This window comes from Hippichthys cyanospilos, chromosome 6, assembly GCF_059441005.1.
Source record: "Hippichthys cyanospilos isolate Australia breed blue-spotted pipefish chromosome 6, RoL_Hcya_1.0, whole genome shotgun sequence".
Classification (NCBI taxonomy): Eukaryota; Metazoa; Chordata; class Actinopteri; order Syngnathiformes; family Syngnathidae; genus Hippichthys; species Hippichthys cyanospilos.
Window position 1 is genome coordinate 21,425,001 of NC_142374.1, and position 107,859 is coordinate 21,532,859.

Genomic DNA, 107,859 nt, shown 5'->3' on the forward strand with positions numbered 1-107,859 from the left:
GCAACATGTAGATCAGGGGTTACCAACGTGGTAACAGGTAGCCCCCAAAGATCACGTGAGTAGCCCGCAGGCGTGTTCTACAAATAGCATACAAGAGAGAGAACATTGGTGGTTTTCTATGAATTTTACAAACAATTATACATTACATTTACTTACATTACGTACTAACGAGGGAAAATTGAAGAGATTTTTTCACGGGAATAGACGTGCTCTGGAAAAAGTGGATCAAAATGTTTCATAATGTGCCCTGCAGCATCATAATCGTCACGTTATCATTTTGTTCATTTGATAAGTCAGGGGAAAACCATCTCAAATCACATTCACACTAAACTGAAAGAAAGACTGCTTCGGCATGACCTAGTTAAGGCTGTAAAACCTAACCACGTATCACCGCATAATACTAATATCTTATGCAGTTTTTTTTATTGTGTTCTGAATTGCCAATTTGTACTCACGCAACACAACCTTCCGGTGAATCAAATTTGTTTTGAAATGACTTTTTCTGCCATAATTCATCACAAGTCAATTATGTTGCATAATGGCTTGTTACATAATGAAAGTAGTAGCTCAAGAATAGCAGTCAATTCTTTTGGAGGATGCGCTTGAGCCGGCGAACTAAACGATTACACCACTGTTTTATGGATGAAAGAGGATACAATTGTCTCACTAATGCTTCTCTACCCTCCTACCTTATCTTTACTGATATAGCACTGACAGGAAGCCCTTACATGGAGATTGCATCGTGTGGGACGATACCCACGGTCATGAATTATGTTCCATCTCTTTTCATTTGTTTGAGTATTGTAATCATATCTGAATACATGATATAATCATATTCCTCACCTGCAAATCACGCATTAAAAGCTGACAAGAAAAGGCAATCTTAAGATGCGGATCAGCTCTTGTATGGCGCATAAGTTAGAATTCACTGGCAATATTAATGCGGTGCAATAACTGCTCAACCTGGATAATACAAACAAAACACTTCTAATCCTCTTTACTGCTGCCCTTTTTGTTTTGATTTTCATCTTCTATGTGCCTTTTGTTTGATGAATCTGATTGCTGTCCCTCTGGGCAAAAGTAGAGAAATCTTGCCATCTGTTGGTGACAATGTAGTACTACCGCTTGTAATACTTCACCTTTTTGTTTGTTTTGCCCGGTCTTCAGTTGACTATGTGGCTGCTAAATGTATTATTTTTGACTGCAAGCAGCTTAAAAATATCTCTCCCTTCTGTTTCCTATTTCAGGGCAGACATGTGCATACTTCAGATTTAAACCGGACCTATTTTTGAACTACAGTTGGAACCTGTAGTCAGCATCTTCATGGAGGGCTTCGCCGTCCACTGACGAAAGGCAAACCGTGGATCCGCAGCCATGTCTGCCTGCAGCACGTTCACTGAGCATGTGTGGAAACCGGGCGAGTGCAAGAACTGCTTCAAACCAAAGAGTCTGCACTCCACTCCAAGCGCTGGGGACAAGCCTCGAGCCGAGCGCAGACTCGCAGCATCCCAACAGCAGAATCCACCCCATGCTGGGACCAGAACCAACTCCAACCTGGCCAACGACTCCCAGCGAGCTGGCAGTGGGACCGCTCGCTCAGGACACTTCCGACCACCCGTGGCAAAGAAACCGACCATCGCCGTTAAGCCCACTATGATGCTGCCCTGTTCTTCATTAGGATCGGGTTCTAACGGCAATATGCAGAGTCCAACGGCTGTCCTGGATCCAAGTAAAAGTACAGCCTTCATGGTCTGGAATCGCAACGGGTTAAATTGTAAGAGGGCCGGCGATGCGAGCAACAACAACGAGGGCGAGGATGCCGCCGACGAAATTGAGGGTTACGAGCAACTTAGCCCAAGGACGCCGAGTGGAAATAATAACAGTGGACTGACTGATGTCTTAAAAGAGATTGCTGGCTTAGGCCCCGGTCCTAGCCTAACACCTTTGTCTAAAGACTTGTTTTGGGGACGGATCAGTAGCTCATTCCAAAGGTCATTAGAAAGAGGCCTTCCGGCTGCTAGCTGTTTGGCTATGGGAAGTTGCATTACAGGTGGTGGCAGTACTAGTCAAAAACGCGTATCTCTAAGCGATAGCGCAGAGATAATCAGCACAGAGGGCGGGCGCTTTTGCTACCCCGAATTTTCGAGCGAAGACGAGGAAGATGACGAGGAGGAAGAGTCGGAAAGAGATGAGGAACACGAAAGCTGGGATGAAAGTGATGAAGAGTTACTCGCCATGGAGATCCGTATGAGAGGTCAGCCCCGATTTGCCAATTTCCGCGCTGCCACTCTATCCCCCGTGCCCTTCGCTGCGAGCAAAAAGTGGAACACCGTTCCACTCCGCAATCGTTCTTTACAACGCATTTGCGCCGTGGACTACGATGACAGTTACGACGAAATTCTCAATGGGTACCCCTCCATGGATTCCACTGGTGTTATTCCACATTACGGACCTCATGACTGTCAAGGTAGCGGCTTCCTTACGAATTCAGAGTCCACAATTTCTCCGGGATCGTCGTCATCCCTCCCGGAAGATTCTCAGACTTCATCTAGTAGTGAGAGCAACACGTCATGCGCTCACCGAAATGGATTTCAATCCCCGACATCCGTCAAGTCCCCTATTCCCTGCACTTCTCCTGTGAAAAAAGAGACAGCTCACAGAGCGCTGAGTCCAGTCAAGGTTATGGAAACGCACAAGGCCGTTCTGGCTATCAGATTGGATGATCAGGATCAGTCAGCGCCAATGCCCCAGGCCCTTCCGGGCCAACCAGTTACAATCAGTTTTAGTCCCACGGAGGAGCAGGCCAAGCCTTATCGTGTTGTAAATTTAGAGAAATCACTCATCTGTAAACCTTACACCGTTGTAGATGTATCCGCTTCCATGACGAGTAAAAATGAACATTTAGTAGCTCCTACACCGAAGCACAAAAAACAACAAACGCCCTGCGGCCAAACTTCGTTTCATAGCACTTCTGTGGAACAGCCGCGGTCTCCGACTTCGCCCGCGATACCGACGTCACCCGCATCCGTCGTCCACTCAAACGCCTCGCGAAAGAAACTAGGGAGCATGCGATACCAAGAAGTGTGGACGTCAAGCACGAGTCCTCGTCAAAAGATCCCCAAAGTGGATCTGGGGAATGGGAGCCCCGCGGGCCAGTCGATACATACCCAACACTTCAGCCACAAATCAGCTCCCACCTCTCCGGTTGCCGGGCTGTCTTCTTCCAGGACCGTCCCTGTGAAATCTCCAAATTTATCCGAGATTAAATTCAACAGTTTCAACAATGCGGGCATGCCGCCTTTCCCCATTATCATCCGGGATGAACCGGCATATGCCCGCAGCTCCAAGAATGCCGTGAAGGTACCAATAGTTATCAATCCAAGCGCTTACGACAATTTAGCCGTGTACAAGAGCTTCTTGGGACTCCACGGGGAGCTGACGCAGGCCAAAGGCCTCGGCGGCCGGGTGGCCAGCCATACCTACGAAGAGATCGGCTCCTCCGAGAGCGTCCAGTCAACGTCGACGGACAAAACCCTCTCTGGCAGAGGCACGTCCGAGGGAGCGTCTTTGGAAGAAACGAAAGCACCGCTCGAAGCAACGACAAAGCCACACAATTTACAACCCATGACCACTACAGACCCAAGCACTGTGACGAGCTCACCGAACGGAGCTCTTCCCCCCGTTACATGCACAAATTCTATCCCCTTTCCAGCCGAAAACTCCCCTGAAAGTAGCCCTTCCCGTATTACCATTACACGCAATTTCAGTCGGGATAATCTCATCGAACAGTCGTCTTCTTCGGGAGCGGGATCAAACCATCAAGTTGATGCCAGCGCTGTGCTCTCACAGATCGTGGCCTCCATCCAGCCCCCGCAGTCTCCTCCAGAGTCGCCCTCTGCCCATGACAAAACCTTCAATACTGAAGAACTTTACGCGCTCCCACCCGATGCCATGAAGGAGACCCTTACACGACCAAAGTCGCTATTTGCTTCAAATGACGCAAGTGTTCCCAAACCGATGAAAGACACCCTCGCAAAAGTTCTGTCTAAATCTCAGAGCGCCTCTGCTGCCGTACCCCTATCCGCTAGCCGGTCCGAGCCCGCCGCCCCGTTCCCCCCTCCCAGGTCTACGTCTTCCCCTTATCACGCTTCCAATATCCTCCAGAGGCATTTTAGCAATTGGACGAAGATCTCTGCTTCCGGTTCTCCTGTGCGCACCGGTGAAATTGAAACCCGTCTGAATGGAGACGGGAAGCGTACTCAACCGGAGAGCTCAAAGCCCAAACGCTGGATCTCCTTTAAGAGTTTCTTCCGGCGGCGGAAAGATGAGGATGAGCAGAAAGAGAAGACGGAGAAAGAAAAGGAAAAAGGCAAGCTCGTAGGGCTGGATGGAACTGTCATTCACATGCTTCCGCCGCCATCCATTCAGCAGCGACACTGGTTTTCCGAGGCAAAACCCGAGGATCCCTCTCAGAAGCCAACTATTGTTTTTACCTACAAAACGGAAAGCGCTAGCACCGCAAGCGTAGAAGGAGAACTGCAAGTGGAAGAATGTAAGGAGACTGCACTACTGACACCCTGCGATGATGAGGAGTCCGGACCTTTGAGCCCAGGACGACAACCGCCAACACCGGAGGTCACTGGAGATGCCCCTGTCAACGACTTAAGGTATTTCTCTGTGAACTGTAACATTTTTCTCCTCATAACACCTGGATATGTTATGATACTTTTTTTTTTCGGCGGAATATAGTTTTGGCCAAACACTACTGTAAAACTTTAAAGTTAAGTTGACACCTTATCTCTAAAATGTCAAATTAATTGAAAATCTGTCGGTGTGAATGACACTGGAAAACAAGTTGAAAAAAATAATGAATGTTAGGGTTTTATGCTGAAAAGTGCTGAAATTAGCATGCTAATTCAGAAAGAGTTTTTTTCATTCCACATGCTAGCTTTCAGATAAGTAACATTTCACAGACTGAATGAAGTAAAACTGTAATAAGAAGAGCTGATTATGTTACAGCACCGTGGCAAGTTTTTTACGCAGAGGTGTGTGCAGCTTCTGATAGGTCATTCTTTTCAAAATATGCAAAGAGAAATCTTGCATAGTAGCATTTAAGAGGATCAGTGATTTTTCTCTTAACCTTGTAACCATGAACATATTGTTTTCAGTTGTATTTCATTTGATCCTGTTTATGTCTCTCTCCCACTCTCTTTCTTTCTCTCATCTTAAAACTATTTCTCCTGGTATATTTATATAACCACATATTCAATATTTTATCAAGACAATGACAATCCTACAGTTTAAAAACTTGACGTGATAGACAAAAATGGAGGTCGGTTTTGGTACACAAAATGTACCGTATTTTCCGCACTATAAGGCGCACCGGATTATAAGGCGCACCCTCAATCTATTACATATTTTAAAACTTTTTCCATGTATAAGGCGCACCGGATTATAAGGCGCACCCTCAATTAATTTTAATCAAAAAGTTTAATCACAATATAGTAATACTCAAATTAATAACTCAAATAATAACTAAACTCTCAATAGCATAATAACTATAGCATAACACTCAAAAGAAACAGGTAAAGCTTACTCTATCAGTTCATTCCCCATCTACAAATCCCAATCTCAATAATAATTCATATATAAGGCGCACCTGGTTATAAGGCGCATCATCAGCTTTTTAAAAAAAAAAATAGGGCTTTTAGGTGCGCCTTATAGTGCGGAAAATACGGTAGTCAATGATAGCTGTCACACCTACCTGATAAAAATGATGTTCCCCCATGTAATAATACAAAAGGTGTGCCGTAATCAAACGTTTACAAGCACTCAAAACTACTAATAAAAAAAAATGTGAACGGTTCTTTTACTCAATCATCTATGAATGTCTAAATCGGTAACTCGATCATTTCCTTGGAATGCCGTTTCATTCTGTGTCACTGAGATATTCCAGAACTTCTTGCTTATCTCTAATATCAACTCCTTTGTGGATGTTTGCTTCAATGGCGTGGGATAAAAATGCGATCAAGCGAAGGGAGACTGCATGTGGAATGTGAAACCAATTCCACTACGATTTAGTCAGCCAGGCTAAGGAGAGTTTACACAGAAGTACACGGTTTGTTTTTTTTTACATAATTGTTGCCTTACTCGGACTTTCCGACACCGCTGTCAATCGGTTAACGCATTCCAGCCATTTTGCAGCAGCTTCATAAAAATCTGAGCCGTCCCTGGGTAAACAAAGCAAGCAGTCCATCAGTGCTAAGCCATCACTTTACACACCACGTCTTTTGACACATGAAGGGTTAAGTCTGTTATCATTGTTGTTTTTTTTTTTTTTTTCCACCTGACTGAGTCAGTTTTATTAGCCCGAAGTAGGCGTGCTCTTCAGCGCTAGCAAGCACACACCACCTTCGGCAGGTAGGAACTGTTAGAGAAGTATAACGAGAGGACTACACGCAGGGAACAACGGGGAAATATCTTCACATTAGTCCAGCCTTCCGCAAAATGTGAATTTTTCTGCGTCAGTCAAGATTCGCAAATGGGAAGCTGTGTAAGCCAGTACAGCGGGTAAGAAACAAACTCTTATTGTTTTGTATCTTAATGAGTTGCGAGGATAAATTGCTGAGGATTTGATTATGATTTTTTTTTAATACAAGTTGATTCGCTTTACAAAGGCTTAGCGTTTGCGGTGAAAGGAAAGCGAACTGAACCGCGTTTGCGCCGTCTCAACAAGTCAGGTCCTGACTTTGAAACGTGTCGCAGCCATAAAGGTATTTCTTGTGTCAAGGTCCCTCCAGCTGTATATTTGATCTACCCTCAATGCTCATTGTTTGAGCCACATCGCCTCGCCGTGGCGTTTCTTCCCTTTAAATTCAGGATTTGTATTCCCCACATGAATTGATAGGCCATAAGCAGAAATATTATTGTAGGACTGATCACAGAATGTCCAATTGTTTCCGAATGTTTGCATCCCTTATATGCTGCAGCTCACACCTATAATGCAACTACTATATGGCATCATCTTCTTTTACTTATTTACCAGTTGGCGTTCAGGCCACCATTAAGTTAAACGTCTTAGATTAGCGGTGTTGTTATTGATTTTCCTAGGGTCTACTAAGAAATACTCTCCTTTTTGTTTTGATTGCAAAAGCAATTGTACGGTAACATGTCTTAAAGTTGCGTGTGCACGCAGGGACTTTTTAATTAGTCATAAAAGCAAATAATCCAAACGTTTCCCAAAGATAATGACTCATCCACGTGGGGATCATTTAAAGTTGTCCCAGCGTCTCGACGGTGACTACACGCTTGCTCTTATGACCTGACTGACCTTTTTCCTTTTTTTGGAGGGGTTTTCGTTCATATTCAGTTAATCATTCATTGTTGTGAGCAAGAATAGAGCATAGAATTGATAAGCCTTTGCCAAAGTGCAAAAATGGAGAGAAATGTGACCACAGCAATTTTTAGAAATGATGGAAAGGAGCTGTTAAAATCGGCATTTCTGTATTTTCTTAAAGGGACACTTTACATATTTTCTCATTTTCAGCAGTCTGTAATTCATTTACAACTTTACTGTACAACGAATGTCTTTAAAACACATTTTCTGCTCGCTGAAAATGACATCGCGATGTGTGCAAGGTTTAGGCAACGTGCAATCGTGATTCACCTGTTTTCTGGACTTAGTCATGCATTGATTGGTCTTTACCAGAGCCAGAAAGCAGGTGCGCCGTGATTGGTCGGTAGCCAGTTAAAGAGGGGCAAAAACCTGAATGTCTGAAACCTGAAAAACCTGAACAAAACACACTACACAAATAATGTTAACACACTTTAAAACAAGGTTCTACTATTTTGTTTTAATAACCCATTTTATGGCATGTGATACAAACATTCATCCCTGTCTACATCATAAGCAAGTACCGTATTTTCCGTAGTATAGGGTGCACCGAAAAGCCTTATTTTTTTTAAAAAAGCTGATGGTGCGGCTTATAATCAGGTGTGCCTTATATATGGATCAATCTTGAGATTGGGATTTCTTGGATGGGAAATGAAGTGATAAAGTAAGCTTTACCTGTTTTTTTTTGTGTGTTTACAGTTGAACAAGGTTGCTCGTATTGTCATTGAGTTATTATGCTATTGGGACTTTAGAATTATTGTTGTTTTTACTTTGAGTATTACTATATTGTGATTGAAAAAGTTTTAAAATATGTCATTAATTGAGGGTGCGCCTAATAATCCGGTGCGCCTTATAGTGCGGAAAATACGGTAATCGTGTTAAACATCATTGCCAGGGAAAAAAAACACACCTTGTCTCAAAAACAAGATTCTTCTAAGCTTCAATTGCCTTTGTTGTGACAGCATTTACATCATCAACAAATAATCACACTGAAGGCAATCGCCACGAAAAATTATCGTCTCGAAAAATATAGTAGCTACTGTACATTTTCCATAGGTAGCATCTGTTGCTAAAGGAAGTTAACGGAGCTCAACATCTCCCGCAAACAATATCCCCCAATCATCTCCTGGGCTTATCATATCCTGCCTTCTCTTTCATCTCCAGCCAGTTGCCAGTCGGCGCCAGCAATGCGGCGGCTCGTGAGCTGCCCGCTGTCATCCCGCTCCCCGCCAGAGTGAATCTGGGCCTGGTGCTCGGGGACTGCGAGGAGGCCCGCGCCAATCGGGCCGCGTCGGCCAGCGAGCGCAGCGCCAGCCTCGGGGAGCCCGAGGATGACGGCAATCAGTCTCATCACTCGCACTCGCCCGCCTCCAGCCAGTGCAGTGCCACCTACAGTAACCTCGGTAAGAACAACGCAGGATTACGCTCGCGATGTGTGTGTTGTTCTTTTTTTTTGTTTGTTTAGCTGACTAAAACGGCACTTGTGAGTAAGCCTGATTTGTGAAAAGTGATCAGTAGGAACGGCAACTGTCAGTTGAATCATGCACGTCTGATAAACTTCCTCTGAAAAGGAATCCGACGGCTCTCGATTTTGAGTTTTATTACAAAATAAAAGCATCGTTTTCCTCATGTTTTTTGAAAAGGTAATTTATTTGAAGTTGGCCTTATTTTGAATTTAGCAATCTCCTACTGCCGTGCATAGCATGACAACCTGTTACCTTTCTCACAGCGCCCACTAAATAAACCCCGAGGCGGTTAAAAATGCCTCACCCATTTTTTAACCGAGGTTCTCCAATCACTCTGACTCATTCAACCCCTAATCTGAAAAATCGTTGCATCAGCGCACCTCTCCATCCTGCTGAAACGGCTTGAGTGCAAAACCGTAACAAGTCAACCGCCTTGGTCTTGAAACAAGTTTTAATACATTTCGTGACGGACAACCTGCTATTACTTTAGCTGATTGTGTTGAAAACGTTGCGGCTGCACTCTCAATTTTTAAACGCTATCTCTGAAGACTTTGGCGGCACGGTGTTGACGTTCTCTTCATTAAGGGAACCAAAATAACAGGAAAGATCCAGGATGTTTTTTGTTTTGACTCAAGCATGTAGCAGAATCATACCACCATAGAAACTGAAATATTGAGGTTATTGCTAACCCAATATGTCCTTATTTTATTTTATGATAGGACAAGCGAATCACTTATTGTGGGTTTTTGTATGTGTGTCTAGCAATAGATACGGTAATGCTTTGAGAGCGAGAGTTAGTCATAGTTGTCTTGCATATGTAACCGAGCACTTGAAAGGTAAAGCCCACTGTGTGGATGGGGAATTTGCAGCGTGAGTGGAAGAGCGCAAAGTGATGGAAAGAGTGGGGGGGCCTGTGGAGCAGCATTTTACTTTAGGCTAATGTGAGCCTGCGTGGGTATGTGAAGTGGGGAACATGCGTGGATCAAGTGTGTTTACTCAGCGTTGTTTTAATTGAAGGACAGGCGTTATCAGATTAAATATGTCTGAAATGGAGTTGCGGTTACCTCTGAGGGTATGTGAGGGCGCATAGGAGTTAGGTGAGGTTTTTGCACATCTCCGCGAATCTAATTTATTGCTATTTAAATCCATGATAGGATCAATTCAATTCTTTTCAAATTAAGAGAAAATCAATTGGAACGTGAAGTACTTTATTGCTAAACTGTTATACTGACTCCTTTGTGAAATATGTTATGCCTTTTATTTTTGTTAGGTTTTACATGGATGCATATTAGTGAAATGAATTTCTTCCTTAGTGTTTCAGCCACTCTATTCTCAGATTTCTCCAGTTCTTCATGAAAGTAGCCTTTTTTTTTTAATCAAAAGAAAACATTTCCAAGATTAGATTAAGCTATAACCCTTATAAACGCAATAAAAATAATTACCGTATTTTCCACTATAAGGAGCACCTCAAAGCCAGATTTTTTTTTAAAAGCGGATCGTGCGCTTTATAATCAGGTGCGCCTTATATATGGATCGATATTGAGATCGGGATTCGTAGATGGTGAATGAAGTGATAAAGTAAGTTTGACCTGTTTCTTTTGTGCGTTTACAGTTGAACAAGGTTGCTCATATTGACATTGAGTTATGATGCTATTGAGAATTTAAATATTATTTGAGTTATTATTGTTATCACTTTGAAGATTACTATATTGTGATTGAAAAGGTTTTAAAATATGTCATTAATTGAGGGTGCGCCTTATAATCCCGTGCGCCTTATGTATGGAAAAAGTTTTAAAATATGTCATTAATTGAGGGTGTGCCTTATAATCCGGTGCGCCTTATATATGGAAAATGTTTTGAAAGATGTCATTGATTGAGGTTGTGCCTTATAATCCGGTGCGCCTTATATATGGAAACAGTTTTAACATATGTCATTAATTGAGGGTGCGCCTTATAATCCGGTGCGCCTTATAGTGTGGAAAATACGGTAACAGTTGTTGAAAGTTGATTTATATTGCGTTTTTCTGTTGTTAATGTTAAAAAGGATACATGTGTAGGTATACTTAAACAATTTTCGTCAATAATAATCTTTAGGTTTAGTGCATCGACTGGCGAGGGCGCAAAAAGTTTTCTCTTTTCTGGGGGGAGCCTGGCAAAATATAGTTGAGAATGGCCAGTCTACCATGTTTTTGTCAACTTTCTCGAGTTCGACCGTGGAATGCTGCCCATTTTTTCTCCCATTTCCCATCCTAGTATGTCGCTCTCTCACTTGTTAATACCGGAGCACAGCAGTGGGAGGCACCGTGCTCAAACAGGGACAAAGCGCTAGTATTAGCGGGAGCTGGCATCAGAGGCGTCTCTGGGATGGGAGCATCGCAAAATATTTCCGCGTCCTTGCGTTTGCCTTCAAACTTTTAGGCATCCGAAGACCCGAGGTAGGCTTTGCCACTTAAAGCATTCTCAACTTGCTTTATTTTAAACGCGGCCCGTTTTTGGCTTCACAATTTCGAGCCTCCCGCTCGTGATGTTATTGCCGCTCTCTGATTCAATAACCGCAGCAACAAGTTACATCATGTCTTAACTCTCATTTCTGTACCGGAAGATTTAATCCCGGTGAAAAAATACCAACAAAGATAAAATTGATTTTCTCTGTCAGCTCATTCACTGCCAGTGACGACTTTAGACGTCTATTTTTACTGGCTGGCAGCTGTAGACGTCAAATCCATTTTAGATGGGCTGTAAATGCAATACCTCAAATAATCAAGCACTTTTTCCCAAGATAGTTTTTACCGGGACACGTGTCGGTGAATATTTCATGAGCGTTTTATTAATCGGTCAAATCAGTTGGTTTTTATAGGATTAATGTATACAATTAAATGAAAAAATAAACACCCCAGCGAGAGAGTAATATGTCAAGCATTGATCTCAGAGACGCGTTTGGATTACTGCAGAGCCATTAAATATACTCGTTCCAGGGAGGATTAACAAGACCCATTTATTTCATCCTGTCTGCTCTGTCTTAAGACTTCCGCTGCTTCGCTAAGATGACGGCCTACACGTGGCGAGTTGCTCGCAACCTTAGAATATGCACCAAGAGAAAATGGCAAACATGATGACGATAGAAGAAATAATTTGCAGGAGAACTGTGGGCGCGAGAAAAGATTTTAATAGATTTTGCGCTTGATCCGTCAAAAAAAGGTTCTTCTATGAATTGCGCCTTTTCATTTTTAGCCGACACCTTTTTTTTTTCTGCCATCTGCCCGCCTGGCACTTGAATCAGCCCTCATAATTCAGTTGCCCCACCCTCCCGCCAAAAAATAAGGTCACTTGTAGCCACTCCATCTTTAAGCCTCTCTGCAGACCAAGAGTGCAGCTTGAGTCAAGCAGGGGGTAAGACTTGTGTCCAGCTCCTTCACGCTACTTCCTCTCAAGCTAAATGCGTTAGCTTATCATTACCCACGTTGGCGAAAAGACATTTTTTGTCCTTTCTTTGTCTTATGTCTAAAGTGTTACTTCCTTGACATAATGTCCTTGAGGCGGGATTTAAATAGGAAGGGACTAAAAATACTGCTTACTCACAGTCCAGAGAAATTGAGCCAACCTCGGCCATCTTATGTTGCTATTCGCTAACCGCGACTAACTTAATACAATGATAAACTAATAAACGTAATTACTTTCTGTCTTTATGACTAGTGTCATTTCGTATGGCGTTTCGGTTATGCAAATGTGTATGTACAGCTATACACTATCAATTTAAAATGTTCTCATATACTGTAAAGTATATTTCCAAGTGCCATTCAGATATTAGTCTGCATCAGTCTGATAATGAGATGAAAGGAAAGGTCGGAATTTGCTGTGAAAAGCAACCTGAACTTAGTCAAAATTCACAACCCTGAAATAATCGATTTTAAATGGTTGGCACAAACACTGAACTTCCTTCTTTGAGAGCTTTTCATTAAACCATATTAACTCCAATATTTTACCTATTGTTGAAAATGTCAGCTAAAAATATCATTCAGCCTTCTTTACTCATTAAAATTGTATCATCCGTCCATCTATTTTCTGGAGATGCTTATCCAAAAGGGTCGCAGGCTTGCTGTTGCCTACCCCAGCGGGCTTCGTGCAGTAGGCGAGGGACACCCCGGGATGAACCACCATTCACGCACCCAATCACACCTGAGAACAATTTAGCGTGTCCAATATTTCTGCCATGTATGTTTTTGAATTGTGGGAGGAAGCCAAAGTACCCAGAGAAAAAACAGGCACGGGGAGGACATGCAAACCCAACACAAAAAGGCCAACCGGAATTTAACTGTGAGGCGGACCTGTTAACCACTCAACCATGAGCCGTAAAAATCGTATCACTCCTGAAAAATGTAAATTAGTCAATCTAGCGTTTTCAGTGAAGACATAACAGAAGTTGACAGTCCACATTTAAAATATAAGTCCACGGAAATTATGTTGTAGCGCTGATCGTCTGTTATCTTCTCCCGCAGGTCAATCTCGTGCCAACATGATCCCACTGAAACAGCCCCGCAACATGAAGGCATCCAACGATACCTTGGCGTCCATCGATCTGGAAAGTCTCGTTGAGCAGGCGGTACCGAAGCCCGCCCCGCCGCCACCCTTGCCGAAAAAGTCGGTCCCCCGCTCCGTCACGGAGCCCAGCCTGGCGGCCAAGGAGCCGGTCCAGGGCGCCTTCAGACCCAGGGCGGAGGCCAAACCCGGCGGCACCAACCTGAGTGTGGCCAACCCCCTTTATGACCTGGACACCACCTGGGAGACGGCCAGCCAGAGCTCCTCCATCAGCGCCCACGACCAGGAGAGCGGCGATTCCCTGGAGCGCCCCGCCGCCTCCGTCAGCAGAGCCCGGCCGGCCAACAGCATGTCCTCGTTGATGTCGCAAGGCGGCGCCCCCGGAGAGAAAAAAGTCTACCCGAGCAGCGAATCCCTCACCGGCAAGAATCGCAAAACGGGACAAGGCGTCGCTCCGGCCAAGCATCCCAGGCCCGCGCTTTACCGGGGCCTGGACAGCTGGGACGAGGTGGTGGGCAGGATCAGGGGCCTCCACACGGACACCCTGCGCAAGCTGACGTCCAAGTGCGAGGATCGTTTCATGGCCGGCCAAAAAGATCACTTGAGGTTCGAGACCGACAGCTGGTCCCACTTCAGGCTGACCACGGGAAAACCTTGCTGCGAGGCCGGAGACGCCGTCTACTACACCGCTTCGTATGCCAAGGACCCGCTGGTCAACTACGCCATTAAGGTACGAAATCGGTGGTTCTCAAAGTTTGTCTTTTTAACCCGCATCCGATATTTTGACCATTTTGGGGTCATTCTCGCAGTATTTAAGCCAGTGCTTCTCAAATAGTGGAGCGGGGGGACGCGAGGTGATGCCGGGGGGGGCGTGGATGATCCCAGAAAAAAGGTTTTGTTTTTGTCATGTGGAATGTAATTGAAATAAAGTATTAATTTTCATCATTTTCTTTTATTTTCAGGCACTTTGGTGCACTTGCTTGTTTTTTTTTCCGTTTTAGACTAAGCTGTAACCCGTATAAACGCGATAAAAAGAATTAACAGTTGCTGAAAGTTATGTTTTTCTGTTGTTCATGTTAAAAAGGATACATGTGAAGGTATACTTAAACAATTTTCATCAATAATAATCTTATTTATAGTCAGTGCATCGACTGGGGGGGGGCAAAGCTCCGTCTCGTTCCCTTTGTGGTAAACGTCACGCATTTGTTTTTTGTAGATCTGCCGAAGCAAAGTGAAGGAAAGCCAGCAGCAGTTCTTCCACAGCCTGGCGGTGAGGCAGAGCCTGGCCTTGCACTTCAACATCCAGCAGGACTGCGGCCACTTCCTGGCCGACGTCCCCAGCAGCATGCTGCCCTGGGAAGAGGCCGCGGGAGAAGAAGAAGAAGAAGAGCGGGAGGAAGATAAGAAAGAGGGCGGGGACGCGGCGAAAAACAGAGAACTTAAACCGGAAGCCGAGCCGCCAAACGGCGAGTTGGACGCGCGTTCCCGGAGCCGGGTGGTGGTCATCACGCGGGAGGTGCCTTTCCAAACGGTGGCCGACTTTGTCCGGCAAGGCGCCTCCCGCCACGTCCAAAACCCCGAGCTGTACGAGCGCCAGGCGTGCCTCCTGCTGCTGCAGCTGTGCTCGGGTCTGGAGCACATGAAACCGTACCACGTCACGCATTGCGACCTGCGCCTGGAGAACCTGCTGCTGGTTCACTGCCGGCCCGACGATAACAGCGGCTGCAAATCGGCGGCCGGCGCCAGCTGCCCCGCCCGCCTCATCATCAGCAACTTCTCGCAAGCCAAGCGCAAGAGCGCCCTGGCGGCCGCCGACCCGGGGACCCTGCGGGACCACTCCCGACTGGCGCCGGAAATCATCACGGCCACGCAGTTCCGCAAGTGCGACGAGTTCCAAACCGGGATCCTCATCTACGAGATGCTCCATCGGCCCAATCCTTTCGAGGAGACGCCGGACCTGAAAGAGCGGGAGTACACCTGGGCCGACCTGCCGGCGCTGCCCGTCCGCTCGCTCTACTCGCAGGGCCTGCAGCAGCTGGCCCGCCTGCTGCTCACCGTCAACCCGTCGGAACGGATCCGCATGGCCGAGGCGCGGGCCTGCCTGCAGTGCCTCCTCTGGGGACCCCGCGAGGACTTATTCCAGGCCCTGGGCTGCGGCGGCGGCGGCGCCGCCTCCGGCCAGCGCCAGGCCACCCTCCAGAACTGGCTGGACCTCAAGCGCACGCTGATGATGATCAAGTTCGCCGAGCGCTCCATGGACTCGGCTTGCGGCGTCAGCTTGGAGGACTGGCTCTGCTGCCAGTACTTGGCCTTCGCCACCACCGACAGCCTGAGCCGGGTGGTGCACATCCTGCAGCAGCCCCGACCGCAGTCCCGTCCCCCGTCCCAGAACCAGAACCGGTCGGTCCCCGCCGGGCACAACCACGCCCACTCGGCGCACGCCTTCCACAGGACTCAGTCGCAGCCGCTCTGAGTTGCGGTCGCCGTGACAACAACTCGCACGATTGAGTGGTCCCCGCGCGGATGCTAATGTTGGCCGTTAGCGTCATTAGCGCCTCGCGGATTTGTGGGTAAAATTGCGCTGATTCCACGTCGACGGCGGGATGCCGCCACATTAAATGAACGCAGATCTCCCTAACATGTGATAGAAACGTAAAGAAGATTTGTACCATTGGCTATAAAGTGGCATTGTTGAGATACAAAAAAAAAATCAGATAGTGGCAGTCCGCCTTGTGAGTTTCATACAAATATCGCTATAGCATAAAAGTCTAGTTTACTTTGAAAAACACACATCGGGAATTTGTTTTACGTCCAATGAGTGAGTTGAACTCCCATGACCACTTTCTCTAGGGAATATCATTTGTTTTTTTTGAAAACCATTTTTACCTGTTTTAATTAGAAAAAGTGTATTTTTCAAATGGTTCATATTAGTTCAAAACCGCGGTTCTCGTATGGGGATCAAGCAATTTTAACAGCGCTTCTGCATGTGACAGAAAATATAATTTGATCCCTTTTTTTTTTCAAATTGAGAGCAAATCGATTGGAACAAGAAAAAACCTTTTGCTATATTGTGTTATAGTGACTCATTTGCACAGATGCCATTAATGACACCATTTTTGGTCCATTTTTTTTGCCTCACTTTGTTAGGAAAAAAATGTTAAGGACCACCGGTTCAAAACCTAACAAAATCATATGAATGTGAACCAAGAGAGACAAACGACGAGCCTATTTAAAATGGAGGTAAGTTGTCGTCCAACAATATAAAATATTTTTCAATCAATCATTTGTGACGAAGCCAAAGATCCGCCACAAATTGTCCATCTAAACACAATGAGAAAAGAATTACAAGCTTTCACCATCTAGTCCAAAACGAGCCAGTGATTTATTAGCAAGCCCCCGAGTCAACGCCAGTAAATCCTCCACACTTGTTCGAATAGATTTCGTCACATGCAGGTGATTTACACTCTTCAAAGATGTCGGAAGTGAAAAAAAAAAAAAACGGAATATAATATACACGGGCCGAGCTGTTGTTTTGGCTTCTTGTCGCCGAATTGTTTTCGTTTTGTCCGATTTTGTCCGTTTTGTGGCACATAATCCGAGAATTCTCACTGTGGATAACAAAAAGGGATTTTTCCTGGACTGGACTGCATTTTTTTTTTTTTTCCAACGGGTTATTTTGGGAAATATTTGGTGGCATTGGCGCCTATCCGTCGGAGGTTGAACTTTTGGAATTTTACAAGCGGGGCACGCGGAATGTCAAACTTTCCCGGACTGAATTTTGGAACCTTTCAACCACTTGGAGACTTGCATCCATTCCACTTCGCCGTTTTTCCGGCGCTCCGCGTTTTTAGGGATGGGGGGGAACCTCCGGCCCACGGATCACATGACCCACCGTGCAATTCTACCTGCCGAACTCATAAAAATCCTCCAAGCCTTCATATTATCCATAATCCACAAAGGACTTCCCCATTTTCCGGATTCATTTGTGGTCGGCATGCCTTTTTATTCAACTTATTTTTTGCACATTAAAAAAAAAAAACACATTTTACACCCAAACTGACATGGACGATACATTTGGCATTGTCTTTTTTTTTTTTTTTGTTATTATTATTATTATTTTTGCTTGGATTTCTTTTGGGAAAAAAACACAATTTCCATAAGGGAAAAATGTTACTTTTGCTGATGGGGTAAAGCAAGGCGTGTAAAGGATTTGTATACTAAAGAATGTCTGGAGAGCACTGGTGGCTGTCCTTGTATTTAGAAATTTGAAGCGTAAATATATATATATATATATAATCTATTTTAATCCACAAGCCGCTATTTTGTCAAGCACCTCAATAACATTTTAACCTTTGCTGAAACTTGACTTTTTGTCGGCCTTGACTGGGAAAACACGAGGCCAGGAGATCACTGTTGGAAAAGGAAAGCGGCGCGTTACAACGCAGTGGTGATAGCGAAAGTGAACACACCTCTGGTCAAAGATTTGCTTTTCTGTCGTGGAAATATTCGAGTAAAATTACCCCGAGGGGCATGTGGAATTTTCACAGGGTTCCCGCACGTATCGGAGAATCCGTTTTAACGGCGTGCGTGTTTCTTTTCAAATTAAGAGCAAATAAATGGGAACATGAAGCCGACTAGTGTTTGTTTATTGAGAGCGTTTTCAAAAATGCTACCTTGAGTGTAACCAGTGTTTTCAATACTAACCTATAGGAAACAAAAGTACCAAGAGTGGATTTGGTGGGTTTAGTCCAGTGGTTCTAAAATAGGGCTACGAATACCCCTGGGGGCACGTAAAAGCACTTAGGGGGAATTATGTAAGATTTTAACAGGATTTACACACGCATCAGCAAATCTGCCATAACATGATCCGTACAGTTTCTTTTCAAATTAAGAGCAAATATATTGAAACATAAAGCAGACTATTGTTAAAGTGTTCTGTAATAGCATTTTTTTTAATCAAATGCTAAATTGTATAGAGCCAATATTTTCAACATACACATAGAAAACAGTAAAGATGGTCTGACTAGTTTAGTTCAGAGGTTCCAAAATATGGATACGCCCCTTTCAAATATGTGTACCCACCCATAGTACACTATGGTGCTTCGAGGGTGTGTGGGATTTTAAAGTTTCTGCAGGTTTCTACAAATCTCTAGTGTAAAGGTATTTAAGGCTGTGCAGGAACAGTGTTTTGTTTTTTTCAAATTAAGAGCAAATTAATTGGAAGATGATGCAGCCTATTGCAAAATTTTGTTAATTGTGCAAAATATTGCATGCTCTAGTTTCGTGCAGGAGACTAGACAGAAAAAAGGATGTTACAATGATAAAATATGCCTCAACATAGCCACTGAAAATGAAATCCCAAACATTGGTGTCCAAATTACTGCCCGGGCAACATTTTTGTCCTGCCTTTCATATATTTTAAATTTATTTATTATTTTTTTTAATTAAAAAAAAACACTGGATTAGGCATTCAAAAAATACAAGTTTGTTTTGTTTGTTTTTTCTCCCGTAGATGATTCAACTCAGGTCAAACTACAATTACTTTCGCATTTCTCACATCGGAAAGAAACAAACTGGAACCCGAGGTGCATTCACTGTCCGTTTACTGTCATATAGTTGAACTGCTTCTAGGTGCTGAACCGACACACAAGGTGGCCGAGCGACCTGAAACGCATCACTTAAAACAAGCGTGGGGAACTCGGGGCTACTTGGCCATACACGTGACCCACCACCGGGTCCAATGAAACTTCAGAACTCCAAAATATTCAACCGTTATTAAAATAAGTGGAATCAGTCCAGTATATTTGGAGCTCCCATGAAATAATAATTTTAAAAAAAGGTTCCCCGCCCTTGATTTAAAACAAAAACTTGTTTTGTGTTAGATACTGTATGTGTATACAAATCAGTACCATAACTGATCACCACTGAAGATTCGTTGTGCTTCCTTTAACAACACATGTACAAAATGCCTCATGGCCATTTCTTGTTAACCAACAGTGACCAGAAACAAATAATAAATGTTTTTTTTTACATGTGTATGTACGCTTTCCTCTTGACTTATTATTTTTATTTTAAAAATTAACAAATTCAAAAGGACGTTACAAACTGATGTCGCTGAAAAATGACGTCACACGCTCGAGACGTAAAGCGCAATCGCGGCTCACCTGGTTTTAGGTTTGGTCATGTGACATTACATGCTGAGCCGTGATTGGTCGTTACATGAGCACTTGTGATGTCATTTTAGGTTAGCAACAATGTTTTTTTTTCAGATTGAAAATGTGTTTAGTTATCAAATTATAAAACAAAATATTAATGTTTTTATGCTAAACATGGCCAAAATTGAGTATCCTTACTAAGAAGCCTTGAGTACACCAGTTACACCACTAGATGGTGCTAAAGGATATAATCTAAAAGGTGACATCCCCCAATAATAATAAAAATAAAAGACTGATTGACCATTTTCATTCGTTTTCTACAAATGAATGCTCAAATTATAAAATATTTGGAATGAGTGAGCAATTTTTGTAGTTTACTACGGTTTTTGTGTATACAAAATAGCCAATCTAAACAAGCATATTAAAAAAAAACTGTAAATGTCTATTACTACTAAAATATTATTTATAATGCCACTGTATTTTTGTGCCACTTCCAGCGCAAGGCTTTGCGTTTGTCCTCATTGATCAGTGTGCGTGAGGTGTAATGTTCCGGAAGATTCATTACTGTTAATCAATGACCTCATCAATTGAGGGTGGAGCAAATTTCAAAAGAAGATTTGAAGGGTGGACTATATGGTACAAAAGCATCATAAAAAAAATTAGAAAAAAAAATGCCCAAAATAGTTTGTGTTGACCAATACTTTGAAAATTGGATATATTGGCAAGTATTGATTAGACTGCAAGTCCAGTTTGACCTTTTGTTTGTTTTTTTTTACGTCTGATTCAAAACGCATGAATAATGAGGACGTTTTAATTAAGTCTTTTTTTTTTGCAAATAGTGCAACTTGCTCGTCATTTCAGAGATTGATGGATATATAAAATTATGATATATATAAAAATATGAGACCAAGATGGATTTTTTCTGAATCAAATCAAATTTGTAAAGCGAAAATAAAACAATAGTTCGTCTGTTTCCCTGTAACGCCTCCATTTTTTTCATAATTTCAAAAGAAAAGCCAAATATGACAATATTTTTTTTCTTCTAAATTCTACTTTTTCTTGTCCAACCGTTTCAACTTTAAACCTATCATCTTATCTTCCTGCGATTGTTTTCCCCAAATTTCTAAATGAAAGCAAAACAATAATCAGGATTTTTCATAATCCTGCATCATTGCACATGATTCTACATTTTTTTAATATCATCAGAATTTCAAAATCATTCCGCAAATGCATTTGTTTGAATGACAAATTTTAGTGCGCTTTAGAATGGAAAAGTTTGGACATCCCGTATGTACCTCTTTTGTTTTGTTAGTTTTTTTTTTCTTGTTTTTTTTTCAGCTGCATACTAATCATAAAGAATCTTTAGATGTAATAAATAAATAAATAAAGCATTAATAAATTACTTTAAAATAAAAAGGTAATCAAATACCTCACGTAATTAATCCTAAAGTGAGTGGAACGTAACATATTGTATAAATATATCTCTGTGCCTAGTAAATATCCTCATGTTCTAATTGTTTTGCTCTTAATTTGAAAAGAAAGCTGTTCCCGTCATGGCATCAGCATGACTTTGACGTACCCCCGTTTGAGAACTCTCAGTAAGCTAAATAATAAAAAAAAGTAAATAAAATGCATGATCGGCGTCACGAATACGTTCCAATTGAATCACATCCACATTTATAGTAAATAAACTCGGAGTTGGTGTAAATGTTCCTAATTGGCCTAATGTCCCTTTAATTCTCCTTTGCATGTGCATGTGATCTTCCTCCCTGCCTGCTGCTGATGAAGAGGAGGAGGCGGAGGTGAGAAGTTGTTCTGCAGGGAGCGTGTGACTGTGTGTGTGCGTTGCGATGTGTGTGTGTGTACGGCGCACACAGAAATGCCTCTAGCAGCATCTTTTTCTTCGCAGACTCCAGCGAGCTGCGGCACAAGCAGGCTGCTCCTCTTCATCGCTCGTCTTCCTCCGCCGAGCCTTCCTCCCAAGTAGCCCTTTTCGTCCTCCCCCTCTTCTTCTTCTTCTTCTTCTTCTTCTTCCTCATCTTCCAGCATCCGGCGTGGATGGAGAGCGGCGCCTGAAGACAAGGGAGAGCGGTGGAGTTGCTTCGTCCATCCTCCCGCTGCAGCAAACAGGAAAGTCCCGGTAAGAAAGCAGCCCGCCGTGCTTTGCTTAGTTTAGAAAAAAAAAAAAAAAAGGGGGGGGCGGGTGCACACATGCCAGGCCCACATATTGATCCACTGGACTCCAGCAGGTTGCACTTATAACAATTGATGCTGCTGAATGTCCCTCAAAAAAAAGAAAAATCTATTGCTCCGCATAAATCTGCAGTTGCTAACTTGTTGGCCACTTTTCAATTCATGCAAACTGGAAAAATAAGCAATGGTGTGAAACATAAGGCCCGCGGCCCCGATCTGGCCTGCAAGGGGGTTTAATCCGGACCGCAAAATGATGATTTTTTTTTTCCATTATCTGTTTTCTGAGCCTCTTGTCCTCACTTGTCCTCACTTGTCGCCCTCAACCGGCCAATCATAGGGCACACGACGACGACGAATTAGAGCCATAGGTGTCGAACTCCAGTCCTCGAGGGCCGGTATCCTGCAGGTTTTCCGGTTTTCTCTACTCAACACACCTGATTCAAATGATTAGCTCATTAGTAAGCTCTGGGGGAGCTTGAAAATTATCCTAATCAGGTGTGTTTAAGAGAGAAAAACAGAAAACCTGCAGGATACCGGCCCTCGAGGACTGGAGTTCGACACCTACTCGGTCTAATTATTAGACCGACGGCCATTCGCGCTCAAGGCGATTCGGGGTGTCCAATATACCATGCATGTTTTCGGGATTGTGGGAGGAAACTAAAGTACCTGGAGAAAACCCACATGGGCACGGGGAGAACATGCAAACTCTCCACAGGAAGGCCAGAGCCGGAAGCAAACCGCGGACCTCTGGACCACTGTGAGGCAGAATTGTTAACCTGCCGTACCGCTTAGAATTTGGTGAAGCATTTAAAAAACAACATAGAACCAGTTATGTAATTAAGGATTAAAATAATTGAATATTTTTCCATTTTATAGGCCACTGAGGAAAATCTCTACGGTTACTCGTTGATATGCTATAGTAATCAAAGTAATAAATTACTTGGAGGTAGATAAATGATTTCTTCGGTACTGAAGTTCTAAAAGTAATCAATTACATTATTTGAGCATTAATCTCCCAATTTGGGTAATTAAGTACTGAAGTATTCATTATTTTGAGTATTCAAAGACTAAAAATATTCTTTTAGGTATTTAAGTAATGAAGTAATCAATTACTTTGAGATTGCAATAGAATAGGTCGTGTTTACAATAGATTGCCGAGGAACCAAAGTTCTAAAAGTAATCAATTACTCTAATCGCTTAAGTATTGATGTAATTGCCTAATACAGTTTAAACTGATTTCTTTAAGTGCTGAAGTAATTAAGTAAAAATGATTCTAAGATTAGGAATTGATGACTTCAATCAAGTAAAAATAAAACTAATGTCAATCCATCAATTCATTTAGTTACTTAAGAACCAAAGTAATTAAGTTACTTAAGGGGTTAATTCATTGAGCATCAGCCACTTCGACACCGAGCCAAATACTTGGAAAATTGGTTTATGAATAGATAAATAAATAAATAGCTGAGACTGAATGATAGGACTCTTAAAGAAAAAAATGTTTTGGGGACTGAATGGGTTCACTAACTTCAGCGGCCTCCACTGCCCCCCATCGTATCCCTCGACCACGTGACGGCTTGTATGTCAAAGTTCCAAAAAGTCAGCTGACTCGTATTTCAAAGCGCCTCTATTTTCGAAAACGTTGCAATCCAACACAAGAACTGATTTTGAGCGGCGTCGTCCAGCCGAGGCTCCCGGCTCCTCACTTAGCTCCGGCTGGGAATTTCTTCCGGCGTCTCGCGCAGCGGCCGGCCCCCCCGTCGGGGGGATTCCCTCTCAGACGGGCGCGGCGCCGCGCGTGCTGAACCGGCCCGGGGCTTATTTCATTAAGGGGCCGGCGTCCGGTCTCACGCCGGTCTTTGCCGGGGTCTCCTGGAACGTATTGCGGCAAATAAGACCGCCGCTGTCCGCCGGGCCTCACGTAATAGATTGCCCGGCGTCGTAATGGGACCTTGTGGGCCCTCGTCAAACGTGGGCGGGATGTGTCATGTCCGCAAGGTGGGATGCTCAAGGTTATCTTTGACTCATTCAGTCACAAAGACATATTTTTATGGTGTTTCATATATATATATATATATATATATATATATATATATATATATATATATATATATATATATATATATATATATATATATATATATATATATATATATATATATAGCTTTGTGACACTGAGCAATCTATTTTTTTAATCCCCAGACACACATACATCTACGAAAAAAATATACAAACTGTACATTTATTATTATATTAAATATTATCATATTACTTAATATTAATGTATTAATTATTATGATTATTATTAAACAGTAATAAATTATATATACTGTATATATACATATATATGTATATATATATATATATATATATATATATATATATATATATATATATATATATATATATATATATATATATATATATATATATATATATACATATATATATATATAGTTTTGTGTCACTGAGCAATTTATTTTTTAATCCCCAGCCACACATATGTATATAAACGTATATTTTGAAAAAAATATACAAACTGTACATTTTTTATTATATTGATTAATATAAATGTATTAATTATCATGATTATTATTAAACAGTAATAAATATTATATTCTATATATATATATATTTTTTTATTACATATTTTTTTTATGTATTTTTTTAATACTTTTTTTTATTTTGGCTAGGTGGCGCAGTGGTTAGCATGTCTGCCTCACCTTTTTTAATTTATTAATTGGACTTTTGTTGCAGATATTTTCTCTAAATAAATTATATATTCTATATATATATATATATATATTTTTTTTTTTAATTACATATATTTTTTTATGTATTTTTTTATACTTTTTTTTTTTATTTTGGCTAGGTGGCGCATTGGTTAGCACGTCTGCCTCACCTTATTTAATTTATTAATTGGACTTTTGTTGCAGATATTTTCTCCATGAGTCCAAAAATGTAAATGTTAATTAGCTGTGTGCTAGTGGACTATTGAAGTACTAGGGTAATCAATTACTTTATATATTACAGTAATTGATTACTCTAGGTTTACTTACTTGGGTACTTTAGTACCTAAAGTAATGGATTACTTTAGTACTTGAGAACCAAAAACGATCAATTCCTTTTATACTTATTACTTGTGAAAAATGATTAGTTTAGTCGCCTTAAGTAATTGATAACTTTAGTGCTTAAAGAAATAATTTCTTGGCCGTAGTAATTACCATGTCATTTTATCTGGCTCGACCACTGTTATCACACTGCCATGAGTGCCATCCCTTGGCTAAAATACTGCCAGAATCATGTCCAAGAAAATGACCCAAAATGGTCAAAATATTGCACAGCGCTTAATTAGCCGAGTACCTTATTCGTCATTCCTAATTCAGCAAACCCGCCTTAGCCAAAAAAAAAAGCTCCCCTCAAAACTTTGCTGCTTGAAATGTAACCTGAGAATAGTTCCTCTGGGAACTATTTTAAGGCATGTTCATTTTCTATCAAGCTTTAACCCTTCTTGTCTTAGTAATAGGGAGTAAAATTTCACAAGGGTCTCATAAAAAATTCCTTGGTACGCACTCCAAAAGAGTTGTCTGAAGTTATCCGCAGAAGAGTCAGCGCAGACGCTTTCAACTTGGCGCTCATCACGGCAGTGCACCACAAGACGTATGGCCCACTTTTATGCCTTTCACTAGCAAGGCGCTTTAATTAGATTATGAGTCGTCTGAGCCAAAAGGCAAAAGGATTTGATTGATCAGCTGTTTGGAGGGATATTCACAAGCCCCACCCCCTCCCTCCACGCGCACCACACATAAACACACACACCATGTTCCGTTTTACGCTCCGTCTCCTTACTGCGCCGGAAAATTGAAATTTCACAAATTCTCAGAGCGCTATTGTGCACATGCCACTTAGCATAAGCCCATATTGTGACAAGATTTTTTTTTTCTTTCCCTGCCGCTTGGGTCCGTGAGAAGGAAACCAAAGTAATCGGAAATGCTTTCAGCGTGTGGTGCCACAAAATAATGCACGCACAATTATATATACTGTATATATATATATATATATATATATATATATATATATATATATATATATATATATATATATATATATATATATATATATATATATATATATATATATATATATATATATATATATATATATATATATATATATATATATATATATATATATATATATATATATATATATATATATATATATATATATATATATATATATATATATAGTGTATTTATTCTGTGTGTGTATATTTATATATATATATATATATATATATATATATATATATATATATATATATATATAGTGTATTTATTCTGTGTGTGTATATTATATATATATATATATATATATATATATATATATATATATATATATATATATATATATATATATATATATATATATATATATATACAGAATAAATACACTATATATAATGTATATACAGTACGGATAATTGTGTCATTAAAATTAATATTAAAAATTAATAATTAATATTAATATTAATTATTTATATATTAATATAAATATGGTGCGCCTTATAATCTGGTGTGCCTTATATATGGAAAAAGGTGTAAAACATGTCGTTAATTGCAGGTGCGCCTTATAATCCGGTGCGCCTTATAGTGCGGAAAATACGGTGTGTGTATATTCTAAGGTTTTAAATATATATATATATATATATATATATATATATATATATATATATATATATATATATATATATATATATATATATATATATATATATATATTTAAAACTTTAGAATAAATGATCATTTCAACACGCCACAGATAACATCTTTGGTTATTTTGTTTCAGTATTTTCTCATTCAGCTTTTTAATATGCATGAAGTTTGATGACCTGCGATGACTTTCAATTCTCAGCTCTACGTTCTCACGAATTAATCGCTGGAATTTCTTGACCTTTTCCGTAGCATTTGATTACGCAAATAATTCTCCAAGCTGGCAGCAAACGGCCTAACCCCCCCCCCCGCTGCTTTCGCGTCGGTGAGCCAATAAAATGAAAGCCGAAAGAGACGAGCAGCCTCGCACAAGCAACGCGCAACAAGGCTGTCTGCTTGTGTTCTATTTCAGCTCGGCGGCACCGTTGAGACACAGCGCCCACGCTGCCTCTTTTGTTGTTTTTTTTTTGCCAAATCTCCATGAATCACCCTTAACACACACACACACACACACACACACACACACACACTGATCCATCAAGCAGAGCCAGGCTAAGATATAGCAAAGCCCGGATCCAAACAGCAGCCGTCAGAAGACTCTGCACTGCGTCAGCCACTTTAATTTGGCTGCATGGCTTCAGCTGACTTGACTGCCCCCCCCCCCCCCCCCCCCCCTTCCCCGTACCCCCACACCGGTATCATTAGTGTAATGCTCCGGTTTCCCCCGAGCGGCTGGAAGGAAGGATGAGAAGCTTCTCGGGGGGAGGAATGAGTCACTCGCAGATGAACGCCTGCTATTGACTTTGTCTTGTCTCGCGTTGGTCTTTGTCTCTTTAAAACCAGTCTGAGAGTGAATTCATCTCCTCTTGATGAATGCTGAAACCAGTCGGTGTTTTTGGAGCGACGACGTCTCGCGGCGTAAAGTTCGAACGGTCGACGTCGCCGTGGGTCCAGTGAATGCAGAGAGACGAGCGTTTATGTTATTTTGACCATTTTTGGTCATATTCGTTAGCGTTATTCTCACAGTATTATGGCACGATTTTGGTAGTGTGATAACAAAGCGGTTGTGCCATGTTGAACTTTGACATGTTGTCACCGTCTGAGTGAAATTTCAGCTGCTTAGTGTCATCTTTCAATACGTTTGATGTGAAATGCTTTTGATTAAAGATCAAAGGATTGGACAACATACCGCACAAGGGTAAATGTTGTATGTCCAATAAAATAAGACCTTGTTGGAATGCTGAGACATGTGCATTGTCAACAACAACAAAAAATATATGACTGCTTTGACACAAGCATTTACGCTCATACTATTATGCAATTACATGTTTTTCTAGCATTGTCATAATGCTGAGAAACGGACATTTACACTTCTATTAAGCGTCCAATAAAACACGCTTTCAGAATGCTGAGAAACGAAAATACACACAACTATTATGCATGCAGTGAAACTAGCTCTTGTAGGAATGCTGAGAAATGAACATTGTCAAAAAAAATATCGTGATTGAGAGACAAGCATTCACTCTCATAGTCTTATGCAATGAAAGATTTATCCAGCATTTTCTGAATGCTGAGAAACGAACATTCACACAACTATTATGCATCCAGTGAAACCACCTCTCGTTGAAATGCTGAGAAATGAACATTGTCAAAAAATATAGCGGCAAAACAAGCATTTACTCTCATAGTCTTTTGCAATGAAAGATTCTTCTAGCATTTTCTGAATGCTGAGAAACAAAAATTCACACAACTATTATGCATCTTGTGAAACTAGCTCCTGTTGAAATGCTGAGAAATTAACATTGTCAAAAAATATAGTGATTGAGAGACAAGCATTTACTCTCATAGTCTTTTGCAACGAAAGATTTTTTCAGCATTTTCTGAATGCTGAGAAACAAACATTCACACATCTATTAAGGATCCAATGAAACTAGCTATTGTCGGAATGCTGAGAAATGAACATTGTCAAAAAATAGAATGACTGAGACAAATATTTACTCTCATACAGTCATATAATGAAAGCTTTTTTCCAGCATTGTTCTGAATGCTGAGAAACGAACATACACGCTACTATTAAGCGTCCGATAAACCTAGCGCTTGTCGGAATGCTGAGAAATGAGCAGTGACAAAAATGTAATGATTGACAGACAAGCATTTTTAGAGCATTCTATAAAAATGCTGCGAGAGAAGTGCTCATACAAATGGACTTGTGTGTTCACAGTATTTTCATGATTGTTGTGCGAATGCTGAGAGTCGATTGAACAAGTATTGTTATTCTTTATGACCATGTATACATCCATGCATGCATACGCATACCAGATGCAGCTGTAGCTTTTCCCCTGCAAACCTGAAGATGATTATTTATAGAAGATAAAAGCGAATGACATTCTAGCTAACGACCTCATTTATTTGTCGTAACGATGTTAGCGCTCGGTTGGCCTCTTGCATTTGTTGCAGATATTTTCTCCATTAGTCCATCTGTTCAAAGCTTTTTTTTTTTTAAAGGCCGGCTGCTGCACCATGTCCTCTCCTCCGAGTGGGGATGTCTCAGGCTACCATCTGAGTGGTAAGTGGACACCAACCATTACAATATTGAAAAAGTGAAAATAATGTTTCGGAGTTGCTCGTGAAGGGCCAAAATGAACGTCGTTGTGTGTATGGTTTATATGAAAAAGGTTTAGGAAATAAAATGGTAGGCAGGATTCTCACTTTTTGCCCATAAGTTTGATTTTATTCTCAGAATTCTCACTTTAAAGTGAGAAGGCTGCCAAACGTTTTTTTTCTAAAAGGGTCAGAATTCATTCTGAGAAATTTCAGAAGTTAGAAATCTGAATTTTAAAACTTCTCATAGTAAATTCGCTCGCCGTTTTCTGAGATTGTTGGCTTTAACTATGACTGCTTTGGCTAAGATGTTAGAATTCTGATTTAAGAGGGAAGAATTCTGAGAATAAAGTCGGATATAAGAATTCATACAGAAGTGCCACTGAGGTAGAAAAAAAATTACAACTTTTCTTATGTGAACTCAAGTTACAAAACTCATCTAAATGTTGAGAACTTTAAAGTGAGAAATCTGACTTCTCGGAATTTTGAATTTATTTTCAGAAATCTTTGAACTCAGAATTCTGACTGCAAAGTGAGAATTTGTAGTCAGAATTCTCACTATAGTCAAAATTCTGAGGAAATTATCTTTTTTAAAGTCATAATTCTGAGAATACAGTAAGAATAATTCTGGTATATAATAATCATGACAAGTTTGTCAATTTCTGAAAAAAGTAAGAAATTTTGACTAAACATAGAATTCTGAGAAAAAACTCAGAATCTTTATTTCAAAGTGAGAATTCATGTGGAAAAATATTAGATCAAAAAAGAAAAAAGGTTGGAAGATTTTTCACTTTCCTCATGTGAGAATTTTTGGAATAAAATCCAAATTTTCAGCTAAAAGTGAGAATTCTGCTCCACTTTAATGACCCTTATCCTCATCTGTAGCTTAATAGTTAAACCATTCAGACTTTTATTTTAATCAAGGTATACTGTGTATGTCTGTAAAAATTTTGATATAACGGGCCGTCCTAAATTTGTCCATGTTTTAATTGTTTTAATTAAAAAATATATATTTATTTTTATTTATTCATAACACTATATCAATGTCGCAACATGTATAACAACATTGTATAATTTCAAGTAATATTACATATATATATATATATATATATATATATATATATATATATATATATATATATATATATATATATATATATATATATATATATATATATATATATAAATGTAAATTATTTATTTATATATGTTCAAAAATGCAGAGAACAATTTTCGCACCTTGTTAGGAGCTAAAAAATTGGTCCTGATAGTTTCACAAACATCAGAGCTTCACAAATAAGGCCTATTGATGATTTATAATCGAATCGGTTTTTGCTAATCGGCGTAACCGTTTGCAGTGGTGCGTAACCCGCCGGGCTGGGAGGTGGGCATCTACCTGGCGGGCTTCGCGGTGCTGCTGGCCGTGGCGGGGCTCAACATCTGGAAGCTGTGGAAGTCCGGCACCTTCCCTGCGCCCTCCCCGTTTCCCAACTTCGACTACAGATACCTGCAAGAAAAATACGGGACCTCCTTCTCGGAAGTCCGGCAAAAGGTATCCGGACCGCAGACCGCCATCTTTTGGGTTACGTTCAATGTATTATATGTGAATATTTACACAACAACATGCTTGATTTACTTATTTGTCAGAGGAAAATCTATTCCAGGTGGGCTGGACCAATAGAATTATGGATATTTATATAACTTTTAAAACAACAACTTTAAATTTATGATACTTTTTTAGTAGCCTACTGTCCGGAATCGTACCAATACAACATCACTATTAATCATAAATCATCAACATTAGCTACTGTTAATCATAAAACAAGTTTTTCATTTATTAAAAAAAAATTCAGCTCATTTTTATACTTTATATATAATAATTTCGGACACATTAAACCAGTTTGCAGGCCAGAACAGGCCCGCGAGCTGTATGTTTGACACCCCTGGTTAGGATTTGTTTGCAGAAGAAAGTTCTATAATCACAAATCGTTTATTTATTTTGGTAGTAGACAACGACATAAGTCATATTAAACTCAAAAAGCAAAACCTCTCAGTAGTTAAAAGTTTAGTATGCTAAGCTAGTTAAGCTAAGCTAGAGAAACTTTAGTTTCTATTACGTATTCTTTTTCTTTTTTCAATTCTTTTGGCAGTGGAGAAAGATAAATAAAGTAAGCCATTTTAAACTTAAAAAGCAAAACCTTTCAGTAGTTTGAAGTTAGACGTATGCTAAGCTAGTTACGCTAGCTACGCTAGAGTAAAAGTAGATTCTATTACTTATTCTTTTTTTTTTATTTTGGCAGTTGAGTAAGATAGGTAAGGTAAGCCATTTTAAACTTAAAAAGCAAAACCTTTCAGTAGCTAAAAATTTTGTATGCTAAGCTAGTTAAGCCAACTAGAGTAAAATTGGATTCTATTTTTTTTTTTTTTTAATTATTTTGGGAGTAGACAAACATAGGTAAAGTAACCCATTTTAAACTTAAAAAAACAAAACCTTTCAGTAGTAAGAAATTTAGTATGCTAAGCCAGTTAAGCTTGCTAAGCCCGAGTAGCATTAATTTCTCTTACTTTACTTAGTCTTTTTCTTTTTTTTTAATTTCTTTTGGAGGTGGACAAAAATAGGTAAGGTAAGCCATATTAAACTTAAAAAACAGTAGTTAGAAATTTAGTATGCTAAGCCAGTTAAGCTAGCTAAGCCCAAGTAGCATTAATTTCTCTTAGTCTGTTTCTTTTTTTTTTTAATTTATAATATAGGTAAGGTAAGTCATATGAAACTATTTAAGTTTGACGTTTTACCAAATTTTGTTTACTAGGGATTTTGGGTGTCCAAGCGCTAAATTTACAAGTCACAAGTGTGTAAGTAACAAATAAAAAATGTATTTTGAGTTACAGCTCGAAAAGTACGGTGTATGTAGTTATTTTCATTTGATTTTTTTATCCTTATTGTAATTAGCGCAAGTTGCCGGTCAGGTAAAATAGAAATTTTCCGCTTTTCTGCGAAGCGCGTGGCAGCCAACAACCACCGGCGTACGTCGACGGCGTCCAGCCGCAAGCCCAGCCTGAACCTGGGCGACACCCCGGACGCCCTGAGGGATCTGGGCCAGCTGGAGCTGATGGGCCGCGACCTGGACCTGAGCGGCGGGGGGCAGCTCAACCGCTCCGTCTCCACCGACTCGCTCAGCTCCATCTCGTCGGTGGCCAACAACTTCGGCCACGACTTCACGGTGGGCCAGCTGGAGGTGACGCTGGAGTTTGAGCCGTCCCGGCACGCCGGCCAGGGGACGCTGCACATCACGGCGCACCAGGGCAAGGACCTGCTGGAGAGGGAGGAGGGAGACTTCCCGGGATGCTTCATCAGGATCTCCCTGGGACCCGAAGAGCTCAACGTGGGCGTCACCAAGGTAAGATGGTACCAAGGTTAGATGGTTAGCGCTCTTGGGTTACGTCATCTCCACCGAGAAAGCAAGCTCGCTTTGTTCCGTTGCGATCTACAGCTGCAGCTCTTAATTAAATAATCGTTGACGAATGGAAAATCAAAGAAACTGATGTCAATTTTCCAGAATTCATTAATTGTTTTAGGACTTAGCCTTTATTTTCAAATAGTCCAAATACTCTGAATTTCAGCCTGATACACACATTAAACATAATAAAGGAAACGACAATGGAATTAATGAAAAAACATTGCAATGCAATGCTAGTATCGGCCGGTTTACAGTCACAGAGTAGAAATTGCAAAACATAGAATTAGTTTCATGAAATTTTGAGTACCGTATTTTCCGCACTATAAGGCGCACCTAAAACCCTTAATTTTTTTTTTTAAGCTGAGGGTGCGCCTTATAATCAGGTGCGCCTTATATGTGGATCAATATCGAGATTGGGATTGGTAGACGGGGTATGAAGTGATAAAGTAAGCTTGACCTGTTTCTTTTGTGTGTTTACAGTCGAACAAGGTTGCTCATATTGACATTTACTTATTATGTTATTGAGAGTTTAGAGTTATTATTTGAGTTATTATTGTTATTACTTTGAGTTTTACTATATTGTGATTGAAAACGTTTTAAAATGTGTCATTAATTGAGGGTGCGCCTTATAATCCGGTGTGCCTTATAGTGCGGAAAATATGGTAGTTTTTTCTTTAAAATTATGTCCATGCTTTCTGTGGGAAATTTTACACAGCTTAAGTATTTATGGTATTTTTGTGGTATTTACGTGTTTTTGGAGTGTGGGAGTAAGTCCGAGTGCCTGGAGAGAAACCACGTGGGCAAGGGGAGAACATGCAAACTCCACACGGGAAGGCCAGAACGAGGTGGATTTGAACTCGTGCCCCTGAACTGAACTGTGAGGCGGACTTGCTAACCACTGCCCCAAAACCAAAAATTGCCATATCATCTTTGGCCTGTAGCGAGTAATATTACACCAAGCGCCATATAAACTGCCAAAAATTGAAAAAATAAGAAGAAAGCGTTGAATCTGAACACAGAATGGATATTGCAACATGAAAATTTTCCACACAAAAAAAGCCTCTATTACCCTACCAGTGCATCTGCTTATTTTTGTGGGCGTCTTCCTCCTGACAGGTGCAGACGAACGCCTTCACCGTCATTTTCGACGAGAGGTTCTCGGTGGCGATCGACGTGTGCGCCCTGGAGGAGTGCAGCCTCCGATTCGCCGCCTTCGGCATCGACAGCGACGAGAGGAACATCAGCGCCGGCGTGGCCGAACTCAAACTGTCCGACCTGGACCTCACCATCAGACCTTTCAACGCCTGGCTCTACCTCCAGGACGTCAACAAAGTCAGTCAACACTGGAATCGTCTATTATTATCATCGTTGTTGTTTATCTACCACGCGGTGCAATAAAATGGATCTCGCAATACCTGACTAAGAGCCATAGAAAGACAAGGAGTCCACTGCGTTGCTTTTTATAAACCAGGGTGCCGCCATATCCTAACCTTCGTTTGTGCCTTAGTAGTGGACTTACACTAATAGTAGTACAGTGGACCCCCGCTTTACGAAATTAATCCGTTCCGGGGTTGGAATCGTAAGGCGAAATCGGCGTATGGCGGGCGATAGAAACCTATGCTAATTAGCTAGTGCTAATTAGTGCTACTAGTAGCTAGTGTAGTGTAGTAGCTAGTGTAGTAATAGTAGTACAGTGGACCCCCGCTATGCGAAATGAATTCATTCCTGCGTTGGAATCGTAAGGTGAAATCGTCGTATGGCGGGCGATAGAAACCCATGCTAATTAGCTAGTGCTATTTAGCGCTACTAGTAGCTAGTGTAGTGTAGTGTATTAGCTAGTCTAGTAGCTAGTGTAGTAATAGTAGTACAGTGGAGCCCCGCCAAACGAAATTAATCCGTTCTGGGGTTGGAATCGTAAGGCGAAATCGTCATATGGCGGGCGATAGAAACCTATGCTAATTAGCTAGTGCTAATTAGCGCTACTAGTAGCTAGTGTAGTGTATTAGCTAGTCAAGTAGCTAGTGTAGTAATAGTAGTACAGTGGACCCCCGCTATACGAAATTAATCCGTTCCGGGGTTGGAATCGCAAGGCGAAATCGTCGTATGGCGGGCGATAGAAACCTATGCTAATTAGCTAATGAAACCCCAGATAAAAACTTAAAAATTCTATATACATATTAAAAACTGGTATAGTAAGAGTTACTTATATGTAATATACATTTATACAATTAAATAACATCATAAATTAAAAATATATAAAGGATTTATATACCTTTGAGTGACGTCACGAGCATGTTACGGTCATATTCCCTAGCAAGGGTAGCCTAGCCTAGCCTAGCCTAGCTTTCTTCATATTTCTTGATTATCTCCAGCTTTTTTTCCATACTAATCATCTGGATTTGTTTCCAGGCCGTGGATGCGGTCGGGGAGATTCTGCTGTCCCTCAGCTACCTGCCCACGGCAGAGCGCCTCACAGTGGTGGTGGCAAAGTGCAAGAACCTGCTGTGGACCAATGGCAAGAACACTGCAGGTCATACGCACACAACAACACACACATCCAGGAATATATTTGTGTGCATGATCAATACTGTACGTAATAAGTATTTTTTTCCAAGATTTACGAATGTGCCGTCCGTTATGATTGTATGTCTCAGCTTGTGTATGATTGACTCACAATGGATATTTTTCTTCAACATTTAAAAATGTTAGCTAATATGAATGCTTGTCTCCCGGCATTGCAAGGTTTTATTTTTCCTAGAAATAATGTTTTATGACAAACTGAAGCATTAGGAGGTGATATTCATCCTAATGGGAAAAGTGTGAAACGTTCTCTATCAGCATTCACACAATCGGCATGAGCGCCATTTTTTGTCACTTAGCATTCTCACTTGCGTTAGCGCTAATGTTTTTTTTTTCAGAATTCATAATATACAAACGTTATTTTTTATGAAAAACTGAACATTAGCACTGACGTTTGCTTCTCAGGGTTAATAAAAGAACATTTTCCTGTAGTTTTGTTAGCTTCTGTCAATGCTCATTTTTTAGCATTTTTACAATAAATAAATGTAATGCGCTTCATTTTTAATAATTGACTTCCATCATGCTGCCTTGGAACTTATTCGATTGTATTTACCTTTTACCTTTTAATTGAAATCTCTCCCAAATTAAACGTTTAAAATGTATGGATTGAAAAACCGCCATTAGCATTTTAAGCTAATTTTTTGCACGCGCGACTCACACTGTCCGTTATTCTACCTCCGCAGACCCCTTCGTCAAAGTTTACCTCCTGCAGGACGGACGCAAGATAAGCAAGAAGAAGACGTCCACCAAGCGGGACGACACCAACCCCATTTTTAACGAGGCCATGATCTTCTCCGTGCCCTCCCTCGTCCTGCAGGTCCTGCGCTGTAAATCCATAACAAGTCCCGCCGAGTCATGCTTATATAACTCAATTTTTTTTTTAACTTTCCCTCCCTGGCAGGAGCTCTCTCTGCGGGTCACCGTCGCCGAGGCCTCTGACGACGGGCGGGGCGAGAACCTGGGTCACGTGATCATCGGCCCCGAGGCCGGCGGCATGGGGATCACCCACTGGAACCAGATGCTGGCCACGCTCAGAAAACCCGTGTCCATGTGGCACCCGCTGCGCAGGGTCTAACCTGAAGTCGCGAGAAGCTTCATCCTGCGTATTTGGGTGACGTAAAATCCGAGACCGCATTTGAGAAACGCGTTTCGGTGTGCCGGTGGCGGCCCATGCAAACGAGACCACCAAATACCGTCATTAGACGGTAGAGTCAAAAATTTGGAAACACCCTCCGATTATTTTTCTTTCTTTAAAAAATTCCTGATACACATTATGAAGTTACATTAAACAGTAGGTTTCGAATTCCAGTCCTTGAGAGCCGGTATTCTGCATGTTTCCCAGATTTATCTCCCCAAAACACCTGATTGTATTGATTACATCATGAGCAAGCTCTTCAAAATGATGCCAATCATGTGACTCAGGTGTTTTTGAGGGAGAAGGATTGAAAACATGCAGGATACCGGCCTTCGTGGACTGGACTTTGACACCTATCAGTATTAAACCGAATGGATAAGCAGCTATAGAAAATGGATGGATGGGTTTTTAATTTGAATTCTTTTCAAGTAGACACATTTTGGTATTTTCTCAGTAAGATTTATGATGAGGATGATCTGAAATGACTTTTGTTTGACACCTGTGCATTATGTCAATATTTAGTTTTTTGTTTTTTTTATTTATATGTTTTTTTAACGCTTCTTAAACCGTTTGAGAGTGCGCAATTCTGAGAAATCGAAGTGGAAATATGACAAGAATTGAAAGTGTTTCCACACTAAAATTGCTCGGTTAAATTCATTAGTTTGGAGAATGAACTTGCAAATTTATCCCAGTTTTACAGTATTTCAAAGCAAACTATTACGCAAAGAAGTTGTGCTGGACAAAAATAAATTGTTCAGGTATCAATATTGAATCAGGAATCCCATAGTAGTCACATGACCAGAAAAAGGCAATTGTACTCTTTAAAAATGCTACATTTTTGAGAATTTTGTCACATTACCGTGTAAGATTTTTTTTTTATTAAGGTTATACATGAGTACACACGTACAGAATGCCTTTTTTGACCACTAATTTTTATTGTAGGAGGCATATAAACATAATTTGTATGAATAGACCCACTTACCCACTTGCATGGTGCCGCCACTGGCTTTAGCTTCTTATTGGAAGGAAGTTACTTTTCCACTTTACCATATTTGGACGGATCGGTGCAGCGTTTGGTGTGCTTTTGAAGAAACACAATCCAGGTACTCTTTTTTCCTCTTTCCAGGTGATCTAATTGTAATTTGTAGCAGATGTTACAGGGTGGCCCAATCAGACGTGCAGTACAGTATAACCAGTGTAATAAAATCATGCTGCAGTTTTTGTTTGTTTTTGTTTTTTTTCAACTGTTACACTTGCAATAGTAGTCGCATTGGCATTTATGAAGTGTGTAAATAGTGTTTCTTGAAAATGTTGCAAATGACTTTCGGCGTAGTATCTGTCAATCGTGATTATAGAATTCGACATGCAATTTCTGGAAGAAAAAATGCCTCAAATGTATAAATAAACTTGAGACACCATCTCTTTGAGTTTTCTTTTTGATGGCACAGGAACAGTTCTTTATGTGTTTATTTTAAAAGTCATTCAGTTTTTTTTGTTTCTTTTAATGTAACCAACCTCTACTGTAATACTTATAGGACAAACACTAATGCCTTTCTTCAGTATACAAACAAAAACTACATAGATTATAAATAATTTAAAATATACATAACTAAATGATTTATTTTTTACTTTTACTTTGTAAAACTTATACTTTTACTTTATTTTTTACTTTGTTGAATTCAAAAGCAAAACTAATGTATAAAGCATCTAACAATCAACTTTGCCACAGCATTCAGAATTTTTATAATCTGAAAGGCACAAGTGATTAAAAATAAAATCCAAAACAAGAACCAATAAAAAGCTAGAGTGTGTATTTGTTAAAGGTGTTAATGTTTATGGAATTACTGCATTATGAAAGAGATTTGAAAAAAAAAAAGTGAATCATCTACTATGCTCAAAGAAAGGTAATAAAAAATGTGTAATTTAAACATATGAATCAAATTGTGAATTAAGAGGTGTGTATTTCTGTTTTGTTTTATTTATGACAAGTTATTTTACTTTTGTATAACTTATCTATTTTGTAAAACCTTAGCAAAAAAAGAGTAGGACCTGACAAGATCTGGGAACATGTAAACTACTGAACCGCTATATCTACATTTGATGCTTTTTTTCTTCTTTAATTTTAGTTTTAAAAAATCATTTTGTATTGTGTTTATACGTTCAATAAATAAATCAAATAAAACCGCTATCTAATACACTCATTTTAAATGTAAATACAAAATGCGGAATTACCTTTCGCGGGGGGTTTCCGGTTCCCATTAACCGCAAAAAAAAACGAGGGAACACTGTAATTTAATGATAGATATTTGGAAAAACAAAACCAAGCTTTCTCTAACCCGCATGTAACATATTGAACTGGAAATGTTTAATTATTTTCAGCCTAGGACCACAGTTCAATCGAGGCCAGTCATTTATTAAAATCACTAAAGTTGACATTACGTAATATTGATAAACCAAATATGGTTTACTGTTTTTCTTCTCACAAAACTAGGTCAAAATCTTGCACATCGGCCAATCAGAAGAGAGGAACCCATTGGGGGCGCGGCCAGATCGAGCAAAGTCCGGAAGCCAAAAAAAAGAAATAAAACAGTCTTGCCAGTCGTCGAAAAAACAAGTCAAGTGGGTTAATTCGTGAAGAAACTTCGCGCAAAGCCTTCGACATGGCCGAGAGCAGAGACAAAGCAACCGATCAAATGAAAACATGGAAGCAAAGTCGAGGCGTTCAGGTTCGTACGAGGGCGAAATGGGTGAAGGGTCGTTTGGGGATAGCTAGCTAACATTGTTAGATCATTGCTGCTTTGCCTCGGAATTGCACTTAAACATCCAAAATTATTCACATCGAAAATTCTGTCATTGCATTTCCTGCTGTTTAGCGGTCGTTTTAATTTGCATGTATCGTATCTTGATATTTGTTGTTAATCGAGTTTTGGAAAATATCAATTTCTCCCATGCTAACAGGAGAAAAAGTAATGCAGAAAATAAGTAGGTCATTATTCGGAGCACAGGAATTCATTGTGACCGGACTTTAACCTTGAACGTTGCATAAACAAAGTAAACAACCGATTAGAGCACATTGACTCACATCAGGTGCCAAAAGTATTCATTTGATTCACTTATGTACATAACTCGTGTTTACACGGAAAGGCAGTATTGTAAATAGAATATGTTTGTTAAGCGGCTGCACAACGAAACTGACTGAAGGTTAAAGTAAAACAAGCACATTTTCTGAAACGCTCAGAAGTACAAGTAAAATACTAATACGTGTTTTTAAAAATTTGGCACAGTGAAAAAAATTAGCACAGGTCCTTTAAGTAACTTGGATGTAAGAAAAGTGCGTGTCCCAGAGTTTTGCAAACAATAACATATTAACCAATAACTAAAAAAAAAAAAAAAAGACCATACTTGTATGTGTTTTTCAGGTTAGATAGATGAATCAATGACAGAAGCTGGTAATTGTTAGACACAATAAACAGTTCTTTTTAAAAGGCCAATCACAGTGAATATTTGTGATATTTGATACCAGTTTCTTTTTTCAGACCGATACCAGTACGATTTTTCAATTCTTAGGTAGTCGCTGATATGATACCAAGTACAACAACTACCCATCCCCCAAAACAAGTCATTTTAAAGAAATACCTATGTATAAATGGAGTAAAATAGATGGAGTGCCAAAATAAAATATAACTATCAAATACTTGTTTCGATAACTTAGCACAGTGGAAAAAAATAATGCACATAAACCTTTCAGTATTCTTCATTAGTTTTCTTACTGTGAAGCAAAAAAAAAACATGTTTTTAAGAAAAAACTCTTACCGTAGTTTAGCTAATAAAAAAATAATGTTAGCAAATAACAGAAAAATACTTCAAATTTATTTTGGTTCATGTTTTATCCAGATTAGGTGGATACATTTACAATGTTGGAAGGTTATGATTTATAGATAGTGTGTTTGCCGAGGATCATTCTTGTGTCTTGATAGCATCAAAACAATTCTCTTAAAAAGGCCGTACATAGGGAATATAAGGATTTTTTCCAGACCGATACCAGTACTCATTTCTTAAATACTCACCAATACTCCCGATAACAGAAGTACTTTTGATATGTACCCCCCCCACACACACACAAAAAAGGACGTATAACAAAAAAGAAAATAAAATAGATAGCAATTTTATCCGATCTTTTTCTATTTCCATCCATACAATTAGAGAAATTGCATGTTATTAGGCTTATGTCATACATGTATGGCTGTAAATCATATTCTGAAACGGCCACTAGAGGGCGTAACCAGAAACGTGAGCAGTATCACCCTGAGCCTTCTCGCTCACCCCTAGGGAATATCTTGCACTGTAGTTCCACATTTTTGGTGTTGCGTCAACATTAGCATCCAACAGAATCGCAATGTCAATCCTATGTGCGTCAGAGGCCAGAGCAGCTGACCACCAGCGCCGGCCAACCCATCGGAAACAAGATGAACCTGCAGACGGCCGGGCCGAGGGGACCCCTTCTGGTCCAGGATGTGGTCTTCACTGACGAGATGGCTCACTTTGACCGGGAGCGCATCCCAGAGCGGGTGGTGCACGCCAAAGGGGCAGGTGACCAGTTTTTTCCCTCGTCCCATAAAATACAATAATAGAATACACTGTTCCCCCGCTTAAACGCTCTTCACCTTTCGCTGCCTCGCAGATTTTTTTTTTTTATGCCTTGTTTTTTTAACACCACCCCTTATTTTAGGTTTGAGTGCTTTAAAGCATGTACTGGATGATTTTCTTTTACATACGTTGATTATATATTATAAGAATGTAATAAACACTAAATGGAAAAACTAATGTTTTCTGTTTGCAACAGTAGAAATTTACCATTTAAATGTGAATACAGGAAGATTTTTTTTTTTGTGCACAGGAGCATTTGGCTACTTTGAGGTGACGCACGACATCCGCCGCTACTGCAAGGCCAAAGTGTTTGAACATGTGGGCAAAGTCACGCCCATCGCCGTTCGCTTCTCCACTGTAGGTAAGAAATATGATACCTCCCCCAAGCACAAGAAAAGCCCCGCCTTCTTCTCAATTTTACCTCGGAAATTTCCTATTCCATCCTGTCGAGCGAGATAAACCGGAAGAACTTGGAGGATAGCAGGACTGCCACTGTCGAATTAGTGATAATCAATTATTCTGCCGATTAATCGAATAATCGTTTGCCACAATTTTCCTCAATCGTGAAACTAACATTAGTATACTTTTTACGATAGTTTTTGAGAATTTGTTACAATTCATATTTATTATTAATTCATTCACTCCCAAAGACATATATTTACGTTTTATGTTTTGTTTTTTACGAGTCCAGATGCTCAATCTCAGGAATATAAATTATTTTTGGCTAAAGGGTGATCTAAAAATGGCTGATGAATTAAGAATACCTTTAAAAAAATGCTGAAATAAGGTACATAGTTGCATAAAAATGATTACTTTAGGAACTTAAATACTTAAGTAAATGATAACTGCACTGAAATAATCAATTACGATCATTATTAAAGTAATCAAGTATTGTAATTACACAAGCACTAAAGGAATCAGTTACTCAAGATAATCAATTACTTCAAGTAATGCATACTAAAATAATTGATTACTTACGGCAGTACTGAATTGATGACTGATGTACCTAATTACATACTAAACTACCTAAAGCAATTGTTTACTGTGTAAAGTAATTGATTGTTTTTGTACTTAACTACCTAAAGTAATTAATTACTTTAATAATTAATTCAATACCTGCTATATTAAACCACAAATTTACTCCAACAGTTGGAAAAAATACATGTAAAATATGAATAACTACCTGCGGTTGTATGTCTGGTCTCTTAATAAAAAAATAAAAAAAAAAAATATATATATATATATATATATATATATATATATATATATATATATATATATATATATATATCATTGTAATTGAATGTGTTAAATGCATACTACTGCCACCTACAGGATTGGAGTTGAACAGTCATTCCTTTTCTAGATTTTTTTTTTTTTTTTTAATCATTTAACATTAGTATTGTTTAATCCCGCTCTAGCCGGAGAATCCGGGTCATCGGACACTGTGCGGGACCCCCGAGGCTTTGCCGTCAAGTTTTACACAGAAGAAGGCAACTGGGATTTGACGGGCAACAACACGCCGGTTTTTTTCATCAGGGACGCCATGCTGGTGGGTCCATCAAACAATCTGACGCTCGCTATCCTTCAAAGTGCTTTGGGGTTTTTCTTTGTGTGTTATTTCTTTTGTTTGTTTTGTATTTGTCTTTTATTTTGTTATTTTTTTGGGGTGACGAAAGATTGGTGTTGACTGGTGATGTTCTCCCCGCTTGTGCAGTTCCCCTCCTTCATTCACAGCCAGAAGCGGAACCCTCAGACGCACATGAAGGACCCAGACATGATGTGGGATTTCTTAAGCCTGAGGCCTGAGAGTCTGCACCAGGTCACCCCCCCCCCCCCCAAATTAATTTTGAAGCTGATTTTAAATCACTTTTAACATGAAGGCATTTAATTTCGATTATTAATTTGACATATTTTGAAACGCGCAGGTATCCTTCCTGTTCAGCGATCGAGGCTTGCCGGACGGCTTCCGCCACATGAACGGCTATGGCTCGCACACCTTCAAGCTGATCAACGCCGACGGCGAGCCCGTGTATTGCAAGTTCCACTACAAGGTCGCTTGAAGTCCTAATAGCAGACAATCGTGGTTTTTTTTTTTCCTCTCTATTTCTCTCATAAAGCACAATTCTGCATTTCAGACCGACCAAGGAATTAAAAACATGCCGGTGGAGGAAGCGGACCGCCTGGCCGCCAGCACCCCGGACTACGCCATCGGAGACCTGTTCAACGCCATCGCCAACGGCAACTTCCCGTCCTGGACTTTCTACATTCAGCTCATGACCTTTGAGCAGGCCGAGAACTTCCGCTTCAACCCCTTCGACCTCACCAAGGTACTAAGCTTTCACGCTTTCTTAGGGATGCAATCATGAATCGGAATAATTGACAATTGATTGATTAAAAATCTCTCTTTCTGTCTCTCTCACTCTCTGTCTGTCTCACTCTCTCACTCTCTGTCTGTCTCTGTCTCTATCTCTCTCTCTGTCTGTCTCTCTCCCTCTCTCTCTGTCTGTCTCTGTCTCTCTCTCTCTAGTCTCTATCTCTCTCTGTCTCTGTCTCTCTCTCTGTCTGTTTGTCTCTCTCTCTGTCTGTCTCTGTCTCTCTGTCTCTCTCTGTCTCTGTCTGTCTCTCGCTCTCTCTGTCTCTCTCTCTCTCTGTCTGTCTCTCGCTCTCTGTCTCTCGCGCTCTCTCTGTCTCTCTCTGTCTCAATCTCTCTCTGTCTCAATCTCTCATTCTCGCTATCTCTGTCTCTCTCTCTCTGTCTCTCTCTCTCTCTGTCTCTCTCTGTCTGTCTTTCTGTCTCTCTGTCCGTCTCTCTCCGTCTCTCTCGTCTCCCTGTCTCTCTCTGTCTCTCTCTGTCTCTGTCCGTCTGTCTCTCCCTGTCTCTGTCTGTCTTTCTGTCTCTGTCTCTCTCTGTCCGTCTCTCTGTCTCTCTTGCTCTCCCTGTCACTCTCTGTTTTTCTCTCTATCTCTCTCTCTCTCTCTCTCTGTCTCTTTCTATCAGTCTCTCTGTCTCTGTCTCTCTCAGTCTCAATCTCTCTCTCTGTCTCAATCTCTCTCTCTGTCTCTCTCTCTGTCTCAATCTCTCTCTCTGTCGATACTCACATTCATCAAAATGATCAAATTAACTGTATTTTCTCGGGTCTTGAGGTTTGGCCGCATAAAGAATACCCGCTGATCCCCGTGGGCAAAATGGTGCTGAACAGGAACCCGGTCAACTACTTTGCCGAAGTGGAGCAGCTGGCGTTCGACCCCAGCAACATGCCGCCGGGCATCGAGGCCAGTCCTGACAAGATGCTGCAGGTACCGGCAACGCAAACATTTACTTTATTCATCACTTTATTTTGTGTCTATTAATGTCGAATTTTATTCTCTAGTTTGTTATATTTAAAACGAATCGGCTGATTGATTAGTATTTTACTCTGCCAAAAATCAGCATTGGTCTAAGAAAAAAAAAGTGTGAGATTCAATAGTCTTAGCCGCGAAGTCAGCAAAATCGGTTTCCAAACTGAGGAAACATAATCCAATGTCATTTTTCTTTTTTCCCTCGTGAAACGTGTTTCTCAGGGTCGCCTCTTCTCCTACCCCGACACTCATCGGCACCGGCTGGGCGCCAACTACCTGCACATCCCCGTCAACTGCCCCTACAGGGCCCGAGTGGCCACCTACCAGCGCGACGGGCCCATGTGCATGTTCGACAACCACGGTCCATTTTATACACTTTTTCCTTGCCGTGTCTGAAGTGCGGTGGGCCCCCGTGTTACGAGATTAATCACGGTTGGGCTCGTAAGGCGAATTCACCGTATGGCGGCCAATCCAAACCTACGTTCCGCCATTTTGAAATGAGTGAGGCCGACCAACAGCAGACCAGGATTGTAGTGAGGAGACGTCGACCGATAACAGACCAGAATTGTAGTGACGCCGTCAGACCGCAACACAAAATTACCTGAAAACGCCTGCAGGACAACACAATTACAGCCAAGCCCCTAGGGTCATGACAGTTGTTTTTGTTGCAAAACCGGGAAAATACCATAAAGATGAGATGAAAAAACTCAGTATTCCATGTCGCAACATGAAAATAACGTTAGACAGGGACGCTGTAACACTGGGGTCCACTGTACTGCCATTTTTTTCTCATTGATATGAGCTAGTTGAAGCCATTTTTTAGGATACGTGATCTGTCCGTCCTCCAGGTGGCGCTCCAAACTACTATCCCAACAGCTTCAGCGCACCAGATGCTCAGTCTCATTTTGTGGAGTCATCGTTCAAGGTGTCCCCCGACGTGGCCCGTTACAACAGCGATGATGAAGATAATGTCACCCAGGTGAGCCTTTCGTCTTCTACCTAAGATTAGATTAAATTGCCATGACTTTTCTCGGCCCCGCACAGCACAAGATTGTTTTTTGTTTTTTTTTAAACTAACGAAAGATGTTCCCCGTTGTAGGTCCACGCTTTCTACACTCAAGTTCTGAACGAAGAGCAGCGTGAGAGGCTTTGTAAGAACTTGGCGGGCCACCTGAAAGGGGCCCAGCTCTTCATCCAGAAGCGCATGGTGAGTACACGTACTTCCAAAGTGGGGTTCTTTGAAATCAAACAACAAAAAATATTATTTATTTATGAAAAGTAGGGTTTCTTTTTGCATGGTTTACCATTTCTGGAGTATCACTTCCATCCCTGATTGACGTCTATAGCCGTCAATGGCAGTGCATGGCATGAGTTAACTTATTCACTGACAGCCACAAATTGGCAAATTTATGCAAATAATGCATTTTTCTTTTAGAATTCACAGCAGCAACTGTTAACTAAAATTGATTCAAAATGAGAAGTTAAAAAAAAAACAAGCACAATGAGCTTCATTTCTTTCTTTTTTTAAATCATCTTTGTGGATCTTATGAAATTGTGCCCTCTGCTGGTCAGGTGGAGCAACTAAAAACCGTCCATCCAGACTATGCCAACAGAGTTCAGAACTATCTCAACAAGTACAATGCTGAAGCCCAGAAGGTAAAAAGATTCTGCAGTCATTTTACTCTTTTGTCCATCCAAAAACTTCAAATTGTTGACATTAATTTCCTTGCTCTTTGTCTGTCAGAACGCCGTTCATGTGTACAGCCGCTCAGGAGCATCAGCCATGGCCGCTTCATCCAAGATGTAAACGCAATTTCGCCGGGAACCCGTTTTCCGTCCAGTCATCAACATAGCTTGGAAACAAGAAAATACTAGCAAGATTTCATCTACAAAACAATGGAAATAATGAAAGTAAAATTCAGTTTTCTGCTTTTGGAGAAATATCTTTCATTTTGTTGGATTTGTGCCTTCGCCAGCCTCAATGAACAATTATTATTGTTGTTGATTGTTAGTAAGCGAGTAGTTCCAATGCTAACAAGCCATATCTGCAATAAGTCACCCATAACCAGCGTAAAGCATTTTTTGAGATAAAAAGACTTTAAACAGAGTTGATAGAGTGTGTAAAATAAACTGTTTTATTTCTTGTTGGAAAATTACGCCATTAATGACAAAGCCGCATGGAAAAAAAGCTGTTTTGCAAAGGAGTCACTGTAACAATTTAGCAAAAAGTTCCTTCATGTTCCAATTCATTTGCTCTGAATTTGAAAATATAATACTGTTCCTGTCATGGCATTAAAAAGCCTTAAATGACAGCTGCTGATCATTACAGAAACCTTGTTAAAATTTCACTTACCTCCTTGCCCCCACTCGGCGCCGTCTGGGTAAAATTTCAGCTCCCTTATGTCGTCTTTCAATGCTTTCCACTTAATGTGAAGTTTCTTTGCTGTGCAGATAAATGGTTGGACACAATGCCGCAAAAGGTTATCAAGAAGTACCTTTTTTTGATGAAAATAACATTTTGTTTTCATTTCATACCTGACTGAACCGCTTGCCAGAATGCAAATGCCATTAAACATCTTAATGTACGCTTGCCAGAAAAGACTTGCTCGATCAATCTGCTCAACAAGTACATCCATCTCAGTGCCTTGTGTGCATGTTCACAGTTGAAATCATGTTTTCAAGTGCACAATTTCAGAATTTATCTTTTTTTTTGTATATTTGTAAAGTCGCCTGATTAAAAGTCCTTGATTGGGATGTAACTGCTTTATTAATAAAATTGTCTATTAACAAATTATTTTTTTCATGAAGTTATTCTGGTTTTTTTTTTTTTTTAAAGTACAATTTGGAGTGAGACTTCATCAAGTGTTGTGAGGCTTCAGCTGAATTTTTATGATCCCCCCCCCCCATGGATGTGTTTGGAATCATTCACTCATTCCCACTCCGTATTTATGCAGTGATTTTAATGGTGGACTGTAATGTGTGGTCATTAAAAAAAAAGAAACACCTATTGTACAATTAACTTCACTAATAACTTGAATTTGTTTTCTCAGCAGGCTCATAACTCAAAGTATTCTGTTCTCGTCTAATGAATGGAAATGCCATTAATCTATTCCACTCTCCACGAGGAAAAGAAAATATATATATATATATATATATATATATATATATATTTTTTTTTTTTTAAACCCCTCCCCCAAAAATGTTTCCTATTTTAAGATTTTTGTTTTCGTTTGTGTCGGATACAATTTAGAAATAACCAAAGCACCGACTTGAATTTAAAACTTTGAAAAATGTGTAAAATATCTTATGAATTCCTACAATTTCTTTTTTATTTTCATGGTCTGCGATTGAGTCAATCTTTTTTTGTCCAATCGGATTTCAGCTTTGACGTGCTGCTGTGTCTTTCTAAACCAATCATATTTCACATTCAATATAGCCCCAGTGAGAATTACTTTAGGGGAAGTTAACATTGTTTCGTCCTCTGATTGGCTCAGAACGACTCGAGTTTGTTATTGCAGGAAGCAAGAAGAGGACACTGTACATAACTAAAAAAGACATCTTAAAGGCCGGCTTTTCAAAAATAAAACGTGGATATTGTGAGAATAAATCGAACCAGTAGCTCGTAGCTGTCTGGCAAAGGATTTATTTGCCAATTTGACCGTGGTAACCACGACGTAGCTTTTCTGACCATGTCAACTATGCTAGCAAAAGCGGAAGTGGTTCGTCTAAATAAGCAAGTCTGGTGAGTACATAGTGGTTTTAAAGTTTAGTATTTTTATGAAATGTTCTCAAATTATTGTAAGCTATTCGAATTTAGCCACGACATTTTGGAAGTCGTACTAAACTGGTGATTCTTGTAAAGCGCTTTGATTCACTTTACAATTGATTCGTTTCCGCCATTTTTGGACGCCATTTTTGTTTTCATTACGTAACGTAGGTCGCCGCGTTCTTTTAAAAACACTCTAGCGAGTCAAAACTTTTTTTGCGTTGATTTTTAGATACAATGTAAACAAAGATACAATGAAATACCCTGTGTTCATGTTTTTTCATGAAATATTTATGTCACATACAGGCACAGAGGTGTAACTCAAATTTGCCCACCCCAAAGAAATGTTGAAAGTTTTATATATAGATAAAAAAAAAATGAGACTTGATCATTCTTCATCGTTTTGAATTGGAAACAAGGAGTAATTTTTGCCAGTTTTTATATTCTTTAAAAATGTATGAACGTCCTTAATGAACATACTATGCTTCCGTTTTTTCTTGCTGATGAAAACGCATATTTTTTCCCTCACATACTTCAATATTAATTTAACACAACCTTTACAGTTACACTAATCAAATAATTTCATAATTTCCTATTGGGAAATTGGTTTCAAAAAGAGAACTCGTGTCACAATGCATTGCAGTCAACCGTGTACTTTTAAAGGTACGTCAAGAAAAATTCCACTATTTCACTTCTTGTCCACCTACAAATTGAGCGTATAAAAGGAAATGAAGGAAATGTGCATTTGACTTGATATTGGAGACGCATGCACCATGGACCCTGCGGCCAACCCATCCTCAGCTTACTCTATGCCTAATCCTGACGGTACCGCCGTGGTCCAGTTGAGTACCGTCAACGTGACTACGCAACGGCCACGCGACTACATCATCTACTCCCTTTTGTCTTTTGTCTACATGGGGAATCCGTTCTGCTTGGGATTGGCTGCCCTCGTTTTCTCCATCAAGGTAAGATTTGCATCATTGGTTTGATTTTATTTTTTGGTTTTTCCTGTCCAAGTCAGAAATTAAGAGTTTTTTTTTCTTTTTACAACAATATTTAACCAAAAATTTTCCATTTTATTGAAAATAAATGTCAGCTCCGAATATGACTTTTTTTGTTTTTTAACCTTGACTAAAGTGACTACTAATACAGTAATCAGTGGGGGGGAAAAACATGTTTTAGGCACTGAGTGAATATATATATATATATATATATATATATATATATATACTTATTTATTTATAAATTCAGTCAATCGCTATTCTCTTTCATTGATAGGTTATTTGTTTTTTTTCTTTTTGTAAACATTGAGAAAATACAGTAATTTGAAAGCCTTACATAAAATTTTATGAAATGCAATTCTCTCAGAATCCTCTCATCAAGTTTCATAAATGAACTTTCTTCTGTACGGACATTTTTTTTAACTTATTATTTATTTATTGATAACATATAATGAACGATTTTTTTGCGCTCTCAGGCCAGAGACCGAAAGGTGACGGGAGACTTGGAGGGAGCCCGAAAACACGCCTCAACCGCCAAGTACCTCAACATTGCAGCCTCCATTGTTTTCGGCATTATCATCTTAATTGTAGTCGTTACATATTCAGTTGTAATTACTGCGCTGGCAAATAGTTCACGGCATCATGTATAAATTTCTAGGTAGTCTTCCGCTTGCATGACCCTTAAAAAAATGATGAATCCTTCTAGCTGTGTTTTGGGATTTGCACTTTCCGTTTTGAGTCTCACATCATCACACATCAAATGAAATATTCATGTTTGTAATGTGTATAAATGCGCATATATTTGCTCGTAGTTTTTTTTGTTTTTATATGTTTTTGTTATTTGTTGAAGGCTATGTGGAGGAGTGAGACATAATAAATACAGCCAAAGTTGTTTTTTCTTTTTTTTTTTTCTAACACATCAAGTGGTTGTATTTTGGTTCATTTTAGAGCAGTGGTTCTCCCAAAAAAAAAAAAAAAAAAAATATATATATATATATATATATATATATATATATATATATATATATATATATATATATATATATATATATTAAAAGATGATCTCTATGGCTGGGCAATATGGAAGAATAAGGTCATTAGTAAAATAAAGTACTCGAGTAGTTCATTACTATAGGCCCTAAATACTAAAGTAATTACTTTAGGTACTAAAATTACTAAGGTATTTGATTACCTTAGGTACGAAAGTGATTTATACTGATTATTGGATGAACTGATGAATGTAGTACTTAATTATCAAAAGTAATTGATTACTTTAGTGCTTAATGTAGCACTAGGCGTTTTCAGACGCTCCTTTAGCCAAACACTTGCAAAAAAAAAAGATGTAAACATGACCTTGTAATTGAATGTCTGAACTCTTAAAAATAAACATAAGGAAATTTATTTTGCATTTGAAGATTAATCCCATGCCAGGAACATAATTGTTTTATTTTCAAATTGATAACAAATTAATTGGAGCATGAATCAATGTACTTGCTGAATTGTTATATTTTTTCAGATGTGCCAAAATAATAATAATAATAATAATAACATCAATAATAAAACAGTTGATGTTACACTTTCTGTCTTCTCGATTTATTGAATAAAATACACCTAGAGGAACCGCTACTAGCAAAGCACTCTATTTTAAGTTGTTATTTTGCTTTCTTTTTCATTCATTGAAAAAGGTTGAGAAGCACAGTCTTAGTGGATGTCAAATATGCAAGTCGCGTATAATCTTCCCCCAAACGTTAACGGACAACACCCAGAAGAAACATTTGAACACGCTGCCCTGTTGCAGCAGCAAGCCTGTAATTCTCCCCACGCCAGACATCTGCAACAATTTTGCCGCCACCGCAAAAGGGCAAAATAGAAAGTTGGAGGCCCCAAGCTGTCATTTAGCCGAGTATAAATAAAGAGGCTAGCTCGAGACAAGTAGCTAATATGAAGGGGGGATTGCGATGGTGGGAGGTCGGGGGAGAAGGACGCCCGGGTCGGAACATATTCAAGTCTTGCCGCATGGCTGGGGGCCATGCGATCCTACATTGGAATTACAGTTGGTAGCTTGACTTACTTTTTAAAAAATTGGAAAAAAAAAGCGCTGTTAAGGCACGGTGGACAAAATAGATGACAAATTGTGAGAGGGAAAAAAAGCGCAAAAAATTTACCGCGGCATCACAATGAGAAATTTTAACAATAAAAACTAGTAAAAGGTTGTTAAAAGGGATTAAAATAGAAGAATAATCTATTAAATATATAAAAGTTAAAATATGAACTAATAAAAGGGGATGAACCCAAGAGATAGACCAGTTTTTATTAATACTTTTTAAAGGGCCAATACTGTTTATTCTTGACCACAGAGTCTGATAATTGATATTTGGAACCAATCTTAACTTAGCACAAGGGAAAATAAATAAAAAAATATATATAAAAATAAATAAAAAAGGATACTCAAATCTTTGAGGTACAATTCGAACAAAAAGTTCAGCTCCCACCGTCCTCAAAATGTCTTAAAAAATTAGAACGAAAATTTAAACAGTAGCTTCCTGTAATTATAGTACAGTAAATAGAGTTCTCCAAAATTTCAAAACCGCAAAAATATTAAAATTTCACTCATCTGTTTCGGCTGCCACTGCGAGTACTGACACCTTGAAATAAAACCAGTTATCGTCCTGATATTGATATCGATACATGTCCATTTATTAATACAGGCGTAAAGTCACCACCATTTTAAATTGATTTATTATCATCTGTCTAAAAAAAAAAAAAACTGATTGTGAAATACTATATATCGGGGCCGATAATTGGTCTATATATATATATATATATATATATATATATATATATATATATATATATATATATATATATATATGTTTCCTGTGATCAGCTGACTTCCCTTCAGCTGGTGGGCCCCGCAGGCGACACGTGTTCTATGTATAATCTGTATCTATATATTTGGACGCAGCTGGGATGAAAGTCAAGCTCATGCGGACCCGCCTGGGAGTTAAAAACTACCCGGCTCCGTGTAAGTGGCACTTTAAAAGTAGGGAGTAGGTGCACAGTCGGAACCGCATCAACGCAGTCTTTACATCGAGTCCAAACCCGATGGGAAGGAAAAGCATGCAATACGAAACGGCAACAGAGAAAAAAGTAAATATAGTGTTACCTCGCGACATGGCGGTTCGGTTATTGCGGGTTTTCCTATTGCAGGTTTTCGCGGATTTTTTTCTTGCTGTTTTTCTTCTGTTTAAGTCAGGCCAGTCAATATATTGCATTGCCGATTTACGTCACTATTATTCTGAATATTTTTCATCCTTCTAAGTTGGACCAGACCAAAAAAAGAATATTTTCTGTATTTAATTTTAATAGAAGAGAGAAACTAATAAAGAAGCAATTAGAAATAACAGAAGCAAAAAATTCAATCAGTACTTCTTTGATTTTGGTATCGCGAGCAACCCCTGCGATAAATGAGAAAATACTGTAATAAAAAGTAAAAAAAAATAAGAAAAGACGCTTTTGATTTTTTCAGCGTAACGCTGAATTTAGTGGATTTATTGATAACAAGAAAATAAAACATTAAAAGATAATATCATGCGTACAGCGTGTCCTCAAAAAATTATACAACGTAGCATATTCTTGCTAATCTTATAATTTACAATAGGCTGTAAAATCTAAATCTGAATATAAATTTTGGAGTTTTGATAAATACAATAAATGTTATATTTTTCAACCAGAATAACTTCTGAATTTTTTATGTGTGAGACGTATTTTATTGTGATATCCTGTTTAGCTACCACAATGAAAACACAATAATTTGACTCTCGCATACAATTCAAACCATAATACATATTTAACCCAAAGGGTGATTGCTTAATTTATCACATAAATCATTATTAAATCGAGCAATCATTATTTTTCTGCCATTTTTGAAAATGTTCCGAAACAAAAGTGAGAATTAGACTTAGTTGCGGGAAGGTAATTTGTAGACGGCGGGGCTGCATAAATAAAATAAATATAACAAGCACGCTTTAAGAACCGCAGCTTAAAAATCGACAACATAAAGGAATACAAAGAAAAAGCATGCGGTAAGCTTTGGTTTTAAACTGAGGGGCGGAGCCTCAGTTAGTCTGGCCATAGTTAAGTCTAATAGAAAAACTCTTATGTACCGCCATTTTGAGGCATATTTAGGCAATTACAAACCTTTTTTATCTGTGCATCTAATTAGGATTAGGGGGTATGGCTTGGTTCACTGTATATTTTGTGCATTGCCAGTTAAATGAAATCATCTGAAAGCTGATTGGGTGTCTCGACTCAATGCCGCAGCTCCCGTCCAATGACTTCGCGGTACAACTTGCCCTTCAAATCAATTCAAATTGCTCGATGGTGGCGAAAATCGGCTTGGTGGATTGGTTCCGTCCGTCTACCAGCTGAAGAGTTTGAGGAAATTCTGTAGGCCGTCCTCTCCGAGAAAATCGAAGGAGCCCTGTGAGGAACCCAGGTGGATCAGCAGGAGCACCAGCAGGACGATGGCCAGGAGAGGAATCAGAAGGTTCCAGCCGGCCGCCAGGATGTTGTACCACTTGGCTTTGTCCGAGCACTCCTGGGCCAGCTGCAAGTTGCCCTGGGTCTTCTGGTCACGGGCCTGTTTGGGTGCAATAACAGGAGGTCCTAATTATCGCCCCATCAAAATGTTTCGTAATAAGCTAAAACACAGACTTGGGATCTGTTTTAAAACTATATGATTAGGGTTTGATTTGGTTCAGATTCATTATAGGATCAGGGCTCACAATATGTTTCTATAGATCAGGAGTTCCGTCCAGGCTTAGTTTTGGAATCAGGACCAGGATCAAGTTTAAGGCTAAAAGTATCCCTCTACAGGCATTGGGTAATATCTGAGTTTAAGATGAACGTTAGTGTTTGTTTCTTGAGGTCGGAGTTGGTCTTAAAACCGGTCTGGAGATCACTCACTGAGGGTCTTGATCTCGTCACGTAAACATACGCATTTTTACACAGGCATTTGTGTTCTAGGACTTGAAAGTTTTGTTCAATTGCGGTCCTCACCAGACCAGTATCCCTGTGATCGTATAAAGCTCTTCTCAACCTTCAAATGTCTCGGTCTTGTCTCTGTTTCGATACTTGCAAGTCATATTAATGCCTCTGTCTTGGTTTTTGTGGTCTTAACTAGTTTTGGGACCAGGTTTAGCAGCAGTTTTGGGGTTCCATTTTGGTTTATTTTAAGGTAGGACTAACAGAATCCTAGTATTGACATGTAATTGGGGTCTGCTTTTAGGCTTGGGTCAAGGTCGGTTATAAGACAAGAGTTGGGGTCTGATCTCCGAAAGAAATAGTCTTGATAGCCTTTGAGTCTTTCAAGGTTAGGATGAGAGCTAGGATTAAGATTTGGGTCAGGGTTTGCACTCGCCTTCAGCAACATGGATTTGGGTTTTGGGTTGGGACTAGTGACATACTTTTACAAACACGGGGTTGGTTCTGGTTTTAGGCATTCTCCAAGCAAAAGCACTGTATCCATCCCTATCATTTAGCCGCTGCTCTTCTAAAACCTCTCGGGTTCAAGGCTGTTACAGCTGTTTAATTTTGGAGCAACCCAAGCTACTTCTTCTTCCGCCCTCTCTAATTTCTCTTGAGCACTCGCCCACCAAGAACATGGCAATTACGCCGATGTTAACCACCCAGATGAAGCCGCTCGCCATCTTTAATTAGAGACTCCTGGCCAGTCCTGCTGGTGCATAAAAACCTTTGTACACGCTGTAGTTCTTGTTACATGTATATCGATTTCTGGGCCCTTCTCTGGTATTTTTGAAGGCTTAATTCCCAGGACACAACCACTACCAACCATGATGGCTCTCGTCTGACCACAACTTAAGTTTCAGTCACAGAATATTTACTGTTCTAGCTTTCATTGTTTTACAACAGCTATATCGCATAATAGCCTTGACTAGCGTTAGCTTATTAGCATAATGTCATTGAGGGGCTTACCTTGATGGAGTACAGGAGAGCCATGAATCCCAAACAACAGAAGTTGACATACAAAGTGTTGCACAGAGACCAGAAGATGTAGTCCCGAGGCGGGTTCTGGCCCTGATTGCCCATGTTGACCACGGTGGAGCCACCTGGTTTGCGGGCAGACTTGCAGTTGGTGAGCGGGGTGCAGTCGGAGGGATAATTGTAAGAAAGGCTGTACGAATAGTTGTCCATGGTCGCGTCCGGTCGACACTGGTCGGTCCTGGCTGATGTTTTGTTTTTGGCGAAGCAGGCAAGGAGAATGAGTGGAGAGGAGGACCCCCAAGCAGGAGGTTTATATGGGCCGGTAGAAAGGGAGGCGACTGGGAAAAGACGTACGGGAACGGTCTTTCTATGGACGCCAACTCTGTCATTATGTGGTCGGCCCGACAGAGTCTAAAATAAGCTCTGCCAACAAACAGAAAACTTAGAGGGAGAAGATGGGATTTTGCTTTTAAGTTTCAGGTTTAATCTGCAGGTTAAAGTCAGATGGAAGGAATGATTAAAAACTCAATCAGAAAATGACTTGAGTCTCCTGTTAGTCAATGAAATGAATCAAAACAAATCAATAAACCATCCAACTGCCCATATTTCAGATTGTCTAACCGTCTTGCCATTTTCCACATGTCCTTTAGTCCATTGTTTCTCAAGACATTTTCAACACAATTTAGCAATTGTTTCATGTTCCAATTAATCTGCTCTGAATTTGAAAACAAAACTGTGATGCTCTTGTCACATTAACAAATGTTAAATTGACATTATTTTACTCATGGGCCGCACAATTAGGTACACTTGCACAAATGTCACAAACATGCTTAAAGCTACCCTATTCTCAGTTTTCAATGACTTATTATGCTACTTGTACTGCCCTCTAGTGGATATTTGCCTCATGACATGCTTTCAAGATTTTCCGTATTTTTATATTACAGAAAGTAAATGAATATATCCTCCTGAGACTCAGCCTAAACTCTTTTTTTGTCCACTATAATGGACATTAGGTTTCAGGAGGATATGATACAGTTCTACAATAAATAATTACAGTAATATTATCAATTTTACAATGCATACCCCTCTCATGGTTTCAATTCAAACTTAGCAATATCATCTTTGCTAAATGATTGCACTTTGAATGACAGCAAACTCTTAACATGTCACTTGGTTGTGTCGTTGCTCTGTTTCCCCACCTCATTTCCTCAAACTAACCGGAAGATTTCTGAACTGTTCCTTTGTTTTGCCATTTGTATGAAAGGGCCTATTCATTTGATTATTTGAAAAAAAAAGAGCTGCACAATCATTCATATTGTTCACATGACATTTTCTTCTTCCCCCTGTCAAGCAATCTAAATTTTTTTGTCTACTACAGTAGACTTAATATAAAATTATATATATATATATATATATATATATATATATATATATATATATATATATATATATATATATATATATATATATATATATATATATATATATTTTTTTTTTTTTTTTTTTTAATTGGTATATTGATTATAAGCCATGTTGAAGTTAACTTTAACTTTCATCTGGGTCAGTTTGACCCAAAAAACATAACAGAAGTGTTAACACAGAGCCAAGAGTTGAGGAAACCATTTTGATAACAGTGTTACTAAGCGAGAGGCTGTTACTAGTTTAGTTGTAAATAGTTAACTTATATTTTTGCATTTTTGGAAAAGCTCTACAGCACAGGTCTTCAAAATTGGTGGAGTGCCGCAAATGGCCCCCGAGCCATAGTCTTGACACCTCTGATTCAAACTTACAACTATGTTTTACATCTTTTGATGAGAAATAGTTAAAAAACTTAAACAGGCTGCAATGAGCCTTACGTCCACCAGATGGCGCCAAAGACTAGTTTCAAACTTAAAAGACCTCAGTGTCAAAAACTTGCAGAAAACCTGATCAAACATTTCTGAACGTTGGTTCTTTGCAACAACAACAAAAAAGTACACTATAAATCCAATGATTAGTTAGTGTTCTCCAGTTAGTCTTCTTTAATAATTATTTAAGAGTTTAAAAAAAATACTGCAGTTGCTAAGTCCTGGGCATGTGGTTTGGTGGACGGGAAGTAAGAGTCCTCTTATCGATCAGCAGTAGTTATGTAACTCATGAACACCACAAGGCTCTCTTACATGGGACACACCCACACGCAACACCACGCCTACTTTTCAACCCGCACACACTCACACATACCTGATAAACATGACCCCGGGTGGGCGTGGCCACGGTTTGCAGGGCTGGAAGGGCGACTTGGAGCCAAGTGAAAGCAACACATAAACAGAAGCCAGGACGCCTCTCTTTCCTTTTTGCTTTTGCATCGGGGAGCGTAACAACACACAACAGGCAACATGAGCAGGTAAGCGGCCTCGGCTCATTTCAAGGTCAAGCCGAGAGCGCCGTCTCAATATCTTGCATGTTTGGAGTCACTCTTCACTTCCTGCATGTGGATTCTTTCAAAACATTTTTTACCATTCGACGAGGAAAACTTTGCAGCCTAAAGAGCCGGTGGTTTCATTTTGATGCTTATACATGCAAAATTCTTTTGCTTCTGCACACTTAAACATGCACGCAAGTTTCCTCGTTCAAATTTTATGACCTCAATAAAGCGGGTTTCGCATTCTCCCGTCACACCCCGCTTCACGCCGTTTCAAATGTTTCCCCCGACAAAGCAATGCAGGCTTGACAATGTTATCAGTTCAATAATAGCTTGTGTCATGTGCATACACTTTAAAGGTCATTGCTTGTCAAACTATTTACACCACATTAAAATACAATAAGACATCATCAAAAAAGGCACAGATTTTCTTTATATTTGATGTAAATGTGCTCTAAAAATGTTATACAGGTTTTCATGTTTGCTTCGTAATAGTGTTCCTTTGATGCTTTGAGTCTTTGTTTCTATCTAATACGTGTGCTCATGCAAGGTTTGAACATTACCGAGTTTGCAAAATAAATGCAAACATTCGAAAAAGAAAGCTGAACTTAGTGATTGAATTCAAAGCTGTGCATGGATGCGCATCAAAGTTAAACAAAAATGGATTTAAGTCAGTATTTTGCAAGAAAAGGATCAAAAGATTAAATGCTAATATAGCTACTTAAAGAGGAGGTCAACTACAAAAGCTTTCATTCACATCGGAAGCGGCCATTTTGCAGTTGCTCAACCAATCACTACTCATCTGTTTTCTTAGATATTTCGCAATAGCCGTGATTGGTCATGTCCTGATTACTGAGCAACTGTGATGTCATTTTCAATCGATGCACATGTCAAAATGGCTGCCCGGTGAGATGGAGGGGGATGAGGTAATCCAAATTCCCTAAACACAATATTCATCATCATAAAAGAAAAGTCAATCTGCTTAAAAACGCATTATTGAGAAATATGTTTTCAGGTTGACTTCTCCCTGGACTCATTCAGTGCCATGGGCGAAAATTCTTGTCTTTTAAAATAGTAATAACAATAATTAAATATAAAATTCTCGTCAAATACGTGTTTTTATGGAAGGTGGCTGACACCCTTGACTAATGCTTACCTAATCTAAACCAGTTGAGGACTGTAGTGATAACTTTGACCATCGGATGGCAGTGTTTCCACACATACAACATAGCTATTTCCTACATGCATTACAAAGTAATGATTGGAAATCAATTCTTTCATACGATACCATCCATATTTTCATCGACATAGCACACAATATTCCGTCAGCCTTGAAAAATGAGAGAAAATGCAAAATATACTGTCCCTCCAGAGGTTTCCTTTTCTGATGACGATGGGCACTAAAAGAGTTAAAAGTTAAATAAAACTGAACTGTACTTATCAAATAAACTGTATTTAATTGATAAAAGTAACAATTAGACGACGTAATGAGGGGAATGTGCTGATAAAAGCAATATCCGGAAAAAATATCAACATAAGCAACAAAGTATTTGCACTTTATTTAGCAACTCCGTAAATGAGCTACGTTAGCATTAGCATGGTTACTTGAGTAGTTTTTTTTTGTGGAAAACGTTTTTTTTTATATAAAAGGGCACACTTTAAACAGAAATAACTTTATGAATAGTGTACCTTTGTAAACTAGCTTTCCTTGCGAAAGCGCTACTTAAGCTAACATTGCTAATGCAAGCCATAGTTATGAGTTTGCTCAATAAGGATTATTTCTTCCTTTTTCGTGGTTTTTTTGCGCTTATGTGAGATCAACTTTTCCTTCTTTCAAAGGTTTTTTTTATATGAGCTTTACTAATTTACAACAGTTGTTAAGTGTGTCACACCCTATCCTCAGGCCAGACCCCTACAGCCTTTAAAACAAAAGCCAAAAAAAAATTCTTTGTTCCTGTTTCCGTTCCTCTATGGGAACTAATAGAATAAAGTCGTGTGCCTTTACCTTTTGACTTATGTAAGATATTGCGTAAGTTTCCACAGGGACCCTCGCTGCTATGCGTTAGCACCCCCGCCCCAAAAATCCATCCTGCTAGCGCTGGGGCTCATGTTACACACATACATATTTGAGCGTTCAGTATGTTACCCTTAGAATATTCATGTGTAATGAAAACCACATGCGCACCCCCCCCCCCCCCCCCCCCCCCCCCCCAATCCTGTTGTGATAACTTCAGATCAATACAGTACAAAGCTTCAGATCTTGTATTATTTGGCGGTCCTCCACATAAAATAAAGCAACTCAAAAGAAGCCCTATGGGGGGGGTTTAGAAGGTTCTTGTATCGCTTCTTAGCACGTTTGTTTGTTGTTTTCATTTCATAATGGAAAGTCCTTCATAAGCCATTAAGCAAACTCTCAAAGTCACATGACCACCAGCTGGTTAAAAATAAGAGGAAGTACAGTACAGAACAAAATGTTTTTTTGGAGACAATCTGGTCTGGTCTTTGCCAACGTTTACCACAGTTCCCATCTGGATGCAATTGTGCACATTCCCAAAAGTTATGACATTCTCCAGCGCCCCCAAAACAATAGAGGGACAGAAGAGGAAATGCCTTGAAGGTTTTCAGTTACCATTTTCGTGGATTATTAGCACCATTGTGTTGTTTAAGAGCGCTTATCTTTTCAGTGTTTGTCTTTGTGACATGACGGGCCGCATCTGGTGTTGATCAGGAGGACTGGTGTTCATCAAACGTGACAGCAAGGAGAAAGCTAAGATGTTTTATGACCTCTTGAAGAGGAGCCCAGATCAAGAATGTTTTTGAGAAATGTGGACAGAAAAAAAAAAAGGCCTACAGCTCAGGGTTCAACGTCAACACGATTAATTGCATAACCTTTTTGTCATAGAGCACTTTAAGTAAAAAGTAAATAAAGTAAAAGTAAAAGTCTAAAAACTAATGTAAAATGATTAGTAAATTATTATCATCATTGTTATGGTTTTAATTACGTAACCTTTTTGTCATCGAGCACTTTAAGTAAAAAGTAAATAAAGTAAAAGTAAAAAGTAAAAGTCTAAACACGAAAGTAAAATGATTAGTAAATTATTATCATCATTGTTATGATTTGTGAGCACCACGACGACTTAATATCATCTGCAAGTGGAGATCTTGTTGCTATTCCTAATATAAACATACTTGGTGCACTTTTGTTTGAACTTTTAATTAACCAAGAAGTAAATTGCTCATTGTTCACTCCCACAACGGCGCAAACATTCCTTTCTAACTTTCTATCTATAGTATTTCTCCCAATGCTCACAGTCAAATTGCACTTTATGCTAAATAAACTGACCAGGAAACTTTTTTTTTTAATGTTATAAATAATGTATGCTTTTTCTGATCAAGAAATTAGAGGTGCAATGATTAATTGATGACTAATCGATCATCAATTTCGTCCTCTGTATCAGTGGTTCTCAAATGCGGGAGCTTGAAGTCACTTTAGGTCATATGTAAGACTTTAACAGTTTTTTTTTTTTTTTGCTGAAATTACTAAATGTACTTTAATGCTTTTTGTTGACGTATGAGGCAACATATTTTTTTTAATTTCACAAAGTACAATGCCTGAATGGCTATAGTTGTTGTTATTGTATGTTGTCTGTCTACATGTGTTGCTCCAGAATTTCTGGTCAGATTTTCAGTTGCTTAAGTGGATTTCAAATGGGGGTATAAGTACCCCTGGGTGTTTTTAACACCCTGACCAGAAATGGCTTTTCTTTTCAAGTTAAGAGCAAATTAATTGCAACATGAAATAACTCTTTGCTAAATTGTGTTGGCATGACTCTTTTGCAAGATGTTTTATGCTTTAGTTTTTTTAGTTTTTTATGGACGCGCATTGCCATTAGTGACACCAATTTTTAGCTGATGAGCCAGAAAAAGACTCCTTGAAACTGAATCAATTCCCGTGACTCCATTTTGCCTCGTTACCATTTTGTTTTTAAGTCGAATGAACAATCTTTCGCCGAAGACTGACCAAAGACATTTCCATGTGACCGTGTACAAAAAGTGAAAGAAACCTTTGTGTCCGACGCACATCATCTGATGCGAGATGATCCGCCTCCTAATAGACGGTCCAAGTCAAGCATCTCGCCAGCTTCATGGAACAAAAGTCGTTTCTGTAAAGCCGCTGATGATTTACAGTGAAGATGTTATGTAACATTTGTTTGGAGGCGTTACAGATGTACATTGCGTTCTAAAGTCTGGGATTTTTTTTTTCCCCAAACCCAATGAACTCCCCTTCGAAACGTATATTTAGGTCCCAAGCAGCTACCGCTGGCGAGAGCCCTATTGTTCTTCTCTGGATTATTATTATTATTATTATTATTATCAATCTCACGAATGAATCACATTTTTTAGGGCCTAAACCTGCACGAGAACTCACCAAAATTTGCACACATTTGATATTTTGGTGTTTTCATACATAAAATCCAAAAAATTGATTTTTAGTGCCACCTATAGTCGGGAAATTCTACTGGGTCCCGGCCCCGTTTCACCTAGAGCTATGAAATTTTTTAGGCATATGTAGGACCTCAAGCCCTACAAAAAAGATATAGAGCGCCATATGCTAGGATGTACAGAACCAGAGTTATGAATTTTTTTGTGTGCCTTTTTGGACCATTTTTAGATGTTTGCAGGTACTTAATATCTCTTAAACGGTTGACCCGATTGACTTCAAATTTGGCATGCTCTTTCTGTGTGTAGGTGTTTGATCAGCCAGCAGGAGGTGCAGAGTTTCATCGAGAGGTGCATGACGGCGGTGGGCACCAAACCGCATCACGCCCGCAGCCTGGCACAGGTTCTGGTGGAGGGTGACCACAGGGGGCACTACAGCCACGGACTCAACAGGATGGGTCAGTTTAGCCTAGCATAATCGCACTTGATATATGTAGCTACTGTGATGCCCTTACATATGGGCCGCAGTTGCATTTGGATTGAGCTGCTGTAGGCCGCTACTCACACCTCAACGCTCCCACAATTTTAACTTTTTTGAAATACAATTTGTCCTATTTTTTTTCTCGCAGACATGTACGTGAAAGACGTTAAGACGGGAATCTGCGCCAAGGACGGAGAGCCTGTCATAGATAAGGAAAGTCCCGCCACGGCCCTCGTGAATGGGAAGAACCTCCTGGGCCCTGTAGTGGGGAACTTCTGCATGGATCTGGCCATCAAGAAGGCCAAAGAAGTCGGGATCGGCTGGGTGGTGGCGCACGGTGAGTTAGCCCGGGGAAAAAAAAGATTGAATAATAAAGGTGACTTGTTTGTTTAAGGCTCCAACCACTATGGCATCGCCGGCTACTACGCCATGCAAGCGCTGAAGGAGAACATGATCGTGAGTCCATAAAATGTCAAGTCCAACTGCTGTTTCTTTTGGTGCTTCTAAACAAGCATGTCTCAAACACAGGGAATGTCCTTCACCAACACGTCCCCTCTGGTGGTCCCCACGCGCGGTAAAGAGGTAAACAATTTTACAATCATTGATTTCCTTCAAATAAGATCATATTTTATATTTGTTTATTAAGTGGAGCCGCTGTTTGTAGTGCACTTTAGGCACCAACCCCCTCAGTGTGGCGGCGCCGTCCAAAAATGGCGATAGCTTCGTCCTGGATATGGCTACATCTGCCGTCGCCCTGGGAAAAGTCAGTACTCACACGCCAAATGGAAGGCTAAGCAAAATCGAATCATTCATTTTTTGATACTACATACTGATATTGCTGTGATATTGTACTGTGTTTTGTTTCATCTTTTGCTACAAAGGCTTTTCACTTTTAAAAGAATGCATTGAAAGAAGACCCTTGGGAGCTGAAATTTCACCCAGATTGTGACAACATGTGCTAGAATATTGTGAGAGTGATGTGGAAGAAAATGACCCAAAAATGGTCAAAAATTTTGCACAGGGTTTAATACGTTACTGTAAATCAGTGGTCTGCACCCTATTTTTAACGGTGTACCCCTTATGAAATATAACCAGCGCAAAGATTTCAAAAAAATGCCTTAAAATGGAGTGCTGTGCCATTTACGTCATTTTATGAACCGTTATCTCGGCGCATATTTGATTTAGTAACTCCAAAGATAGATCATGTAAAATCATCTTTTTTTTTCTGGCACGTCTTCTGGGAAATCGCATCATGAGGCTTCGTTTTCCCATCACTGCATCGAAGTCTTGCCGTAACACACGTTTGGGTTTACACAGGTGGAGCTGTACGACCGTCGCGGTGACAATATCCCAGAGGGATGGGGCTGCGACGCCAAGGGCCAAATCACTTCCAACCCCAAGAAAGTTCTGAACGGAGGAGGCTTGGTTCCCATCGGTGGCAGTGAGGCCGCAGGTCTGTTACCCAAATGTCTTATCCGGTCACTCAACGTGCTCATATATTGTTTTTTTTTTTTGTTTTTTTTTTTTAAATAACCTTGAGGACACAAATGAGACATAACTGGGAATACCAGGTTGTCCTCAATGGAGGCCACCACGGCTTAGTAGGGAACCTCCATTGAGTCTAATGATGCAGGCCAAAAACAAAGGTTAGAAGAAATCAATAATAAAAATCCAAAATGTCTGCATTGCACTAATGGAGGGTATATAAAGGCACTTCAGGCAGTATCTGATATTTTAACATGATTTCTGCAGATTATTATTGCCAGACAGGAACAATATGTGTTGTATTTTCAAATTAAGAGCAAATTAGTTGGAACATTATGCATAGTTGCATAATAGTGACTCCTTAGCGAAACCTTGTAAGCCTTTTATTACTTACTTTTTTGTACATTTCATGACAGCTATTTCCACCGAATTTATTTCAGAATAGCTTAGGGGACTGAATTTTCAAAACTTTTTCGAGCCATTTTTAGGGGCCCGGTTCTCAATTGTCAAATTTACTTCTTTTTTCAGCCAAGAGATCTTATTTTTGTAGTATTGCATGTGAAAGCCCTCAAAATCGCTGTCAATTTAGCCTAAGACAATAACATAAAATTATAAATAAAAGAAAATTACCAGCACTTTCTCTAGTACATTATTTTTATGGTAAAAAATAATCTCTTGAAAAATCAACAGTACTGTACAAATATGTGTTTTTGCATTGTTGCTTTCCAGGAGGGTACAAAGGTTACGGACTCGGAATGATGGTGGAGATGTTCTGCGGTATCCTGGCCGGTGCCAAATACAGCAATCACATCCGCACATGGAAAGTGACCGACAGAGTGGCGGACTTGGTAGGTTGCAAACTTTTCCACAACGTGACTTTCAACTTTATGATATGCATTTGTAAAATGTATTTGACTATATAATTTCATTGTATAAGTTAAATGCCAAAAAATAATTAGAAGTTGCGTGCATATATTCTTTATCCTCTTGCTTGAATGAGTAATATCAGTGCAGTTTACTGAGGAGCTGAGATCGGCTCTATGTACAAAATATCTGGGCCGAAATGGGCGGAGTTACATTTTGCATCGTTGAAAAGTTGGAAAAAAAAAATTGTTTGTGTGTTTTTGCAGGGTCAGTGTTTCGTGGCAATCAACCCGGAGAACTTTGCTCCCGGGTTCACCGACCGCATGGCGGACTTCATGGCCATCCATAGGGGACTGGACCCCGTGAGTTTGGGTTCAGGGTCACCGGACTTTGGGAGAGGCGGCAGGAACAGAATATCAAACAGAAATGTCCATGGAGGAACATATTTCACTTAGGGAATTTGGAATGAGCAAAGAAAATGGGGGGAATTTTAATAAATAAATGAAAAATGTAACAGGGATAAACTGGAATACATTTTTGTCATTTTCGTGCCGCAGGCCGACCCCAACGCTCCCGTTCTGGTCGCCGGAGATCCCGAGAGGGCCAACATTGCAAAGTGCGAGAAGATGGGCGGCATCTCCTACCACATCAACGTCGTCAACTACATGGTAGGAGCGAGCAAATGTCTACATCATATGAATATTTTTTTTAGGGATGAGTAAGATATTTTTGGGCTCATACGCACCTTATTTTAAGATATGGAGGTTTTATGAAGTTCGCTGGTATCACCGACGCATAATGAAAAATAAAATCAGACATTAAGTCCTCCTCGACAGCGGTTGGCGCTATACTGCTTCACGGTTCTTTGTCGGCAAATAATCATCAGTATGGATAAAAAGGATGTTGGAATTATTTCAGCAAAGTTCATTAAAAATGAAAGTGTCTATATTATATGTTCAATCGGTACTCGTTCATTTAAAATTATGATACTAGAACAAAAATGCAAAATGTGCAACATGCATAAATGGGTTCATATTTACTGTAGTCAATTTTCCATTTTTATTGCAAGGCGAATGTGACTGATAAAATTAATATAGACAAATCAATAAGTTAATATTCATGCTGACAATAATACATGCATAAATGTGTTCATATTTACTGTATTCAATTCTTATTGCAAGGGAATGGGATTGATAAAATTATTTTTAAAAATGTCTTCATTAAGTGAAATCAATAAATTAATATTCATGCCTACAATAATACATGCATAAATGTGTTCATATTCAATGTAGTATATTTTCCATTTTTAATCGTGCCGACAATAATACATGCATAAATGTGTTCATATTTACTGTATTCAGTTCTTATTGCAAGGGAATGTGATTGATAAAATTATTAAAATAAATGTCTTCATTAAGTGAAATAAAAAAAATAATATTCATGCCTACAATAATACATGCATAAATGTGTTCGTATTCACTGTAGTGAATTTTCCAGTTTAATTGCAAGGGAATGTGCCTGATAAAGTATTAAAATGAACATCTTATTTAAGTAAAATAATAACAATAATAATAATAATAATAATAATAATAACAATAATAATAATAATAATAATAATAATAATAATAATAATAATAATAATAATAATATTTATGCCCACAATAATACACGCATAAATGTGTTAATAATCACTGTTTTTTGCAAGGGAATTTGAATGATAAATTATTAAAATAAACATCTTCATTTGGTAAAATCAATAAATTAATATTTATGCCCACAATAATACATGCATAATGTGTTAATAATCACTGTAGTCAATTTTCAATTTTTTTGCAAGGGAATTTGACTGATAAATTATTAAAATAAACATCTTCATTAGATAAAATCAATAAATTAATATTCATGCCCACAATAATACATGCATAATGTATTAATAATCACTGTAGTCAATTTTACATTTTTATTGCAAGGGAATTTGACTGACAAATTATTTAAATAAACATATTCATTCGGTAAAATCAATAAATTAATATTCATGCCCACAATAATACATGCATAATTTGTTAATAATCACTGTAGTCAATTTTACATTTTTATTGCAAGGGAATTTGACTGATAAATGATTAAAATAAACATCTTCATTCGGTAAAATCAATAAATTAATATTCCTGCCCACAATAATGCATGCATAAATGTCTTAACGTGAACTGTATAGCCATTATTCCATTTTCTATTGCGTTCGAGTAAGACTTCCCAAAAATAAGAAGCTTTTGTTTTACAACACCGCCACCTGCTGGAACTTGGTTGTAACTGCACCCAAATTGGTTTGAATGACAAACATGGGAAAAAAAAATGAAAACCGGTTGGAGAAATGTCATTTCTGCTGAGTCTTTTAGCTCTTCCCAATATTTTGAAGCATTGACTTATTATTTACCGGTAATCTCATTGACGGAATGTCCTTGAATCCTTCATTAAAACGATGCATTTCTTGCTTTGTTTTCAGAACGACTGCGCCAAAAAAGAGGGCGTCTGTCCTCTGCTGCCCGTTGACAAAATCATTCCAGAATAGAAAGGACCATTTTTTCCGGAGCGTCCCCGTTTCCCTGCCGGCGCTTGGTTTGTGTATTTCAATATCGCGACCAAAAAATTCGTCAACAAAGAACTTCGCGAAACTCTGTTTTACTCATTTTTTTCGTTCGCCCGACACACTAATATCACACAACATGTCGGCTGTTACTTTAACCGCAAATATTGCACCTTTTCTTCTTCTCAAATCCTTTGCATGTTTTTACTTGAGACGTCGCCTTACAAGTCCAGCCCAAAATACTGTGAAAGTGCCCGTGCCATGTTTTGGAGACACAACATCGTTTTTTTTCAATCAAGAAATGGCGGAATATTTTTGATACATACTCATCATGCTGCATCAAGTTCCGTCCATGCTCATTATTATTACCAGCAGTATCCTCCTGAGGCCCAGCCTATTCATTTGTGTCCACGCTTGTGGACACTGGGTCTCGGGAGGTTCATTCAAGTGCCTTATTCTAAATAAAAAGAGATATTACGCAATATCTGTTTGGACGTTTGTTTTTTGTCTAGCTTCTGACTCAAATTTGGAATAATCCTTCTGCAATTAAAGGAAAGAAAAAAATGATGGCGCCAGTCCATTGCTATATGATTAAGCAAAGCAGAGAAACATATTTACACACACAAATTTGACACAATCTTAATTATATATACCATTAAAGATTTTGGTGCAATATTTTTCTGGCTGGGCCTAAAACAGGTGAACTTTATCTGACCTTATCCAAACATTTGAATGCACATATCCAATCATTCAACTTGGCAAAAAAAAAAAAAATATATCGCTTATTACGTAACATGTTTTATTTATAACTTCTATTTCATTTTCTCAAGCTTAACAGTGAGGACTTGAAATTTATTATGACCTTTTCCCACTAGATGGAGACAAAGTACTGCTAATGTAAGCGATGATTGCAATTGCAATATAATTTTAAACCGAGTTTCCTGATATCAGTTACTTTTATTTGTACAGCTTCCTCGTCATTAAGTAATAATTAAATACGGTAATAAATAATATATATAATCATTATATAAGACAATGTAATTGTGCTGTTTATGTTCTTTATTATTTGTTCTAGTTGCTTGATTACAACTAGAAACCACTAAGAATGTAGTTTAAAACAAATACAGATGACACAGCGCTATGTAAAAATACTTTACATTGGTTAGGGGGTACTCGGCTAAAAAAAATAATCACTAATGGCATGAAACAGAACCAAATAAAAGCATTCAACATTTTGCCGAATAATCACTATAACACCATTCAGAATTTACAATAAGCTTCTTCATGTTCCAATCTATTTGTTCTTAATTTGAAAATCACCTTAAGTATGAAAAAGCATTACATTAGATTTGCTACCTACAGAAACCCTTTTAAAACCCCACGTCAACACCCCGGTTTGAGAACCGTTGAATTAGAGGACTAAATTAACGCAGTGGAAATGACCATTAGCTTCTTTCTACGCTTGTGTGGTTTAAAAATGTTAAACACAACTGAACTGCAGTTGACAAATGTACTGTAAATAAAATCCAGCCACTAAAAGTAAGATCATGACAGCTTGATAAATGTTCACTCTGCTGTGACAGCGGCGAGCGGAGATGGACGTCTGCGGACACATGAGAGGTGATGGCGCCGTGACAGATGCCCAGATCAGGCCCATAATCTCCCATGCCAAAAATCCTGGCACCGGTCCTCGGACTCTAGTTGTCTCGTTAACACTCGGCTGACCTCGGACAAAAGCTGAGAAATCAACAAATCAATGGGCTGTAAGGGGGCAACACTACGTGCGTTTATGTGGCTGGGGTGGGAGGGTAAAAACAGGAAGTCGGCCCGGACGGGGCTTGCGATTGGTCAGCGTGTTGATTAGGGTCGCACTGAGGGGGGAAGCCCGGTCAGAGGATTAAGGGGCCGACTGAAATCCCGGTCGAAATACGAGCGGTGGTGGGGGTCTAATCTGCACTGGCCTTGCGGATTAGATTTGGGGGCCCCTCCAAAAAGCCCTCCAGAACAGGGCTGCTGCTGGGGATTAAGAAGATTCGAACAGGTGTTTTCCTTTGTGGTGCTGAGGGCCGATCTGGACATCACTCACTCAACGGGCCAATCATGAAGTGTTCAAACGCTGCCGATCGGGCTGGGGAAGCCAAAAGGGGCGGGGCATCCAATGTACCGATAGATAGATAGATAGATAGATAGATAGATAGATAGATAGATAGATAGATAGATAGATAGATAGATGGATGGATGGATGGATGGATGGATGGATGGATGGATGGATGGATGGATGGATGGATGGATGGATGGATAGATAGATAGATAGATAGATAGATAGATAGATAGATAGATAGATAGATAGATAGATAGATAGATAGATAGATAGATAGATAGATAGATAGATAGATAGATAGACAGACACAGACAGACAGACAGACAGACAGACAAACAGACAGACAGACAGGTTGATTTTGGGGGGGAAATACAGATGTTTACTGGCGCAGTGTTGTTATAAGATGTAGTACCGATAATAACCGCATGATGGCAGACATCGATCAACAGCGCCTCCAACCCCAAGAGAAGAAGAGCAAGTCCCGTCAATACAATTTACTCTTAACAAAAAAAAACATTTTTTCCCCACACGGCGATGACCGTTTAAAGTGCACGAGGAGTTAGAAGAATTGTGTGATCCAAAAATATGGATATAATGACATTATCAACGATTAAAAGTGTTAGGAATTAGTTTAAGGGATTAATTGTATGAACAGCTGTCAAAATTACTAGAATTTTTCCAGGTGAGTGAGATTATTTTCTAATTTGAAGATTTCAATATGCAGGATGAATAAAAATCGTAAATCATTAAATTACGCAGTTGATTTTGTGAAAACATACCCAAAAAGTTGCACTGAAATGACTGTTTGATGACTGCCGTTTTTGAATTGTATTTTTTATTTTTTTTTTGCCGTGGATCGTTTCTGTCTGCGTTGGAAAATGAAAATAATAATACACTGTTTTATGTATACTCTTATGTGATTTATGATATGCTCCATAGCAACACTTTTGCCACAAATTAGATGAAAATTTGTGAGACCAAATAAAAGCGTTGGGATGTTTGTGCGCAGTGGAAGATCTGCTGGCTCGTTAATGAACAGACCCCCCCACAAAAAAAGCAATTTTGTTTGCAACACTTGTAATTGCGTGTTTAAAATGTTCGTAAAATATTTCTTACAGCGTTTGAAAACTAGTTCTTGTTTTGGTACTACAAAGCCACTTTTTTTTTCCTAGCTAGGAGCCAACTTCCGGTTTAATGGATGGGTAATATGAGCAAATTCATCTTGCCATTTTGATTTGTGGGTGGACTGCACCATTTTCACTGGTGACTCAAAATCATAAATGGCAAGAAAAATCACACTAATGTATATACTGAAATTTGTCATCCCACCAGCTAGCATTCAACTTCAAAATTTACTTTCCAATATCTATATCCTTGATATGAAGACATTCTGGTTAATATTGTGCTTGTGGAATATGATTTAAGCAGCAAAATCTAGTCATTTTTTTAAATCAATTTTAGGGGGCAGCCATTTTGTATGACATCACAGTTGTCCAGAACTTATATACCGACCCGTCACGGTTCAACTTGTCACATGAACCAACTTCGAAAACAAGAGTGACATCATTTTCATTTGACCTTCTGTCACAAAATTGCCACCTTCTCAGATGCAAAAGATGAAGTGGAAATTGCTAGTTAATTTATATTTCCTCCAATATTTCCAATATTTCGATATATAACGGCATTGATCTGTGGTGAGTGAAAAATTTTGCTTCCACTGTCCTTTTTGGTCTTCTGTTTCCACACGCTCGTGTCAATTTTGCGACAATTTATAAAGCGACCTAATGATGTGTCCGCATGTTATCGGACAAAGCTTTTCTTTCCGGAAGCTCCAGGCGCTCAATGCGAGTTCTTTTGGTCACACCGAAGCGTGAGCAGACACTTGAGGTGTTGCTCAGCCTGAGTCTGCCTGTGAGGTCCTACTAACACTTTTCCCAGCTGCTCGGCCACCTTTGAGAGGCCGTCCGAGACGTGCTTCAAGGATGACCTTGCACACCCTCAAATGAAACGTCGGGTGTCTAAAACATCTAAAACATCCACGTCACTTTGTCCTAAAGTCCGCCAGCTTAATTTTAAAGGACCTAGATGATGAGATTTTACACTTTCCATAGTTAAATAATATGAATGTAAATTAGATGTAGTTTATGGTAGCTGCTAGCTTAGTTTTTAAGGACCTAGATCATGATATATTTGATGTGACACAAATGCAATATAAATACTTATTACAGGTTACTTCGAACCAGGAAGTGAAACGTCTCGTTTACTGAAGCCGCAACTTTCACCGTGTGGCCGCCTCGCCCGCTTCATGATGTCGTTCAGTGCCATTGGCCACGAAACATCCATCCAGTCTTGACCTCGTCCCCGCATGAGGGTTGCGGAATGAATGAAGGAGCCAAAACAGGTGTTTTACAAATATTCTTTTTCAGCCATGTAATATCTAACCAACACAAATAATTTTTGGATGAGAAAAAACAAATATTCAAAACAAATCGCCATGCCATCCTTGTGTTCCAATTAATTTCCTCTTAATTCGAAAAGAAAAAAATTACAGTTTCCTGTCCCGGCATTTAAAAGCATTAATTTGGATTTGATGACATCTTCACGTAAACCCCAGAAGGAACAACATGAGCCATTAGAACTTTTCTCAGGCTGTCCGACATAGCGGATGCTAGGATGTAGCATCTGGAAAGAAGAATTCCCTTGTCATATTCATTGATGAAGTTTAATTGGGCGAAAACAGACAAAAGCACATAGTCCGTCATTATTGGGTGTCAGGTGCACATATGACGACCCGCGCTCTTCCTCGCTGGGTCCCAGCCTACCAATGCATTTCCCATCCATTATCCATCTGGGACCACCCCCTCCCGCAACCCACCACACACACACACACACACACACACACACACACACACACACACTAGCAGTTACGCTTCCTCTCCCCTCACCCACACAAAAAAGAGAAGAATCCTTCAGTGACATCAGAACATGGCATCAATATTCCAATAAAACCCGAGTCAATCAATAATTTTAATTGTTGTGCAAATACATATACAATGCTTTAAATACTACTAAAAGTGGGCGAGAGGGGCACTTGTAGCCCCTTAATAACATTTTTGAGGGGGGAGGATTTTCTTATTTATGTATTTAACTCCTGGCACAGATCCTGTGAATTCATCTTTACAGGGTTTTTTTTTGTTTGTTTTGTAGTATTTCTCTCTGTCTTTTGTTCTTTATTGTTTTTGTTCTAATTTGTGTTTTACACTGTGTGTATATATATATATATATATATATATATATATGGTAGCTCGGTGGTGCAGAGAATGGCACACCCGCCTCACAGTTAAAGGGACCCGAGTTTAAATCCACCTCTCGCTGGCCTTCCTGTGGGAAGTTTGCATGTTGTCCCCGAGCCTGCATGGGTTCTATCCGGGCACTCCGGCTTCCTCGGACACTCCAAAAACATGATAGTAGGTGTATTGGACATACTAAATTGTCCTTAAGTGTGATTGGGTACTTGAATGGTTGGTTGCCCTGCGACAGCCCAAAGTCTGCTGGGGTAGGCACCAGCAACCCTGCGAGGATAAGCAGCTATGGAAAATGTGTGTGTGTACATACATATATATATATATATATATATATATATATATATATATATATATATATATATATATATATATATATATATATATATATATATATAATGTATTTTTCATATTTTTATCATGATGTGATAAACATGGGTCCTTTAAGTTGGCCATCTCTTTACTAAGCAGCCAAAGTATTGAGCCTCTTTCTTTGATCATATAGCGTGTTGCGTATTTGCATGTCAAGCCGTCGATCAATATCTCTTTCCGAACAAATCATTTGTTTGTTCCCTCCGGGGTCATAGTTCACAGGAGCTGTTGTTGAAGGCGGTGGTGTCATTTTAAGGCACGCTAGCTCTGAGATGATTTCGGTCTGGAGCGATGCGAACGGAGGTGGTTATCCTGACAGCTGGTGATATGGGTGGGGGGTAGCTGTGAAAGGGCTCCTCCCCAGCAAAGCCACCAAGGCTTTCTGCATCTGCTCAGCTGTCGGACCCCCGCAACCCTCCCCCCCGGCCGGCCGTCCCCCCACCCAAACTGCATCTCTCCGCTCCATCAGCTGAGAGCAGCAGGAGAGACAGCTGCTCGTTACTACCATGGAAACACAGGGTGCGTTTATGTGACTGTTTTGGGGGGGGGGGCAATGACATCATCGCCAAAAGTGATCCATTTAAACACATGCTCCCCCTTACAGACACTGTTTTCTTTTTCTTTTCTTTTTTTGTCCAAGCCCATTAATAAATGATGGGAGCTTTGGTTCTAAGCATTTTGAAAAATTTCCTCATAATGTGGATAAAGCCGCGTCTTATTTCTACCTATAACAATTTAAGGAGCCATTACCGGAGATTTAGCCAAGAATAACGAAACGGTTCTTCTTTTCGGCAAGTTCAACAACGTAACTTTTGCTTCCCAACTCGGAAACTAAAACAGATGGAGTGTTTGAAAATAAAATGTGAGGTTTCAGTTCAGATCAGACTTTTATTCAATTAGATATGAATTATTATTTTTAGACAAATGTCGACCGCAGAATGCCGTTGAAGTGATAAAAAAAAACGTTAGATTTATTTGGTGGTTAGCTAACATGTCGATTTTGCAGATGTTAGCATGGCGCAAACACTACGTGAATGAATTGGCTTGTTTTTCCTCCATTCACTCAAAAAGATGCGCAAAACAAAATGATCTAACAAATACTAATAAGCGCCTGAAATTTTTGATCATTTATGTTTGGAAGGCGTTTTTCTTCCAAAATTGTTCGACTATTTCTGTATTGTGCTTTTCTTTTGAAAGCTAATTCGTTAGCTAACGTTAGCTAGTGAATTGCTTCACTTACGGTTTAAAATGAAAAGTGGATAAAATCTTTAGCATTTTTTTGAAACGATAAAAAACATTATTTGTTAGCTACCATTTGCTTATTTTATAATTTTATTTTTTTTTGTTTGTTTTGTTTTTTCGCAGTAGCTAACATGAGCCAATAGTAGCATGCAGCAAATTGAGGACATGAATTTTTTTTTTTTTTCCATCATTCAGTCAAAAATATGCAAACACTGAAAATATATAGCTAATAATGATGAGTTTCTGCATGTTTTTTTTAAACGAAAATATTTTTGCTAGCATCGTTTACTGCTGTTATCCAACATATAGTATGCAGCCATTAGTTAAGCATGCTAATGTGATATTGCTCCTTTGTTACCACTTTTACTTTTATTAAAATTTTAAAAAAAATCTTTTTATAAGCCTCTTATAGCATGTGAAAGTTTTTGAAAGTCTTTGTTTGCAACAGGGCTAACATTAGCCACCAGCTATGTGTGCTAATTTTACCAGTTTTAGCAACAAAATATTAAAAAAAAAAAATACAAATCATCTTTTAACCATGTTAAGGTCATTTGAACGCACATCTGAAATATATTTGATTTCGTCAAATACATTTGGTCATACAAAAAAAACAAAAAAACGAATATAATGTTTACTTTTTTAGATCATAATCGAGTGTTTTTGGCAATGAACCGATGGCATCTTTTGAATGCTAGTGTGGACATTGGGGGTGCGTAGGGAAAAACTGGGTGTTGTTGTAAGTGTTTGGTAGTATGGGGGCGGGGGGAGTCAGGCGGCGTTTAAAATGAGTCCAATTTGAGGTGGGGAGGGGAGAATGATGGAATAGAAAGCCCGGCTCTTTTGTCCTAAAACGTCTGGTCAAACCGGGGTCAGGAGCGAACCCCGAGTGAGTAGGAAAAAAGAAGATTGCAGGGAAGATTTATTTGGACTGTAAAGGATTTGTTTTGATTTAATTGATTTAAAAAAGAGAGGATCATGTAGAGGTTATGATATCTGGAGCTGATTTAATTTAGAGTGGCGAGGAACGGAGGTCTTTTGGCATGCATACACAATCGCAAACGGGCCAGAAGACGGATGGTGCGCAACGTCCGGGATTTATGGCAAAATAAACTCCAGGTGTGTCCCGAGGAAAAGAGGGAAAAAAAACTGCATTCGATTTTAAGACTGGCGCTGCGTTCACGGACCGCTCAGTGTGGGAAATCTGAAATACACTGAACTCAAGGAGAACAATGGTAGCTCTACATACCAAGTTAATTTGTTCGGAAAGTCATTTTGTCACGTAATTGTTTCGTAAGTAGAGCTGGTTTTTACATGTAAATAGTCTAATCAGTTCCAAGACTCAAAATTCGACTAAACCTTTAAATAAATAATGAAAAATGAGACCTTTTTAAGTCGTTTTTTTTTGGGGGGGGGGATTATTTCCTTTTGTTGTGCTTTGATTTTTATTTATTTTTTTTGGTCTCAACTTTTGTTGTAATTAAACTTTTCGTCAATGTTTTTTTTATGATTTTTTGTTTTCATTTGCTGCTGTTTTCTTCTTGAAATGTGATTTTTGATTGGCTATTAATTTTGGTCTTTTAATGTGTTTGTTTTGGTTTGCGATTTTTTTTTTGTTTGTGATTTTTGATTTGCTGTTGTTTCATCTTTCGTAGTATTTTTTTGGTACTTTTCTGGTCAATACCTTTTTTTGTTTAGTTATATCTTCATGACTTTTAGTTTCAACAGTTGACAATATGAATGCAGTTCTTTTGTTTGCCTTGAGATGGTGCTGGTGCGCTGTGATGTGCAGAGACCTTTTTTAGTTCATTTTATCTGTACATTTTCACTTTACATTTCCAGTAATCTAGGCATCATTTACAAGTCCACAGGGCAATAATATTTACCATTGGATATTTTTGATTGTGGAAGTTAATTTAAAGGGACACTGTAAGATTTAAACCGGTTTTTCACTACGGACAGCAGGGGGTGCTCCATTTACCATTGTCCGTAGCTCTAACAAACATGGCCGCCTCCAGAGAAGTTCCACCCCCCCATGTAATTTCATTTAATGATAACTAGACCTACGATTATATTTAAAACATACTGTTGATTGTTAAGAATACATATTTGCAATTTTTAAAAATTGTAGTCCATTTAATTTATTCCTTTTTAATGAAAAACGATCTCAATCTTACAATGTCCCCTTAAAGGTCATGCGAAGTACTTCCTGCGTTATGCTAACTTGCTAACAACGTGCTAACAATGCTAACATCAGACAGTTCTATGTATGTGTTTTTATGTTAGCCGTAACAATTTCCGCCTTTCATACGGTGAATTTTCCTTTGTAACAAGGGGCAACATTTTTCCAAAGAGGCGTTTTGTTATCAGATTTTTATTTTATTTTTTTCATTTTACATTAAAAGGAAACCAGTGGTCAAAAAACGTTATCTGATATCTCCAGTGCGTATGAACAAGCTTTTACTTGCGATAAATCCAGCGAAAACGAATAATCCGCAGCTTGGGGGTTTAGGCTCGGCTTTACGCGAGAGTCACGACGGAGGAGGAGGAGCAATCCATCTGTCTGCGTCTCGTTAGAGCATCCATCTGTTCCCGGCCTGCAAAAGTTGCCGGTGATCATTGACGTCTTATTGATTGCGCGAATTGCTTAATGACCACCGGGGTCACTTGATTAAGCATGGGCCGCGCCTTTTAATCGCGCTGGGCTAATTTAAGAGCGGTCTTGATTAATTGGGGGAAACGCAGGTTGGCGGGATTAAGAGGGCAACAATGGATGACAGATGAGCGACAGAGCCCCGAGTGGCTTTGCAAAGCGCCGCCGACGCTTGTATTGTCCCTTCTTTAATGAACATATTGTGTTAATAAAGTCCCAAAGAGGGACTCGGCATATCGCCAGCATTTATTCACAAACATATTGTACAATCATTCATTGTTTTTGAGCGATCAACTTTACGTTTTCTTTAGCAAGAAATCAATAAATGCAAAGATCCTTTAAAAATTGTTATTGAGTTAATTAAATGGTTCGGGAAGTTCAGAAATTTTTATGTTGAGTAGGTTATTCGATTTCATTTTTGTAAAAAGCCATATTCTCACAAATATTAGAATGGTTTGAGCCAACTTGTTTGATGCCACCGCTCGTTTCCTGTCAAGTTAATGATTTATTTTTGTGAACGCATCCACTATGATCCCAAAAGTTGAATATTCTTCTGTGGACAAATATTTATTCGTAATTATTTCAATTTGAGAACAGGTCTGACACTTTAGGTTGATTTTTTTTGTCGAAGAATATTTATTAATAGTTAAGGAAAATACTTATTTTGTTGAAGAGATCTCTCCTGTAAACCCAAAACAGGATGCTTTATGTTGAATATTTTTCAGGACAAATATTTATTTATAATGATTTCTTTTTTAAAACAGGTTATGTTAATAATTTTTCGTGGCCAAAAAAAATATTAATAATTAACTTAATTTATTTTTGTGAACAGATCTCTACTTTAACCCCAAAATAGGACACTTTATGTTTAATATTTTCGGTGAGCAAATATTTAATTATTTATATAGTTTTTGGAAACAGGTCTGACACTTTTCCTTTTTTTTGTGTGTGGAAAAATATTTATTAATAAATAAAGTATTTATTTTTGACAACAGATTTCTTCTATGATCCAAAAGAGGACACTTTATGTTGATTATTTTTTGTGGACCAATACAAATGAAGTTTGAAAGGGTCTCATGTTTATTAAAGCAGACGCTAATGGCATTTTTTAAGTCTTCTCCCGGTTTGCAAAAGTATTCACCCCCCCTCCACTTTTCCCTCCATGTTATTCATATCACAGCTTTTACCCAATCAGCTTAAAAATGTAAATCAAAATAATATTCACCACTTCATTCCCCTGTAAATAAATCACACAGTGAACATCCATACGCGTTTGAACCATCCGCACCACCAGGGTGCGATGTCTGCCTACTGGTTGCTTTGTTGGATGGAGCGTACCTGTCACAATGTGTTAAGTCAGAAAGTACACATCGCAGGCACACTGAATATAGTCAGACAAAAACAAAGATTTGCTGTTGAATGTTGTAAGCTTCAACAACGTTTCATTCATCATCCTGCCTCTCTGCAGTACGGACAACGTAAACATAGACTGGTCGCGGCCACCCCCACTCTGGCGGGCCACCTCTGCCGGACCACACCCTCATTTGGGTGAAGCGTGTCTTTGTCTAGGCGTGTGTGCGTGCGTGTGTGTGTGGTGATTGTACTGGAATTGAAAAGGGGCTCTGTGTAAAGCTGCAGCGCTAGTCAGAGATTTCACGTAAAGGTAATGGGCTACATTTCCTGAAGGTCCATTTTCCATTCGGATGCCATTATTGTGGCGTTCAATCAGGAACTACAGCAGTGGTTCTCAAACTTTTTTCTACGACGTCCCCCCTGTGAAGTCTTTTTTCAGCCAAGTACCCCTTAACCAGTGCAAAGCATTTTATTAATCTGTTATTAAAAGAAAATCATTTTATGATATATATATCCCCAAAAAAATAATCAACAAAAAGTGTCAGAATTGATCTCAAAAAGAATTATAAAGAAATGTTTGGCCACAGCAAAATTCTAAGCATAAAGTGTCCTTCTTTTGGATTACGATAGAGATCTGTTCACCAAAAATAAAGAAATAAATAAAAACTTGAACTTAATTATTGATAAAAAAAAAAATCCCCCCAAAATAATCAACATAAAGTGTCAGACCTGTTCTCAAAAAGAAAGAATGATAAAGAAATGTTTGGCCACAGAAAAATTCTAATCATAAAGTGTCCTCCTTTTGGATTACAATAGAGATCTGTTCACCAAAAATAAATACATAAAAATAAATCTGGAATTTAATTATTAATAAAAAAAAAAATCCCCCAAAAATAATCAACAAAAAGTGTCAGATCTGTTCTAAAAAAGAAAGAATTATAAATAAATGTTTGGCCACAGAAAAATTCTAAGCATAAAATGTCCTCCTTTTGGATTACAATAGAGATCTGTTCACCAAAAATAAATACATAAAAATAAATCTGGAACTTAATTATTAATAAAAAAAAATATCCCCCAAAAATAATCAACAAAAAGTGTCAGATCTGTTCTAAAAAAGAAAGAATTATAAATAAATATTTGTCCACAGAAAAAAATATTAACATGTCCTCTTTTGAGATTACAATAAAGATCTGTTCACATAAAAAAATCGAAAACTTAATTATAATAAAATTGTCCCCAAAAAATAAGCAACATAAAGTGTCAGACCTGTTCTAAAGAAGAAAGAATTATAAATAAATATTTGTCCACAGAAAAAAAATATTAACACGTCCTCTTTTGAGATTACAATAGAGATCTATTCACAAAAAAAATCATTAACTTAATTATTAATAGATATTTGTCACAAAAAAAATAATAAAAATCATGTCTGACCTGCTCTCAAAAAAATAATTCCAAATAAATATTTGTCCACACAAAAATATTCAACTTTTTGGGATCTTAGTAGAGCTGTGTTCACAAAACTAAATCATGATTTTGACAGGTAACGAGAGGTGGCGCGCGACAAGTTGGGTCAAACCATTTTTAAATGCTTTTTAAAAATAATGACGTTGAATAACCTACTGAAGATCAAATTTGTTTTATGAACTTACATTTTCCTGATATCAATATATATATATATTTTTTTTTTAGCATTTTTTCATGTTTGTCTGTTTAAACCCCATGGAGTTCCTTCAACTACCCTCATTTAGGTACCACTGAATTACAGTATCAGGCATTTTTTTTCTTTTTTTGGAGTGACATAAATGACCTTAACCGGGAGAATGCAAAACGTGGCATCCTCGTCGGTACAAAAAAGGGCTTGAGAGGGCAACACTTCATCTTCCGGATTTTGGGTCGGGGTCCGAGTGACAGATTAGCCTAGACATGCGGTATTTATGTCTGCTTATGGTTTCCGAGGTTTAAAATAACACCCACCCGCTTTCGGAAACAAGCGCCCGCTTGTTCAAGGTAAATCGTCGATGGGGGTGGGCATCCGAGCGCCCCCGCGCTCACCGGAAATTTTTTCGAAATTCCCTATGGCCGCCACGCCCCTCAAATGAAAACACACTGTAAGAAATGAAAACCCATAGTGAATGAAAACTATTGTTAACAATACAGAAAAAAACATAAACACGTCAATATAAGGTATAATAAACAAAAAACGAACAATAAAAAATATACACTATAATTCATTATTATAATAATATAATAAAAAACAAACAAATGGGAAAACAAATAACCACTCCAAAAAATCAATTTTTATTTCATGGATTTTGCTCTTATCTCAGGTATTTTTTCGGAAGATAACCCCAGCGATAAAATGAGGCATCACAAAAGCCAAGTACTTCATTACCAGAGCAGAGATTTATTAAAATATTGAGTTTTGTTTTTGGATGGTACTCCTTAAAATCGCATCACTAAAAATAATGTAAATTCCTATAAAACCTAACAAAATGAAGGCATACAAGATTTTGCAAGCAATTTAGCAAGAAGTTGCTTTACGTTCCAATCAATTTGCTCTTACTTTGAAAATATACTGTTATTGTCATGGCATTCTAAAGCCTTAAATTATTTTCAAGATTTTTTTTTTCTCTCTTATGAGGATCTCTCTGCTCCTGGTCCAGCTCTTTTGTCAAGTTCTAGAACCTTTTTCGCCTTCGGGTCCAAAACTTTGCTCACCCCTGGAAAAGACTATATACTTAAATAATACGTCTTTGGGATTTAGTGAGTTACTTACTCATAATCAAGCAATTACTTGGAGAGGATTTTTTTACTCAATAATCTTATGTAAAATCACTCAGAAGTTTTACCATCATTTGATGAAGTGTTTGAGGACGTTTGGCCCAAGATCTAGAAATGTACTGTTGAGTATTGTGTTAGAGCAGCCAGAAGGGGGCAGTAGAGGTCCATCCCTCCTCTGAAACTGCACCTTTAAATACTGTATTTGTTAAAGTGTTATTACAATATAATGCACATGACTTAGTGTTACTAGGTGAAGAAAAAACCTGGGTACATTGTGTAAGAAAATGGGGGGGGGGGGGGGGATTTCCCTCTTCCTTCCATTGTTCTCACCTGGGCGCAAACAAACAAACAAACAATTGAAAATCAAGCAAAAGTGGAGTGTCGCCGTGGCGACGGACAATAAGAACAGAAGCACAACCGGTTCCCAAGCGCGTCCGAGCGAGCGAGGGGGGGGGGGGGCGACGGCGGCGGCGAAGTATAAGTAGTCCTTAGGCGCCCGTTACATAAGCCAACGAGGAGCGTATACGTTGAGAGATTACTGACTGATGAGACCCGAGGCTGGCGATGATTGGAGATAAGACCGCCCGCCTTCCGACAAGCATTTCAAACATGTCGCTTTACTCGAAAAACCTCGGCGGGAAAAGCCAACGCGCCCCCGGGGGCCCGTCGATACTTTAACTTCACTTTGCCACCTTTTATGACTTCAACTTGAGCCTGAATCTTTTTTGACCTTCGACCCGGAGCAGAAGAACAGAAGGCATTTTTTTTTTTTCCAAGAAATGTGGTGCGGAGCCTACGCATGGACCCGCCCACCACACACGTTGCCTTAGCACTTTCTGCTTTCACTTCCTGATTAGCGTCGTCCTTGTTACTATATAGGGAAGGAGTAGCGAGAGCTTTGCGGTTTTGATCTAACTGGAATCTTTTTTTATCGAGCATGATCTGGTTTTCTAGAACTGAGCTCCAAAACGTCACCTAGCACACCGCGAAGAAAAATAAGCGTCTCATTAAAGACTTGTAGGTGTGCGTGCAAGGTGGCGGACAATAGAAACGCACGCGCGCTAACTCACACAAAAACACACTTTTCCCCCCGTTTCCCGACGACTTCCCGCCCTCTGAATGTTTCTGCGGATTAGTCAGTGATAAGTGACATCAGGCTGAAAATGTGGACCTTGACCCCATGCGTACACACTCACACACACACACACACTGCTGAGTCATGCCTGTGTAGCATTGCTCCATAGGAAAAGAGAATGACATCATCGCAAAGGTCATGCGTAAAGTCTTTTGTGCGCCGGGTGCAAAGGCATCCGTGCATGAGCGTGATTCAGAGGGTGCAGCAGACTCTGACTCACCGTCTGTCTGCCAGAGGTGGCTTTCCGAGTTTCCCGCCAAAAATCCCCCCCCCCCCCCCCACACACACACACACACACACACAAACACACACTTACTCCCCCCCAAACTGTTTGTTCCGTCTAAGAGCACCACCACCCTCCCTTTTCTCCAAGGGCTTCTTTTCTATCAACCCTGACCTTTGACCTCCCGCCCCTGTTGACTCAAGAGGCCGGCACAGGCCACTCAGAGCTCCTCAAGCATTTGACGACAACTTTGTGCGCATGTGTTGGGGTGATGTAGGAGTGTATATGTATTTGTTTTTTCGCTAAAAATGCTTTTAATGGGTGTCTTTTCAAATTAAGAGCACATTAATTGGAACATGGAATATCTGATGCCACTAATGCTGTTTTGAATCAGGCATACATCTTGTGAGATTCATCTTGTGAGTTTTTTTGGGGGGAGGGGGGCTCGAGTCGAAAGTTCTGCGTGCACAGGACAATGCCGCCAATCATGTTGAGAAGGCCAACTTTCAAAAATGAACATTACCATATCAATTAATATGTGGATGCAAACACTTTTCTAGGCTTTTATTTTGAAGTTGTTTCTGGAAACAGTGTTGTAACAGTGACCAGCAATTTTGGGCGATGAAAAAAAAAAAGACATAATTACGTGGACGTTTTTTTTGTATGGCACTTGTAGTAGCTAGCATAAAATATTTGCTAGCTAGCACTCGAATGCTGCATAGAGCAGTTGCTGTTCCTACTGATCACTTTTTAACAAACAGGGCTGACTCAAACCTTTAACCAACATTTATGGGGGAAAATTGTCTAAAACCTTAGATTAAAGTTAAATAAATTTCAGGTTAAAAATGTTGCGTATCAAAAAAAAAATCAGAGTTTTGGCTGTTCCTAGTTAAATGGAAATGTGTCATTTAATCTGTGTTTATAATAGTTTTTCACCAAACAAAGAAATATGTTTAATTCATGTAACTCACAACATTTTCTCACTAAAAAACACTATGGCTGTGTTTACTCCCACAACGGCGCAAACGCCCCCTTTTAAATATCCCTTTACATAATATTCCTCGGAAATACGGCCCCCTAGTGGCCGCAGTGAAACCATACAGCACGATACGGCTAAAGCAAACATTCCGACCGTCCTAAAATTGACTCTGAGTTAATGTGCAAGCCAGTGAATAGCGTTGACCCGCGGGGTTGGAAAAGACGCATCGCAGCCCGCCATATGATGTCATCGGGGGTCGGAGGGGAAGCGGGCAAGCCAACGCAAGCCGACCGCCTTTGGCCTTCAGAACAAACCCCGCTCTATTGGACTCCGTTGACCCGCCGCTCATGTTACAGTGCACAAGAGAAACAGAGACACTGTGAACCGTAGATCATTTTCTCAAGCGAAGAGTGATCGTTCGGAAAAACCAAACGGGGGGAAGCATTTCGTACTATTCGTTATTTCTCGTTTGTTTTCAATTTTGCAGTTTGTGGCCGCCCAAAAATTGGCAGTTGTGTGTAATGTTGTCTTTGGTTTTGAGCTAATGGGATTTTAACGCTACATTGTCCTTAAAATAAGTTTAGTTGCCAACGATGGTTATTAAGAATGCTTGAAAATACTTATTTACGAGGAAATTGTTTCATTTGGTGAATGTTGCTAGCTTTTAGCGGCAGCTCAAGTGTTAGCGGCTAGCAGCACTCGATGCTAGCACAGTTAGCGGCTCATTAGCCCATTTAGGCTAGCAAGCGCAGTCAGACTACTTTTTAAAGGTAGTTTAATACATGTAAATGACTCAACTGGTCAGGTCCAGTTTTTTAGAACTAGTTCTCCAGATCTGGTTTTTCAGGTCTAGCGTTTCTGGTCCAGTTTTTCAGGTCTCGTTTTCAAGAGCTTGTTTTTTTAGTTCTAGTGTTCTATGTGTATTTTTCCAAGTCTAATCTAGGTTTACAGGTGTACTTTTTATGGTCTAGTTTTGTACTGTCCAGTCTTTGAGGTCCAATTTTTTTTAAGGTTTAGTTTTTCACATCTCATTTTCAAGGTCTAGTTTTTCAGTTCTAGTTTTCCGCCCATAGTTTTTCCAGGTCAAGTACTCTAGGTTTCTAGGTGTACTTTTCTATCTTTAGTTTAGTCCTGTCTATTCTTTCAAGACCAAATTTTCAGTTCTCGTTTTCACCACTAGATGCTTTTCTATTTCTAGTTGTCCTGTCTGGTTTTTCAAGATCAATTTATAGGTTCTCTAGCACAGTTAGCCTCTCATTAGCTTATAGGCTAGCAAGTGCCTTCGGATTCATTTTAAAGGCAGTTTAATAGATGTGACTCAATTTGTCAGGTCCAGCTTTTCCAGGTCTGTTTTTTTACGTGTAGTGTTTCAGGTCTAGTTTTTCGGGATTCGTTTTTTACATTTCATTTTCTAGGTCTAGTTTTTCAGGTGTGGTTTTTCCATGTTTAGTACTCTAGGTTTCTAGGTGTACTTTTCTAGCTTTACTTTAGTCCTGTCTAGTCTTTCAAGACCAAGTTTTCAGTTCTCAGCTATAGTCTTTCAGATCGAGTTTCAAGTTTTTGTTTACTCTGTCTACTGTAGTTTTTCATCTCTAGTGTTCCAGATGTAGTTTTCCAGGTCTGGTACTCTCGGTGTCCAGGTGTACTTTTATTCTAAGTCTAGTCCGGACTAGTTATTTGCAGTTCTTGTTTTCTGAACTAGATGCTAGCACAGTTAGCTGCTCATTCTCCCACGTAGCCTAGCAAGAGCCATCGGACTACGTTTTAAAGACATTTTAATAGGCGTCAATGACTCAAGAGTTGCTGTTCCTACTGATCACTTTTTATTGAATAAACCAAATCAAGTTTGCTCTTTTAGCCTGCAAAAATTGCTAACTGTGGCTTTGATGTCGTATTTTTCATTAACATCAAATCTCATTAATATTTGTTGAAAGTTTAAATCTATTTATTAATAAGTGAAAATGTGTATTATTGTCTTCTTTATGGGTATTTTTTCTTTAACTAAGCAAAAATATATATATTCCGTATACCTGATTATATTCAAAACAATTTCTAGTAGTAATTTTTAGTAGCTGCAGCCCAATAAAGGATGAAACCAATGACTTGAATCAAATGTCAGGAAAAAAACAATCCAACAAGTGAGAGCTGCGGAGAAATGCGATGGCAATGGCGATAAGAGGAAGCGATACAGAAGGAGGGCGTGTCCTCTCTTTTCGCACAAAGTGGCATTGTGGGCCGAGCCCCGCACACGTCAACAATGGCTTTGAGTGACAGGAGGTTCCCAAATATCCCCAGGGTTCGCAATGGCGCCTTTGTTTCCTCGCCGAGTATTGTGGCAGACAAAGGGTGCGCTGCGGCCGGCGGTGTGGGGGGAGAGACGACTTTCAAAATGTAGTTTTACAAGTAACCACTTTACACACGCGCACGCACACACACGCACGTGGGTTAACAGGGGATGGGAAAAAAAAAGTGTCGCATTATCAGACCATCATGTTAAGGTGTCTTCCTTCTGGGTCTAGTTTCCGAGTCTAGTTTTCCCATTTCAGGTTATATTGTTTTTTTTTTTTTTCTACTTTTGCACTTAGGTGTGTCCTCTGCTCCTGCTTCCAAATTTCCCTCATCTCATGACAAGTTTATTCCAGTTGATCACAGTTAGCCTGTAAACAGGAGATTCTCTGTTCTGCAAATGCACGTGAACAGGATCTAAACTTAAAGGACTAAACCTGGAAAACTAGACCAGCTGGAACACTAGATCTTTAGAACTAAATGTAGAGCTCTAGACCTAGGAAACTTGACCTGTGACTCTAGACCTGAAACACTAGACCTTTAGAACTAAATGTAGAGATCTAGACCTAGAAAACTTGGCCTGTGACTCTAGACCTGAAACACTAGACCTTTAGAACTAAATGTAGAGATCTAGACCTAGAAAACTTGACCTGTGACTCTAGACCTGAAACACTAGACCTTTAGAACTAAATGTAGAGATCTAGACCTAGAAAACTCGACCTGTGACTCTAGACCTGAAACACTAGACCTTTAGAACTAAATGTAGAGATCTAGACCTAGAAAACTTGACCTGTGACTCTAGACCTGAAACACTAGACCTTTAGAACTAAATGTAGAGATCTAGACCTAGAAAACTTGACCTGTGACTCTAGACCTGGAACACTAGACCTTAAGGACTAAACATAGAGAGCTAGGCCTGGAAAACTAGACCTGTGACACTCCAGTTAGAACACCAGACCTTAATGAAGAAACATAAAAAACTATACATGGAAAAGAAGACCTGGGACACTAGACCTGAAAAACTAGATCTTAAGTTCTAAACTTGAAACTGGAACTGTTGCAAGAGACCTGGAACTCTACATGACCCAATAAAGCAAAGTGAAGGAGGAACATGTGATAGAACGGCGCCACTGCATCTTCACATGCTTCTAGCCACCCTCCGATTTACGCTCAATCGTCGTTTTATTTGCGATGTTCTCAGCACGGCCCGCATAGCGCGAGCATTGTTGTCGTGCGGCGCCGGACAACCCATTCCCCTCAACCCAACGTTTTATTAGATTCCGCCCCTCTTGGATGAATATGGACGAGATATAGCTGCGGTTTCTGAAGGCACAATGGGGACCTGAAATTCTGCCCGTCATCGCCCGATGGGACAACAAGCCCCTTTCAACCCGAAACAGAGCTGCTGCATCAGCGCTCGGACCTCCAAAGTCAAACGCTCCCTAGTTTGGACTCAAAAGTTGCACAAACATAACACGGTCAAGCTGACAATTTTTTTTTGTACAAGTATTAAGTCTAGTAATATTTTTACTATAATATTTAGTGATGAAACATGTACTGCAGGCGAAATGGAATTTTTTTTATAAAAAAAATATGAAGGAAGATTCCAGGTTCAGGTGTAATATTTAGGAAAATAAAAACAGGTATGAGGTTGGGCAATATAGCCAAATAATTTGCATGATTGCATTTTAAAACGTACCAATTTAAAAATGAGCTAAATAAAAAAAAGCAAGCACAAGTGGCGGCGTGCTGAAAGATTAGTTTAGAGATATGTTTATAATAGTCAAACATGTTAACTTTACCTTAAAACAGATTTAAAATCAATATTCATTATTGTTGTCCAATCATTTTGCAATGGATTCATTTGTCAATTTCTCAAACCTTTAAATAAATATTTGCTTGAGTTATTACTTTCATTAAAATAGAGTAAACATGTAATCATCTCGAATTTTATATATATATATATATATTTGTGTATATATATGTATATATTTGTGTATATATATGTATATATTTGTGTATATATGTATACAGTATATATATAATATATATATATATATGTATATATATATATAATATATATATATATATTTGTGTATATATGCATATATATATGTGTGTGTGTGTATATATATATATATATATATATATATATATATATATATATATGTATATGTATATATATATATATATATATATATATATATGTATATATATATGTATATATATATGTATATATATATATATATATATATATGTATATATATATATATATATATATATATATATATATATATATATATATATATATATATACATATATATACATGTATATATATGTATATATATGTATGTATGTATTATATAATTTTTTTTTTTCCCTGTCTGAGATCGAGACGTTCGACTACATTTGAATGCACCATACGTTTCGTCCTCAACGTCAACGTAACTGACGAGTGGTTTCCCCGTGTACTTGATCAACAGAGAGGACTTTTCTGAGGACAAATTTCAAATTAAAAGCCCACCAATTCTTTTGATTGCTGTATTATCGGGCGTGTTTATTTTGAAACGATTTCATTCCATTCCGAAGAGCTCCGACGTTTAGGCTAACACGATTCATTACAAATCATCTTCTCAAAAGGGGCTTTTAATTGGAAAAGATGGGCAATTATTTGGGGCCAGTTGCTCTGCTTTTATGCGTCTCCTTTTGCCCTCCTGATTGTCTCCTGGACGCTGTCTGTACAATCAGCTGTCTGGCCCCCTTTTTTCCAAGCCCGTGTCGCTTCAAAGAGTCATAGCAGGGCCCCTCTGCGGTATTAAATATCTTTATTAAAGCGCTGCGCCAAGGGGTTCCCCCTGAGCCCCGCCTCCCCCCCCGGCATCCTTTTCTCCTCTCAACATCCCGACTATCCTCATAAACCCGGAGCCCGCTGGCCCGTCTTCAAAGACTCCCGCCAGGCGGCTTCTGCCGGCGACCCGCTGCGCCGCGAGACCCCGCACAATGGCCTCCGCCGGGGCCCCCGCCGCGTTAAAACCGGGCGGACTCCGCCACACTTGGCTGGGCCACATCTGACGGCGGGACGGGACCCGAGCCGGGTCCTCGGGATCGGGGAAGGAAAGCGGGAAGGGGGATCGGACTCGGGCTTCGTGGGCCGCGGCGAGCGCTCGCAAAAGGACGGGCCCGGCTCGTCTCACGTCACATCTGTTTGGTGGGACAGGTAGTGCCTCCCAAAATGGGCGGGGGCTGCTTTTACGCAATGTGACCCAACAGATGGCGTGCTGCAATTTGTCCCCTTAAACCTGCCATAACCCTCACTCAAAGAAGTCTTTCTTAACCGCCATTGTAGAGCTACCTTTACTGAACCATGATCCCCCACCCCCAACCGGTCAAAGCATTTTTGGATGAAAAATCCACGTGTGATTTATGAATTTAATTTCGCAAGTATAAAATTCAGCAATAAAACAGAAAGACATTCATCCTTGACCTTTAAAGCACAGGTGTCGAACTTCAGTCCTCGAGGGCCGGTATCCTTCATGTTTTCAAACATTTTCCCTCAAAAACACACGATTCAAATGATTGGGATCATTTTGAAGCTCCTGCGGAGCTTGCTAATGAGCTAATCGTTTGAATCAGGTGTGTTGGGGAAAGAAAACCGGAAAACATGCAGGATGCCGGCCCTCGAGGACTGGAGTTCGACACCTTTGCTTTAAAGGGACAATGTGTAAGATTTCGACCGTTTTTTATTGCGGACAACAGGATGTGCTGCATTTACCATTGTCCGTAGCTATAACAAACATGGCCGCCTCCGGAGGAGTACAATATCATTTCATGATAACTAGACCCACGATTATATTTAAAACAAACTGTTGGTCGTTAAGAACACATTTATTTGAAAAAAAAATTACAATCGTTTATTTCTTTTAAATGAAAGACAGTCTAAATCTTACACACATTGTCCCTTTAAGGTCTAGTCTTCCAAGTCTAGTTTTCCAGGTTTAGTTAACTACATTTAGTCCTTAAGATCTAGATTTCTAGCTGTTGCATTCCAGGTCTAGTGTCACAGGTTTAGTTCTCTATGTTTAGTCTCAAGGTCTAGTGTCACAGGTTTAGCTTTTCAGGTCTAGTTCTTTAGGTATAGATCTCTAGCTTGAATAGTACTTGGTAAGCCATGCTAATGTTTTTAGGTTTTCAAGCCTGGTGCTCCAAGTCTACTTTTCCAGGTCTAGTTTCTCATAGCTTGTTTTTCAGATCTTGCTCTCTCAGGCTCATTTTTCAGGTCTAATGTTCCAGGTGTATTTTCTAGGTCTAGTTCTCCACATCTGGTTTCTCAGGTCTAGTTTCTAGGTATAGTTCTCAAGGTCTAGTAACCTACGGGTCGATGTTTTGCAGGCCTAGTTTTCCGGGCTAGTTTTTCTGGTCTAGTGTCTCAAAAAAGTTTCTCATGGCTACTTTGTCAGGTCTAGGGTTTCAGGTGTACTTTTCCAGGTCTAGTTTCTCCTGGCTAATTTTTCAGGTCTTTAGGTCTAGTTCAAATCTAATGTTTCAGTTTCAGTTTTTTCTGTTCTCTTGGGTTTGGGTTAGGGTTTTTCTGGCCTAGTGTTCCAGATGTAGTTTTCCAGGTCTAGTACTCTAGGTCTAGTTTTTCAAGTCTTTCAAGTGTTGCAGATGTACTTTTCTAGGCCTATTTTTTCCTTCCTTGTTTTTCTGGTCTCAGCATCTAGTTTTCTAGATCTAGGTTTTCAGGTCTAAATTTTCATGTCTAGATCTCCAGGTCTAGTTCTCTAGGCTGAGTTTTTCAGTTCTAGTTTTCCAAATATATTTTCCTGATCTGTTTTTATTCCACTTCTGCTTCTGGGTCCAAATTCTGCTCCTCACGTAAGAAATGTTTCTTTAGACAAAGCTTGTAATTGAAGAAGTCTAAGAACTTCTCTCAATATTGAGGTTATACTAGCGCATGTTTCCACATTCTGTTATTTATGAACTATTCAACTTTCTTTTGCAGAAACTAATTTCTCTGAAAGGGCCAAACAATCAACCAAGTAGCATTTGTCTGAAATGTTTATTTCAAATTCAAAGAAAAAGGAAGAATTAAAAATACGACTTGCACCATTATCTAGATCGCGACAAAAATGTAACCACAACGTTCCATAGAAGTCCGTCACGTGGTTATATTGACCGCACTGAAAACTTTGCTTGAGGTTGAATAACAATCGTTATGGGTAATTCCAGACTTGCCATTCAAGGAAACTTCACGTTTAATCTATATGAGTCATGAGCCGCTTTACTTCCTTCTCGGTTTGTTCTTCCGCGTTTGCTTGCGCTCTCGTTCCGAGTCTTTGGATCAAAAGACGCACTGACATTCTTTTCTTCTGTGCGGATTTCAGCTTGTGCAACTTCGGATGTTAACTGCTCGACTGTCCTGACCTATTTCTCCACTTTTACACCATGCATCATGTGCTCACTTTATCTAAATATTGTAAACATAATGTCTTCTAGTTGACTATTATTAATGTCTCAGTAAATCACAAGCACTGAAAGAATTCCTTTCACTGTGAAATAAATGAATGGAAGGTTGTTGATAGCTTGAAGGGGTTATGTTTTGTGTCAAGGACACAAAATGTTACAAGAGTCTACAAAATGACAAGTCATAAGTAAGCCTCAAGTCTTAAGCTGGAATTTTAAAGTCGAAAGTTCACGTTGTCTGAATCAAGCAAAACGAATTAGCTAGCTGCTAAAGTTTTAAGCAAGTTGAGTCAAGTCATTATTTGGGCTAAGCTAGGCTAACCAAACATTCTGGTTTAGAACTTTGTGTCCTGAGTCTCGGGGATTTCGGCAGCCTCTTTCTGTTTCGGTTTTACGTAGAAAACGCATGTATATGTCAGTCACACGGTTATCGTCGCAGTTAAAAAGGAATTTCATTTTGTTTACGTTCACATTTGCCGCATACTGGAACTAGAACTAGACTAAGAATTGTAGAAAATGTAATACGACCATAACAAGCTGAGAATTCTGGTGGTGTGATTTTTGATGTAGAACCACTATTATAAATAATTCATTTTCAGTTTTAGGACCTAGACTTTATAGCCAGATATGATAGATGTATTTATTTATTTCTACTGGCCTCATCTACACTTAACCCGGGCTATTCAAACCCACATAAACTAGCCGCTTTCATGTGTAAAAAATGTCTGTCCACACAGCTTTGTTTGTTGAAAAAAAAAAAAATCACTGGTCCACAAATCTGCATTGTGTGATTTTATACTTTTAAAAGCATGTTGTGCCGCCAGGCAGCATTAGTTTTGCCAAATTCTGTCCAATCAGAAATACCATCCGTCTCTTAACCTCACCGGCGTCGGCGTCTTTGGCGGGAAAAAAAAATAACAGGATGATGTAAAACTCTGGTTTATGATCGCTACATGCAAACACAGAATCGGAGAATTTGGCAAATCTTGACTTTGGTCTGAGTTTTTGAGACCTTTGGGCAAAACGGAGACTTTTACCAACCATTTATAAGTACATTATTTACTTTGATGCAAATGTTCATCAATTAGCAGTCAAAATTTTGGTCATTTCAAACCAAATTTATTCAAATTTTGCTTCTCAATTGACAGCTCGCACTGTATATATTAGGAATCAGGTGAGAAACTCAAGGCCATTTCACGCTGGTAAATAATATATTAGGGTAAGAAAAGTAGAGGCTTTTGTCATGCAAACGTGGGAATTATTGCCCCCTGGTGGTCGGATGACAAAGTGCTTGATTTGACTTGTAATCTTGCCTTTTTAAACGTTAATATCGGCAGCCAATATCGTGATTGCGATTAAAATTCGATTAATTTTGCAGCATTACATAAACCTGAAATAGAAAAGTTTATGATCATGAATGAAAATCCAAGATGAAGTCACAATAACCGAACGGCGATATACCATGACAACATAGTCTGCCACGAGCCACTTCAAAATGAACGGCAGTCATCCTCAATCTTAATAAATCTAAAAGTCTTTTTCTTGCCCCTTTGTGCTCTACGGTCAGTTTTTTGATTGCGCTTTCAAATCTCATCCAAATGTGTGATTGCATCCACCCCACCGAGTGCATATTTGCATTTTTCCCCCATCTGGATATTCCACTAAGCTTCTCCATAACCTCGAATGCACCAAAAGCAGGTAGCAGCGCTTCCATGAAGAAGAACTGTGAATGGGCCCCGTGTCCATTGTGTTTGCGGGCTGTTGACTAGTTTCATTGTAGCACTTAATGGAGCGAGAGATAAGAGCAGTGGCGCTGTTTAACGCGGCAGTCGCCCTGGCTCCGTCTCTCTCTCTCTCGCTCTCTCTCTCTCTCTCTCTCTCTCTCTCTCTCTCTCTCTCTCTCCTGCGGGCGGGGAGGTGTTGGGTTACTCCACTTGAAGAACAATGGGCCCCAGCGCCTGAGTCAGCACTATCTGGCTACTCGCAGGATTTTTTTTCCCTCCAACAAATCAGGCCAGCCAATGGCGAGCTGGTATCGCAGAGGGAGAATGCACATGCACAATAAAGTGCAAACAGGAGGAAGTCAAGTGGGGGTTGGGTGGATTTTGGGGGGTGCAGTGGAGCCTTTTAACTATCTGCGCAGATGTGTCACATGCCTGAAGTTAACCAGCGGATTTCTTCTGAGCTGTTCAGTGGATGGATGAATTGATTTTTTTATTGAAGCACATGATAGCTACTGTACATGCAAATGTTTGGAAATAACTTCAGGTTAACATGTTCTCAAGCTGCTAATTCTTGATGCAGAAGAGCTCTGACCTGAGAGTCACTTTAGATCGTAAAGCAGGATCCACATCATAAACTGAGAGATGTGCAAAGCCGTTATCGAAGCAAAATGTCATTTTAACTGGGATGACGTTTATTATGGTATTTCATTTAAAATATTAATGAAATATTTCTATGTATAACTTGTGTATATATAAACTCTACTTGAGTGTTTTCCCGTTATTAGTATTTATTTTAAATAATAGAAAACAGTTTATTAGAAAAAACTGGTATTACATTTATTATATACTGTATATATCTTTTTTCCTTAAAAAATATATATTTTTATTAAAAAAAATTATATATATATATATATATATATATATATATATATATATATATATATATATATATATATTTTTTTTTTTTGCCTTAAACTGGTCTTTTTTTTTTTTCTATTTCATTGTTTTTTCATCATTATTACAGGGTGTTTCCCAAACGAAATGGGTAATATATATATATATATATATATATATATATATATATATATATATATATATATATATATATATATATATATATATACTGTATATATATATATATATATATATATATATATATATATATATATATATATATATATATATATATACTGTATATACATATATATATATATATATATATATATATACTGTATATACATATATATATATATATATATATATATATATATATATATACTGTATATACATATAAATAGAAAAAAAACACACATATATATATATATATATATATATATATATATATATATATATATATATATATATATATATATATATATATATATATATATATATATATATATATACAGTATATATATACAGTGTGTGTGTGTGTGTGTGTTTTTTTTCTATTTCATCGTTTTTCCATGATTATTATGGGGTGTTTCCCAATTGCAATGGGTACTATTTGTAATTTGTTTGCACACATAACTATACACATATAATCAATTGTTGTGATTTTTGATTTAAATACTTGCCGCCATGTTGGTGGTCAAAGGACCAAACAGATTTTGGGAAACCGAATCCACGCCTTCACGTGGATTTTCAGGATGCTGTTACAAGTTCAAAGGCGTCAAGCCAACTTGGCGCACACCATCTGCCGTCCTGTGTAAGCTAAACCATGATTTATACAATAACCTACAGAAAAGATGAAGCCACACAATAAACGCCGTAAAAGAAGGGGCGCAGTGTTTTTATGTATTTAATCCATGCTTATACTTAGCGTGTAATGTAATACCCTTTGGGTGGGTGCATGCTTGTTATGCGTGATTGTGGTCTGACAAAAGAGCCGGTCCGCCTCGTGAGGAGACGCTTCGGCGTGGATGCCGGCCAGCGCATTGTATCCGCCGCTCGCTTGGCAAACTCCGGGAAGTAATCACGGCCGGAGCAAAAGACTGCCGGCCGACGCCCATCTCCGGCTCTTGTTTTGCCGGAGCTGGAGGCACAGGTGTCAAATGATGCTGGCTCTTTGCTGCGGGCGCTGTTGTCACGGCGACGCTTTGCATTCAGGCCGCACAACATTTCGATGACCAGTCCCAAAGAATTCCTTATGGTTGCTTTTTCTTTTCTTTCTCCGCGTTCATTTACTTTGAATCACTTTTACATTGGTGGTTAGCTTTTATTTTTTTTATGCTTTGTTTTAGTTGAACTTTTATTAGTTTTCATTGCAGAGGAGCAGCTAAGATGTTTTTTTTTTATAAAAAAAAGGGGGGGGGGCGCCCAACAGTGGAAAGTGGAGAAAACCATTTTCTATGTAAAAAGATTCAAGTGTTTTATTGTCATATGCATAGTCATACTACACAATAAAATTCTTATTCTGTTCACTTCCCTGAGCAGACTACATTTCATAATCGAGCCAAAATAAAGTAGGCAATAAAACAAACCAAACCAAAAAAAAAACTGTGACAGAATAATAAGGGCAGTAATAATGAACCATTGATAAATGAATAAACTGAAATCACTACAAAATTACTACTAAATTCTACTAAATTTAGAAAAACCCCAACACTATATGAAAATAGTTAGAAGGAGATTTTATGTTTTGGATAAGTAAGTCATGGGCTGCCTAAAAAAATAGACGGAGGGTCAAAAATGGCCCCCGGGCCATAGTTTGGACACCCCTGCCCTAGTAGTGCATAAAGGCACTTCAAAATTTTCAAAGGGTATATACAGTATCGCAAATGTAATGCTTTGAAATGCTGTGACTAAGAGCAAATTGATTGGAACATGAAGCAACTAATTGCTTTAGTGTGCCATAACGCCTCCTTCGCAAGACGTCTTTGTTTTTGTAAAATTTTACATCGAAGCGCATTCTAATTTGGACAAGTTTTCAGCCAATGAAGTTACAGACTTTCTTTTCAAAATAAGAGCAAATTAGTTGGAACATGAAGCCGCTTCAACTGGTAGAAATCAATCAAACAAATTAAACCAAAGTGAAATTAAACTTAAATTCCCCAGATGAACTTCATAATAAGTGCAGTGTGATTTTTGGGCCGGGTAGGGAGGGGAACCTTTTTTTTTTTTTTTATATATATATATATATATATATACAGGGTGCGTTAAGCTTATTTTAACAGGGAAAAAAAGCATGTCTTTCAAAAGAAACACAAGTGAATTTAAAGCTACATGCTTCTCACTAGACTGTGACGACTTACACACTTCCTCCTGACACCAAAATCCGAACGTCCTCTTTCCTGGAACCCGGGCCGCTTTCCTGCCCCCCCCCCAAACTCAGCGCATGCACACTGCACATTCAAACAGATGTTCCCTGCTGAGTGCGGAACAAATTGACAGCCATTTTTCTCCCTTCCTTTCAGAGGGTTGCGGGGCGTGTCGCATTTGAGTGTGTGGGGGCATCTGACCCTTTCAGGACTAATTATAAACACCTCCTCCTTGTTAAAAGATACTACTGCCTGTATTGATGCCGTCTCTGCCCTTTTCTATTCGTAACGGGATGAAGCCTCCTGGTCCAACACGCATGGCGACGCTCGTCGCCTACGATATTAGGGACAGCCGTCTTCAACAGGCTAATCATGCCTGCTTCTTTAGAACCAACATATTTATAGAGAACGGGTGGATTTTTTTTCGACATAAGACCGATAGCATCTTCTTCTGCCTCGCTTTGTTTAATTTATTGATTTAATTAAGTTATGAATACACCTGCAATGACAATTTGAACAGATACACACATTTGCTTTGCAGGTTCTTTCCTGGTAGCAAAAAGAAAACAACAACAAAAACAAACTGCATTTAAGCTGCACTGGACTTTGAGCCGCAGGGGCTCAAATCATGAGAAAAAAGTTGCAGTTTATGGAAAAATCCGGGATGTGGAAATGTGTTATTTGGGCTTCTGTGTTTACATTTAGTTTTAACTAGTCAAAAAGATACTCAATATTTATAATATACTCAAAAAAAAAAAAAAAAAAAAACTCTGCTTTGTAGCAGGGATTTCCACAACAGACATTATGATTGGACGTTGAAGTAAAATTCTTGAAGTATCCGCCTCCACCCCCCCAAAAAAAAAAAAAAAAAACACACGATATAGTAGCGCTGTGGTCTGTATATCAAAAATACTCGATAGTTGCATCTGTAATATATTTAAAAAATTGAAGAATCCATGAGTCACAAAAAAAATCAAACTGATTTGTAGCAGGGATTTCCACAACAGACATTATGATTGGACGTTGAAGTAAAATTCTTGAAGTATCCGCCCCCACCCCCCCCTAAAAAAAAAAAAAACACGATATAGTAGCACTGTGGGACGTGAACTGTAATATAGCTGCAAAACACGATATTGTGATTTCTTTTCTTTTTCTTTTTTTTTTTTGTTCCTTTAAGGTTTTATTTGTTTTTAGAAGTGTGTGTCGTGTTTCCTTGTGTGTGTGTGTGTGTGTGTGTGTGTGTGTGTGTGTGTGTGTGTGTGTGTGTGTCTGTCTCCAACGCTCATTATTAGTTGATGGTTAGCTCGCTGTGGAGCCAGTGGGATTCCAGGACTTGCTCTATCCGTTTTATTAGCAACCTTAAATCAACTCTCTCTCTCTCTCCCTCGCACACGCACACACACATACACTTTTTTTTTTTTTTTTTTTTGGAGCATCCTCTTAAATGAGCACCATAAAGCAGAGAGGGGGTCGTCTCCAGACCCCCCCGAGGGCCGCCGTTGCCTCACCCGGACCAAGAATGCTCTGTTCAAACGTTGGGCATTTATGGTAGGTGATATGGAGGCTAAAGTTCAGAGGCCAGGTCCAGCGTGCTAACCGCGTCGGTCGGTAGGACGTGCGCCGGTGGGGAAATTAGTTTTTCTGATAAGCATCTTTTATTCCGCAGCGTAGCTCATAAAAAAAATATTTATATGATTTAAATAGGATTCTTAATATTAGCGGCTTGCTGGTGTTTTGATTCACCCCGCCCGTAACAGGAAACCAACCCGGTTGTGGTTTCGAGGAATCCAGCTGTTTCCTTTTCGGTGAATCTGCGTTTACCACAAAAGGTGGAGCCGCTTTGGCCACAGGCCATGTCGGGGATGATAGTTAACTTCCAGGAAAACAAATGGCTGAAGTCAACTTGACTCGTTGGTCTTGACCGCAGTCCTAAGGCAAAAAAAAAAACTTAAAAAAAACAATGGATTCATATGCATTGTACACAATGAAATTCTGATTTTGTTCACTTCCCCAAGCAGACTTAGATTCCATACAATAATAAAGGCAATAAAACAAAAACAAGAAAAAACAATAACTATATCCAATTCACAGTATGTACATTTGACACTGGATACTATATTTAAAATATATATATAAATATATATATTTAAAATATACTGGATATTTAAAAAGCCGGCTACCATACAGTATGTATGTCAAATCAATCACTTTGTCATCCAACCACCAGGGGGCAATGTTTCGCACATGTTTGCATGACAAAAGCCTCTGCTTTTTCACCCTAGTCTATGATTTACCAGTGTGAAATGGCATTAGGTTTCCCACCTGATTCCTCATATATATATATATATATATATATATATATGTTTTTTTTAATCCGATTGTCAAAATATTGGAATAAATTAGGTTTGAAATGACCGAAAATGGCATTTATTCAAATTAGCTTAAAAGTAAATAATGTGCTTGGTTCTAAGAAGGTTTCGTTTCTTTTATTCTTTTGCACTCAGCAATTAAGTTAGCTGTGTTGCCCTGCGGGCCATTTCTGTTCATTATTATTGACTTGATTTATTTATTTTAGTTTGTTATTATTTTTTTAAGGATCAAGCCTTGAAGCCTTGTTTTAATACTGCTTGTTTAAAAAAGGGCAGTTAGTCGACATGTTTGACCAAACATGATGAATAATCGTCATTTCAATATTTTTCTGCAAATTTACAAGAAGTAGAACTAAATCTATGCAAGTGTGCGTGCGTGTGTGTGTGTGTGTGTATACACACCTGTGTGCTGTGGACCGATGCCGGTTTGTTGTTTAGTGCGATGTTGGATTCACTTGAGTTTTTCAAGGCCGCGTCGTTCTTGAGACGTTTGCTTTGCGCCGTGTCAACAAATGAGGCAGTGTGTATTTGTGCGTGCGTGCGTGTGTTACTTCTTTCCTTTGACACCCTCTCCAGCATGCCCAGCTGTGTGGATACAATGCAAGGAGCAGTAATTGAGAGGAGGAACCATAGTAAAGCGCCACTCCGGACATTTGTCTGCGGATGTTCACCATCACAGTTGAACTGACGAAGCCTTTTGATTTTTAACGCTAACTCCGACGTCTCCGTTTTCCAAAACGGATCTCATCTTTTCCCTGTCGCTTGTTTAAAGAATAGTTATGAACGCAGAAGACAAGATAACAAAACGCATCTATATTTTTTATTCTTTGACCGTCCTAACATAATAAGATTTTAGACAAATGTTTGAAACTAAGCGACGTCAAAACCCCAGCAGCGTTTTTCGCTAGCCTAATTTGTTAAAAAGTGATCAGTAGGAACGGCAACTGTGCCATTGGAGTCATTTCCTTTGATTAAACTGCTTTTGAAAAGGTTCTTGGTCTTTGCCAGCCTGTATGGTTGAGTGGTGCTAGCCGCTAAAGCTAAGCTAAGCTAACATCTAATGTTGCTTGCCGCGGTTATCCGCTAACTTTGGACCTGCCAATAATCGCTAGCCAAAAAATAAAATATTAGCATAACTATGTCTTTTTAAGCATCGTTCGTTAGCATAATTAGCAATTGAGCTTGCTTACGTTGGTGATGTCATCCGCCTTAAAAACACACCTGCTGCTGGTGTCAACTTCAAAATAAAAGTGCACCAAGGAATTGATCTTATTTGGGATGGTGAGTTTTATTTTGAAGTCGGCCTTCTCTCTGCATTGGTAGCACGTTTTTGTCATATATAGCATGAGCGTTTATTTTTGAAGTTAGCATGACTTCTCCTTGACTCTGCGCAAGAAATAAATTGAAAGCTGAGTCAGAAAAAAAAATACCTCAAGCACTTTTTAAACCAGTCGAATTACTAGCGGACTCGTTTCACGTCTAATGCTAGCTTCTGATCGCTAATATCGCTGCCATTGTGGGAGCTGTACACACCTCTCACCAAATTCAATTGAGTGTGCAAACATGTTGCCATGTAGCTGCGGATGAAATGGGAAATGTCTCATAATAGACAAAAACATGCTGGAAAACTTTTAGAATCAGCGTTTTAGTTTAATCTGAAATAAATCGTAAAACTGCCGTGAATGCGAGTTACGAGGGAAAAACTTTTACAAGTACAGTTTTACATCGTGTGTGAATACAGTGTGACTGTGTATGTGTGTGTTTTCCACACACACACTAAACTGCCCGGTTACCCGGCCGCCAACAGAGCCGGCAGTGTGTGTGTGTACGTGTGTGTGTGTGTACACAGTAAATGCGTGTCAGAGGAAGTGGGTGGGTTTGCACAGGTGCGACGATGACTCGACTCTGGGTGCATTCGAGGTCTTTTGGCCCGGTCGTTGTTTTGGAACTCCCGTCGTCACCGACACTCACCTCTCAACCGGCCTTTGAACGCACCAGTGCATTGGGAGCCACGCGGAATAAAGTTACACACTTCAAATGTTTCGAAATGTATTTCAAGTCCAACCGCAAAGTTTTTCTTGAACTCCTTCCAAGTTTCTGTGTTTTTGACGGAGTCCATGTTTTTACTGATTTTTACTCGCACGGCTGAAACTAAGTAATAACAAACGCTCTTATCTCGGGTTTCAAGTAAACTGAGCTGGGATAATCTGTCGTTGAAAGGATTTAGCCACAGCGCTGATACAATTTGCAAGAGTTTCACCGGCCACAACGTTTGGCGGACTCCGGAGCAGCGCTTCTCAAACGGGGTTACATAAATGCACTTTGAGGGGTACATAAGATGAACTCATTCAATCCCATTCTTTTACCGCCGATTTATTCCGACGATCTGAAAATGAGCCTTCGATCGAGCCCAATTAATGGACGTCCCTCATTTATTTATTTATTTTACTCGATTTGATTATTTGGCTATGTTTTTTGTTACGTTTTTTATTTCAGTTGCGTCATTATTTTTAATGAACTATCATGAACGTAGCGATTAGCTTACTCCAAGCAACGAATGTCCAAACAATGTCAAAATCAACCTACATTGCGCATTCATTTTAAAAAAAAACTACTCTCGTGTTTTTTTTTACCAATTTGGTACCTGCTTTTGAGGGCGGGATAAGTAACATTTTTAATGAATTATTTTTTCTTTAAACCAATCAATGTTCAGTGGCATGAGCTCTATCCATACAGTTGTAGTTTTTATGAAATACAAGGCAAAATACACAACTTGAAAAAGTGAGTCAAGCTCACTGTTTTTCGCCCACTCATGAACAATAACTTCAAGCGCATTCGCACTGTTTTGAAGCAAATTGGTGTTTTCGTTAAGGAGTTGACACGAGGACCAAAAAAATAACCCTTAAGTGGTCTTTGGCGCCACTTACTGTCTTAAAGTGTTACGTCATTCGAGAAATTTCTCGAAATCTCAACCACCGCTAAAGAGCTTGGTTCAAAAATCGCGGGAAATGCGATATAACACATTGGTTTAACGTCCATCGAAAAATCGTGGATTATGATGAGTGTGGGTATGTCCAACTTGGTACCCATGAACACGTGTCGTAATAATTTACTACGCCAAGCTCCAAAAATTGCAGCATGGTTGTATTTTGAACTTTACCATGATTATATAATTAGCATAATTAGCATCATTAGCATTTCAACTCCCTAGTGTTTTTTTTTTCATGGCTTTCTCCTCCGATTTCACAAAGAAATCATCGAAAAGCCTCCACATTGGTACCAATGCACGAGGGTTAAACGATACTACCCATCTCAAGCTAGCATTTTCTAGCCCTTCGTCACGTTTTGCTCAACAGCATCAACGCATCCAATCGGCAACCAGATTGTTATCCTCGCGGCATAAATGGGAGCGCAATTCACGCGCACACACACGCGCGCAACGGACTATCCCGCTCAAACAAAAAGGCGACACACTCAAACGTGGGTGGTCCCTCCGACGTGACAAGGGGTTAACGACTGCGCTGTTCGGAGGCTAAACCGGAGCGGCGCACACATTCATACACACAAATAAACACAAAGCGCCGCTAACGACGGCGACACGCAGTCATGCGCTGGCTCGGCGTCTGCTATACAACTGTGATGAGATTATGACTGTTTTCAGTGGCCTCTCCAGGTCAACGTGTGTGTGTGTGTTTGCGTGTCAGGTTTTGTTGAATTGTGGCTGCTCACTGAGCGTAAAGCTGCCAAAACACGCCATTGTTTAAGAAAAATGTCACTACAAATATTCCATGTTGTTTACAATGTTAGTCAACTTCGTTCAATTTTACTTGTGCGATCTGATATCGGAGATGTTTTATACATGTTGACATGAAATTATGGATGACTATATAGTACTCAGCTGCTATGAGTGAGATATAGAGTTTTTCATTTGTTTCTGTTCTTTTCATGTGACTCCCGTTCAGGGACATGATTAGCTCACAAGCTAGCTAGTGGCTAGCGTCTTTTGGAAATAAGTATTCCCCTTTAGTTGTTTTCTGATTTTTTTTTCACGTTACGAAAATGAGAGTCAACCCACACATAAATACTATGGAATTGGAGTTTTCGAGTGACATGGTTAGCTCGCGAGCTAGCTAGTTGCTAGCATTTGTAAGCAAGTTCATTCTTGATTTTTTTTTGCGTTTCTCTAAAATGTGTCAGCCCCACCACCACCCACCCACAAACACTATATAAGAATTTGAGTTTCCCAGTGACATGGTTAGCACATTAGCCGGCTAGTGGCTAGCATTCCTTGTAAGTAAGCCCCGTTGGTAGTTTTTTTTTCATCTATTTCTCATAGGTGACCCCTTTCATTTGGTTCCTATGATTTTTTTTTTTTGGCATGTGACTATAATGGAAGTCGCCCCCCCAAAAGCCCATATAAAATTCTGAGATTGTCATCACAGTTAGCTTACAAGCTAACTGACGGTTAGCATCTCCTGAAATTAAGCTCCTTCATTTGTTTTTTTTGTTTTTTTTTTGCATGACTAACCACAAACACTATCACAACCATTACTGCTTCGAAATTTGATCTTCTCAGTGACCTAATTAGCTCATGAGCTAGCTGGTTGTTAGCATCTCTCTTGAGTTCTGATTACACACGAATATTGCACTCTAAAATTTATATGAAATGCGTTTTTTGTGTGTATAAAATGTTTTCCTACGCATAAACAGGGTGTTTGAGTACTAACAGCTGGCACCATCTTTATTGCTTGCCCACAAACACTTGCTCATTCATCCTCACACTTCCCCGCCCACGTTTTTTTTTTTCTTTTCTTTTTCGAAAAACAAAAGTCCAGGTTTTTTTAAATGAACATACTGACACATTAAAAAAAAAATCCCTCTCTTGTCCTGCCACTCAATCACCACAAGCATTCTTTATTTTGTTTTTGGAGTGTACCAATGCACCCTATAAGCCCCTCCCCCTCCTTTCTTCCCACATAACATCCACAAATAAACACTTACTTTTGTTCTTCGATTCACCGACTCATTATGAGCAAAAAACAAAAAAAAAAAGCATCATTCACGTTCAAATGAGAGTTTGTTTGCTCGGCCACAAAGATTCTCGCCGAGCTTTTCATCGCGCCGATCGTATACACTTTACATTAAGCACGCCGTTTGTATATTCGTGTTGTGTTCAGGTGCCAAGGAACCGTCCGAGGGCTCGCCGCCACTGCGGATAAAGAGCAGATGGCGACCCTGACCGGGCAGAAAACCCATTCAGTTTCCTCGCGCTCTATTCAGCTCCTTCACCTCGGCGGCAGCGGGACGACAGGTTGGTTTGCTTCTTCAAATCGCCGCTGTCACAAGGCGAGAAAAAGGAACAAAAAGCTTTGGACGGATTCGAGTGGCCAGCCGGGCACGGCCAGTTTTTTTTTTTTTTTTTTTTTTCAATGAATGGGCCCACAACAGAACGGCATTCATTAGTTTATACTTAGTTGTATTCCTCGACAAATATCAACTGAAGACGATAATTCACTGTAAAAATCGGATTTTTGAATGAAATATTTGGGGGGTAAAAAAAAAAGTGCAGAAAGTGATCCTCGATGAATTATTGCCTGAAAAGTAATGGGAAAAAAAGTATTAATTTTTTTTAAATTATTAATTATATACCTTTTGTTGAAAAAAAAAAAGTACCCCCTAAAAACTGCAGAAAATATTTATTTATTGATTACAAAAACTACATTTGTAATCAATAAATGAATATTTTCTGCAGTTTTTAATTATTAATTATGTACCTTTTGTTGAAATTTTTTTAAAAAGTACCCCCTAAAAACTGCAGAAAATATTCATTTATTGATTACAAAAACTACATTTGTAATCATGAAAAGGAATATTTTCTGCAGTTTTTAATTATTAATTATGTACCCTTTGTTGAAATTTTTTTTAAAAGTACCCCCTAAAAACTGCAGAAAATATTCATTTATTGATTACAAAAACTACATTTGTACATTAGGTTCATTTTATTAAACTCATCTTCCAGAAAATTGCCTCCACCAATAACAGCATGCCTCCATATGAAATTTAAAATGCACAGCAACATTTTACACAATTTAGCAATAGGCCATTTCCTGTTCCAATTAATTTGCTCCTAACTTGAAAAGAAAAACGTACTGTCCATTCACAGCATCTTAACACAAATTAAACTTACTGATACCTGCAAAAACCCTGTTAAAATGTCAGATACCCCCCAAATAATATCTAAAATATTGCAAAAAAAAAAAGAACAAAGCTAAATCCACACCTGAAAAACCGTTAGAAAAAACGCCATCTTTAACTACTATATGACATGACAAGCAAGCTAAGTGGCCTTCAAATTGATCTATTTCAAGACTGTACTAAACCACAATTTCACTTTTCCTGGAGCTCCTGTCACTTGCAAATGTAAATACGGTGTAGTCAATTTCCTCAAACATGTTTGCACAGCTCGTGTGGCGTCAAGTCACACTGCGCTTCCCATGTTGGCGGGCTGCTCCACACACACACACACACACCCACGCGTGTTTTCCACAAATACGGAGCCAATAAGTGAGGGAATGCGGACAGATGGGAGGGCCGTGGGCTAACATCACACCTCCTAGACCCGAAAGGCCGCAGGGTCAAAGGTGGAGTTGGGATGGACGCCATGATATTTGAAAGATTGATTGAAAATGAAATGTGGCATTTTTGTTGCCGCGGAATCGAGTTTCGTTCCGATTCGCTACTATAAGGATTGTCGGCACAAGAATCGCCTTTTTTTTTTGTACAATAGAAGAAATTTCTATGCACACATGTCAGGTTTTTGTGAAATATAAATGAGAGAAAAATAAATATCAAACTTTTCCCGCCATTAACACATTTAATCCCAAAGATGTATTCACACGTCTTATTTGTGATGTTCTTTGGGATGCTCTATGATTTCTATTTCTATTCTAGTTTATTAAATTTTGGACCCTTTCAAGCTTCATTTTTTTTTTTTGGTGCAGAAAAAAATAAACCTCAAGTGTCCTCTTTTGGATCATAGAAAAACTATGAAATAATTTAATTATTAATAAATATTTCCCCCCCAAAATATAATTCATAAATGGTGTCGGACCTGTTCTAAAAAAAATACAATAATAATTGATAAATAAATATTATATATATTATTTATAATATTACCTGGGATTTTATACGCATTAGCTAATTAGCATAGGTTGCTATCGCCCGCCATACGACGATTTCGCCTTCCGATCCCAACCCCGGAACGGATTAATTTCGTACGGAGCGGGTCCACTGTAGCATCTTTCTGCGTAAATATCCGATGTTACGTCCTGTGGCTTCTAACCAGAAAACTTCGGTAGTATTTTTCATTCGATGGGTATACAATACGGCAGCTGCCCTGATTTTCTTCCGCTTTTCGTCCCATCTGGCCTCTATTGTCTGGTCGCCCGGAGCGACAGGTGCCATTGTTCCCACGGAGACAGCGGGCACACTTCGGAGGTATAGCCTCGCACTCAGAAATACGCACCTTCTCGGCTATTTCCTGCCCGAGCTCTCTGCCGAGACGGGCCGCGCCGAGACAGGAAGCGGCGTCGGGGTCAGGTCGGGTCGGGGCTCCGAAGGCTGGCAGGTGTCTCGCCTGTTTCCCGTGAGAAGCGCGATTGTTTGTTTACGCGTCTGTGAGGTATTGTCCCAGAAGAATCGAGTCAAAAAAAAAGGGTATCCTTTAAAGAAAAAAAAGAAAAAAACACATTCAATGAAGGAAAATATGACTCCACTTCTTCCTGATGGATCAAATGTGGCATCCCCGTGTTTCATCTTTGTAATCGGTTGTGACTGACGCAGCTGTAATTTCATGTGGTGCGACACGCGAAGCCGCAAAACCACCATCGCGCTTGTGAACATCTTGTATGTGCCTTGTTTCTTTTTTTTTTTTGACTCTCTCTCACGAGACACGCCAGGCCACATGTGGCGTTCGCGTACGTCTTCGGCCTTACAAAATTCTGACTCGATTTTTATAGCACCTTTGAGAACATGTGCTGCCAAGGTGCTGGGACGAAGCATACAATAAACATAATGACACGTCGTCACGATCACAAGCATAAAAGAAAATAACACGATTGTCAGACACAATACAGTATCACATGAAAGTGATCGAAAAAGTCTGGCAGTAGTAGAACACAACAACATGAAAAATGTTTGATATTTGAAAAAAAGAAATACAGTTCTGCCGTGAAATGTGAGTTTAATTTGATCCATGACGACACTTGTAACTCAAAACACTTGTATCTCAAATTGTCTTTCTTCATTGAAATGAATGGAAAAGCCAAGTTGTACATGAAATTATTTTTCATGTACAATTAAAACTGATTTTATTCCTTGCTGTCGACTGAAAATGACATGACGACGAATCACAGCTCAGCTTTTGAATGCGGTCATTAACTCTTTCAGTGCCATGGACGAGAATTCTTCGCTTTTAAAATAGTAATAACGATAATAAATCGTAAAAATCTGGTCAAACGCGTTTTTTTATGGAGGGTAGCTGACACCCTTGACTAATGCTTACCTAATATAAGCCAATTGAGCACTGTAGTGACAACTCTGACCATTAGATGGCAGTGTTTCCACACATTCAACATAAATATTACCTACATCAATTCTAACTAAAGAATGGAAGTCAATCTTTCATATGAAACCACCCATATTTACCAACCAATTGAGCACTGTGTGACAACTCTGACCATTAGATGGCAGTGTTTCCATACATACAACATAAATATTACCTACATCAATTCTAACTAAAGAATGGAAGTCAATCTTTCACATGAAACCACCCATATTTACAGACATAGCACACGATATTCTGTTGGCCTTGACAGATGAGTGAAAATGCTAAATATACTGGCAATCTAGAGGTTTCCTTTTCCGATTACGCTTGGCCTTTGTTTTTACGTTTTTTTTTTTAACCGTATTACCGTTACCGTATTGTTCGCACTATAAAGCACACTTAAAAGCCTTCAATTTTTTCAAAAGGTGACAGTGGGCCCTATAATCTGCATCTTATACAGTGCCTAAACCGGAGGTTTTCATTTTTGAGGGACGAAAAAGAAATGAAAAAATGAAAACTTCATCGCCACATAAATTCTTCAGTATTTACCCCTGCATTTTAGTTATGAAAGTATTTTTTTAATAATAGCTAACGCAACATTTTGAAGCAATTTTCATGGCGACAAAGCGCAAAAAAATACGAGTTTTTGTAAAAGAAAGCGTGATTTCATCAAATAAACCCAGAAACTGTTTTTAAAAAGAAGATAATAGTTAATTATTTGTCCACATGTAGCCGAGAGATTATAAAACAGCTAATGCTAACAGTTAGCA

General features: G+C 39.1%; 6 protein-coding genes across 7 annotated transcripts; 5 read left to right on the forward strand and 1 right to left on the reverse strand.

Annotated features, from left to right (window-relative positions):
• Positions 1 to 1,337: 1,337 nt before the first annotated feature.
• Positions 1,338 to 18,029, forward strand: peak1 (pseudopodium-enriched atypical kinase 1). The gene is made up of 4 exons (XM_088417825.1): positions 1,338 to 4,667; positions 8,558 to 8,796; positions 13,356 to 14,125; positions 14,612 to 18,029. The coding sequence occupies exons 1-4, from the start codon at positions 1,375 to 1,377 to the stop codon at positions 15,866 to 15,868; spliced, it is 5,559 nt and encodes a 1,852-aa protein (XP_088273951.1). The 5' UTR covers positions 1,338 to 1,374; the 3' UTR covers positions 15,869 to 18,029.
• A 3,334-nt stretch (positions 18,030 to 21,363) lies between these two features.
• On the forward strand, positions 21,364 to 37,644 carry syt12 (synaptotagmin XII). Its single transcript, XM_088416199.1, has 9 exons — positions 21,364 to 21,533; positions 21,597 to 21,690; positions 28,958 to 29,018; positions 30,412 to 30,605; positions 32,053 to 32,451; positions 33,628 to 33,843; positions 34,921 to 35,041; positions 35,775 to 35,908; positions 35,993 to 37,644. The coding sequence occupies exons 1-9, from the start codon at positions 21,430 to 21,432 to the stop codon at positions 36,164 to 36,166; spliced, it is 1,497 nt and encodes a 498-aa protein (XP_088272325.1). The 5' UTR covers positions 21,364 to 21,429; the 3' UTR covers positions 36,167 to 37,644.
• A 1,141-nt stretch (positions 37,645 to 38,785) lies between these two features.
• On the forward strand, positions 38,786 to 47,006 carry cat (catalase). Its single transcript, XM_088416693.1, has 13 exons — positions 38,786 to 38,952; positions 40,645 to 40,816; positions 41,124 to 41,234; positions 42,295 to 42,425; positions 42,591 to 42,695; positions 42,802 to 42,927; positions 43,012 to 43,203; positions 44,021 to 44,173; positions 44,438 to 44,576; positions 45,064 to 45,194; positions 45,315 to 45,422; positions 45,788 to 45,871; positions 45,960 to 47,006. The coding sequence occupies exons 1-13, from the start codon at positions 38,887 to 38,889 to the stop codon at positions 46,020 to 46,022; spliced, it is 1,581 nt and encodes a 526-aa protein (XP_088272819.1). The 5' UTR covers positions 38,786 to 38,886; the 3' UTR covers positions 46,023 to 47,006.
• A 772-nt stretch (positions 47,007 to 47,778) lies between these two features.
• LOC148422763 (uncharacterized) lies at positions 47,779 to 67,725 on the forward strand. 2 transcript variants are annotated; one of them, XM_088417807.1, is made up of 11 exons: positions 47,779 to 47,957; positions 62,139 to 62,287; positions 62,459 to 62,647; positions 62,705 to 62,766; positions 62,839 to 62,892; positions 62,975 to 63,073; positions 63,628 to 63,763; positions 64,525 to 64,643; positions 64,926 to 65,021; positions 65,217 to 65,327; positions 67,163 to 67,725. In XM_088417807.1, the coding sequence occupies exons 1-11, from the start codon at positions 47,905 to 47,907 to the stop codon at positions 67,226 to 67,228; spliced, it is 1,134 nt and encodes a 377-aa protein (XP_088273933.1). In that variant the 5' UTR covers positions 47,779 to 47,904; the 3' UTR covers positions 67,229 to 67,725. The 2 variants fall into 2 exon arrangements, with proteins under 2 accessions (XP_088273933.1, XP_088273934.1); XM_088417808.1 differs by lacking the exon at positions 47,779 to 47,957 and adding an exon at positions 57,205 to 57,371.
• On the forward strand, positions 48,755 to 49,931 carry LOC148422764 (dispanin subfamily A member 2b-like). The gene is made up of 2 exons (XM_088416520.1): positions 48,755 to 48,946; positions 49,459 to 49,931. The coding sequence occupies exons 1-2, from the start codon at positions 48,755 to 48,757 to the stop codon at positions 49,630 to 49,632; spliced, it is 366 nt and encodes a 121-aa protein (XP_088272646.1). The 3' UTR covers positions 49,633 to 49,931.
• Positions 52,913 to 55,198, reverse strand: LOC148422765 (interferon-induced transmembrane protein 5-like). Its single transcript, XM_088417671.1, has 2 exons — positions 54,980 to 55,198; positions 52,913 to 53,624 (listed from the first exon to the last, which is right to left on the reverse strand). The coding sequence occupies exons 1-2, from the start codon at positions 55,196 to 55,198 to the stop codon at positions 53,403 to 53,405; spliced, it is 441 nt and encodes a 146-aa protein (XP_088273797.1). The 3' UTR covers positions 52,913 to 53,402.
• Positions 67,726 to 107,859: the final 40,134 nt, after the last annotated feature.

What these genes read in the sequence shown, in the direction of transcription:
- peak1 (XM_088417825.1), top strand. Translation starts at nt 1,375, where the DNA reads ATGTCTGCCTGCAGCACGTTCACTGAGCATGTGTGGAAACCGGGCGAG. An exon ending in GCCCCTGTCAACGACTTAAG is followed by an intron (nt 4,668 to 8,557) that starts GTATTTCTCTGT and finishes TTTCATCTCCAG; the next exon opens with CCAGTTGCCAGTCGGCGCCA. An exon ending in TGGTCAACTACGCCATTAAG is followed by an intron (nt 14,126 to 14,611) that starts GTACGAAATCGG and finishes TGTTTTTTGTAG; the next exon opens with ATCTGCCGAAGCAAAGTGAA.
- syt12 (XM_088416199.1), top strand. Translation starts at nt 21,430, where the DNA reads ATGCCTCTAGCAGCATCTTTTTCTTCGCAGACTCCAGCGAGCTGCGGC. An exon ending in ACCTCCAGGACGTCAACAAA is followed by an intron (nt 33,844 to 34,920) that starts GTCAGTCAACAC and finishes ATTTGTTTCCAG; the next exon opens with GCCGTGGATGCGGTCGGGGA. An exon ending in CAATGGCAAGAACACTGCAG is followed by an intron (nt 35,042 to 35,774) that starts GTCATACGCACA and finishes CTACCTCCGCAG; the next exon opens with ACCCCTTCGTCAAAGTTTAC.
- cat (XM_088416693.1), top strand. Translation starts at nt 38,887, where the DNA reads ATGGCCGAGAGCAGAGACAAAGCAACCGATCAAATGAAAACATGGAAG. An exon ending in TCATCAGGGACGCCATGCTG is followed by an intron (nt 42,426 to 42,590) that starts GTGGGTCCATCA and finishes CCGCTTGTGCAG; the next exon opens with TTCCCCTCCTTCATTCACAG. An exon ending in GGCCTGAGAGTCTGCACCAG is followed by an intron (nt 42,696 to 42,801) that starts GTCACCCCCCCC and finishes TGAAACGCGCAG; the next exon opens with GTATCCTTCCTGTTCAGCGA.
- LOC148422763 (XM_088417807.1), top strand. Translation starts at nt 47,905, where the DNA reads ATGTCAACTATGCTAGCAAAAGCGGAAGTGGTTCGTCTAAATAAGCAA. An exon ending in CGCTGAAGGAGAACATGATC is followed by an intron (nt 62,767 to 62,838) that starts GTGAGTCCATAA and finishes TCTCAAACACAG; the next exon opens with GGAATGTCCTTCACCAACAC. An exon ending in TCAACGTCGTCAACTACATG is followed by an intron (nt 65,328 to 67,162) that starts GTAGGAGCGAGC and finishes CTTTGTTTTCAG; the next exon opens with AACGACTGCGCCAAAAAAGA.
- LOC148422764 (XM_088416520.1), top strand. Translation starts at nt 48,755, where the DNA reads ATGGACCCTGCGGCCAACCCATCCTCAGCTTACTCTATGCCTAATCCT. An exon ending in CCCTCGTTTTCTCCATCAAG is followed by an intron (nt 48,947 to 49,458) that starts GTAAGATTTGCA and finishes TTGCGCTCTCAG; the next exon opens with GCCAGAGACCGAAAGGTGAC.
- LOC148422765 (XM_088417671.1), bottom strand. Translation starts at nt 55,198, where the DNA reads ATGGACAACTATTCGTACAGCCTTTCTTACAATTATCCCTCCGACTGC. An exon ending in CTCTCCTGTACTCCATCAAG is followed by an intron (nt 53,625 to 54,979) that starts GTAAGCCCCTCA and finishes GCACCCAAACAG; the next exon opens with GCCCGTGACCAGAAGACCCA.